The sequence below is a fragment of the Nipponia nippon genome, unplaced genomic scaffold (genome assembly GCF_047370975.1).
Source record: "Nipponia nippon isolate SJK-2023a ecotype South Korea unplaced genomic scaffold, ASM4737097v1 scaffold_4, whole genome shotgun sequence".
NCBI lineage: Eukaryota > Metazoa > Chordata > Aves > Pelecaniformes > Threskiornithidae > Nipponia > Nipponia nippon.
Genome location: NW_028262358.1, coordinates 123022227 through 123161316, shown reverse-complemented (window position 1 = coordinate 123161316; position 139090 = coordinate 123022227). Strand labels below are relative to the sequence as shown.

General features: G+C 50.0%; 5 protein-coding genes and 2 long non-coding RNA genes across 17 annotated transcripts; 4 read left to right on the top strand and 3 right to left on the bottom strand.

Moving 5' to 3' along the window:
• Window positions 1–40047: 40047 nt before the first annotated feature.
• On the bottom strand, window positions 40048–43868 carry LOC148053519 (uncharacterized). The gene is made up of 3 exons (XR_015708568.1): window positions 43651–43868; window positions 42660–42912; window positions 40048–40713 (listed from the first exon to the last, which is right to left on the bottom strand). It is a non-coding gene; the product is annotated as an uncharacterized LOC148053519 (long non-coding RNA).
• A 217-nt stretch (window positions 43869–44085) lies between these two features.
• Window positions 44086–75038, top strand: GATA4 (GATA binding protein 4). 2 transcript variants are annotated; one of them, XM_009467363.2, is made up of 6 exons: window positions 44086–44808; window positions 63731–63897; window positions 66592–66717; window positions 67915–68002; window positions 68271–68413; window positions 70397–75038. In XM_009467363.2, exons 1-6 carry the CDS (start codon window positions 44283–44285, stop codon window positions 70577–70579), a joined length of 1233 nt encoding a protein of 410 aa, XP_009465638.1. In that variant the 5' UTR covers window positions 44086–44282; the 3' UTR covers window positions 70580–75038. The 2 variants fall into 2 exon arrangements, with proteins under 2 accessions (XP_009465638.1, XP_009465637.1); XM_009467362.2 differs by having other exon boundaries at window positions 63728–63897.
• A 775-nt stretch (window positions 75039–75813) lies between these two features.
• On the top strand, window positions 75814–84126 carry NEIL2 (nei like DNA glycosylase 2). 6 transcript variants are annotated; one of them, XM_087775723.1, is made up of 5 exons: window positions 75814–75986; window positions 79327–79497; window positions 80558–80886; window positions 82143–82339; window positions 82805–84126. In XM_087775723.1, the coding sequence occupies exons 2-5, from the start codon at window positions 79360–79362 to the stop codon at window positions 83119–83121; spliced, it is 981 nt and encodes a 326-aa protein (XP_087631849.1). In that variant the 5' UTR covers window positions 75814–75986; window positions 79327–79359; the 3' UTR covers window positions 83122–84126. The 6 variants fall into 6 exon arrangements, with proteins under 6 accessions (XP_087631849.1, XP_087631847.1, XP_087631844.1 ...); XM_087775721.1 differs by having other exon boundaries at window positions 79310–79497; XM_087775718.1 differs by lacking the exon at window positions 75814–75986 and adding an exon at window positions 76118–76136 and having other exon boundaries at window positions 79310–79497.
• A 1188-nt stretch (window positions 84127–85314) lies between these two features.
• FDFT1 (farnesyl-diphosphate farnesyltransferase 1) lies at window positions 85315–99708 on the top strand. The gene is made up of 8 exons (XM_087775318.1): window positions 85315–85472; window positions 86138–86235; window positions 91688–91871; window positions 94299–94427; window positions 94908–95099; window positions 96126–96302; window positions 96574–96726; window positions 97948–99708. Exons 1-8 carry the CDS (start codon window positions 85356–85358, stop codon window positions 98167–98169), a joined length of 1272 nt encoding a protein of 423 aa, XP_087631444.1. The 5' UTR covers window positions 85315–85355; the 3' UTR covers window positions 98170–99708.
• Window positions 99709–102174: 2466 nt separating this feature from the next.
• Window positions 102175–112972, bottom strand: CTSB (cathepsin B). Of its 5 annotated transcripts, none has more exons than XM_087774747.1 (10): window positions 112841–112972; window positions 107131–107282; window positions 106501–106586; window positions 105973–106087; window positions 105611–105729; window positions 104844–104929; window positions 103999–104145; window positions 103202–103318; window positions 102508–102636; window positions 102175–102395 (listed from the first exon to the last, which is right to left on the bottom strand). In XM_087774747.1, the coding sequence occupies exons 1-10, from the start codon at window positions 112956–112958 to the stop codon at window positions 102298–102300; spliced, it is 1167 nt and encodes a 388-aa protein (XP_087630873.1). In that variant the 5' UTR covers window positions 112959–112972; the 3' UTR covers window positions 102175–102297. The 5 variants fall into 5 exon arrangements, with proteins under 5 accessions (XP_087630873.1, XP_087630875.1, XP_087630876.1 ...); XM_087774749.1 differs by having other exon boundaries at window positions 112747–112878; XM_087774750.1 differs by lacking the exon at window positions 112841–112972 and adding an exon at window positions 111329–111469.
• Window positions 112973–113109: 137 nt separating this feature from the next.
• LOC148053518 (uncharacterized) lies at window positions 113110–115725 on the top strand. Its single transcript, XR_015708217.1, has 3 exons — window positions 113110–113792; window positions 114129–114220; window positions 115428–115725. It is a non-coding gene; the product is annotated as an uncharacterized LOC148053518 (long non-coding RNA).
• A 20386-nt stretch (window positions 115726–136111) lies between these two features.
• Window positions 136112–137671, bottom strand: DEFB125 (defensin beta 125). Its single transcript, XM_087776476.1, has 2 exons — window positions 137565–137671; window positions 136112–136376 (listed from the first exon to the last, which is right to left on the bottom strand). The coding sequence occupies exons 1-2, from the start codon at window positions 137623–137625 to the stop codon at window positions 136255–136257; spliced, it is 183 nt and encodes a 60-aa protein (XP_087632602.1). The 5' UTR covers window positions 137626–137671; the 3' UTR covers window positions 136112–136254.
• Window positions 137672–139090: the final 1419 nt, after the last annotated feature.

The following is a 139090-nucleotide window of genomic DNA, read 5'->3' as shown; positions in this document are numbered from 1 at the left end:
AATGGACGCATCCGTTCAAGTTAATGACTCTAGGCTCCCTTTCCAGTCACTGCAGACCCTTGCAGACAAGCAGGCATGAATCATTTGACCTCTTTGAGATTCCTGCCTTAGGCTGAGATGAACTTAGAAGTGCCTGTCTCTCTTTGCTGACTACAAAGTGAGCTCGAGGTGATTAGCTCAGCTCTGGATGTTTACAATGCATAAGGCAAAATTTGACCAGAAGACTCTCACCCTTGTGCCTTTGCTATTCTGCATGTCCCTGTGCCCCTTCCAAGGTTGGTTTTCTAATAGAAAAAGGGAAAAAAGGAAGATGAAGAGGCCTTCCCACTCTGTCTCTGCTTACATTGTCCTTACACTAAATGGAGAGGATCCTAATAGGATATTTGGAAGAGGTTAACTCTTCAGAAGCCTCCGTCTCTGCCCTACATCCTGGACGCCTGCCAGAGCAAAGCCAAGGATAACAAACCAGCTTTCGTTCAAGTATTCTGAGCCAATTAAAAAAGACAAATTAGTTTGGCCTTATCTATCCCTCCTCCTCCCCCTTCCCACCCGAGAGACAAGAGGGGATTCGCGGAGGAATGTTTCTCCTCTGTGATGGCTCTGCCTCGCTGAACTCTTCAAGGTCTATGATGGATGAAAGCGCTCTCTTCCATTATGCTTCCGACAGCCCACTGGGTCCTAATGGGGAGGGGGGCAGGGGCAGTGGTGGGGGGACTGGAGTGGCAAAGGAGGGAGAAACCTTTACGCGGGGAATGAAGGCAACAGAGCTAATGGACATCTCTTCCCCATCCAAGCTCAACCTGAGGATCTCTGCAACCTTGCAAAGCCCAGTGAGAGATAAACAAGAACCAGCCTGTGCTATCTGCCCTTTTCTTTTGTTTTTCTTTCTTCCCCTGCATTTTTTGACATGCAGTCGCTGTGTTTTCCACGTGCTGCGAGCAGAAACTCTGGCATGGCCTGGGTATGCCAGGAGGGGAAAAAAAAATTGCCAGGAAAGCCTTTTCGGAAGAGCTATCTGGTTGAGTTCTGGGCTTTTTAAAGATATCACATGCTGGTTTGACCTCTGCCATGGTCTGAGCTCATCTGCATGAAAAGCAGGGCAAAAACATCTGAGCAGCCGCAATGAGTCAGAGCAGAGCTCTATCTGCTTACGCTCTCTTTCCCAACCCTGGCCACTAGCAAATGTTTATGTAAAGGGTTTAAGAAGCAGGACAAGAGGAGTGATACATCAACAGGCTCAGCTGTGCTGTGGCCACATGCTCACTGCACCCAGAGGGGGTTCAGATGGAACACCCCAAAAGACTGGGTGCTCCACCTGAACCTCATCTGAGTGAATCAGCATCCCTGTGCTTGGAGCACAAAGACATTGCCCCGTGCAGAGTTAGGATGGCTTAGGCTGGCACTATTTGGTTTCGGCCAAAACTGGGCCAAGCATCATGCTAACGATACAGACAATCAAGTTCCAGTACCTGTGCTTGGCACTGTTTAATTTATTAGTAGAGCTGTGTCCTGTGACGGAAAAGATCATCTCATTCCCAAGATTAGAAAGCCACTTGTTATTCATGATAACGCTGAGCTCTTTTCAACCCACTCTTGCACGGTCTTTATTTCACAGCTGGGGAGACTGTGCCTTACCTGATGAGACACTGCAAGGAGGGGAGTTGAAATCTCATCTCGCTTCCTTAACTAACACTCTGCCCAGTGGGTAACTAAACATGTCTTGCTTGGCTAACTGGTTTCCTGGGAAAGGCAGGGACAGGAGCCAACACACACTGCAGATAACCCTAAGGTACTCTTTCCCCACTCCATGAACCTTGGGCTGAAGAAAGCCAAAACATCCAAGCAATTCAGACTAGACTCCTTGGTTTCCATCCAGTCTCAATCTCCTAGACTTTTCAGGGATTTTGCAATATCCTGCTTCTGCGAGCCTAAGAGAAACACTCCAGGATGTCTTCACAGTAAGACTGTGTCTTTACAGAAGGAGCAAGAAAGACTTTATAGAAAGGTCCTGGAGAAGTCTCCAGTCCCCTTTGTGAAACATTTATTGGGAAGGAGTTGCATGCACTTGACTTTCTGCTAATGCTGTCCAACAGTTGGAAATGTGGAGAAACAGCAGCAGACCAGGAGGTATGGGGACAGCAAGAGGATGGGCTCTCAGAGACAGAGAAAGGATGAAAATACAAAACAAGTCAGAGGTCCATGGAGAGAAGAAGATGCTTATTTGCACTTTGTTAGTTCCATGTGATTTGAGCTGAGAGCTGGGTTTGAAAGGCTGGCGGGGGGGGGGGGGGGGGGGCGGGAAGGGGGGGTGTTCTCCCTTCTTCCTCTTTAATCACCCTGACCAGCCACTGCTGTTGACTACCAGGATGCCAGAGAGGTCCAGATTTCCCACAGCACAAGCATCTCAGACAACAGCAGTGGGAGACTTCTACCTCACTCCACCACTTGCCTCTTCCTCACCACCATCACTGCTGTGGAAGGAGATCATCACAGGGAGGTCCTGATCTGCATCCTTACATCTGCCCTGCAGGGACCCTGCAGGCAAGAGTGTCTGGGACGGTATGGACACTCCTTGGATAAAACCTAGACTACGGAAAAGGGCTCATGAATTATCTAGGAAGTGGTAACCATGCAGAGCTCCTGGAGACAGGAGACATGCACAGCCCAGGGGGTAACACTAGATCCTCCGTAATGTCAATTTTTTAAGGACCTGGTCTCTGCATAGCGTCTGCAGTAGCAGAGACTTTTCAGACACGCAGGCCAACACCTGGCACAGCCTCCCCAGGGCCGAGCTGTGACTCTACCCCATGGGCAAAGCGCCAGGAGGATTTTCTAGGAACCACTCAAAGGACCTGCGGGGCTTGAGGTCAGCGCTGCAGCACTTTCACGTCAGTCCCAGGGACGGAGAGTGTAAAAGACAATCGGAGGCACGGGAGCAGTCCCTCGGAGGGGCTCCAGCCGGGCTATAAAAGGAGCTGGTCTCTGCTAAATTCCACAGGGAGGGAACATGCTGTAATTACACTGGTGCTGTCTCAATCGACAGTGGCACAAACCAGAACCTTCCAGTTCTGCGGCGGAGAACAACAGCCGAAAAAACGCCTGGTGCCCTTGAAACAGGGAGCGTGCAAATTAAAGTTTAGTCTGAAGCTCCACTCCTCTGCAAGATCAGCCCTGGCCTTGGAAAGGGGGTGTGCATGTGGGCTGCTGGGAGAGAGAAACAGTGGGAGAAAAAGCAGGAAAGGGAGAGGTGGAGGGGGAGATGCGAAAAGAAGAAAAGAAAGATTTAGGATAAACATATCCCAGCTGATAAGCAATCAGGGTCAAGATGGGAGGGGCTGGAAAACCTGCTTAGAAGGAATGAATGGAGGGGCTTTCTTTTCTTCAGCCATGTAATGAAGGGCTTCGGGGCCTCTCTATATGCAAAAGCCTACAGCCCCTCCCTGCCATGCTGAAGGCTGTGTACACAGGGCATGAAATATTTGATGCCCCCCAGGGCTGGGAGCCCACCTCCATCTCATATGGAGATGACCAGTCTGACTTCCAAAGGGTCTGGATCACCACTGGTTCTGTGGATGTCAGAGAAACTCAGCAAGAAGAGAGCACAGTATTTCCATTGGCATCTTGGTACAGAAACTCTGTGCTGGGAGCCAAGTATTTGTGAGAATACAGGGTAATCTCCGTGGATTGAAGGGTCATGGGAAAAAAGGAGGATTTAATAAGGAGGTCTTGCACACAACAAGCTAGGATTGATGGAGGTCAACCTCAAGGCAACAGATCAACAGGAGCAGAAGAGGATCTGTGTGAGTCAGCTGGTGCAAAGGGGGTTAACCCCACACTGGGAAGTATAACTGGTGCATAACCTGGGATACAGGAGGTCCAGATTGTTCAGTGCTGGAGCACAGGGTCCAGCTTGGGGCATTGCATGAGGATATAGGAGCAAGTGGAGGGAATGCAAAGGACAGTAATGGGAATGAGCAGGGGCGTGGAAAACACAGATGATGAGGAGCAGTTGAAGGACATGGAGTGTTCAGTTCAAAGATAAGTCATAGAGTAAATGTGATAGGTACCTCATTCGCTTGTCTAGGGAGAAAGTAGAGAGGAAGAACAGTGTCTCCATCACCAGTGGTTTACAAGAACAGACTGCACAAGTAGGAAAGGTTATGGAGGTCTCATCCAGCTAAGGGAGGAGTGTTTGGACTGAGTTTTTCAAGGGCCCCTACCTGTTACAATATCCTTCAGTCCTGTTCTCTTTTTATTCCTCTGTTGCTGAAGATTTGCTCAGGTTGCACTCCTGACGGTCACACCTTGCAGCCCATAGTCTAAATGGTGGTTTTAGACCTTGTTTAGGTGCTGGCAGCTCTCCCCAGTGAAGATCCATTAAGAGCTTTGCTCAGAATGGCAGGCAGAGCTCGGGAAAAGCATTTTCCAAGCAACACATTCAGTGAAAGTCTGTCCTACAAATCTTGCCCAGTGAGAACACTGCACATTGATAATGAAGCAGCCGGGAGTGAAACATGCCTTTAAAGAAAAAAAAAAATTAAAAAATGAAGAAGAAGAAAACGAGTAATAAAGAAAGGATGATGCTGTTTTGAGGAGGTGCGGTACTAAATCACACAGCCCTCCTGTTTGCTTATGACCTGCAAACCCAGCAGGACTAGGAGTATAATAACACCAGTATAAAAGCACAAGAAAACATTTCCTGGATTACTCCAAGTTTTCCTGGTGAAAACTCTCTCTCTAGTTTCTCCATGACCTTGATTTGCTGAGCCATTAACCTTACCTTGAGCAGAAGCTCCATGACCTTTAATAAGCTCTTGTAAGTGCTTACCAAACTGGCCAACAGGTAGGTGCCAGGTCTCCCTCAGCAGTCCTTCCAGGTTTGCCGAAGCAAATCCAGCTGGAATCTCCATCCATCAGCTGGGTAACAAAAAAAAAACCATATCTGCCCACATCCTTTTCCTAAATCCCCCTTCACTTTTCATGAATCATGGCATTCAAGGCCCCCGTGGTCTCACCTCCCATATAGCTCAACCCATTATATTTCAGCACTGTAAGTATGATATTTAGATGTAGCTCCCACCCTTAACTCAACAGCTTGCACTTGGCTAAAACATTGCTTCCAGAAAAGCATCTGCTCTTAATTTAAAGGTATCCAGGGATGAAGAACCTGGGTAGTTTATTGACTAATTACCCTCAGCGGTAACCACAAGCCTGGGTGGTTTGGCTCTGCTTTGCAGCCATGGGAAGGTCTTTTTTTGCTAGATTAAAGAGACCTTTTGCATCAGGCATTTTTCTCCCCAAGCAATTCTTCTCCAGTCACCTCTCCATCTCCTTTTCTGATAAGCTGACCAGAACAAGCTTTCTGAGCCTGTCATGCTAAGGCTTTCTCTTCACTCTTCAGATAATTTCTGTAGCCCTTTTTTCCATGCCCTTTCTCATTTTTCAGTGTCTTCTATAAAGCAACGTGGCTTTCCCATTGTCTAGCAACAGCCTATCTCTGCATTCACAGAGGGAAGACCTCTCTGATTTAAGCTTTACAGCCTGGTTAGAAATGACAGGAAAAGAGCCAGGAGGTTTTATAAAGGTAAAGAAATTAGGATGTTTTCTTCTTTCCTTTTTGATATCCTCATTTGTTCCTTCCTGTTTACAGTGAAAAATCATAATAAAAATTTGACTACAGAATCTGTATTTGGGGAAACTCGTATGTCTGGGGGGGTGTTGCTTTTCACCTTCATTTTCTGAGAAGACTGGGGAATTTTCGGAAATGGGAACATTTGCTCCAGGTTTTTTTCTTTCCACCTAGCTATACCAGTCAAGAAAATAGGGCCAGGAACACCCATTGGCACTGGCCCACAGTCACCCACACCATTGTTAGCACAGTCTTTGCCATGGCCTTTGCCCTTGACCAACCAACAGTTGAGCTTCTCAACAAGCAGTTGAGCTTCCCAAGACCTAAGTCCTACGTGGAAGGAATGATCTGCATGAGCAGGGATTGCCTGCCCACACCAGCATTGACCCTGGACTGCAGTGACCTCCAGCCCTTCCTCTGCCTCTGGCCCCCAAGAAAAGTTGTCTAATTAACAGAAAAGCCAAAGTGCAGTATTGCTGGGTAGCGGAGGGAGGTGAAGGAGAGGGAGATGTTGCTCAGATAGGGACTGGTGGATGTATTAGGTGAGCCACAATGCCTCACAAGTGTGGCTTTCTTTTCAGGTCCTCAAGACAGCTACACCGACCAAGTCCAAGACAGACCAGGGCCACCCTCTGGCTTTAATGCACACCCCACAGAATATCGGAAGTCAGACTCGACATTGTTTTGGGACACAGCAAACATGAAAGGTCACCGCAGGCCAAGGAGTGCTGGGTTCCATGGGCAGAGCTTTACACCATCCTGTTCTGCAGCCAGAACTAAACCCATAGAGCGCATAGAAGTGGGTGTCCCACCTCTTCTCCAGCAATGCCAATGAAATAAAACAAAATCAGGACAAGGACAGAGCAATGCTTCCCCAACACCCTCTTCCAGCCTCTAGCAAGTTACTACCATGTGACATCCTGAGCTGGATGAAGCTAATTTCATGTTTAAGGCCCTCGATAGACTGTTTTTCCTCCACCCAGCTGTCCAGTTGCTTTTCTGAACCCACATGAACCTCTAGCTGGGCTGGAGTTCAGTTTGCTGGGTTTGATCCCGCGCCCTGGTGTCATGAGGCCAAGCTTCTTGCAGACGTTAGGTTTGAGGAGGCGGTGGGGGCCAGAGGAGCCCTATCAGCCTTACCCGCCGCTGAACTCCCGCTGACACCGAAAGGAGCCAGCTAGACTCCCCGGGATGCTGAGCGCAGGGGAACTGCGCAGGCCATGTCCCAAACAAACAGGAGGGAAAAGGCAGAAATTGGTCCCTGTAAAAAATGAGAGGGGGAAGTAAGGGGCAAAGTGAGAAGGGAAATGTCTGATTCATTATGCGCTTGTTTTGCTTTTGTCTTCTCCAAGGAGGAAGAGGATGGAGCGCCGTCGAAGACAGAGACAGAAGGATGTTTCCTGGCCCGGCCTGGGAGAGGATCAGATAATGGGCAGATAACAATAGAAATGATGACTGAGACGAAACCGCAGCCACTTGCCCAGCAAAGAGAACAGCCGGCCCTGCTGTGGGCAGCCAGAGGCTGAAGAGGAAGAGGCGAGAGCACAAACAGCTTTGCTGGCTAGTCCAGGTAGGAATTCTGCAAGCCGAGACCCTCCATGGGTGCTGCACCCCATTGCATGAGCATTTCCACATTTTTATTTGGGGTCTGAGGACACAACAGCAGATTCAAATCATAGATGTGGCTGGGGATGGGCAGTAACCATTTACCATGACTCTTTCTGCACACCATAGTTCATGTTTGTGCTCTTGCTTTCCTTTCATCAGCAGCTTGGACACTGCCACCTAAGCACTCTGTTTGAACCCAAGTCTGTTGAGTCCCCATCACAGCGGGACTTCCACTAATCTGATGGGTGCCATCCTGTACAAAGGAGCAATAAATCAAACTAACTCTGAAGATCTCAGAAAGAGCTGTTTTGGTTTCTCCAAGTAAAACATGCTGTGGTCTTCACACATCTCCAGGGGTCAACATGCAAATGTAGTCATCCGGGGTATGCAAACACAGATGCAAAAGTACAGGTAGGCAAATGCAAAAGTCTGAGGCTGAAGCCTGTTCTGTGTGGATGAAAAGTGCTGTTGTTCATGTCTGAATTAGTGGTAGATGGGACACACTACCATGTATGAGGTAATTTCCAACACCAGACCTCAATGGAAACTTCTGCAAGATGAGTATGCATGTACCACTCACCTTCTCCTCTGGGGAAAGCATGTTGTGTGTGAGTATTCTTGCAGCTGGAGAGCCATGTCCACCCCTAGACATGGCCCAGAGGATGATGCTCACAGGTGTGCAGAGAGTTTGCCTGGGGTTAGTTTTTGCAGTTCACTGTAAGTTCCTGTTGTCTCAAGGATGAATTCTGAAGGGATGCAAATGGCTCCTGAGTAGCTTTTTGGAGCTCCACAGACTCTTCCTGTGTATCACAGAAAAGCCTTGAGTCTGACTCTAGTTATTAAATGGGAGTTTAGGGGTCCGTAGCAAGACGTGATTGCTTATCCTTCCAAAAGCCAAAGCATGAGTCAGACCAGGTTCTTATTAATAACACATTAATTTTTTGACAGCTTTAACAAGTGGCTATACATACTTTATGAGGACCTATCCCAGCTGCAGCTTCTTTACCAGCCTACTGGGCTTGAGCAAAGCAAAATAGGAAATGAGCAAGTTCATTATAAGCAGTGGAAACCCAGGCTGACACATGGATCTGCGAACATCTGATCCTACCTCCGTGAACAGAGTCAGGTGGAAAGGATAAGCATGAAATCCCATCAAGGAGGGAGCAGAGAGGACCTGATGCGGTCCACCCCCCTCACACCGGAGACTGCTCCCAGAGGGAATTATAGTGGGCTTGAAAATGCTGGTGCTGCTGACTTTGGCCAAAGGATGGTCGCACAGCAGGGCTGCCACTTGGGCTGGGGTAGCTGAGTGAAATCAGGCCATAGTACTCAGCAATGATGCTCAGGTATGGCTCCAGATGGCCTGTGCCCTGGGTTGATAACCTCATTGCTGCTCTTACCACTGCTGGATAGGTTAAATCTAACATGCTTAATCCTACCTGGCCATATACCTCATGTTGCTGCATTAACATAAATTCAATGTTCTTCTCTCTTTCCATGTACCAGTTGAAGTGACTCTGCTCCTGTTGCTGTAATGGAGATGGGTCTTGAGGGTTTAAACCTCAGGAAGCAAAGCCTATAAGGCCACCTTGTCATGTTATTACTTTGTGCAGGTAGCTTCATTTGTCCTTCCCATCCAACTCCAGAATTATTTTAAGCCATTGGCCACTTAAGGATGCTAAGTTGCTGGCTGTTTTTTGAAAATAAACGTCTAGAGATGTGACAGAAAATGGGGGAAAAGCCACAGTGGGAACTCAACTAGTGTATCAGCCAGTGAAAAGCTGCCCAGGAAAGTGCTGTTAGGGATGACCCGCACGGCAGGACAAGTCTGGGCTCACCCTGCAATAGCAGCCGGGTGAGTCCAGCTGCAGAAAGCCAGGTCTGCACCTTCTGGGGCTTGCAGAACGAACCAGAGGAGATATTTATCCTGACAAGCGAGCACATCAGTTAAAAATACTGTCCAAAGGTGGGGGGAGCAGAAATTATGTTCATTAAATTGCTGGCTGCAAATAGTCTGCTCAGCTTGGGCTGGTAGCCCCCCTCCACCACCCAGTCAGCCCTCCCTCCCCATTCCCTGCCGGAGAAGGGCTCCTATCTCCTGAGAATCCCGATAAACCCTCCTCTCGCGCCCTCCCCTTCCCCCCCGAAATAAAAGTGAGCTGTCTTAGTGCTAGGATGCAGAAACCACTTCCAAGCCAGCATTACATCAACATTGCAGCTGATAAAGGGATGCACAATGGAGTGTTAGACTAATAGAAAAACACAGCTCAGATAAGGCAGGCTCCTGATAGCCTGGGCTGATGTAAAATGCCATTGTCTCCCTTTCTGTCAGCTGAGTCACAGAGCGATAGGGAATTCCAGTGGCAGCGGGCAAGTCAGGGGTCAGAAACCACAAACCCTGGGCAATGCAAATCCCCCCAGCCTGGGCACCAGTAGGTGGATGGAGCTGGGGTGGGAGGACGTGGTTGGGGGTGCAGGGGGTGGCAAATGCCCCATGGCTGCAGGGATGGGGAGCAAGGACAAAGGATGGCAAGGGTCCAGGATGCAAGAATGCACCGGGCTCTGTGTGCAAGGATATACCCAGCACAGGTCCCTCAGCACCACCAGTCCTGACATGGATTTAATGGTTGGACTTGATGATCTTAAAGGTCTTTTCCAGCCTGAACAATTCTAAGATTCTATGGGACCCATCGATTTTAGCAGCTTTTCCCTGTTGCTTCACCTCCCTCCCACTATCTCACTCATCTCCTGATGATGATGGCGCTGCCCTGGGTAACTGCAGTCTCCCAAGATCTTTTGGCTCATCAAGATCGTCTCTTCCGTGGGGCTTGAACAGCAGCAGGCACAAGAGGGGACGATTCTCATCTCAAGCTGCCATCTCACACTAGTCTGAATGATAAGGTGGGAGAGGCATGGAGAAAGATGCCATGCCCACACCCAGCTGGATGCCCGGAGCCAGAGGAGGATGTCTGTCTCCATCCCTCCTGTGAACGGGAACTCCCAAAGCCCGCCGAGGGCTGCGATTAGTCCCCTCCGCCAGCGAGTGAGGGTGTTTTTCCCTCCGTGGGCTCCACTCTCATTTTCCTGTACTGCCCTTTGATCTCCTCTCACACAGCCCCAGCCCGTGAGGCTGCCCCAAAGGAGGAACTCCAGATTATGTGACAGGGTTATGTCATTTTTCCAGCGGACGTGCTGGCCTGGCTTTAAGTTGAGAGGGCTTTTTTTAAGTGCCGGTGCTGCAGTCATTGGCCAGACAGGTTCCAGAGAAACCTTGCGGTGAGTGTGCTGCAAAGACCTTGTGCCACAGTAAAAACCTGGGGCAGCCAGATGAGATCCAGGACAGGCTCAGGAACCAGCCCTGGTCCTAATGCTCATGTTTGCTCACACCTCCATGGCTATGCAAGGGGTTCAGAGCCTCCCACAACCCAGCTGGTGCAAGACCAGCCTTGGCCAAAGCGCCAGTGTAAGGGCAGACCATGAGTTTTACACTGTGAAATGGATGCTACCTCCCATCCAAGTACTTGGAGGTGGAGCAGGGCTACAAAGATGTTGCACATTAATGGGTAGAAAACATGGAACTCCAGTGATGGAGAATCAGATCTGGCTGAAAATCTTCATAGATTGCCCTTCCGTTTCACCAAAAGTGGAGACTTTCAGTGAAAAGTAAACAAAAAAAGAATTATGTTTGTTTTCAACAAAGCTTTCTTGCATATTTTTCTTCTGAAAAAAATTTGATTAAAATATGTCTCTTCTCCCCAAACTAATGGGCATTCTTACAAGTCTGGACACTTGGGGACCACTTCCTCATTATCCAAAGGCAGAATCACAACCCAAAAGGCTGAAGAGTGCAAAAACAGGAGGATGGAGGCCCATCATCTACATGATTGTGAAGAAGCCAAGATGGCCAGGCAAAGCTGCTGAAGGTGGAAGGTTGTGGAGGAGACCCTGTCACCTAAGGAGCTCTGACTCTTGTGTCTTGATCCTACCTATTCTCTCTTTGTTTCAATAAACTGACTCCGACCAGCTGAAGAAGCCCCCCCATGTCAGTCCCAATGCAAGCTCTTGTGAGTGTGAAAAGACCCAGCCTGAACCTGGCTTCTGATACTAGTTAGATGGATGGAGGGTACTTTCTTGTCGTAGTGCTTGGCTTTAGTACAAGGAAGGAGAGAAGGTCCTCTCCATTTGGAAGAAGAGAGGGATGGAGGCTCAAGCCTCCCTTGAACATCAGGACTGCTGGGGGGACAGTTTGTGCCCTGGTTGCATTAGTTTGTAGAGGTATGCTTGTGAAGGATGAAGGCAATTTTCAAGAAAGTGCTCCCAAAGTGCTAAGGGCTTCTTCTGAGTCAATCAAGATGAAGTGGTATTTCAGAGGTTGACCCATGCTCCTTCAAAATTCAATGTCCTCCTGGAGCTTCCCCATCCCCTGGACGTTCCTACCTCTTGTCTTTCATTGACTGAGGCAAACATGAGCCACAGTTTGCATGCATGGGCATGGATCAGGGCTTGTGGTCTGCCAGCACTGATGACCTCCAGGACAGAGCAGGAGAAGAGGTCTGGCTTTGTATGGAAACTCCAGGGAGAGGTTCACATGAGAAATTCATTATCTGCTCTGGAAAACCACCAGAGCAATGGACTAACACCTCTGTTCCCATGGGGAAAGCTTTAATGACCACAGAATTTGCAGGAAATTTTCCATGAAGAAAAGACCATTCCACACAATTAAAAGCATCACCCTATCTGGAAAGAAAGGGTCCCTGGAACAGCCACTCTCTTCCAGAAGAAACCATGCTACCTTTGACTCAAGACTACTTGAAGAAGAGGGGCTCTGCAGTGCCGAACTTCAGCCCAGAAGAGGAAGGTGTTCCCTGCGACACTTTTCTGCGTTGAAATGATCAAAGCTGCCTGAGGTCTCAAACTACAGTTGAAATGACCTCAGTGCTGTGCTGTTTCCCTCCCCTGACCTCATCGGTTCTTAGATCTGGCTTTGAAAGGTAGAAGCTGTGTTGTGTTAGCTGCAGATGTGATTGAAGACTGGGGAACAGGTTTCAGAGATGCAAGGACAGGGGATGCGGGGTAGATTCTGGATTTCAGGAAACAGAACAGCCTGGGTCTGGTCTCAAATTGTTGCAGATGCCAAGGGCTGTGTTTTGGAAATGCTTCAGTAGAAGTAGTTACAAAACACAAGAGTCTCCAGACCAGATTCTCAAAGAACTTTTGAAGTCAATTGGCTTTCCTTATCGATATGACTGTGGGGGTACTGTGCTCTCATGAAAAACCCTTTACCTTCCACAGTACAAAACCCATAAATATATTCTTTATCTGCAGAGAAATACACAGTGTTTATCCTCCTACAGAGATCCTGGATGGGATTCAACTGAAAGATTCAGGAACCTAAATTTAGGGCTTAAGATGGTTGTCCTCACATAAGATGCACTAGAGCAACGAAGATGCCCGCATGGGGCTGAAAGGCGAAGTAAATACAGGTAACTCATGCCCTTCTGTCCAGCAACTGGGGGTTAAGAGGGGATATCCAAAGGTTGACCTAAACCTGGTGCCTAGGGTGAGTTAATCTGCTCCTCTGCATGCATGGACTGGGTCTCCAGTGACTATTATGGGAGCTCAGGCAACTGGAGCCTATGGAGTCCCCTCCAATGTATGTACCTCATGCAGGTGTCTGACCCTGCAAGCTGAATCTCTCCCTCCATCCCCTTCCGCCAGCACAGGGAGGCCTCAAACTAAGCAGAAAGCAAGGTTGCTCTTGCCCATTTTAAGCATAGTATTGTTATCACAGATCTTCAATCAGCGATGGCTTGGCTTTTTCCCTTTCCTCTTATCCCTCCAGTTATACTTGAGAATAGCTGTCTCCACATCAGCTCAAGGCTTGCAAGCCACCAAAGAGCTCAGAGCATCACCTACAGTGGTGACCTACTGGTCACCTACTCCCACTGTAGATCTGTTTACATGGAAAAAAACCCACTGCAGGGTCTTGTTTTGAAGCTAACTCCAAAACCATTTAAATTGTGCATGTGTTGGGAGAGGAGCTATAAGGATAAACCCCAGAGAGTGCAGCTGGGCTGTTGCAGATGGTTTAGATCTTGAGAGCCAGGATCCCAGCCATCAGCTCACCCTTTTTCAAGAGAGACAGAGACTGCTGAGTTTCTGCCGCGGAAGAAAAATACAGTCTGGCACTCAACCCTTGAAAGGTTTCCGGCCCCTGGATTAGATGACCTCAGTATGCCTTTTCCATATCTGCTACCACAGATATAGGCCTAACTTGAGCCCACTGGGAATTTTTGGACAAAACTACACATTTTTTTTTTTTAATGCAGAAGGCCAGTTTATTTAACATTATTATTATTATTATTATTATTATTATTATTATTATTATTATTATTATTACACTTTTCTGTGGAAATGTACTTGTTTCAGTGATTCCTATAAAAATTCTCAGTGTTGGATGGAATTTCTGGTCAAAATGATCACTTTTCTCATCCTACAAATTTGAAGACCTTTACAGTCCATTTAATTCTCAGTTTCTCAGTACAGGGATCAGCTTTTACTCTTTAGACATCTCATTTTAATGTTTCTCCATCACAATCCGGGGCTAGGCACAAGGGAATATATGGCCAGAGAACGGCTTTCCCACCTGAAAATGGTCTCGGGATTTCAGAGTCCTGCACGAACCTTTTTTTTTGCCTGTCCTGAAATAAAATAAAATTAAAAGGAAATGCACACCCTGCCAAAAAGCAGCAGCTTGTATTAGGTCTCATATCCCAACGCTCTTGATGATAGTGTTGTTTTCTCATCTTTCTTGCTTTTTTTCATGTTAGCTGGCGGGGGCAGAAGAATCAACTGACCCCAGTCCTCCACTCACCGACAAGACAGGCTGTGGCTTGCTGCGTATGACCAAATGTGAAAGCATCTTGGATCCCTCCCCCAAACCCCTCATAGCTCAGTGGTCCTGGCATCCTGTGCAATACCACGTCCTCTGAAGGAGCCATGGAAAGGGAGGACAGCTGTGGCTTGGAGAAAACTGTGGTGTGATCCCAGCTTCTGTCCTCAAGGATTAAAAACGATTCAGACATGAACATTTAAGACACCCTTCAGCTATGCAGTGCTATCCTCAGCTTGGTATAAGTCAGCCTCTTTTCACCTGCATCCTCTTCAGTATTCTCAGACAGCTGGTCCAGTCTCTATCAAAGTCAATGGAAAGTCTTCTACAGAGCAAAGGTATTGAAGGTGGTGCCTTTCCATCACCTCTGCCTGCATCTGTGTGAATACAGCATCCATTATGATGCTCTGTAATACTAGAAGATTTCCATACTTTTATTATGAAATCTGGAATTGCCTTCTTTATGAAAAACAGGCTGACTTAAAAAGCTGACTTCATTTTGGAAGTGATCAGCTTGGCATGCTTTAAAAACATCTTGTTGTCATACAGCACCAAATACATTCTCCTGCCCTGAGATGAAATTGTAAAGTGGCTGGAGTCAAATCTCCCCAAAGCCATTATTGAAAGTCTTGGCTCATCTTCTTTTCCTGAAGAAGACACCTTCCAGTCTGAGCATCACCACCACCAGCCTCCTGAGAGCAGCTGTGGGGTTAGGAGAGATATCAGCAACCAGAAATCCACTTTTTGCCCTGGTACACCACATCAGGGCTAGCAGAAATCCTCCATGCAGCAATCATTGCTGCTAAAAATACACCCTCTTGAAAGCTGGTTTGCAAGTATGACGATGTCCTATCTGAAGGCAAGCAAGTTAAAAGGTTCAGGTTGTTTTGGTTTGTTTTGCTTTTCAGGGACGGAAAGGAGTTTTTGTTTTCAATCAATAACTTTATGTCAAAGTTTGAAGTCGAAAAGACAACTTGTGGTTCAAAACAATTTGAAACTTCACTGAGGGAAAAGGAAATTTTGCAGCCAAAGTAATTTAAAATCAGGTGTGTTTGTTTTATAAATTTATTTTGAAAAAACGCAATGACTCTCAGAGTGTGTCCTTTCATGGGTGCATAAGGGCAGATGCGCTTTTTGGAGATATTGCTGCTGAATTTCCCATTTTTTGGTCTGACACGTTCCTTCCCTACCGTGCCAAGACCCATGGAGGTCACGGTGGGACGGGACAGCTACAACATCAGTTTGAGTGCTGGGGGTTGTTCCCATCATCCCAAAGGGAATATCATCCTCTCCTTCCCAAGCTGCTAAAGGGAAAGGGTCCCAAAGCTGGATGTCCTGGCACAGAAGGTGGCTGGGGTGAGCGTATAAAAGGGGGAAAATTAGGATGGAGAGAGCAAGGGGAGAGGCAAGCTGTATCGATTGGTGTGTGAAAGGCCTCTTGGGAGCCCCGTTGCTGAGAGACAGCCCTGGGAGATGCAAGGCTGGAATTAATAACTGCTCCATTGGGGCCCTGTTTGTTCTCCTTGCCCAGAGCCAGAGGACTTTGGTCCCAGCTTATCACCCAGCCGAAAGCCCCAGGAATGCAGTCACAAGCAAATGTGCATGTTCACACGACATCTATTAATCAAATGGCTCCCCCACCCTTTAACCCTTTGCAGGTCAGGGAGGGAGGAGGAGGTGAGCATAGCTCTGCTTTGTCTAAAATCAGGGTCCTGGGAGTCTCTTTAGCGCAATCGGAGATAGGAGTAAGTCTCTTATGAACTTCAGTTAAGATACCATCCCCCTGCTCTGCATCCAGGGCTTTTCTAAAATTATATCCCCCACCCCCTTCAAAATGCTTAGGGAATTGATTCTGGTACCTGGCATCTGAAGACATCCCTTTTCAGTGGGAGCTAAGCATCTAACTGCCTTGAAACACCTTGAAAATCCCAGTCATTGGCCCTAAAAAATTATCACAAACTTTTCTTCTTCACCCTGTTTCAAATTTCAGGCACTGTTTGCACTCACACCATGATGGTTGTTCTGCAGCTTCCCCAAGCAGCCTGTGGCTACAGTTCCTTTGCTGCTGTACACATCCATAATGGGATTATTTCCACTCTGAACAGCACAGAGCTAATCAGACACACTCTTTCTCCCCAGTTTTCACCTGGTGACACAAAACATCACAGGTAAATGGCTCTGCTGCAGCCTACAGCAGGCAGGATTTTCCCTAACTTGGTGTCTCCATGGGAAGACCAACCACCCTCTTGCATTACTGTTGAGTGTTTTAGTCTCAGCAGTGTGCAGCAGAGTGTGTTCCTGCCTTGACACATGAGGTTGAGGAAGGTTTTCAGGCTCTTGACTTGTTAGCAGTGATTTAACCCACTGAAAGAGAGTCTCTGTAGGCCCTCCATGGTGAAGGAAGAGACAGTGGCACCTCCCGAGGGCAATTTAGCACACCAAAGTTAGGCTTCTGCTCTGTATCATCCCCTGGAAGACCCTGATGACAGGCACCCCAGGAAAACGTCACCTGCTGAACTGCAAGCTGGCCAGGATGGATATTGCTTCATTGGTTACACTGAGATGTCACCTTATCCTTGCCAACACCCTGAAATCCACAGGTTGGATCAACAAGTCAATTAAACATAGACAGACACCAAATAGACCCTTCAGGAAGGCACCAGGGATGCTCCAGTGCTGCAAGGTACACATAAGCCCAGGAAATGTCAGCTGGGCATTAGAAGATGGCTCCTACAGAGGAGTGAGGCTCTGGGACGGCCTCCCAGGAGGAGCAGATGGGACAAGAAGCCCACACAACCTCCAGATGGACTCACAGCAGCTTCTGGGGTGGTGACCTATAGCGGAGCCTGATGCTGCTCCTCCCTGTCCTCTGTCCCCTGTTCCTGGATAAACAGTGCCCAGTGATAAGGTGCCCATTTGTAAAAGGGGTGGGGACTGAGCAGTCTCAAGAAGTGTGGTCAGTTCCCCGTCACCTGAAGTCTTCCACCTGGATTGGCATCTCCTCCCCCAATGCCACCACCAGCAGTCATGGGTTTATGTTGGGTGACAGGGTGAGGCTGTGGCTTTTGCCACAGGCCAGATCAGACTGGGTGACGGGGTGGATGACTTTAGCCTTCCTGCACCAGGAAGGAAGAAAGACAGATTTTTCTGCGTCATATCTTGAGAAGTCTTCAGCCCTGGATCCTGTCCTGTTTACCTCATGCGAAGGGGAGGAGCATGGGCTGAAGAAGGGGCTTGAACGAAGACAGAAGGCATCACCCCAGAAGTAGGATTTAGTGTATTTTTACCTGCATTTGAGTTTCTAGCCTAATTCATGAAATCTCCCATGCTTGGCTCCCAGGTTCTCAAAAGCCAAAGGTGCCAGGACAACAGCCCACTTCTCATCAGGGCAGGTTTCACCTGTTAAGGACGGTGATGGAGACAAAGGACATTGTTATTAGCTGGCATTTTTAGGCATGCAAAATTTTGGGTTCTTCTAGCTGTCAAAGATCTTTTGGGGTTAAATCAGCACATCTTTTGGGGTTGAATCAGTTAATTTCTGAAGCATCACCACAGTCTGAACTCTGTTTTGAGCCCTGAAAAATTCCCCCTCAGATCAAACTGTGCCTAAAATCCTGGATTCCTTTTGAATGAAACTAAACCAAAAGATGCACTACAGCTGCTAATGCGTCTTTTTCTCTATGGGACCAGAGCAGGGCTGGCCCAGAGTAAACCTCTGCTGAAATGTGTGAAGTGTGGACATCACTGTGTGCAAGACCGACCATTTGGCTACGTTGACCTACTCCTACATGGCCACCCCACTGGCTGATGTAGTCTTTCTTCTTGCTTTTCCACAACCTATTGCATAGGACTTGACACGTGTCTGTGCAGCACCCAAAGCAAAGGGACCCAACAGGGCCTGAACATGAAAGACAAGAACGAATAAGGACTAACCATACTACAGGATCCCGTTCCTTATTCCTGATGAATTAATGCACAGAGAGAAAGAGATATGAACAGAAAAAATGCATTATTAATGCTGCAGTCCAACGACCTGCCAGCAAACCAGGTATTAAGAAAGGGAAGAGGAAAAAAAGACCATCAAGCAATTTGACACTTCTACCTGTAAATAATTATTCATCCAAACCCTAGTGATAAGCACATGACACTGTCCATGCAGATTAGGACCCCATCAGAGAAGAAAACCCTCCTTGATTTCCCTCTTCCCATCAAAGGCTGTATTGTTCCCAAAGAGTTAACAGCAAAGCAGGTCTGCAATTACCCGGGAATAATGGGGTGTGATTGGGGCACTAAAGAGCTGGAATTGATTTTTTTTCAGGCTTTCAGTCCTAGAAGCCCCTCCCTGACTTCCTGGTAACTCATGACCAGCAGGGTCAATAGAGCAGAAATCCTTCTAAAGGGCCAATCTGTATTTGAATTATTTAAACAATGTAGTACAGCCAAGTTAAATGGGGCTTATCAAACGTTACACCTCTTAAAGCACAATTGGAGACAGAAGGATATTAACTGCTGAATGCTCCACTGCTGGCCAGAGAGAGGGGAGGCGAGGAAAAAGGGGGGGAAAAGAAGAAAAAAGGGGGGCCAAGGCAGGCTGGTTTGTACAAGGGGAGGAGCAGGTGTCTGCTGTGTGGTCTGGCCAGAGATGGTCTCTTCCTTTTGGAGACCCTTCATGCTTATCCAAACCAGTGTTGGCTTTACCATCTTGTCCCAAGGGAATTAAAAACCCAGACCTGGGGTATTTGAGTGCTTAATCTGCATCATCTCCCCCTGCCATAATGAGAGCAGCTGGGGATACGGCGCTAGAGGATATGGGTCTTTTCTTCACCTTTCCCGAAGGAAATGCAGGCAGAGGTTGTTTCCATCTTACAACAGGCTGCAGGTTATTATCCCCATACACAGGTCGGGATGTGCACTTTGCCCAGAAAGGGCTGAGACACGGAGCCGTCAGCAGGGCGCAGTGGAAAAAGGAACAGGAAGTTAAAACCAAAATAACAGCAGGATTTTCCTCCAAATTTGCGAGCCAAACAAAAAACTCATTTATACTGAGAGGGGCTAAGGACAACTAGGGAAAGTCCAGCTTGCGAAGCAGCCCTGAAATATGGTTGTGAGTATTTTTTTCCCACAAAAGCAGTGAGCTTACTTAGGTTTAGGAGCTGGGAATTTATCCAGGAAAATAGCTCTTGATTTTCTTACACAGGTGAACGCAAACAAGAATCCACTCGGATGTTTTTCTGGCCATTTATCCTGCATTACCCCAACCCTTTCATGGAGTTTCAGGTGACCGGCCGTGCATCGGGAAGCTCGGAGGGTCCCTGGTGGGATGCAGGGGGTAAATAGTTCACAGGTAATTCATGCACTGACATTTTCACATGAGTTATTTGACCCGGAGAGAAAACAAATATGTTTGCAAGTAAGAAAGCATGATCTGCCAACAAACTGCAAACAGGCCCCAAAAGAGTCTGAATTCACTAGATGATGTATGTATGGGTGAGAAATAATTCAGCCACATAACCATGCAGTAAGGATAATAGGGGAAAGGATATAGGGGGAAAGAGTTTGTAAATTATTCACGGACCAAAAATGTATAAATATTGGTTAACTGACCTGCAAAGGTTTTACCAGAAAGCCTTGAGTCTAGAGCCAAGAAGAAAAGAGGGAAAAATGCAAATAACAATGCTGTCTTAATGACCCACGTTCCTTCATTAATACAGCTACTATGCTGCCTCTGAGCTAATTAAACCTGCTAATTAACAGGAATTCAAACTGTCTTCTCTGCGCTGTGCACACGGAGGTACCTGCTCCCCAAAAGCTGATTTTGGGGGGGTCTTTGCCCACCCCTGAGCTGAGCTGCCATTCTCAGGCTGAACCCCCAGCCCAACGGCAACGCGTCGGGGACGTGCAGTCAGCCAGAGCTGGCCAGGAAAACCCGGAGGGAAACATTTCCTGCTGCGAAAGGCTCTCCCATCCAAACTGGAACATTTCAGGAGACGTTGCTGATTTCACAGAGGTTGTGTATTTTTCTTAAAAAAAAAAAAAAAAAGAAAAATAATGAGGGGAAGGAGAGGAAAGTTTTCCTGACTCTGTTCCATCCTTTTTATCAGAAGTTAGGAATATAAGAAGGTGCCTCACGGCTCAAATCCAGCCCAGTGCTATCTCAGTATTTGACATTATTTGTCATTTGGGGAAGAATTTCAAAATGTTTAGATTTCGTTACGGTTCAAAATGAAGCCCCAAACTCAACCCTTCCTCCCCCTCCTCACCAAGCGGCGTTGCCATCCTTGCCCAACCACGCTTTTAGGACCATCATTTGCTGCAAAACCAAATGCGTTTTTGGGTCAATGTCTGTAATCTCCAGCTCAAACAAAACCGGGAGCTGGGTTTGCTCACTCGGCCGTGACAGATCCAGCTCCAGGCACCCTCTGCCTCCCCATACACCAGGGGGTCCTGTCCCCACCAGCTCTGAACGTCACATCTTCAATGGGTTCTTCCACCTTGAATGCCGGACATCTTAGTGAAGGTCACCACCACCAGCAGCCCCTGCTTTCACATGCTGCTTTCCCACCCCGCGGCACCGGTCGACGTTGGAAGAGGACGGGATGATCACAATATTGAGAAAGCTCAACCCAAGCAAATGGAGGATTTATAAACTCCTGGCCTAGCCCGCAGGCTGCAAGGTCACCCCTTATCTGAGTTTGCAGAGGGTTTGCAAAGTGCTGGCAGCCCTCCAAATATGTTTGGGAGTTTTTACTCTAACCTAAGGCTGCCGGACTCCCACATTTGACATTTTCCAAGTGCTGTTAAATGACGAGGCAGCGACCAGGAACAATGTGTGATTATAACAGCCGGCTGGGATAGGGAAAGCCACTAACTGAGGCTTTCCAAGAGCCGTAGCAAGTGTGAAGGCTCAGCAGCCTGGCTGCTCATCCCGCAGGAGCTGTCTTCATCAGGGATGCTGCAGGGTGGAGGGGGAGTGACGGGCAAAGCCAGCACTCGCCCCCTGAAAGCCTTTTAATCGCAACCCAAAGGTGGAATAATGAAGTTTTGCAAAGGCAAAAAGTTGGGGTACCTTTATCAGAGCTGCTCCAGGAGCATCCCTGCCTGGTTGTCTCTGCTTTGCCTGCAAATACCCTGTAGGCTGCACCGTCACGGTGCAAGACCCTGCAAGGGATCCCAAGCACCGCTCTTTCTTTACCAAAACCATGGGGTCTGGGCTGCCACCCCCATTTCACAAAGAAACGAGACAAAAAGGAGCGATAAAGATGATTCAGAGTCAGTAAAGGAGCTTGTGGACTTGAACCCGGGTTTCTCAAGGTCTGCATTAACCCCCGCATAGACTATTCTTCCCCTTCGTGCCTTAATTAATCTATCAGTAACAAGGGCTAACCACCGTTAAAGAGCTTCATTCATTAACGGATGTGCTTGTAATTTAAATGAGCTGAGGTGCCCTAATTCTCAGCTGGGAATATTTCTGGGTTTTGGTGGAAAAAAGGGTAAGAGAGGAAATCCACGCAGAAGACAGACAAAAGTATAAACTCACTCGTTTTTTTTCCCCTTTTTCTTTCTTTTATCTGGCTGAAAAACTGACTGTGCAGGACAAGGAGTAAAAGAAAACAAAAGAAAGAGGAAGGAAAAACAAAAACCAAAAGTGCTGTTTTTCCTTCTTTCTTTCTTTCTCAAGAAAACAAGTCCAGAAAATTTCTTCCAAAATACAGTTTTTCACCCAACAGCTGCCCCCCCTTAAAAAATATATTTTTGAGAAGGCAAATGATGAAAGAAGAGCAATGGCTGAGGAGAAGTGGGATGTTCTTGAATACAAATTGGACTGGAAGTGCAAAGGGGGTTGTTAGTCAGATAGGGAGGATTATTTTACATCTCGAGCACCTATACAACATGCGTGCGACCGCCTAAATGAAATGTTGGCTTAATCATCCTGGTCAAAGTCCTCTGGCTACAAGCAAGCCTTGTGGTACTGTGGATTAACAGGGGGGAAAAAAATAAGGGATTCTATATACACAGTTTTTCTGGCTTTGGTTGGAAACCCTGGGGTCAGAGCAAAGCTCTGATTTCAAACAACTGTATTTTGAGTGATCCTGTTTATTCCAAGTGTCTACTGAGGCTTTGACTCTGAGCTATTAATACAAAATAAATAATTTTCACACGAGCTATTTTTGCCTCCGTTGCCAGAAAAATAAAACAAGACGGCCACAGAAGCGACACGTGCGAACAGCAGAGAGCGAGCGAGAGGGGGCCGTGGGCTGCTGTGATTTTCTCGGCTTCTGAATGACACATGGAGCGCCGCTGGCAAAGGATGCAGAGCAAGACCGCTTCAGCCAGCACAATGAAGGATGCTTTTGCGACACATACGGGGTGGTGGGAGACTCCCAGGGTGTGTTAGACCATGGGTTTTATGGCATCTAAATCCACTGTTGTTTCAGAGGGTGTGTGACCTGCAATAAAGGCAGCTTAGCCCCTGGGAGCGGTAGCTTCGAAAGCTGCCCGTTGCGGATCCCGCTGGGCAGATGTGAGCCCAGATGATGCAGATGTGCTGGCATAAGATGCTGCAGTGGGTGCAGGTGCAACCAGAGGACTGCACTTCTGTGGGGCTGGAAGTAAATATGTTTTTTGGGAAGCAGCATCCCACCACAGTGCTCCCAAGTAGGGATCCAAGGGATCCCTCGAGGAATCTCATTCCTCATGGTGTGGGATCCATCCAGGCTGGATGGGAATGCAGTTGGTCCCACATCATTTGGATCCCCAGGGCAAGGGAGCAAGAGGTCAAGAGATAAAGGCAGCAGGTCCCTGCTCGGCTGTGTTCCCAGCAGATGCCAGGGACGAGCTGTATTTGCACACCTGCAGCCAAGCCCCCTCCCACGCCGGTGGTTGTACACTCACAGCCCACTCACCTTCTCCACCAGCTGCTTTCCTGGTCCCCTTTTTGCAGGTTGATGTCTTGAGCTCACCAAGTCTCTGCATGTGGGAACCAGATTTCACATCTAATGATGGAGTGAAATGGGAGGGAGGTTCAAATGGTAGCATGCACACCAACATATGAGGGCCTCAGTGACGGGAAAGAATTCTGCAAAGCCTTTGCAAATGCCACCTGGCCTCTTTCTCTGGTGTACCTGAAGGACAGCCCTGCTATTTGTCTCCAAGAACCACTTTAAAATCTCCATCACTTGCTTGTTTTGCACCCTGTAATAAAGGGCCTTCACTGGGGTTCAGAAATGATGGCAGCCTTGGAGGGCATCAGCAAGGCAAGGAGAAGGCAGCTAGTGAAAGTGCAAAGTGATTGTCTCGCAAAATCACAGTCCTTAACCTATACCCATGTCAGGCACTCGAGGCTGCTTGGGGAAACAGAGGTCTGTGCTCTCTGCTAACACCATGGCCCCTACGTCGAAATAAGCACCAGCTGGACCAGGAAAGGCTCTCCCACCTCATGCCTCTGCTGGATACGAATCATGGGGTGATGCAGCCTGACCCTGAGGTGTTTTGCATGCTCAGACTCACACAGGCACAAGGAAGGACCTTCAAAGTTGCTGGACAAAGGATCTGGTGTTGGAGGCGGCGGGGGAATTGATTGCTGCGGAGATGTGGGAGGCGTTCGCTGGAGTCTGCGAGTCTGCAGGGAGAGCACACAGCTGGAAAACTCTACCTACCATTCACATCTGGGTCCTGCAGATTTGGTGCTGGGTTTTAAGGATCTATTAATCTATGCATTGATCGATCTAGCTAGCTAGCTTAAATTATCAGGTTATAAAAAGACATACATTCATTTAAGTTGTAAGGTCTCCAAGATGGGACTGTGTCCTACAGAAGGTGAGTATTGCAGTGAGGTGTAACATCCCTGTTAAACTACTGGGATGTAAAAGAAGCAGATAAGGCTTTAGGTACGCAGGCATTTCTTGGAGACCAAAAAATCAGATGAGGATATAAACACAATTATATCAATTCTGGTTCTGGATATCCATCACCTGCAATTTTCTAGAGGCAGAGGGACAATACCAGGAGAAAATCACTACAAGCTCACCTCGTTCTCATCTTTTTTCCACAGATATCTCCTAACAGCCACTATTTTCAAGTTAGAGGAAGGAGGTATAAACACAGTCCATCACTGTGACAAATTATACATTTTAGTTTTCCATGTTTGGGAAAATCGGGGCTCAGAATGCCCCTAGTGCAAAAAAACAGCTTGATTTTACCATCGCACTTAGAGACCCCAGGTGGCATGTTAATAAGGTCTTGATCTCAAATAGACCACTTGTACACCCCATAATATGGCTAAATACCAATAAAATCGTATGTGTCCTGCTCATCGTTCCCGATAGGGCTCACCAAAATCTAACCCAAATCTGAGGTCCTGCCGGGACCAAGGCAGGAGAGCAGAGGGGGCCAGCTGGCTTTCCCGAGCTGTAGACATCTATTAACAATGAGCTTTTTGGCTGCACTAAGTGCACTCAGTCTGACTTGGTTTTATTAGCATCACCCATCTCCCAGTAAATGTGATAAGAGAGTCTGATTAGCCGTGGCATTCAGACCGGGCTCTGAGCTAGTCTCCGGCACGTCTGTCTGAAGGCTACTTACCACATGTGCTTTCCACGCCACGCTTCCAGGCCCAGGAGGGTCTAATGAAGATTGTCCCTGGACCTCATTGTTTACTTTTAGGCAAGCATCAGAATTAAGACCAATTTAGCTGCCCCTTCTTTTCCTTTTCTTTTTTTTCACTGGTCTCAGTCTAAACATGCATCTCAAGAAAGAGACTTTTTTATTGCCAAGACAACGCGTGATAAGGAAAGATCATCTGTCTGAGAGAAAATTGCTTCTGTGGGGTTCAGAAAGTGGTCCCAAGGGTCTGATTCCAGCACAGGCACAGCCCCTGGAGAACATTAAAGAATTATAACCCCCATGATAAGGCACTTTCTTTTACAGTTTTTTATTTCATAGCAATAGTCACAGCTTAAAGATAAGAACAACATACATTTTGTTTAACTAGGCTCTTGTTCCTTGGTGTGGGGCTCACTGTGAACTGGCATCCATCAAAATCTTTTGTGATTTACATGAATACCTGATTCTTCTGATAAGGGAAAGTGTAAGTCAACACAGTTCTGTTGTAATTGGGTGTTACCTGTTTAGATACTGAACTGCTATCTCAGCATCAGTTCACAGGCAAGCTCGACCTTACCTTTTCTTGCTAGGTGCAGAGAGAATGTCTCTTGGGTTTGCATTGGCCCCCAGGTGTTGCAACAAGCTGCTTGGAAGCATCTTTTCTCTTCAGTCTAGTGGAGGACGTTGCAGATGCTAAAAGTCAATGTGCATTCAAACAGCAATGGTAAAAAATTACAGAAGAAAAACCCCCAGTTAAACGCAAAGTCCCCACTTCAGGTTCAGTATAATCCTTGGCCGCAGGCTGGAGGAGACTGTGTGGTCTAGCAAAGAGGTATTACCATATCCTTATTTTGCTGATATAATTGCTTATCTTACTGAGCATCATTTCATGCTTATAGTATAAAAAAATATTACTGATGTGTGTATGATAGCAGCAATCTCTGACCCTCAGCATACCAAGACTTCTTTGCACTAGATGATGGAGATACTAAGACAATTCAAAGGCTGATAAGTTTGCAACCTAAAAACAAACCAGAAAAGAAGCCCAGTAAAGGATTTGATGGCTGCCATGAAGGTCTTTTATTAGGCCAAATTTTCCTCTTGGTGTGAACCTACATGATTTCAGTGAAGGTACAGCCATGCTTTGCCATGAAAGGTCTGTTCATGGCAGATCTCCCCAAACCACAGTGGTATCCCATGTGCTAATTCTATGCCACTGCCCAGATGGGAGGAACATTGCTTCCCGCCAGCAAACACTCAGGTCTCAATAAATAAGAGGAGCAGCAGGGTAGATACGGCCTTCTTCCCAGAAACGGGATCCAAGTTTTCAAAAAGCCAACGCTTGGGCTCCAGGGTGTAGTAGGTCATGCACCACCTGAAACATCAACTTGACCATGCTTGGCCGAGGGCCTTCTCTGTGGAGCTAGCTATGGGTTGGGTGGGCACCTCTTGGCAAGCGGAGATCATGGCTCTGTTGGCCTCAGGTGTCCTCCCAGGCTGGGAATATTTGATATTGGGAGAGACCCGAAAAAACACTCCAGCCTATGTAGTTGAAAACGCAGTGTTGTATTGGCTTGTTTTTATGAGTTTAAAAGAATTTCTTGGCCACCACACTGTTAGAAGATGGGGGTTTTATGGTGGTGTAGAGAAAGAGAGATATATAGATAGGTATATATATAAAAGGCTAAATATACTTTTAGCATGGGAGAGCTGAGGTTTAAGAGGCTATTTCCTGGCTTAGTCTAATTCTCTCACTAGACTTTTTCCTTCACACTAAGTGAAATTCTGGCTGAATTAAAGAACCGCTTTTCCTCTTATCTGCTGTTCCTGTTATCTAACTCCAAGGCAAAGGCTGGGAGCTGAGAGACAGACAGGGCATACCATTTTACAGCTCTCCTTCCCACCGTTCCCCCGGGCTTGCATGGAAATGCCAGGAAGATTTGTTAAAAAAAAGCCTGTCACTCTCAACTCAACCATACAGGGGGAATAGCAATGGGAAAGCCACGAAATAGGTCGCTTTGCTGGATATCTTGATTCTTTTTTTGGGTGGAGGCTCCCAAAGTCTCCTACAGGCCCCAGTGAAGTGGTTGCACTATGACCTCTGTGGAGCAGGGACCATCCTTTCCACTAAAAGGTCCAGGTCCATTCACATGTGCGAGCCTCCAAAGGCGTCATGAAAAGGGAAGCAATAAAAAGCACCGATGCCATTCCTTATTTATTGTTTCTGGCTCCTGAGCCAGGTTGGTGCAACCAGCAAGAGCCAAGAGACCCCAGCTCCCTCCCTGACTCCACCACTGACTTACTGCTTAGTCCTGGGCAAGTCCCTCTGCTTATTTGCACTTCTTTCTCTCCTGTCAGCACAGTCTCTAACTTGTTTATAGAAGTTGCCAGTTTTGGGGGAGCAGGATATGTTTGTCCAACACCAAACCAACTTCAAACTGGTCCTCTTCATGCCATGGTGAGAACAATACTCGTGCTTAATTAGGGTAGCCCTTAACTAAGAAACCTCTTTTATCCTTGGATTTTTCATTAGTGTCCTGTCCCAGAGTTATTCACATACCTTTCTCCAGGTTCCCTCCAAGTCCTCCCTTGTCTCAAGGTATCATCAGCCTCTTCCACACTTCGTGTTTGTGTGTCCCAGACTTCACAACTGACTTAGCTATGCCAAGAGCTGCACTTCTCACTCAAGCCAGGTTTATTACGTTTGCGTTGTCACTGTCTTATGTGTCTGTTCCCTAAATTAAGAACACAGTGGTAGGCACAGAGGTGTTTAGAGCCCTTGAAACCAAATTAGCTACCATGCTTTTTGCTCACATGCAGGTTCTTTAGCTATAGGCTTAATTCAGGCTACTTGCAACCCACCTCCTTGCAGCATCCTCCTGTCTCTGGCAACATCAAGCAAAAAAAATCCCAAAACAGACAAGGTCCTTCCTTCCAGGACCCAGACATCCTTCCAAGAAGGTCCTTGCTCCACAGTCAGCTGAGAATTGCAGCAGCCTCAGTTTCAAAGGCAGTATGGATGCTCAACACTGAGTCTCAGGTTATTTCCAATGTTTTCCAGAAGCGGACAGGGCAGCATATGTTTAGGCCTATGGCAGACTGCATGAGCTGCAGATAGGCCACTGTGAAGTTCTGCTTATAAAGTGTCAAAATAGGTATTGCCATACATGAAACATGGTTGTGGTTGGACATCCACTGGGGGACAGCTGTGGGGGGCCGAGGTGGTGCTGAGTGCCCAGGTGTTTGTTGCTGCTCCTTCCTCCTTTTTTCACCATCCTCTTGCACAGCCAACATTCACCTGTAGACCAGGAGGCCAATAAATCTCAGGAAGTGAAAATTGGCAGATCCATCTCTGAGGGAGCCAAGAGGTCTTGGTTTGAAGCTTTATCTCATGCTCAGAGCAACGAAGAGGCACAGAGTCCTGCTTGTCCTCCCAGCTCTCTCCCTCGCCTCCTGGGGAACTTTAGGGAAGTCTCCTGCTTTGATTTCCCCTCCTGTAAACCAGGAGTGAAATCTGCTTCCTCTGACACTGGCTAGTGAAAAGGGATGTACAGCATCATAAAATGCTGGTGATTAGAATGACATGCCTCTTCCCATTTGAAACAGATACAGATACAGATCTGGCCCAAAAATCTCGGTCTGAATATCTTTAATACACTGATTTAAAAAGAAACAGAAACCTGGAGTTAAAAAGCAGGTGGGTTTTATCGCCTCTTTTATTATTTAGTTTGGTTGGAAAATCTTTCTTTTAAGATGAATGAACCTTCTGCTGACAGCAACTCCCTTACTTCTTGCTTTCAAACCAAAATTGACGGGATTTTAGGGGATTTTCTGTTAAAAAAAAACCACCTTCCTCGCAGTAGAAAGAGTGTTCAGCTGCTGCCACAAAAAACTCTGGCTAAAACCACAATATCTTTCTGGGGAAGTTACACCATGCAGAGCAGTTGCAGCCCAGAACATTTCTGGTCTCTCCTGCTCCAACAGATTTCAATGCTCAGCTCTTTAGACATCCATAAAAATTTGGGCTATGGTAAGGACTACTTTAGGGTGCCTGTGACCAGGTCAGCATCCCTGCACCTACTTGCCACAATGCACTAATCAGGAACTGAGGGCTTGGACCTTTTTAAAGTTATGGTGAATCAGATGCTGCGCACCTTGGCCAGTGCCACCCAAGTGTGGTTTGCCACCCAAGCTCCAGGAAACTCTGCCTCTAAGACAAACAAAACTTGGTACAAGAAACCTTGCCGTGGTATATATCTTCCTAAGACTGAGCATTTGCTCGCACACTACAGAAGACAAGTATATAACTGGTGATGCCTCCCAAACAACAGGCTCGGCCCCATCAACCTTCACTCTCTCAAGTCCTCCCGTGTGAATCTGTGGGGCTACTCGCTTGGATAAGACAAGTTAGCTCTAAATTCAGCCCAAAGCCGACCCTCACGGAGGTGTGTCCAGTATGGCCCTCACAGATACGTAGCACAGAGGGGCTGGATGATGTTATGGCTGTCCAGCTTCCAAAGAGTTTACATAGCCAGGAAAACATCAGGGCTTACTTGGTTTAGATGAAGACATAAATAAATGACCATTGGCAAAAAATTACCTCAGCGACAGCTAAGCAGGGCTAAATGTGTGGATGCCCAGTATTTGCTAGTAAAATTCTTTCTAGGCAGGAAGCGTATGGCTTTACCTCTAGACAAATACCCTCCCGAGCATCAGTGTGAGAGCTGAAAGCCCTCCATCTAGCAGAGCACAAGCTGGAGACCTCCGAAACCTTCCTGAGCAACCTTAGATCATCCTGCAAAAAAAATGAAACAGTCACGTCTCCATATTTCTTCTAACTCTGCATAAGCTTGTCCAACTGGCCCTTGTCAATGCTTTATCTCTCTCCTCTTGCCCTTGGGGGATGCCACTGCTTGGTCCAGCAGAGAAGGACCTCAGTAGACCCAGGAATCCTCTAAAACAGAGCAGCAACCTGCCAGACTGAACAGAAAATAGATCAGGCAGCTAAATATTTTCTTTAGACAAGGCATATCAGGGATACTTGGAGCACGCACTTTGCTTCACTTTGTGTGGATTATGAAGGTGTTTTCTTGCTGCAGCAATAGCCCGTGCTCACTACAAGTAACCTCTGCATCTTTATGTGCATAATTCATGGGCTCTGCCAAGTGGACAGAAAATTAATGAAGTTTAAATGAAGAGCTGTCTTTTCTAGCTGTCTGATTATTTCTTCTGATTTAGTATAATCCTGGCAAAGTGCTCCTGATCTAATCACAGGAGCTTGCACTTCGTGATCCAATTACTGCCAAGTTTCTGGACGTTCATTTTGCTTTGATGGGAACATTTAAATGTGTGAACTTCGCAGGGGCTGGCTGATAGCTCTCAGCTCTGGGATCTTGTTTTAATTACAGGCCCAGTGGAAACTGGTGTGAATTGGTTGTCTCAAAACACCACTTTGAGAGAGCAGGTTTCTTTTCATGGGAAAGCTAGAATCCTTTCATTTGAGAGAAAAAAAAGAAATAGTGTGATTTTCCACAGACCAGAACATCTGCTTCACCTTTAGCCAGTCTTGCAGCCTGTCCGACATGCAAACTGCTCCTGGCTCAGCATTGCCTCTAGCCAGAGTCCATGAATCCTGATACCTGGTACCTATTCCTACTCTTACCTACAGATATCCACTCCTCTGACAAATCTGGCTTGAACTAATCAGTAAATTTAAATGCTATCTGGACAAACGTGCAGCCAGCACACTCACATGGCTTCATTTTTAAAAAGGAAGCTACAGACATAGCGATAACACCGAGCCTGTTTTCCAATGGCATTCCCCAGTCCAAAGTTGCAAAAAGTTGGGCTGAGAACTGATGATTTCAGTGCACTTGGTGAGACAGTCCAAGACATCTGCTTTGCACACTGATTTTCCAACGCTGTCGCCCAAACACCATCACATTGTACCGTCAGTCTTTCGTGACCTAAGGTTGCCACAGTTGCCGATCTCCTCCCAACACCGCCTGGCAGAGAAAGCAGCTCCCGGGGTCTGCCTTGCGAGATAGCATCACCCCACTGGCTCCCAAAGCCTTCCTTGTGATGCCGCTGCCCAGTGTTTGCTCATGTCCTCGCATTGTCCCCAACACTGATAACTCCTCTGGTCAACGCTATCATCTTATCGCCACAGCGGCACTGCCGAGCCATCAGCTCTCCACGTTTCACAGGGAGGGCACCAACCTCTAGTCACTGATAGACCTATCTATAAGCCCATTCAGGATTGTTTTGATCAATGGCTTAATCTCTGTTTGTATCATCAAATCCCTCCCTCCCTTGTCTGCAAGCTGGATGTTGGGATGAACGTCCCCTCGACTCGTGCCATCTCAGAGCCCGGCTACGTGGAGAGCACGTCGCAGTCAAAGATTCACTGCTTGCACCCCATGGGGCTTTATTACCCCTATTTTAGCAGAGGGGCAAATCAGGTCCCAAGAGAGGTGTGGTGGCCTCTCCAAGGTCTCAGGACGATTGAGAATTGAGCTAGGGTTTCCCAAGCCTTAAGGACATCCTTCTCCTCCAAGAGTGCTGTAAAGGACCGGACAAGTCAGGGGATTATTGTGCTGACAGCCGAACACAGGAGCCACAGCCAGAGACACCTTTCCATCTAAAGTCCTGATATCTTTTGAAGACGTGACCATTTGCTTAGCTTTATTTACCTAGCAACCCTTTTCCAGTCAATGGAGCAGAGATAAGCATGATCTTGATGACATCAGGATTCATCTGACAGGATGAGAATAGGGTGGTGGAGAAGAAAGAAAAAAAGTAAAAGTAAAAGCTCATTGATGATCCAGGCGCCAAAACAGGGCAAATCTGAAGAGCAGAATTCTCCCTCAAATACTTCTCTTTTTTTTTTTTTTTTTTTCAAAAATAGCAATGCAAGGCATTGAACCAGCAGCAGAGAGAAAAAAATGAGAGCGGGGCAAAGAGAAACCAGGAAAAATGGATAAAAATGGGAAAAAGCTCTATATATTTTCACCTCCTTTTTTTTTTTTTCCAAACATGAAAAATGTGAAATTGGCCAAGAGTTCTGAAAAAAAAATCCATCACCAACAGAAGATGTCCTCACCCTCCACCATGTGTTTAACATTGGTGGCCAACTTTATACAAGGGAAGGAAACAGCCCATTTCACAGAAGGAGGACCTGTCCTGGAGGCTCAGCTGGACCCTCTTCAGATGCTTCCCAGTGGTGTCTAAATTATTGTCAGTAACCAATGGAGAGGGACAGTTCCTCCACCTGAGAAGCACACACCTCTCTGGAATGACTGCAGAGGGTCACTGAGCCTACACAATTTTCCCAGAGGCTCTCGGGCAGCTTGTAGCAGAGCTAAGGGAATTGGCCACAACATCCTCAGCTACATCAAGTAAATTATAAGAGAGCCAGGCTTTTTGACCAGGTGACCACATCCATCCTATTAAACTCCATCTCCCAACTGAGAGTGCAACAGCCAAACCACCTCGTGGGACTGGTCCTGGCACGTTCCCACAAAGAGTTTGGGATATGTCTGTTTGGTTGTCCCTGTGGCTGATCTCCAGCACACTTGCTCCAGTGTGGCCAAACTTACTAGGAGACATCCTGCCTCAGAATCTGGCAGGAGACCCTTAGCAGAAAGATTTTCCTCCCAGTGAACAGCAGAGCAAAGCGGACGCGCTGCTACTAGCTGCCACCATCTCCTGATCTCCACATTTGATGGGACTCCATCAGCTTCCATCTGTGGGCCCCTGGAAAAAAGGAAGGGGCCAACCCTGGAATATAAGGGGCCTAACTCTGGCCTTGTTTTCACCACCTGCACCTCAGCCATGGTCCATGCCTGCAGTAGATGTGGTATGTGCGTGGCTTGATTTAATCCTGTTCAGCTGAGGACAAAAGTGGGACATCCATTTTGCAATTCACAGGAGGTATCTGGACAGCAGAGGAAAGGAGCAGATCAGAGAGATTTCCATGATTACAAATAATCCCTGAATTTTGCCCACAGTCTTGAACATCTGAAGAAAGTAGATATGGTGGGAGCAATTCTCCAGGCATCTCCTCTGTAGCCACAGTGCCCAGGCTCCCTCAGATGTGAACGGCTCTGCATCGCATATTAACTTGTATCACCTCTGATTTGGGGCTGAAATCCCAAGGACAGACAAAAGGCAGGAAACAAGACAGCTGCAGCTAAGGCTCAAAGATACTCTTCACACAACCCATCACTGGAAAATGAAAGATTTTAGGGTGCCCTCAAAAAAACCCTGTGATTTGTTCCAAATGGGATATGAAGATGTGCAGAACAAAGAGCAAAACCTCTGTTCCTAAGTGTGTCTCACCTAAAACCTCGAGGCCACGGCTGATGTGCCCCAGCTACAATGCTGAGATTTGCTCAAAGAGCAGGTGAGTACAAGAAACATCTGCAAGGGGTGATGATAGAAATGTGCATCCTATGCCAACAAGTCAGGAAAAAAACATTGGAAACTTCTCTATTATCCTGGTGTTTGTGGCAGAGAGCTGTGGCTCTCTTATATTTTTAATAACATTTTCCATGGAAGCTGAAAAGCCAGGAAATAACTAGCTAAACAAGGACCCTGTTGGGTTTTTTTGTTTGTGCGTTTGGTTTTTGCCTGCAACAACACAAAATGTAACATCTTTTGCTCATTCGGTGTTTTTCCCACTGCATGCTGTTAACAGCCAAGGCTTTTGCAGGCATACAATAAGAAGACAGAATTTTTAAAATGTTTATTCTTTATATGAACCCTCAAAAAAGAAGACTCTTGAAAGAAGGAATACATTTTTATTACAAGCTAAGGAAAATATTTCCAAATTTTTTCAGCTAAAATTAGTAAAGCCCATCTGAATTCATGCTCCCGTTATATTGTCCTTTCAAGAACAAAAACCTCAACCCTAAATGTAGCTGAAAACCATTAAAAATGTTTAAACTTCTTGCTTATAGCAGTTCAAGCCTAGCTTTTCTTTTTGTTGAGTTTAAACAGCAGCTCATCCAGAAATGTCTTCAAATCTTCTTAAAACAAGCAAACCAACCAAAACCAACCCAAAAACCCAAAAGTGAAAGTGAAATTCCATTAAATTTAAAAAAAAAAATGAACAAAACTATTACACTTTGGAGCTTTGTTCAGCCAGAAACAAAAAACATTGAACCTTCCAGTTTGCTGATGTTGGATTCCTGCCTCTTCCAGACGACACACAAAGGACATTTGTCTTGATTTTGGGAGGATTTTCCACTGAACCAAAAAATGCATTTCCTAATCAGTTCTACTTCTGATACGTGTGTTTTTCTGGAGCGAACATTAGATGTAGAGCTCTACCGCAGTCTGTATGGAAAGGTGCTAAAAATTGTCCTTTTTGCATGTCAGAAGAAGATAGTAAATCACAAGTATATATTTTGCAGAGGAGCCCTCCGTGGGTGCACGCAGCCATTTCTCCATGATGGTTTGCATATCTTTGGGTGTTAACAACTGGAATATGCTCCGATGCCTCCGATCTTCCACTGGCATTACAGTGAGACTTTGCAGCTGTTCTGCCAAAAAGACATAATCCTGCGTTAAGGCACGGGACTAAGTGCTTTGTGAGAGATGGGTCCTGTCCCGGACCTGCTATCCCCCACAAGCCTTTTAATCATCCTTTCCCTTGTCTTCCCAGATAATAAGATCTACCTACCCCGCAGTGTTGTTGTGAGGCTTAGCTTTGTAATCTTTATAAAGTGCCCGGGGAGGCTTTGTAGAAGAGAAAAGAAACAGAAAAAAGAAAAATATATGACCCAGCCTGATTTTGCTCTCTTATGGCCAAGGAGCGACTCCCAGGGAGCTATAGCTGGTCGACAGAAGCAAGCCCAAGATCAACTGTCTCTCTTGGAGGTATCATTGCAGAACACAGGAGCCATCCTTCATTTAACCTCTTGGGTACCAGCAAGGATGACACCGCAGTGACACACGTTCTTCCAGCCCATGTGAAGACCTGTGCTTTTGCGATGTCTTTGCCGTTACGTACTAAACCGAAATCTGCTTTGCCCCCCTTGCTTGAAATGCTGGCAGCACATCTTTTCCCCAGCTCAATATTCGCATTGCCTAACAGATAGTACTGTTTATTAATAATATCAACACTGTATTAATGATCTAAGAATGAGGGCTAGTTAGATATAGATTTGCCAACATACCTGAGTATTCTTTCCACAGTGTGCTGCGCTGGAGTTTTGCCTAACGATAACAATATCGTTTCGTGATAAAATGAACTTTCCCGTTACGGTACCTTTTATGATTACAGTGTGCTGTGGGTTTTCTTGCTTTTCCCCACCAATGACAAAATGCCACCTTCACCCAAGATTTTCCATCCTGGACAGCACTCCTAGGTCGGTGTGAAGCTGCATGCTGGGTCTGAAAGCCAAAGCCAGGCTGGGTTTCAGCAGATTTAAGGGGTCATCAGCTCTGCTGCTCTCCAGTGCATCAGCAATATTAACACCAGTGATACTTTTTTTTACAGTACAAACCCAAAAGAGGAGAAGCAGGAGAGTGAGGAGGCTCTTCCCAATGGTAAAGGGATGTTGGAAGCTTTATTTGTGCAGCCATCGGAATCTCGGCGGCATAGTCGGAATTCCTGCTGCCAGGAGCAAAGCTGGGGAAGGTTGCAATGTTCACTTGGCCGGAGAACAGCAGCACAAGGGGTGCTCTGATTGTTTTTGTGGTGGGATATTTCTGGAAAGTTGGATGGACTTGTAATTAGGAAAGAAGAAAATACCCGTGATGTCACCTCAACTCCAGAAATTGTTGTGTAGATCACATGGAAATTAGATATAAACCAAAGGAGCTCTGGCAGCACTTGGAGATTAATGACGAACTATTTATTAGCACCAGCTCTCCTTATCCAGCCTCTGATCCTAAACATCCCCAGCTCTGAAGGAGCTGAGTCCTTCCCACGTCCAGTTACCCTAACACCTCTGAGGACATCTGAGGCTTTTATGTCTCCAGTCCCTGCGGGAATTTGGAGTTTGGGTCCTCCTTTCCCTGCAAAGCTGAGGTCGGGGGATTTGGGGGAAGCTGTCTGAGCATCTGCTGGATCTCAGTCCAGTGTCCCAAGCTCAGGGAATTCATCTGTGACAGATCCAGGTGAAGAAAGGAAGATTCCCAGAAAGTTCCCAGCTGCCTCCAGTGTCCCTTGCTGGAGGACGCTGCCAACCTCAGATCACACACTCACCCTGCACCAGGGTTTTTTTTTTCCTTGTTGTAAAAGACTGGACATTCACATGCTTTTTTTCTAAGTTTTCCATTTTTTAAATTGTCAATATTTTGTGGTTTTTGCCTGGCAATCTAGTCCAAGGTCAAACCAAGCTCCTGCATTACCGCTCAGCCCTGCCAGCACTTGCCTGCACGTGAAACCCTGCTGGTCCTTTGCTCGTCTGAGAGCATTTCACCTGGATTTGGCACTTGGAGGTTCAGTGCTTGCAGCACTGAGCATCAGTATGAAAAACTACCATTTGGCTTTGTGGTTTCACTTTTGTTTCTCTTTTTTTTTTTTTCTTCTCTGGAATAGGTGGATTAATTCAAACCCATGCAACCCCCTGCATCAGTGCAGAGAGAGAAATGGTTTTTTCAGACCAGAAGGAAGTCGGTGATGAAGCCTCCATCCTGACACCACAGCTGCCATGAGGGGTGGAGGATTTGGGTCAGGATTGGTCCTTTCTCATCATAACCAACCCCAGCTCCCCACCGCTGCAGTTCCCATCACCCGGTGCATGATGCTCGGAGGGGGAGCAGGGGCATCCCCTCTGGGTCCAGCCCTTCCCTTCCCGGCGGCGGCAGGGCTGGCCGGGGCGCTGACCCCAGCGCCGGGGAGTCTGGAGCGGAGCTGGCGGCCGCCGCTCCCCGCCGTCAGCCCACACCTCATCAATAGGGGTTGACAGCCGAGGCCTCGCCGCCCCGACGGCACCGCTGACGGCACGGCACGGTCAAGAGCCAGGGATGCGAGCGGGCAGCCCCCCAAGTCGGGGTTGCAGGCAGACCTGAGGGTCCGAGGTGCAGGCAGCCTCATCAGTAGGGAGACCAATGGTTTTGGGATACAGGCAGCTACACGGGGTGGAGCGCAGGCAGGGCTGGGGGTCTGGGCGCAGGCAGCGCCGTGGGTCTGGGGTGCAGGCAGCACCGTGGGGCCAGGTGGAGGCAGTCCCAGGGGGTCCGGGGTACAGGCAGCCCTGTGAGTCGGGGTGCAGGCAGCCTTGTGGGTCAGGTTGCAGGCAGCCCCATTGATCTGGGGTGCAGGCAGCCCGATGGGTCAGGGGTGCAGGGAGCCCCACGGGCCTGGGGGCACAGACAGCCCCATAGTTGAGGGGGTACTGACAGCCCTGTGGGGCAAAGCTCAAGGGACAGACCCATAACAGGCATCCACAGGGAGGGGTACACCCAGGCAGCCGCACGCCAAGACACGGTGACAGATAAGGACATAGAGTTACTGGGTACAGGCAGACAGACACATAAGCGAGAGTGACATGGACACGTGGATAGATACGTAGAGATAAATAAACAGGTGTTTCGGCAAGTAGATAGGCACAAATAGGCAAGTAGACATAGGAATAATGAGGAAGTTTCATAGTTATATGGATATATGTCTAGATGAACAGATGGGTATATGGAATGGATATAAGGATATATAGATATACGGATAAACGGGTAGATTGATATATGGATAAATGGATAAATGGATAAATGGGTAGATGGATAGATGGGTAGATGGGTAAATAGGTGGATAGGTAGATAGATGGATATATGGATAAATGGGTAGATGGATAGATGGATAGATGGATAAATGGGTAGCTAGGTGGATAGGAAGATAGATGGATATATGGATAAATGGATAAATGGATAAATGGATAAATGGATAAATGGGTAGATGGATAGATGGGTAGATGGATAGATGGATAGACGGATAAATGGATAAATGGGTAGATGGGTGGTGATACTGACTGAGGCTCCGCTTTGCCAGGGCTCCCGCCCACACATTTCCAGGCAGTTCAGCCTTCTGCCTGATGCAGGAGGCTTTTCCAGCCTCTCCAACACGGGAAGGGGTTTTCCATCACCACTGCCATTGCTGCCGGCCATGAGCTGCTGCACGCAGGCCTGAGCCACCAGCTGGCACCCAAGAAGATGATTTCACAGCAGTGTGGTGACAGCATACTGCAAGTGTGCTCCAGTGCACTGCAGTGCTTTGACGTAATGACAATAAAACCACGTGTGTGGATAGCGGTACAAGTGGGCAACGGGAACCCCGGTGTGTCCCCATTCACCCCCGGCGGGCTTCCCCTGTCCCTGGAGGCGACGCTCACCCATTCATCCCCGCACCAGCGGCCCCGGGGGATCCCCCCACCCACCGGTGACGTGCGCCGCAGGTTCCCACGCACCCATTCATTCATCACCCCGCGGGTGACAGCAGCGCAGCCCCTCTCCCACGGGGGAAGCCCCCCTCTGTGTCAGTTGTGGGGGTCCTGGGTTAGGAAATGTGGATTTTAGGCTCAATTCGCCTGATTTTGGCAGTAAAGCTGAACAGGAGCATAGCACGCCCATCTGTACTGTATTTTCAGTGCCCTCCCGGGGACACCTCTGTCCCCTGCAGCAGGCATCCACCACGCACACGTGGTGGCACAGACATGCGTGGCATCACGCAAAGCGTGATCCAAGCACACACGTTCACATCCTGTGGCCCCCCTTTCCCTAAGGATCCCAGTTCCAGGTGGGTTTCGGATCCTGACTCTCCCCAAATCACCCCAGCACTGCCGCTCGCTGCTCAGCCACTCTCCTCTCAGGCTGCATCGCTGCGTCCCATGGCTTTGTCCTTGAGGAATTCATTTGTATTTATTTCCATTAGGGGAACAAAAAAAAGAAAAAAAAAGAAAACAAGAAAAAAAAGAAAAAAGAAGAAATAAAACAAAGAAAAAAGAAAAAAAGAAAGAAGAAAAAAGAAAAAAGGGAAAAAGAAAAAAGAGGAAAGAAGTAAAAAAAAAGAAAAAAGAAATAAGAAAAAAAAAATAAGGAAAAAATAAAAAAGAAAAAAGAAAAAAAAGAAAAAAAGGAAAAAGAAAAAGCAGTAACATAATATTTGGGGGCGGAGAAGGCAGTCACAAAGGGTTTTAAAATGCCCCTGGAGCATCGCTGAGCCATGGTGCTCTTTGGACACCCTTCTCCCCGGCGGCGGTACCTGGCCTTTGCGGGGGGGGGTGGAGGTGGAGGGGGTGGTGGCATTTTAGGACCGCTGTCATCCTGTAAATAGATGTGACGTTTGTTTAGGAAAGTGCCTCTGACGGTGCGACAAGAGACTTTGATAAGTCTCGGGGGGGTGGCAGCCAAAACCAGAGCCCCCTCCAGCTCGGACGCCTTCCTCCCCACACTCCCCCTCGCTTGAGGGTGGGGGGTGTCCCCCGGGTCCCCCCCATCACTCCACCGGGGTCTGATGCTCGGGGGTCACCCCCTTGCTCCGTGTCCCCCAGGGAGGGCAGGAGCGGGCGGGGAGGGGGGCAGCAGCATCACCCCCCCCTTCATCCCCAACCCCCCCAAAAGGCGGCCGGGGGAGGCGGTGCCGGCCCGGGACATCTCCGGGCTCGCAGGGCTCCTCGCCCCCCCCTCCCCGGCCTGATTCTGCCCCCCAAAAAACAGCAGGACCCCCCCTCCACCTCCCACATTGCACCGGCAGCTCTCATACAAAACAGCGCCGTGCAAACCCCGCCGGCTGCACCCCCATCCCCCCTATACCTATAGACACCTACCTACAGATATACCTATAGATACCTACCTATAGATATACCTATAGGCACCTACCTACAGATATACCTATAGATAAATACCGCCCGCAGATGCCACCCAGCCGAGGGCACCGGTGTTTTGGAGCCCGGCTGGCCGGGGGTGGCTCGTCCCCTCCCGCAGCCGGTAGCCCCCCACAGCCCCCTTCCCGACTGGCAGCCGAGGCACGGAATAATTAAAACGGTTCAAAAATCCCCGTGCAGCCTTGGCACAGCCGCTGCCGGCTGCGCTTATCCCTTTTGCCCTGCTAAAACCACACTTTTTTCCCCCCCCTCACCATTTTTTTAAAAAAAAAAAAATCAATTTTCAGCACAGTCCCGCGGAGAAATTTTTAAATCAACTTTCCCCCCTCTTTTTCCCCTCATTCCCAATTCCTAATGGGTTTTGTTTGTTTGTTTTTTAGTTTTTTTGTTCACTCGCGGGTGCATCTCTCAACACCCGGAGCTTTAACTCTAAAACCGCCGCGGAATTAACTTCGATGCGGGGGAAAAAAAAACCAAAAACCAAAACAAAACGGCATCGTATCGATTTATTTCCCCCCTGGGGGAGAAGAAGGGGCTGGAAAGGAGAGTGGAAAGTCCGAGATTTGTTCCGCAGGGTTATTTTCAGCCAGATTTCGTTAACTGCACTCTGTAACGGCAGAAATAAAACCTCCTCCGAGTGCAGAGCAGAGATTTTTATTCTTCCCGCTGCACTCCGCTGTATCCCATCCTCTGCTTTTTCGGGATAAAAAAGTATCCGAAAGCCATCCTCACCCTCCCGGCTGTTAGTTTGCCCCAGGCTGGGGCTCGGCTCGGCTCCTCAATACATTGCTTTTTCGGGATGCTCGGCGCTAAGGACCGGTATTTCCCCGCTGAAAGAGGCTGGATCCGGCCACGCACACGAAAAACCGACGGCGGGATTTTTTTTTTTGTGTGTGTGTGTGGTTTTTTTTTTTTTCCCTGGAAGAGGCAAAACCAAGGCAGGTCCTTGAAATCGTTTCTGCTCCTCGTATTGCTGCTCGGGCGGTTTGTAATCGGTTTTAACTGGATTTTTGCTTGTTTTTTAAAGAAAGTGCTGATATCCAGTAAGAATTCAACGAAGATTCAGCTGCTTTGATAGAGAAAAATCGCCAGAGATTTTGCAAGGCGCGGAGAGGGAGATGCGTGTCCGAAACCCAGCACATCTGGATACGCAGCTGCTTTGGGAGAAGAAAAAAAAAAAAAAAAGACATCGATATATTTAATTCTCCCTTTTTTCTCTGCATGCCGATAGCCCTGTGTTCATGAGCATATTTTTATATATATACACACGCACGCAGCATGGTATAAATTACACTGTATATTTAGGTATGGGAGTATATACATGCTTATATGTAACACACGTTCCTGTGTCTAATACGCATTAAGTCTCATCTAGATGCAATGTTTGTATCGGTGTGTACGTAACTACATACTCATTACTACACACATATTTCCCCCATCGTGTACTTAAAGTACAAATACCTGCAACGCGCACACTGGCACCGTTGTCCGTATTTCTCCTTGCCGCATTTATGCGCCTGCAATTTTATTTCTATACGTGCCTATAACCATCTTCATGCCCGTATTTGTGTATTTGCCTGGATTCAGCTCTAGCTGTGTTTTTAACCTCTGCCGGTGCCCACCCGCATCCCTGCCGGGCTGGAGCCCCCTCTTTGGGGTCCCTGTGCCCCCCCCACGGGTGCCCCGGACCCCCAAATTTCCAAGGGGAACCCCAGAGCCGGGCTGTAGGAAATATTACGGGTGTGAGCATTATTCCTGGGGAGAATATTCCTGTGGGAACCCCCCCGGCGGCTTTCATGGAGGAGAAGCTGGAGCCACCCCACGGGGAAATGTTCCCCCGGGAGTGGAGGGGCCGTGGGGGGCTGAGCCCCCCACCCGTGGGCTCGGTGGCCCATGGGACCCCGCGTCGCAGCGGGGTGCAGCGGCCCTGGGTTCTCCCCAGGCTCCACCATTAACCTTTAGACCCGGCGGCCTCTGCAGCGTACGGGGAGGCGGTGGGGGGGGCAAGGGATGGGTGTTCAATTTGGGGGGGGGGGAACCCCAGAACAGCCTGGGGTGAAGGGGAGAGCGGCTGCGACCTCTTCACTCTGCTCGGACGGTGAAGGATTTGGGGGCAGGAGCTTGGAGAAATCCCCCTTGAGCAATATCCCCATGGAAAGGGGCTGCCTCCAAAGGGATTGGGGAGCTGGGGGGGGGGGGAGTCCCTGTCCCCCCAAAATACCCCGTATGATTTCTGCGAGCTGGGCACACGTGTCCCTGTGGGTGCGTGGGGAGGTGCAGAGCAGGGCTGCCCGGCTGGACTTTGCCTGCAGCGTGGGGCCGGCCGTGTGGCCATGGTGGTGGCTTGATTTTATTATTTTATTCTTTTTTTTTTTTTTTTTTTTTCCTCCTTGCACAGCAATGAAACCTGGGGCCCGTCGGATGGGGTGACAGATACCAGCCGCCCCCCCCTTACCCCCCCACCCCCCACTACTTTCCTTCCATCACCGCCCACTTCCACGTGATGTGGGCAAACCAGTCAGCAAGTGGAACTGGGGTGTCTGGCCGTACTGGGGAGCCAACGGCGGGAGGGGGCACAGAGAGCCCCCTGCCCCTAACCCCCCCTGCAAAGCAGGAGCAGGCAGGAGCCAGGCATCTCTTAGCCCTCTGCCTTCCCCACAGCGAAGGGGGGTCCTGCCCCACGACCTCGCCCCCCTCCGCCCCTTGCCCCCCCCAGCACCGAAGGTGGGTAGCGCTTCTCCGTCCCCTCGCTCCTCTTCCTCGCTGTCACGCCGGGACCCCGGCGAGCCCCTTCCCATGGGCCTCCCCTGAAACCTTCCTCCTATTGTCTCCTCGGGCTTGAAAACGGACTCGATTTTGCTTTTTTGGGGGCTTGATTTTTTTTTTTTTTATCATCATCATTACTATTTTTAAGGCAGGAGGGGAATTCACTCCTTTTGCCCCACCTGTGGATCCTGCTCCTCTTTGGAGAGTCCCATGGAAACGCTCCATCCTAGGCCAGTTACACACACAGGACCCAGCCGCTCCTCCGTCCCTGGGGTTTCGGGGGGACACGGAGCTCCCTTAAACCCCCTTCTTCCCGGCTCGCTTCCATCCTTACCCCTTCCCGACGCTGCCTCTGGCTTCTCCCCCTTTCCTCGGCCGCCTGCCGGTCTCCCGCTCTCCACCCGGGTATCAGTCCTTATCTCCCGGTTATCTCTTCTGCTGCTAAATTCAGCCCAGCAGAGGGGTTCAGCCTGGGGAATCTGCTAGTTAAATCTAAATCAGTCCCAAGAGTTATTTCTCCAGCCATAATTCCCCCCCATCCAGCCATTCTCCGGGTGTGAGATGGTTTTCTAGGATCCCTCCATGATCTGCAGAAAAAATAAGTGTCTCAGATAGTTCCGCCCCGCTCCCGGACCCTGCTTGGGAAGAGTATTTCACCCTGACCCCCCTCCACAAGTGGTTTTTGGGGGGATCTCTCTATCGCAAGCCACATGCAAGGCCCCGACGGCATCCCACGGCCTGTGCTGTGCCCGAAAACCAGCCCCTTCACCCCCACCCCCCCCAAAGGACCCCAAATTGGAAACCAGATCGACATGGCCAAAAGCACCCATCGTGCCCACCCTGCCCCGTGGCAGACCCATGGCAGACCCACGGCATCCCCGGTCCCCAGTGGGTCAGCCCTCCGTGCTTCCAGCTTCTCCCAGGGGAGGCGGGGAGGGATTAACAACCCCCGGGGGGGGGGATTTTTGTGGGTCTGCTCCCCACATGCTGTCACTTGTAAGTGGAGAGCAGCACTGAGAGGGGGGTGCAGGATTTAATGCCCCCCCCTTCCCCTTTTAAGCACCCTTCCACGCGTGGCTGGGCTTTGGGGGGGTGCAGACACGCGTGGGGCCGGCGCGGGGTGGGAGGGTCGAGCCAGCCTTCCTCCTCCTCCTCCTCCTCCTCCTCCTCCCTCCTCCTCCCCCCTTTTTCCCCACCGTCTGCCTAATTTAATTCCGCCCCCCCCAGCCCTCCGCAGCTTCAGCCTCCGGGTCGCCTCCCCGCCGCCAGCCCCACATCAAACGCCGGCCTCGGGGGCCATTAACAACTTAAAGCACCGATCGTACCTGCGGGACAAAGGTTTTTGCTCCAGGTTTTAAGAGAAAGCATCGCTGTCTCTCACCTTCCCGGCTGTGTAACCCCCTCCTCTTTCATCCTCCCCCCCCCCCCGGGACTGCTCTAACCTCCTTATCTCCTCCGCCCCGAGGGGGGGTCCGGTCCCGGCCGCATCCCCCCTGCCTCCCCCCGGGGGTGTTGTTGGATGGGGCGGGGGGGGTGGGGGGTGGAAAGAAGGAAAAAAAGACGGGGAGGAGACTGACCGAGGGTTTTAAGCAGCCCAGCCCCATCGCGGAGGGGGTGGGGGGGCCGGGAGGTGATGGATGGAGCCCGGTGGGAGAAGCTAAATCCAGGCGGGAGCTAAATCTCTCCTCCGGAGGGACGTGGGCTTCTCGGTTGGGGTCTGGAAGAGGCGGCCGGACCTGTTGAAGGTGGGGAAGGTGGGCGGTGGGGAAGGTGGGGGTGGAGGAGAATTGCATCGCTGGTGGTGTTTTGGTTTTGGCTGGAAGGCTGTACCCACGCGAGACCGCTCCGGCCACCGCTCACCGCAGGGGAAAGTGGAACCTGAGGTTTTTCACCCGCTTCCCATCGCTCTGGATTGTGGCCGGGGACCTGGCTGGGGTTTGGGGGGGCCCATCGCGAGATGTACCAGAGCTTAGCCATGGCAGCTAACCCCGGCCCTCCGGCGTACGAGGGGGCAGGTGGCTTCATGCACGGCGCAGCCGCAGCATCCCCCGTCTATGTGCCCACCACGAGGGTCACCTCCATGCTCCCCAGCCTGCCGTACCTCCAGAGCAGCGGCTCTTCCCAGCAAGGCAGCCCCGTCTCCAGCCACTCCATCTGGACTCAACCCGGAGCCGAAAGCACCGCTTACAACCCCGGATCTTCTCACCCTCCCGTGTCACCTCGGTTCTCCTTCTCCACCAGCACCCCCATCCCTGCCACCTCTTCCCGAGAAGCCGCGGCAGCTTACAGCAGCTCCTTGAACCTTTCTGCTAACGGGAGGGAGCAGTACAGCAGGGGTTTCGGCAGCTCCTATTCCAGCCCTTACCCAGCTTATATGAGCCCCGAAATGGCCACCACTTGGACTTCTTCACCCTTCGACAGCCCCATGCTGCACAACCTGCAGAGCCGAGGGACACCCGCAGCCGCCCGGCACGCCAACATAGGTGAGCACAGCCAGGGTTGGGATGGGAGAGGGAGGGTTTCACCCCACCACCACCCCCAAATTTTTGTGCACGTACCCCTCTCTGGGTAGGGCGAGGAGGCGCGAAGGGCAGGAGGGAGAAATTCGGTGTATTCGGGATGTCGCTGCCGGAGCCACCTCTTGGGCTGCAAAACATGGGGATCCCCGCAGTGCCGTGGTTGCCCCCCTGCATACGTACTTTCTCTGCAAAACCACCGTTTCAAAATATCCTCAAGGACCACAATTTCAAAAAAATAAATATAATTTAGGGTAGGCCTGGAGCAGCAAGAAATGATGGGCCGAGCTTCCGTGCAAGGGCCTGCTGGCTCCACAAACAGCTCCGCCGGGATTTAGGGGCTGCGATGGGGATGACCGCGGCGTGCAGGACCACGATGCTCTGTGGGCGTGCAGGCAGCCCCTTCCTGGGCTTGGTTTAGGTGTAAAATGGGAAAATTTGTTTGGAAACTGAAGAAAATCAAAATTTGACCCATGAATCCCAGATCTTCCCTTTAGGCTGTTTTATGTTACGTCCTTTTTTTAATTTTTGGAAAGGTCGGTTAGGCTAGAAAAAGGGAAAGCAAAGAGAAATTTGGCACCGATGGGGGAGAGACACTAGAAAAGGAGAAAAAGGAATGCATCCACATTTATTATCATGCTTTTTGGGGGGCTCACAGGCACATCTGGATGACTAGCCCTGTATTTCAGCGTCTCCTTGCCCCCAAAAAATCTCAGCCCTGATCTCTTGTGCCGATCCCGATCTCATAGCCTTTCGTTTCATTAAGCGCCCCTGGGTCCTACGACCAGAAATCGGCCCGAAAGACTTAAAATATTGCTTTTAGATTTTGTATGGCAGAAGAGGGAGAAAGGGGGAGAGAAAGGTGGGGCACATCTCTGTATCGTGGTTTCATAAACCCTTTTTTCCTCCCCGCATTCTCTCCATGAAGGTATTTCTGTCGGCTTCGGGGTTGGGGTTAACAAAGACGACTACTCAAATTTGTCTGCAGATACGTTTTAAGATTGCGTTCTTTAACCTAAATTTTGGAGGGCAATTTTTCCATCGTGTTTAGCAAGATTTGCTTTATCTTTAGCATTCTTTGAAGACATTAAAGAAAGGAAAGTTGGGCATCGGTGAGGGCTTGGCCTTGCCAATGCCTTTTGCTTTTCTTTGGGTGCTATGAAATTGCTGAAAATGAGGAACAGATTATCTTTAAGGATAAAGTTTTGGCCAAGCAGGCAATGTTTTTGGGAAGCCCTGAGAAGGCAGAAAGTATAGAAAAAAAGCAGAATGAATCAAATAATCAAATTATAATTGAATATTATCAACAAGGACATATGCGCATTCGTATTTGATGACTGTGCCGTCTCTTCCTTGGGAAAAAAATATCACCTTTTTGCAGTGGTCTCAAAAGGGCTCTCAGTAATAAAAATAACTTAAAACCAAACTAATACAAATGAAGAATTGCAGTTGCAGAAATACTTGGCAGCTTTTAAGGTGACAGAGATTGAGCGTAGTGATTTGGGGGTTTCAAGCCCTACATTAAGCAGCGGTTTGCGTTGCAGATCTCACAGCCTGCATTTTGGTGGCAAAAAGCATTTTTTATCTGGGATCTTAAATAGCACTGGGAAGACGGGATGCATTGACCCAGTCCAGAAAACGTTAGCGGTCACTAATGAAGGAGGAAGGAGCCCGGACCCCTTTCCATCGCCAGGTCCTGATTCGGGTGCTGGATTCACTGTATCGCCTCCAGCATCGCGGCAAAAACCGGGGGATTTATTAGCGTGGGTCTAATTACGTCTCTGCCTTGAATGAGGAAAAAACACTTGGGTTTTAAACAAAAAGTGCTTGGTTGTTGGTAAAAAAAACCAAACAGAAACTTCCTGAAACCTAGTGAGTTTTAAATTGAGGATTAAAATGGATTTTTTGGACGGCAGCTCCCCCGGCAAGTAGTTTAAGGTCCAGACCTGCCCCTTTCCCTCTTCTCCCCGAGCCGGGACACGGCTGCTGCCGGGCTGCTGCCAGCTGGGTCCCTTCTCGATGCCGGGGCGATGCTTTGCAGAGGCTGCGGGTATCGAGGGGGTTGTGCGAAGCATGTAAAGGCTGGCTGGTGGTTTCTTGAGAAGGGAGAAAGGCTGTTTTTTTGTTTTGTTTTTTATTTTTTTTAATGAGCAAGGCTGAAAAGCCCTGATGGGCTCAAAAATTGAAGGCACTGAAAGACTGAGTGGGAGGAAAACACCATCGTGGATTGCACCCATCACAGACCCACTTTAATAACACATCCGAGCCTGGCTCAGCATCTGAGCAGTCCCTGGCACGGTGGAGCCCAGACTCCTTCCTTTGCCTTTCCTTAGGACTAAAGATATTTTTATTCTCTGTGCGACGAGGAATCTCAGGGTGGAAGCAAAATCCTTCACGCAAGGCTGTATTAAATCAAGTGATTTTTGCAGCCCTCTCATTTCCCTCCAGAGGTTTTGCTTCCTGGAAAACCATCACCTTTGGATAGCACTAATTGCAGAGCGCCCCTGGGATCATTAGAATATTAATTATTATAATTTTTTAATAATGAAGATCAAGTCTGTGCAGGTGTAGCTGGACACGCAGACGTAGATATGCAGACTATGCAATTGGGCATGGCATTTTTTCCCGGCTGTAAAGCAATGCACTGGGGAAAGAAGTTCAGTGAAAATGTATTCAAATAAAATGATATTGAAAGAAATAAAGATCTTCTTGTTTTTCCCTGATAAGAGGAATTTTGGCCTGGGTTAAAACGTGCCAATGCAGCTCTGTGGTATAAAGTGCTGGGAAGGATGGGTGCATAAATCACATGGGCCTATTTGAAAAACTTTCCTGGGTGTGAGTTCAAAATGCCAAATTTGGGCTTTTCAGGCAAATGATTTCATTACCCTGAAGGGCAGGATCAGACCCTGCGGCCGAGGCCGTGAACTTGCTCCAGGCATTGCCTGGGATGGGGTTACAGTGAATTCCCGACTTAATGAGGCATGAAAAGGATCCGCTGCAAAGTTCCCTTTCAGGAGACTTCCCTGCCAGAGCCAAAAACCACTTGAAGTCTGTCCCAAAATTAGCAGTTTGTCCCTTCCCCCTTCGCCAGGCAGAGGGGAGCGGGGATCGAGGGCAGCACGGGAGCCCGAGCGCATCCAGCCCGCTGCCGCTTGCTCCCTCCTGGGTGTTTCCAGGCTGGGGATGGACGGCCAGATCCTGGTTTGCCACCCTCACCCCCTGCAATTTTGCTTTTCGCAAAAAAGCTAGCGGGGATTTTCTTTTGCTGTGGCGTCGAGGAGGTTGATGTGGTTGGGAGTAAATCGGGCGAGGGGCTGTGGGCATTTCTGGTGGGTGCTTTGCATTTTGTTTTGACTGAGTCGAAACCAGGGTTCCTCAAACAGGCACCGTTTTGAACCCAGCAGCAGCATCTGGGAAGATCAAAGCCTGGAGCAGACGATGGGGTTGGAAAATGTCTTCTCTGCTGCTGGTGAGGGAGAGATTGTGAACCAGATCTTAAGCTTTCCCATAGGGATGCTAAGAGATTTGCCCTGTAGCATCCCTGGGCCGGCATTTCCAGTGACTCATCGGCATTTGTTACAATCCTCTACCCTACAAACAGCCCCTGACCTTCCCCACGCACCTAAGGACAAGGTGGCTGCTCCCCCTGGGGCAGCGGGCGATGCGGGGAACCCAGCATCTCTGCTGTCCCTGCCCTCCGAGGGACGGGGACGTAGGACGGACAGATGGGACTGTAGGACAGATGGATGGGACCGTAGGACAGAGGGATGAGGCCATAGGACATGTCTGCATTTTGCACGAGACCCTACATCCCCCGTTTTGCAAGCGGTTGCATTTCTCACCTCGGCTCCGCCGGCAGGGAAGGTTGGCCCAGGGCTTTGTTCCCCCCCGCCGTGGGTTTCAAGACGCTTTCTGCTCTCCCGCCTAATTTAATTGACACCAGTCAGTCTGGGATTTGGGATGAAACCACAGAATTTGGGAATACAAGCTTGAGCTCAAACACACAACTGTTTTTTACCCCTCAAGTCCCCAGACAGTATATTTTAAATTATAAATAAAGCCAAAATAATAACAAAAATACCACCATCACGGGCATTATATCACCCTTATTAATAATACAGTTCCTTCATTGAAAACTGCACTTTATTACCCAATGCAAATGCATATGTTGCATAGAAGAGCCATGGTGTAGTATATAATACATTATAAATGCTTGTGAATTTTTGTAAAGCAGTAAAACTTAAGGCAGTGGACAGTGGCCCTGAATCTAAGACTTTATTAAGCCAGGACTAATTATTTTTCTCCTCCACACATGCACTCCCGTGTGCGTCTTTGTCCCTGTAACAATAACAGCAATATTTTTTTAAAGACCCAGCCTATATTTTGCTCTTTCTTTATTTCCATCAGTTTGGGGGAAAAGAGGTGAAATCCTTGGAAACGGATGAGGGTTTATCTGGTGTTTCCCAAAGGAAATTGGACCCGATCCTGCTGCCTCTGTGCTCCTCTGATGATGGAGAAACCTTGGCTCGGCAGGCAGAGTGGGGCTGGCCAAAGCTGGTTATCCCAGACACAGCTGGGTATTTTGAATGGGCAAACCATCTTGCTCTGGATAGCTGTAAAATTAAGAATGCCTCAAAAAAAAAAAAAAACAAAACACCAACAAAGCACCAACCAGCAAATGAAATCCCAAATTGGGTGAAAAAGCAGCAGCGCAGAGAGATGAGCAAGCTTTTGTGCCCGAAGGTCAGCAGCCTGTTGCTGCTGGGGAGGGTGTGTGTGCAGGGGCTGTTAAAATAAAGGTGGAGAAATGCAATTTTAAGGAAAATGCAATTAAAAAAAGCCCTCGATAGTGTAGCCCCAAAACCTGCAGAGACCTTGTTTCTCATCAGCACAGGGCTCTGGGCTGAAATTTTTCCTCCTTGAGCCCCGCAGAGCTTTGCACACATAGGAAAAAGGGGTGCAAATATAGTATATCTCCTTTGGGAGGTTTTGTTCCCAAATTCCCTGTCCCGCACGCCAACCTGGTGTGTCCTTTCCTTTCTACAATTTCCTTACTGAAAAGGAGGTGCAGAAATGGGATATTCGGGGATCCCCCCCTGCTCGGCAATGCTCCTGGGGGGCACAAGGCAGAGGAACGCGGGGGGATGCAGCTGAACATCTCGGGTCCTTCAAGGCTTTTGCAACCCTATTATAAAAAGACTTAACGAAGCGTCTGCCTCCCATTTGGGGCTCACTGCTGCCTGCGAAACCAGGCGGGGATCTGTGTCGAGAGCTCAGATCATGGGCTTAAAGCGGCCAGTTTTGCTCACGCTGGGAGGGCAGAGGCAGAAATGCAGATTTTTTGCTGGGACGGCCATGCCGGCCCCGTGTTACGGGGACGTGTGATCCCCGAATAATGCCATTATTCTGCCAAAACCCCTCAGTTGTAATGGGAAGGTTGGGTTGTTATGGGTACGGCTTGCTTTGGAGGGGGGATGTGTGTAATTATGCCTGGAGGATTGCAGAAAAGGAGATTGGAAATGCCAAATATTCACCTTGTCGGTGGATGCCGAATTCACGCTGCTGTCTGGCAGGAAGGTGTAAATACGCCTTTGGTGGGCGAGTGTGAAACGCTGCTTAAATAACCAAGGAAATAAGTGACAATGTGCTCTTACCTCCAAAATGAACCCAAATTATAAATGCAAATTTCATTATAAGTTTGGATTGAGGTTTTTTTTATTGGGGGGGGGGGAAGAAAAAAAACTTGTGGGTCCCCTTTGTGGGGCAAAACCCTTGCACTGGCTATGATAACATCCAGCATTACGGCAAAATATTAAAAACTCTCTGGCCTTTACAAGTCTTCCCCACATCAGCGGTCACGGTGACCGGTCCAAGCTGTAAATACATCTGTAATGACAAATTAAACCCAATTATCTGCCATGCCTGAGCAGTGAGGTCTTTATACATGGGTGCTTACACGTGCGTGACAGCGCTTGAAAATAATTCGATCATCGTCGCCTTCGCAGCGGCTGGTACAAGTGGTATTAAAGGCTCTTTTGAAAAACCCCCATGTTTCTGCCGCGCCGAGCGATGCCGTTGTAAGGTCTCATCCAGCAGAAATGTTTTTTATTTTCCCTTGTAGTTTTTCAGAAGGTCACTTGCTGCAGGGTACGCTTGAGTTTGCAGCATTCCCCTGTGCTATTGCACCCTTTTAAACACTCGGTGCCGATTTCTTTTTCAGTATGATAAGCTGGAGCTGGATTTTCTCATTCCAAAAAAAGCGCGGGCGGGCGGGCGCTGGGTCTGCTAGGAAAGAAGATTCTGGGCAGAGATTTTCGAAGCTGGACATAGATCTGACCCCACCATCAGCGCTGAAACATTTCAGCTTTTGGGTTTTGGCAAGGGCTGGATTTTAAAGCCAAGTTTGGGGCATAGTCAACTGGAAGCGAAAATAATTGTTTTCTTTTCCAAGAAGTGCCTGGTGATTATTTTTTGTTCTCAGTTATTTGCTGGTACAGACGTTTTTTCCTTAATTAGGTGGACACCTAAACAGGATGCGCCCTTTGCCTGGGCGTTGGGTCCTTCCCATGTCTTTCTGCTGTTTTCCCTGCCTTTCTGAGGCCAATCCTGCTGTTTCGCCCAGGCGAGGCTTGCAGGATCAGGCCCTTCCCATACACTAGACTGAGTATGGGCTGTGAAAAAAAAAAAAACAACCAAAGAAAAAACCCACCTTGCCTGCGCAGAGCTGAAACCATCCCTATTTTAAAGCAAAGGGAGGTTTGCCAGGAGCCGGTGCAGGATCAGGCCCATGCCAGAAGTTTCCATAGGGAAGAAACGCAGCCCCCTGCGAACTATTTGGAGACCTACAGGTTTTCTTGGGGAGGTAAAGCCCATCGCACAGGAAAGCTCCCCAAAAGCCAGTGGGACCTTTCTTTTTTCTTTCTGGAAGGTGGCCGCTTGGTTTCTATGTTGCAGCACGAAGGAATTTGTGCTTTTTTTAAAATTATCTTTAGTGACCTGTGAAGCTGGTGAGCCTTTTATCGGAGCCAGCTGGGCTCGAACAGCTCACGCCAGCCTTGGGAGAGACTCGGAAATTCATTTTGTTTGTGAAAGAGGAAAAAAATAATTCGTAGAAAGTCAAGGAAAAGTAAGTTTTCCACCAGAGGTGGGGTGAGCGCAGCTGGATGAGCGATGCCGCGGGGCTGATCTCCCGTCTCCACCGGGGGCTGGTACTGGATGCTTCTGAATCTGGGATAACAAAATTGCTGCCTGGAAATGTTTCCTCCTAATCCCTGGTAATTAGGTCGGTGTCTGCCGGGGAAGCGTTTCAGGAGAGGTCCCGCGGTGGGACGCCGCTGCCTGCTCTGGTTCCTCCTTCCAAAGCTCATCCGTTTTCCTCCAGTCAATGCTTCCAGCTGCAGCGCGGTGTATTTATGGGGTGCCGGGATAGGACTGGGTGCCTGCTGCCTTCAGGCTTTCCTAAAATGTTAAAACCCGAGCCCAGGAGACCTTGGGGGCAGACATGGAGCAGGGGGGGAGAAGGAGACCATGCTGCTCCCTCGGAGCAAGATTTTGCCAATTCTTGCTCTTTTTTTCACAGCTCCTGCTTGCACGGTGCTCTCTGGCTGTGTCTGTAATATTTAAGCAAGTTCCAGGTTGTCCTCTGGCCTCGAAGGCCGGGGGAGTGGGCTGTCTCCTTTGTCTCTGCAGACATCTCCGAACAGTCTGGGAGGCATCTCCCTCTTGTCTGCTTCTCGGCTACCTGCCTCTGGCTGTTGCAAGCCGCTGTGCCTCTGTGCACCTCGGTTTTCCTTCAAGCTCCAGCTTCTGGAGTCATGTTATCATATGTCAGGCTCTGGTTTTGCAGGAAGGGAAGGAGCAGGTTTTCTGGATAAGAGAAAAGCTGGGAAACCCTGATTCCTTCATGCTGAAACTCTATAAGAGACAAAAAAATAAACTAATATTTATTATTTAAACTCCTATGAGTTTCCAAGCCGGGCTTTTGGGTTTGCAAGCCAGGGAGCCATCATTATTTAATATTCAGGGCTTGCAGCGCTGGAGCTGTAAAAACTCAGTGAGGGGGTGAGCCCCAGACATCAGGACTCCTCCAAATGACATGTTTGGCCCCAGATGTCTGAGATTATTTTGGGAAGGGAGTGCTGGCCCCAGGGGCTGGCTGCTCGAGGGACTGGCTGCTGGGAAGAACGCTGAGTTGGGACATGCCTTGGTGATGTGGAGCATAAGAGAGGCAGCTGGCTTGGGGGGTTTCTCCTCCTCACGCTCCCCCGGGCTGGGAGGATGCCCTAGATCCCGGGTACAACCAAGATTTTTCTCCAGGGGCTTCCTGCCTTCGGTCCTTTATTGTTTCAATGGGGCAGATCATCGATGTTGTGATTTACCCTGATCTGGCCTCAAGGGTTTTCCCAGATCCCAGCACAAGCAGGACCACAAGCAGGAGGGTGAGATCCCCCTTGTACCCCCTTCCCTTTGCCCCCAGCCGGGGACGGGTCTCACCCCGGCAGGGCTATCTGCCTGCCCCACTGCCTGCCCCACTGCCTGCCCTCCCCAACCATTTCTATTCCTAAACCAACATCCCAGTCAGACTCTGTCACCTCCCTTTGTGCAAAATCAATAACAACGGGTGAGCAGGTTAATTATAATCACAGAATAAACGCCGCGGTCTCAAAGTTCACTCAACTTCAGCAGCGTTTCAAAACGAGCGGACGACGCCAAGAAACTTTCATTGATTCCTCCAGAGCAGGTGTGGGAGTTTGAACCTGTCCCCAAGCTGATCTTGATTCAAGACCTACTCGATTTTCTTCCTTATCTCGACTTTCGCCTATCTTATAATGCCTGTTATTTTAGATAAAAAGTCCAATCAATTGAGTTAGAAAAACTGCAAGTTATATGTTGCCTTGATAAGTTTGGTACCTGGCGTTTTATTGGCCTGGGCTGCAGTTTCTGTGCGAACTGACCTTTGCAGATGTTTTATCGGCGGCCGGGAGAATCGCTCCATCCTCCCGCCCTGCTCGGTGGCTGAGTTGACTTAACGTTCAGAATAACTAATAAAAGAGGAAAAGAGAAGGGCCAGCGGTTAGACAAACTGACTGTCCCCTATAATGTGATGAACCATAGTAAACACCTTTTTGTTTGTCCCTGGCTGGCGTCCCGCAGGGAGGCCAGGATCTGGCCTAACTTATTTTGGTGTAACTCCTCTGAGTGGTTTTTATCAGTGTCACACCTCCGAATTGGAGTCAGAGCCTATGTCCAAATTAGTGAGCTAAAGAAAACTGGGGTGGGGGGTTGGATATGCACACGATTCTGTGATTTTATGATTCTATGATTGTCAATATTGGTTAGTGCTGTCATGCTCAGAGAGGGCTTAGACATGTGGAGCAGTATATACCCCACATATTTCATATATTCCTACACATAGAATCATAGAATCATTTCGTTTGGAAAAGACCTTTAAGATCATCGAGTCTGATTGTAAACCTAACACTGCCAAGTTCACCACTAAACCATGTCCCTAAGGGCCACATCTACATGTATACATGGTATACATATGTTTTATATATAAAAAGTGTGTGGGTTTTTCATATATGTGTGTGTGTGTCTGTGTTATATTTGTGTATGTATATATAAAAATATATATATGTACATGGTTCTATACAGTTATGTTCTATATAGCCATAGAATAATAATTCTAATAGCAAAAGCAAAGAGAGTGGATTACAGACAACTCCTAGCTTGCTAAAATGGCATTCTTAAGGACGTGGTATATGTGTATATATACAAATATATACATTTATATGTATGTACATATATACATACACATGTGCAATACACACACACATATGATAACAATAATACAATTAATTTTGTTCCTACAAGCAGGATTTTGCCCATTTGACTGGGATAAATGTCTTTCCTTCTGATCTGCACCAGTCTGGGGGAAAAAAAAACCAAAACCTGTGAGTTTCTGGAGTTGCAGGACTGCAGAAATGCAGCCTCCTGCTTGTAGCAGGACAACCACCAGCAGCGGCTGAGGTCAGCTGTGGCTTTACCTGGATGAGGCTTGGAAATGCCCAGGGATGGAGATTCCCCCACCTCCTAATGCAAAGGCTTTTCCTAATGCCCAGCCTGTGGTTTGTGCTGTGTCCCCTTGTGCCTTCTCCCACGCTTGAGAAGAGTTTGGCTCTGTTGTCTGCATACATCTGGCTAGCTGATGTCCTTGTAATGATCCCAAACAGCACCAATTTCCCCAGCCCAGAGCCGGCCCTGGCTTTGGTCCACCTGGGTGCTGGTAATCACCTCTACAGACAGACAGAGGGTCACCATCAGACAGACAGATGCTGCACTAGGACGTATGACCACAAACCATTGGGTTCTCATGGTTTAAGGAGTTTCAGCTCATCAGCCACTCTGTAGGAGTCCAAACGGGCACGTGAAGGCTGTGTCATGCTTGATGATGAACTTGTGCCAGATGCCAGCCATGGGAACCCAACCGACCATGCTCTTCAATCGTCAGCATGGCCCCTGGCATGGTCCAAGCACAGACCATCTCAGCCTGACCTCATCTCCTGGTGCAGGTCCTGGGAAGCAGTTTGGATGTAACCACTGTAGACTGGGGTCTGAGAGGATCTGAACATGGCCAGACTCTGCTAGCTGGGCTTAGGGTCCGGGTTCACCAGTTACCCAGTAGCCACAAGGCCAGTTCCCATGGCTCAGCTGTGGAGCAGCAGCTTGGCATGCCTCCACAGCACACCTGCTTGTGGTTCCCTGTGGGTACATCAGACACGGCTGTGCACGTCGGAGGTGATCCATTGCCTGTGCCCAACTCAGAGAGAGCTGCCCAGGTGGGATCATGGCATTGCAAATCCCAAGCCTTCCTAATCCTCTACATTTTTTCCCCCACTGTGGACTAGGTGATCTGGGGGTTGGACTAGATGATCTTCAAAGGTCCCTACCTACCCAAACCATTCTGTGATCCTGTGAGCCTTCCCTTGCAGTCATCAAAGATGAGCCTCTGCTAGGGCACATCCATTTGGAGATGGGACATATTTCAAGGAGGATAACGCTGTAGCTGTTTTTCCTTCGTTGAAAGAGAGAAAGACCATTTCCAGGTGTCTCCTGCCAAGCAGACCCCAGGATATGGATGGCCCCATCCTGGCCATTCCCTGGGCTCTCCATGCTAATCTAAGATTTGTTAAAAAATATTTGGACAGTCGATAAGCAGAGGAATCTTCTGTTTATCAAAAGAGCCTCAGATATTTGCAAGTGTAAGAATTGTAAGTAGGAGTAAGAAAGCGGAGGTCACCTTGGTGGGTGGGATCAGGCGTGCATCCCAGCAAAAGAAAGCAGACCTTGGAGTTCAGTCACGCACAACTTGACAGTCAGCAGAAGTTGCTGCAGGACACCAGGTTGCTATCAAAGGGGTGGCCAGCAAGTGCTCCAACCAAAAGCACCTCTATGTCTTAGGGACATGGTTTAGTGGTGAACTTGGCAGTGCTAGGTTAACAGTTCGACTTGATCTTAAAGGTCTTTTCCGACCTTGACAATTCTATGATTCTACATCCTCAGGGGTGTTTGCATGCCTGTCTCCTGTATAGCAGACTGTGTACCTTTTGGATGTGGGACATAGTGCTTCAGTGTATGGGTTGACAGACTCTCCACTCAGTTCTGGTACAACCATTGGGCTTGATGGTTTGGGGTCTGGTGGTTCTGGTGTGCTGAAGAGCTGTCAATGCTTTTGCAAGCAACCAGGTTGGCCCTTCCCAAAACAGGCAGTTTGAATTTGCTTTAGAGTAATCCAGCCCATTTCCACTCACCCTTCTTCCATCCACTGCTTGTCTCCACATCTATGACTGTGGCCTTTGAAAGTGGTCCTGTTGTCCCCCTCCAGTGAGGCAGGGAAGAGGCTTTGCTCCTCACGGGGGAAGAACAGTGTTGCAAGGAGATGAAAAGCCTTGCTCAAGGGAAGCCTATTGCAGAGCCAAGACTGAACTCAAATCCAGGCCCAAGATTTGACCAACCTTCCTGTCGTGTCCCTCTTGCACATGATCTCAGCTGGTCCCTTGGCTGCTTCTACCTCCACTGTCCTTCAAACCGGAGAAAACATACCCATGAAGGAAAGGAGTATTCTTGGCTGTTGGCAATGGTGTGTGCCATAGACCTTGGCTTGCCGCAGGCAGAGGAGAGAGCTTTGCAGGGGAGGGACACAATGTTCCCTTTGCCTTGACGTGAAACATTTGGCCTGGGAAGGGTTGCACAGGAACAGTCTCGCTGTGGTGTTTCACGAAGCAAGGAAAAAACAGATTTCTTTGCCTTTTTGAAAGCAGCATGTGGCTCAGCCAGTGTTTCCTAAGCAATACGTAGGGTCTTTAGGTTTGCAGGGGGAAAGCTGTTTGGTCTAGGCAGCCAACTGAGTAACCGACCATTTTCTCCACCGTAGACATGTCAGATAAACCCCAAAACATTCTGGGACAGCATCAAGCCATTTCTGTGAAGCTGCACAATGATGCATTTTGCTTGAAACTGTGTTTCTGGCTAAGTGTAGGGAATTTACCTGCTGCTCCATTTCCTGCAGATCAGCAGTCACCCAGGTGATGTCTTCCATTAATCCAGATCAGAGGAGAGTAGGGAGCCACATTCCCACCAGCAACCAACCCAGTGATGGGCACTAATCAAACTGTCCTGCTCTCCCCAAGTCTAGGTCCCACCAGTGTCTAAAATAGTGGGGCCCTGGATGAATTTCCCCCAAATTCTGTCAGAGGGGAAACAAGCAGAGAAGAGGGAAGGGGAAAAAAGCCAATGGGCAGAACCCATTTTTACAGAAGCATCCTCAGCTCCTTTACCTGAAGGGTAGGATAATTACATGGGCTTTCTGATCCCAGTCTGTGTCAAGCTGATGATGTCTCCATCAGAAAAGGAAAGGCTCACTGACAGCTTTCTTTTGGCTACAGATCTCTTCTGTGCATAAATTTGGGCTCTTTTATTTACAGCCGCTCCCTGCCCCTTCTACTTTTGTCTCTCCTTGGGTTTTGCTGCTGTCTTCCTTTCCAGTTCAGCCCTGCTCTGCCATAGTACTGGACCAACCAGCACTTTTAACTGCTGTGATCTGACCAGAAACTTTTTGGTGGGTTTTTCCCCTTGAAACTTCAGCTTCTGGAGTCATGCAATTCATGGGAGCTTCTCAACCCATTCAAAAGAAATAGAAGATGTGACTTTCAGCTCCAGTAGCTGCAGCAAAACGCTTATTAAAAGGACCCCAAAGGCTTGAACTTGAGGAATAATTTCCACACTGCCACTTTTTAATGGAAACAATCTTGGGATTTGGGACAAACCATCCTGAGCAGCTGGGAATGGCAAATCCTGTGTCCCCCTGCCATGCTGTCATGGCTATCCCTTGAAGCAGAAGGTGAGGGTGTCTTGGGTGGGATCCTAGGGTGTCCATGTGTCCGAGGGGCCAATGTCCTTTGCCTCAGCTGCAAGTGCCCCTGAGAGTCCATTTGGGATTCATGTATACAGAGGAACATGGCTTTAACCTCTTATCATAACAAATTGTTTTAGGAAACTGTAGGGAAAACTGCTCTCAGGGTCTGTTTAGAGCCTGTAAGTGCCTGGCTGTGTTTGAAGGACCGTTTCTCCTTTGCTGAGTTGCTTCATTGGGTTGAGAAGACACTTCTGCATGGGGAAATGTTGATATTAAATATCCCTCCAGCTGTAAACAAAACTCCAGTGCTATATTAATGGAAGTCTCTTTCCATTTCTCTTCACCCAGAGGAGGTGAAGGCAGGAGAGGACTGGAGGGCAGAAGAAGGTAGACAACCTTGTTGCCGTTTCTCATTCAGCAACAACAGGGTCTGACCCAATCCAGTGGGTTTGTCCCCTTCTAGAGGCTGGTTTGGGAACAGAAACTTATAAACTGGTTGTTGACACTGAACTGAAGGATTCAAAATCTCTCTGTCGGAGGTGCTTTTACTGTTATTATTCTTTTGGGTCCCGATCCATCAGGTTTATGTGTTCAAGATGATCTCTCCAAGGTCAACATATTGAGGGTTGCTAAAGAAAAACCCAAACAAACCCAAAAGGTCTCGACCTAGGAACGGGCATGCTGTCAGGCTGGCAGAGTTGGGGTTTGCAGAGATGGTGGAAAGACTCAGAGAAGGCAGTTCAAGCCACTCTTCAGACTCAAGCCCTGGGCAACCTCCCTCTGATCTCCAGCTGACTTGGTTGCGAGAGGGTATCTGATTCTCCTGGTTGGGAAGGCAAAAGTACTCAGACTTTGGGTGGGCCATGGCCTTGCTCAGAGATGCTGTCATGTCCTAGCCATCCTGGAAAAAGCGCCTGTAGGTGTTGGCTGGCTGGCGGTGCTCAGATCTGCTTTCTTGTTGACCCCTGCATTGTCCATACCAGTTGATCTCTGTGCACCTGGTGGTCAATGTGAAGGACCACTCCCAATGACTAAGAGCCATGAAGGGCCATATCCAAGAATGTTTTTTTCCTATCAGACCCCAGTGCCCCACTTAGGAGTTGCTCGTGGCTCCCTGGGGACTGAATGTCCCATTGTGGAAAGTATTTCTGACATTAGCATGCTCAAGGCCTCACCCAAGATTAGGAGACTGTTGTGCAACACACAAGTGACATTTCCTGCCCTGGGGACCTTGCAGTCCTCATAAACTATAGGTGTGAGGGGAAAAAGATCTCCTTTTACACAGCAAACTGACGACCAGGACAGTGACAAGACCCAGTCCATCCTCTCCACTGGCTGGGTCACTCAGCAAGGCTTCATGATCTGCTTTCATGACTGATCCCAAGACTGATATTATCCAAGATAAGGGCTGGACAAAGGCACTTGTGGGAGCTGTACGTTCAAAGAGGAAGATGAGGCCATTCAGCCCACATGAGGCTACTCCAGTCATGGGCCGGTGTCCTCAGCCTGACCAGCAAACATTACCCTTTCCTCAACTCTGTCCCAGTGCTGGCCATACCTGGCTTTGGGAGAGGGAGTAAATCTTTCCAGCAGAAAGGCTATTACAGAGGTCACCGGATGGACCCATAAATCTCCATTATCAGGCAGCGGCTCCTGTGCCACAAAACGGAAATTATTACCCTAAGTGCGACTGGGGGAGCCTTTCCTTCCCCCCGCATTGTTCAGGGCCCTCCGGGAGACGCTTGGGCGATTTGCTGCCTGAATAAACGTTTCCTTTCCCGGCTGCTAAGTAGAAGGAATAAGTGTCAAGGGATCTCATAATGCCAGGATTTAGATCTCCAGCCCTGAGACGGAAGCCAAGAAAACACTTTGCTGCTTTTTCCTGGGGAGCCTCCTTAATCCCCATTATTAATAACAATGGCAAATTAAACAATCAGTGCACTTGAAGCCCAGTGACCTCCATGCCCAAGATAGCTCAGTCTGCTGGTGGATCACAGTTCCTGTGGGCTCTGAGCCCTGGGAACATTTGGGTTTCCTAGGTCTTGGACACCCACCCACGTCAGACTGCATGGGTTGCAGCTCTTCAGGTGATACTTTCTCATTTTTTTGTAGACCCTCAGGTTTTCAAGAACAGCTGGGATGTCTCAGCTGTGTGGCCAGAAGGTCAGCTCAGAAAGCTCCCCTTGGTAACTTCATCACTGAGTTTAGTGATGCTGTGAAATCATAGCACCTCTTTCAGAAAGAAATCCAGTCCCTTGTCTTCCACTTCTCCATTGGGGCCCAAATGCCCTTCGTTCGCTAAAGAGCATGCACTAAGCCTATGTCTTCTTCTCTGAGCCAGTATCCAGTAGTTTCCAAGACACATCCTTTGCCATCATCAAGCATATTTTGAAGCATGAGAGGATATTTCTCCTCCAGGTGAGATCTCTTGAGGTCAAGGAGCTCCCTCTGCTCTGACTGGGCTCCAGGAATGGTTTTAATGAGGTTGCACTCTGCAGATGTCATCTTCTGACTCAGCACTGGGTGGTGCACGCAAGGGACGCACCCATCTGATATTGCCCCATGAGGGCTACAATTAGGGAGAGTCACCCATTGCGTGGAGCCTTAATGTGCCCTGGGAACAAAGTCTGTTCCTTCCCCGTCTCAAACACCAGTGATTCCTGTTTATTAACGTTCACAAGGATCACCTTTGTCTGCAGCTGAGAGGGGAAAATCACATAAATGCAATTACGACGGAAGCTGAAGAGGACTTTTGGAAACTTAAACCAGTGAAAGTCCCTCAAGAGAGAAGTTCCAGTCCAAATCCCATGGAAACTGAAAAAAACCAAAAAAACCAAACAACCAAACCACCAAACAAGTAGTGAAGAATATAAGAAAAAGGAGAGCAGGTCTCAAGACTGCTTTGTACTGGTGTTTTGGATGTCTGATTACAAATCAACAATGAAAATAATGTGGACAGTGGAGCTGGGTGTCACACAAACGCATAGGAAGTAACACTCAATATTCAGTAGCAAATCTGATTATTGTCAGAAAATAAGAGACTGACAAACTTTGCCTGGTTTCAAATCCACATCCTCTGTTTTTTTCTAAAAACAGAAGTATACCCGTACTCGACATTTCTTCTTACCATACCCATTTTGAGGGACCTTCTTATTCAAGTCCATCTAGTACAATTCTTAACATTTCTGAGGGACTGTTAGGAATTTTATCCTTTTTCTTTGATTAAAAACTTTCAGATTTGGGTTTTCTGGTGGAAATATCTCCAGGAAAGATGATATTTTGTAATTAGTCACAGACACAACTCAAATCAGTCAAGAGTTTTAACTGTTACCTTTGGACTGCCTCTGCTCTGCTTAATTCTCCCTGGATTACGTTAACAACTTTGTACTGAATTATTTTTAAAGAAGAAGGGATTTTCTCACAGGACAAAAACTACTGTGATACTAATTTGGCTTTTTCTTTGGAAAATGATAATCAAAAACCCGAACAACTTCTAAGATGAAAAAAATAGTGAAATGTTTTCCTTTCTTGAGATTTTTCAAGGAAATTAGTTTTTTCCTGACCAGCTGCTCCAATCCCTTCTCTTTTCAAAGGAAGTTTATTTGATCTAGATTTTGGCTGCAATTCAATGTTGATTTTAAAGGGGAAAGTAGGGCATTATGGTTACACTATCACTGAATCCACGTGTACAAAAATCACCTGGAGGGATTCCTATTTTTCCTAAACCACTAGAATTGCTCAAAGGTAATGAGATTTTCCTAGGCTGCTGAGAAGATACTGGATTCCTTCTTTTCTGGCTCCAGAGCCCCTTGCGTACACTCATTTACTGTTTTCTAGTATTTCCCCACGGCCACACAGTGTAATCTTTTGCCATTGTTAGCCTGGTTTTCTAGGGAGAATTAGGCTCACGTGAATCTTTTTCTGTGTCTCTGTTTGCTGGCGCCACTTTAGTAATTTTTTAATCCTTTGGCTGTTTCATGGTTATGTAGTTTCCTACAGATTTTCCAAAAATAGTCGGGAGAAAAGAGAAAATAAGGATGATGTTTGAATGTAACCCTTATTAGATGTCAGAGAATGCACATGGGATTGAGACACAGATCGTCGAGAAGCCAAATTTTGTTGGTTTGCTGTTTGGGGAGCTGTTATCTTCCAGCAGAAAGCTGAGATACTCGTATAACAAGCAGGTGGACAAGCACAAAATACAGCAAGATGCACAATAACATTTTAAGAGTTAATGTTATGCTGGTCTGTAATGGCTGAAGGTCCTGATGCAAAGCTCTTGCTGTCCTCCAAACGTCTCCTGTGCGCTGCAGTTTGTCGGGAATTATTTCAGCAGCCTGGTTTATTCCCAGCCTATGCTAAGTAATGGAGCCCTTTGCTGTCATTTGTAGTTTTCTTCTTCCCAATTATTTTACCATCTAGTGTTCCCTTTCTGGTGTCCACAACAGAATGTGTTATGTGAAGGTTTTGTAGCAGAAGAAATACGTCCCCAAGTTCTTGGCTTCTCGAGGGCATTGTATCCAAGGATGAGCTGACCTGTGTCTTTCCAAATGATGATGCAGTCGAGGTGCGTTGTGTTGACCTCTGCACCGCCTTGCAGATGATATGGACCTGCCATAGCCAGCGGGATTGGACTGGCCCAGCTCAGGGCAGTTGTCCTCACCCTCACATCACAGCTGCAGCTGGGCCCTGGTGGAGGGTGAAGCAGGAACATGGTGGGTGAATGTGCCATCACAAGCTGAGTCTCTGACACCTGTGAATGCCCAATGAATGATGTCTGTTAGCTGACAGCCTGAGATGGGGTTGTACATGTGGATTGTTGCAGTTCAGGAGATGCTTCTTGTGCAAAGAATAGGGCGAAGGCACGTGAACGTCTCTCCCCCTTGGCACTCTGCAGCCATTGCCCTCTTGCAGAGGGGCTGGGTGGGAGCTGGCATGGGCTGGGTGAGGAGCAGTCCTGTGGGGCAGCAGGGCATGGCTTTCCCTGCCAACACTTGCTTGAGCCCCCTTGAGAGATGCTTGGGCAGCTGTCTGATCTCTGGGCAGTTCTGCTTCATGGGTCTAGGCTTGTGTCTGTCCGTGGTTGCAGGCAATTTGTCTTGATTGTAAACACGGCTGATCGCCTGTCCCAATCTGTTTGCCCTGGCTATGTCCAATCTTGAAAATTGGATAACGTCAGAGCAGAAGGGAAGGTTTCTATTTCTGTCTCCTTGTATCTGTGTCCCAGCACATCCCTGCTGCCACAGAAGTCCTGCAGCCAACACTGTATGGCAGGGAAAGGAGTTCCTCTTCCCAATAATCCCAGGGCCTTCCTTGAGAAAGGAAGAGCTGTTTCTTGCACCCTATAAAATCAGAATGTTTGTGATTTCTTGAAATGTCACTTCTGGGCTCAAATATTGAGAACCAGACCAGAAATTAAATGTACGGCCACCTATATAACCAAGTCTTTTCCCTTCTCTCCCATCATGGCAGCAGAATTTTTTGATGATTATTCAGAGGGGCGAGAATGTGTCAACTGCGGGGCCATGTCCACCCCGCTCTGGAGGAGAGACGGCACGGGGCACTACCTCTGCAACGCCTGCGGGCTCTACCACAAGATGAACGGCATCAACCGGCCCTTATTCAAACCTCAGAGGAGGCTGGTAAGTCAAGATCACACAACGCATGTGGGGCAAGGCTGCGTGCAAGGATAAGGCAAAAATCTCCACCTCGGCTAGGTGGAGATGCCAGGGGTGTTTCAGTTCCTTGGTCCCCATATGCCCAACCTAGGTGGTTTTGATCCAGATTTCCAATATAAGCCAGATATTACCTTGTGCTTGGCATGCTCCAAGACCTTGTACTGTTCAGACCAGTTCTGCAAAGACACCCAGTCCAGGCAGTGGAAGGGGCTGTAGGACACAGGGGCAGCACCATGGTGTTGGTTTAGCAAAAGCCAGTCTTTGCTTTAGTACCCCCGTAGGCATATTAGGACGAATGGAAACCCTTTCCAGCTCCATCATACCACCAGTCCATCTTCTTTTACCTTCAGGGTCCTTATTCCCCAGTCACTTCATGGTGACCAGCCACCTTTTCTGGATACCCTACTCCCTGCTCCCTTGGGTGAGCTGAAGCAGAGCTTGTGGGGCAGATCAGGGCATCCCAAAACCTGTGGGGACAGGATGGGCTATGCATAGGGAACCTGGAGGAAGGAAACATCTTGGTGTTGATATCCTGCCTGTTTCAGCCTGTTTTGTGAGGGGTTCGGGGAAGGTCTCTGTAGTCTGTGCCCCAGGGACACGGCTCCATCATGATGCCAGGCAGCACGGAGCCAGCAAGCCATCCCTCAGGGCCATATTTCTCCACTCCTTGTCCTCCATGAGGCTCCATCGCCAACCTGCCCTGCCCTTCGCATCGCCCAGACCTGTCTGTGCTCAAACCCAGCCGTCCCTTGCAAATGTCAAAAATGACACTGGCAGCTTGAGTGCTGCTACCAGCCACAGCCACCCAGCGCCCTCTTGCGAAAAGCCTTTCTTAGACATTGCACTGACTGAGCCAGGCAGTTTCTGCACCCTGGCACCCAGGCCCTTGTCCTGTTTCATTTACCGGTCTACATGTTGTCCTTGGCCACATCTGTATAGTCAGGAATGGCTCGTTGGGTACCAGGCTTGGTCCTTTGGAGCAAGCAGCAATGCATGCTTTTAACTCTGCACAGCCCTGGGGTAAGGCTTGGAAATAAACATGAGAAATATAAATGCATGAGCAGTGAAGGTCTGTACATGTGTTTCTGCCACTTGGTTGGGCAGATAGCAATCTGGAAATCTTACAAAAATGGCCAAATTCCTGCTTTTTCTTCTGGAAGAGAATTTCCATGAAGAAAAGGAGGATACGTCTAGGGATGCAATGTAGAGGTGTGGTTAAAGTAACGACAATTGGTCTACCTGAATAAATATATTCAGTATACGTGATGGGGTTTAACCTGTCACCGTGTAATCCCTTTTTTTGGAGACTGAGATATGCCAGAGAGCCCTGCAAGGGGAGATCTTTGCCTCTGCTGCAAGGTCTCTTTCAAGTTCTCAGTCCACTTATAAAGGCCGATGAAGGAAGCTAATGCACGTTGAGGTTACAACTAAAGCAGTGTTTGGTTTCTCTGCACCAAAGGTGTTTCCAGCTTTCAAAGTCTTAAGAATACTTGAATTGCACTTTTTATTGTCCTGCTGCCGCAGATTAACTGATGCTGTTTTATAATGAGGGAGAAGACACAGAGAGAAAGCTGTGGCAAAGATCACAGAGGAAATCCCTCATAGCTTCCAGGTCCTCATCTCCCAGGCTTTCACCCCATTACACAGCTGCCAGCTATGCTGTTCGGGTCTGCAGAGCTGGGTAAATGTCCAAGACCACCAGATTTCCTCCCTATAGGCTCCTCGTCAGGCACAGAGAGAACGGGCATCTTCACACAGCTCTAGCACTTCGTTCAGTCCCTGGTTTCTCAGCAAGCAAAGAGGGAATTTGACCCCAGCCCATCCAGACTTTATCCTCAGCCTCTTAAGACCTGAGCTTTGAAGGATGCTGGGAAGAGTCAGGCAGGTGTGGAGGATGTGTTTTTTTCTTCCCCAACCTCCCACTCTGCTTCCAAGCTCAAAACTGGTATTTTATATGGTTTCAAGCCCGTTGTCTTCCTCCTGTGGCCTTTTGCGCCTGGCTAAACCAGTTGACCCAGAAAGGGAACTTCAAAAGGCCTGTTCCCTGTATGGCTTCATTAGTGTGATTTCCTATTAATTATCCCTCTTTATCTTTAGGAAGACGATGCTGCTGGAAGCACTCTTTTTCTTATCTCCCCCTCAAGTCACATGAGCAACATCACGCAAAGCCAGCAAGGAGTATGTAACATTCATGGCATTAATAATGTCTTCTTGGGATATGCCATGATGCTTGGAAGGTGAAGGGCTTGGGAGCCTGAAAGGGCAGGATGGTCTGAGATCCAGACACCTTACTGTAGGCGTGTGCACGCGCGGTGGGTCTCTAAGCTGCTACTAGAGCCGCTGGAGATCTGGGGCTCTGCTCAGGTGATGTCTCTGACACCACCTGAGATGCCCCAGGACAGCTGAGATGTCTGCGCAGCGCTGGCAGGCCGGAGGCAGTGAAAAGGCAGTGGAGGAGAAGCTGAAAGGCAAGAGGGGAAGAAAAAGGCAACCGTGTTATCCACTGCAGCGAGGTGAGAAGAGAAAAAGGCAGAGAAATGAGTGGCAAGAGGCGAGGAAAAGCTGAGGCATGCTGGAGCGAGCTTGTTGGGATCTGAGATGCTGCCAGTGGCAGCGGTGGAGAGCTGATGTGTTTTCTCCCTCTGCATTTTCTTGCAGTCGGCTTCCCGCCGCGTCGGCCTCTCTTGTGCCAACTGCCACACGACGACAACCACGCTCTGGCGCAGAAACGCCGAGGGAGAGCCCGTCTGTAACGCCTGCGGACTCTACATGAAGCTCCATGGGGTAACACCTTCATTGATCTTTACTCTTTACGGGGAGGGTATTGATAGCACCAAGCTGGGGATTGGGTTCATTGCACAACTCGGTGCTCTCCTGGAGCTGTTTTTCTTGCTGTCCCTCGGGGCTTTCATCCCCCTCAACATTACATCGTGTTTGTACTGGCAAGGGGTGATGCATGCAGGGCATTTCTCACATCCTAATTAGTTACCCTTTGCATCCAAGTCTTAAAACCCAATAAAACTAGGCGCAGATTCTTCCCACCTAAATTCATGCACTTTAGTGAAAAATCTGAGCCAGAAGCACAAAGAAGGGCTTTCCACTGACACACGGGGTGTCAGATCCCAGCTAAGACTTGGTTGTAGATTTGTCATGGAAGCGATGGATGCCTTTTCTTGCACGGGTGTCCAGATAGTCTCTTCTTGTCAGTGGGGGCTTCATATACGTCTGTTATGTCTGATATATCTAGAAGAGTCCCGTTGGAGTCCAAGGCATAGCAGGACTTTAAGATGCAAATCTCCAGTCCTTCTCCCACCAGTCAGTGGCAACGGGGCCACCCCTCATGGCAAAGACAGAGGCCTTCAACACCCTGGCGACTGCTTAGTAGCAAATCCCCATTCTGCTTCTCATTGCTACTCCTAGGGGTTTTTTATACACATCCATGCTCTCAAGGATTTCCAGTGCTTCAGGGCAGATGGAAGAGCATTCATGAGAGACAGGTAAAAGCTGGAAGACGAGGTGGATGTGGGGAAGCCTTACCTAACCCAAGTAATTATTCCTAGAAATCCCAGCATGTTTCTGACCATGAGGGTGACTACCTCACTGGGATCAGTTCCTAAGGGAATTCTCCCCACACAGGCTTGGTACCTTTCCAGAAAGCAGGCATTAGCCAGAAAGACGTTTTCTGCTCTGAGTTAAACAGGAAAGTAAATCAGATGAGTTGTTGTTCCATTCAGGCCTTAAAACACTCTATATCTATGGTGTGAAAACCCTATCTAGTCCCATTTGGATGCACAACTTGTAGCTTTGACATATCTCTTCACACAGCAGTGCTAACCAGTGAATTTGGGTTCCATCTTGTTGTTACTTTCAATTAAATCAGCTGGTTTTCATGGAGCTTATGAGGTAGAGCTGGAATCATGTTCTCCTAAATGAGCTTATGGACATACAGAAACCAATGGGCTTTTATATTTGGGTCCGTAGGTTCCAAGGCCTTTAGCAATGAGAAAAGAGGGCATTCAGACGAGGAAGCGCAAGCCGAAGAACCTTAACAAAACAAAGACATCAGCAGGTAAGTGTTGAACGCGGGAGTTTAGGGTATGTGTATACGTGCGTGCACTTGTGTTTCTGACCATCATGTCCTGTGAGTCAGACATCCAACCACAAAATGGGCTGATTCTTCAAAAATGGGGGATGTCTGAATGCCTTTCAGAAGTAACAAAGCCCTTCCGACTATTTATTTTTTTTATTTTTACCTACACTAACTTTGTGTGGGTGGGTCCAGCTCTGTACTGAAAGGTCTTTGGGAAGAGCCTGGTTTACCATCTGCTTTTTCACAGGTCCATCCAGCAGCGAGAGTCTTACCCCGACCACCAGCTCCACCAGCAGCAGCAGCAGCGTGACGACCACTGAGGAAATGCGCCCCATAAAAACAGAACCTGGGCTCTCATCTCATTACGGGCACCCCAGCCCCATTTCTCAGGTACAGAGGGGAGATGCTGGCAGTGGGACAAAGATGGGAACTAGGATGGTAGACATGGTGAGAAGAACATCCTCAAAACCTCTGTGGAAAAAGGCTGACTCTTTTCAACCCAGGGGTCTAGGAGTTCGCAGTGAGAGATCTATCCTCTGGGATGGGGCAAAACTCCACGTTCTTGTCACGATGTCTACAGCAAATATAGCTTTCTAATGATGTGTGGCAGTTCTGAATGGACAACAAGAAGTAGCAGCTTTGTTGAAAACATGACATTCCTTCTAGCTGGGCAGCTATATGGGTCCCATAGCAAGAAAATCCCTGTTCCCTTTGTATGATTTGATTTGTCTTGAGCAAGGAAGAACTTGGAAATATTACCCTACTTTCTCTGCACTGGCTGGCTGTGTGTTGATTGATATGAGAAATGCAGTGTGAGGAGAATAAACTCACGCAGCCCAAATCTAACGGAGCTGAGTCCCTGCAAAGGTTAAAGCAAGCCAGCGTGATAGCAGAGAGCTGCAGGGTGAAGCGGTGTGCTCTGTACCATATCCACCACTAGATGTCTTGGGACCAGCACTGCATCCACGCAAGGTGCTTATCCTGCTGAGCAACACACAGATCTGGAAGCTGATCTGTGCGAATGTCTGCAGGTTTAAAAACTGTACCTTGGTTAAGGATCATAGAATCATAGAATCACAGAATGCTTTGGGATGGAAGGGACCTTTAAAGGCCATCTAGTCCATCCCCCCTGCAATGAGCAGGGACATCTACAACCCAATCAGGTTGCTCAGAGCCCCATCCAGCCTGGCCTTGAATGTTTCCAAGGATGGGACATCTCCCACCTCTCTGGGCAACCCGTGACAGTGTTTCACCACCCTCGTTGTAAAAAATTTCTTCCTTGTGTTCAGTCTAAATCTACCCTCCTTTAGTTTAAAACCATTACCCCTTGTCCTGTTGCAGCAGGCCTTGCTAAAAAGACTATCCCCATCTTTCTTATAAGCCCCCGTTAAGCACTGAGAGGCCGCCATCAGGTCTCCCCGCAGCCTTCTCTTCTCCAGGCTGAACAACCCCAGCTCTTTCCGCCTTTCCTCACAGCAGAGCTGTTCCATCCCTCTGACCATTTTGGTGGCCTCCTCTGGCCCCGCTCCAACAGCTCCATGTCCTTCCCGTGCTGAGGACCCCCGAGCTGGAGGCAGGGCTCCAGGGGGGGTCTCCCCAGAGCGGAGCAGAGGGGCAGAATCCCCTCCCTCGCCCCACTGGCCACGCTGCGGGGGATGCAGCCCAGGAGACGCTTGGCTTTCTGGGCTGCCACCGCACATTGCCGGCTCATGTCCAGCTTTTCATCCCCCAGCACCCCCAAGTCCTTCTCGGCAGGGCTGCTCTCCATCCCTTCATCCCCCAGCCTGTATTGATACCAGGGATTGCCCCGACCCAGGTGCAGGACCTTGCCTTTGGCCTTGTTGAACCTCATGAGGTTCACACAGGCCCATTTCTCCAGCTTAAAATCCCCACAGCACAGCACGATTCAGAGGGAGAGGTATACGATAGTTGCTCTCCGTTTGGGTTCATACAGGGAACTCCAGTGTTTTAACAAAATGATCCCTGGAGAAAAAAAACATGTGGCCGAGTGTTGCGCTGGACTGATCCTGCACCTGCAGCACTTTGCAGCACTGTTGCGTGTCCTGCAGTCCACAGGAGGCTATTTGTAAGCTAGGAGAGCCCAAGGCCAATGAAATCTCAAGCCTTGGGAGGTAAAATGATCTTTTCTGACATTTAGAAGAGGATAAGATGCCCTGTATGCAGTAATAGGAAAGAACAGGGTCTGGAACAAGAAGTAAAGAGCCTGTCCAAAGCAGCATGCATAAGCTGCCATCTGCAGCCCTACAGCAAATCCACAGACATGTTATTACAATAGCACCAGCCCCCATAAAGGGATTCGTAGGGTCCTCTATAGTTTGAAGCTTTGTTCACAGGATTTTCCTTTTTCCATAGGCATTCTCAGTCTCTGCCATGTCTGGACATGGATCATCTATCCACCCTGCGATCTCAGCTCTGAAGCATTCCCCGCAGGCTTATCAGTCAGCTATCAGCCAGTCTCCACAAACCAGCTCCAAACAGGACTCCTGGAACAGCCTGGTGTTAGCTGAAAACCATGGGGACATCATAACTGCATAAACTGGTCTTCCACCCACGAACTTCAGGCTGATCCACTGGAGAGATGAAGAAGACGCCACATAATCATCAAGTCAATGTTGTTTCCCACCTCCCCTGCTCTCCTGCCTTCTGTCCTCCTGTGAGATGTTCCAGCAAAGAGGTAAAGAGGACTTTTCTGAGGTGTAGGAGAGCTCTTACACAACGAACAGAGAAGACTCAAATCTCAAATTAACTAATGGATTTGAAGCCTTTTCTCCCACTTTAAATGAGCCTCTCTATTTGATTGTCACCACCTCCTATGAAACAGCCAGAAACACGAAGATGGACACAGTTCTTGAGTTTTGTTTATTTAAAAATATCTGGCATTTAAGACTCAGACAATGGTGGAGCAGAGACACTTTTTTTCTTCTGTCACCATCCGTTCTTTTCCTGACCAGAAGAAAATGCCACCATCATCTCATTACCCAAATTCAGTGATCTTCCACCAAATGGAGCCAGTTCCAGAACAGTTTCTTGAACAGACTTCACTAGACATGCTGTGGTGCCTTCAGTGCATTTGATGTGATCTAGGGCAGAGAAAAAAGAGACCCTCTCCTACCCACACCCTCAGCTCACACATCCAGAGCATTGTCTTCATTTTCCTAGATGGTCTGAAAAGCTAATGAATGTCCATATTTAATAGTAACTCCTTTCCTATTTATCATTACAAAATCATGGGACTGTGTTTCCGAAAGGTTGTTAGCTGAGCCTGGAGAAAGTCTGTCCAAAGTCAAAGGGGAATTTTAGAAGGAGGAACCTTCTGGAAGCAGGTAGAGGAGACCCACCTTGGTCATCAAATCCTGGAGGAAATTGCTGGGCTCTTCCCTTATGGATAGCTACAAGCCAGGCTTAGAGATTATCCAAGAGCACAGCAAGTGAAAGATGCTCTTCTAACGCTGCTGTGCTGTTGCTTTTGAGGCAGTTAATTTAATTATTTTGCATACTTTTATGTTGGTTTTGATGTCATTGATGAAATCTGATTGTCATTTATTTTTGGCTGTACTGTGAGTGCCCACTTTCCCCCTGGCTCATGACCATTTCACACATCTAACCCTTTAGGATTTCACCTTTTGCAACAAGTAAAGGCTTCAGCCTCTAATGGAGGTAGTCCGGGGCTGTTTTCTTTACCAAGCATGTGCATAGACTTGCTTGCCTGCGAGAGAAGCATAACTCCATTCATGCATGAGTATTAAACAAGACTCGTGTTTTTTCTTGCCCATCAGGCTCTCGGCAACCAGGCAATCCTAGCAAATGGAGTTGGAAGAGATGCTGAGAGCTCACGGACTCATTCCCTTTTCCCAAAGGGATCAATTCTACCTAACCTAGCCCTGACTGCTCTTTCTCTAGCATGTGCTTAACAAACTCCAGCATCACAGATGCCACAGCTTCCCTGTGCAGTCTAAGTGCTTCACCAGATGCTTGCCATGACGTTTTCATCAACGTTTCTGAGGAGGGACTTGTCCCTCAGGCAGGGAATTTCTGGGAGACCTCATCCTACAAGATTCTCCACTCTTGTTTCTGTCCACTCCCAAACTCTGTTACTCTTCTTGCCTTCCCAGCTCCTCTCTTTCCTGCCTGCATCCAGAACTCGAGTACGGAACTACCAAGTGAAAATTTAGAAGAGGGATTGTGCATCCCTCCCAAATGTGCCATCCTCTGTCTCCCACTGTTTAACATTCCCACAAAGAGTGTTTCCACCAAAACACCAACATACATGGCTTGGAGAAGAGGAAAGCCTCATACACATTTGAAGCAAAAGAACGGCATTCTATCGTCTTTCTTTGAACTCGCCATTTTCCTCCTGATGGTAGAAAAGCTTCTTTAAGGAGAAGGATTCAACTGGACTGGTCATGATAAAGACTGGGACTGGAGTCACAGTAGAGACCTGGACCCTTCCACATTCCCTGTGCTCTACGTAACTCAGATCTGCAGGGTTTTGGAGGGGTGGCAGATCCTCTGCACTCCCCAGAGAAAAATACCATGGCAGTGATGCCATGGGAATGGCTGGATGGTGTTGGCACCAGAGTTTCCACTCTGTCTTGCTGAGGTAATGCAGAGTCTAGCCTCATTAATGTTAATTACAGACAAGGAAAAGACATTCATGAAACATGAATAAAAATAAATGAAATTCTGTGATTTTGCTCAGGCCCGGTAGGCTGCAGAGAAGAGGCCAGAAATAGCACCTAAAAGCATGAATTTGGGGTGAAAACATAAAGGCATTTCTGCCCGGGCATGCAGGTCTTTAGCCAGCCTCCTCCTTCAACAATATTCCTTTGTAAATGGCAACTGAGCCCTCTTGGGATCTGGCTGTGAACTCCTGTCCGTAACAGAGAAGCATGCACCACAAAGATGCCACTTGGCTAATGCACACATTCGAGATACCTAGAACTACCCTGGACAACCTGAAAGGGAGGGGAGCAGGTGGCCTCCTCGAGAGGAGCCAAAGTCCAGATCAACCACACGCCCCATTTCTCTTTCCATACGGATGCTCCCAGAAGCTCTGTCCACCTTGCCTTATTACTGCGCTCCTCCTACTGCCCTCAGAGCTAAACTCCCTGGCTGAATTTTTCTCCTGCCCTTAAAACACACTCTGAGATGCCATAAAGGAGTCTGATTGCAATGCAAGATGGGAAAACCCCTGCAGGACACGAGCCTGCTTTATGCTCCCTCAAGTTATCTCAATGACCATGGTAGAAATTTGTTAACTGGTTCTCAGCTTTCCTCAAAGCCTTAAAAATAATTCTTGAAACACAGTGAGGAGCATTTCCGAGGACCCTGATAACAGAACAAGACGTCTGCTTTCAAAAGGTGAGGCTCTGGGGGCTGTGAGGACAACTTGGCTCTCTTCAGTGGTACAAATTAGCTCTTTTGTCCCCTCTTTTGCACTACAAGCAGTAGCAGTCCAGATACTCCTGGTTCTGCTGTTCTTTTCAATCACCCAAAACTGTTGTAGAACTATTGTTGGTCCAGGAGCATTTGCCATATTCTGGCCAACACTGATATGAAGATGGTGAGAGGCTGACCTCAGATGGAACACCATCACACTAGGTGTTGTACAAACACACCGTAATAGATGGGTCCTGTTGTACGGAGCTTGGAACAATAGAATTACAGAGTAATTTAAATCTAGATCAGGTTTCTCAGGGCCCTGTTCAGCCAAGTGTTGAATATCTCCAAAGATGGAAATCCTACAGTCTCTCTGGGCTCCCGGTCCATTGTTTGACCACCCTCATGCTGGAAGCGTTCTTCCAAATAAACTTTAGATTCTAATGAGAGGCAAAATCATTGGTAAATTCATTGCTCACACTTGGGGACTCCCAAGCCATGAGTCATTGCAGGAGACTGGACATTGTCTCCAAGCCCAGGAGTCACACAGAGCCCCTTCTTGTAGGTAGGAGCTGGGATGGCCAACACAGGATGGCAAACACCAGAAGTGACAGATGAAGGGATACTCACAGGACGAGAGGATGAAAGTGCCAGCAGTTTCAGGAGACTCAGCTCATTCTAGCAAGAGGGGCAACTTACAAAATTCTGGGTTCCATCTGAGCTCTGCCTTCAAAGGTGGCATTTAGAGCCTGCTTTGCTAATGAAATTAGACATGATTATTAGAGACTCATTAAGCCAAGATAATTATTGCTTTTATTGCAATAATTTATTTCATTGCAGCATGGCTGGAGAACCTACTGAGGACCATACCAGGCCAGGTCCTACACAAATGCAGGACCAAGAACTATCCCTGCCCTGAGGAGCGAGAGGGAAGGGCCCAGTCCTGCAAAACATTTAAGAACATATATAAACGTGTTTGTGGGACTTGTTCCCTTAGAGGTCACCATTAATCAGACATGCAAATTTTGATGTCGAAGGGTTTGCAGCACAGGGTTTGCTTGTGCCAAACCAGACCTTTGCAATGGCTCAGTGGTCACCAGAGTGAGTTGGGCAGATGAGAACCAGGACGGGGAGCCAGAGGGGTAGAAAGGTCATTTAACGATTTCTAAATGTCTTTCCTCTCTGTGGAGATGCAATATCTTGAATCGCTTCAGTTATTCTTTTGTAAATTGATCAGAAGAGATCCATATTTCACTTGCAATCTTATGGGTTGGCTGGAGAGGGTGCAATCAGGAGGAGCTCAGGAATATTGTAAAGGAGCTTTAAAACCAATCAACAACTCTTAATACAACGTTGAAGCTGTGACTATGTCAGGGGTGGTGTTTTGTTTTGCTTTTTTTCTCCCCATGGATAAAGTTTGAAGCTTCCCAGGTCACCTGGGAAGGTCGCATGGAAACAGACACTTACTTGTAAGGGGGAGAGGGAAACCAACCAACTGAACAAGCTGTAATTATTTAAAGATGTAAAAAAATATATATTATGAAGTAGTATGGCTACCAATCCACGTAACTTCTACACCTTTAGAACTAATGGAAATAAAAGAACGATAATAAAACCAGAAGGCTGCTGCTTGACTCTGACTGCCCTCGTGGGCTTCTTAGAGGGGGCTGGGGATAAATGATCACATATGAAGTGCACCTGGAGAAGCAATGGTGCAATGGGTCCTGTCCTGGGGAGGTCGTAATGAGAGAATTACAGAGTAATTTAAATCAGAAGGGACTGGATCAGGTTTCTCAGGGCCCTGTTCAGCCAAGTGTTGAATATCTCCAAGGATGGAAATCCTACAGCCTCTCTAGGTTCCTGTTCCACTGTTTGACCACCCTCATGCTGGAAGCGTTTTTCCAAATAAACTTTAGGTTCTAATGAGAGGCAAAATCATTGGTAAATTAATTGCTCACACCTGGGGACTCCCAAGCCATAAGTTATTGCAGGAGGCTGGACATTGTCTCCAAGCCCAGGAGTCACACAGAGCCCCTTCTTGTAGGTAGGAGCTGGGATGGCCAACGCAGGATGACAAACACCAGAAGTGACAGACCCAGCAATGGAGCAATTCAAAGCCAGGTTGGATGAGGCTCTGAGCAACCTGGTCTAGTGGAAAGTGTCCCTGCCAGTGGCAGGGGGGCTGGAATAAGATGATTTTTAATTTCCCTTCCAGCACAAACCGTTCTATGATTCTACGATTTTAATACAAAGGGGGAAAAGCACGCGATGTGTTCCACGCAGCAGGTAACCCCTCTAGCTCAGCAGAGAGGGGAAAAGCTCCTCAGGGCACTTTAATCCCATCGTGACTGATCTTTTTGGTCTGCTCACTAGCATGGTTTTGTGCAGCAGGCTGCCATTCAGCCTAATTGCTTCCAGCTGAACTCAGAGACACCGCCCTTAAGCCAAAATTACGTTTCCAGCACGGGCTGTGCTCAGCTATGGCTGCCCCCAACCTTCCTTCCAGGGTGCCCAGCTTCCTTCCCAGTCCAACCAGTCCCTAGACAATGATGCAACTGGTGAGGTGAGTGTGGCCAGCACTTGAAACCCCACCCATTCCTCCCACACCAACTAATTGGGGAGCTCCCCTGCTATTTGGGAGGGTCCTCCTCCCCTATAAAAGTGGGTGGGTGGGTAGGTGGAGGGGTTTTGGGTGCAGAAGGTGATACTAAGGGTGGGTAGGTTGGTTAGGGAGAGGGTAGAGATGCTGTGGGAGGTGGCTGGGGGCAGAGGGAGAGTTCTGGAGCACAGAGGAGCAGAAGGGGGACAATGAAGTAGGGCAGAAAGGCTGAGTGGTCTGCTCCCCAGATGCATGCACAGGGTGAGCCTGGGAAGGGCAGTGGCTGGAGGGCTGGATTCAGGAATGTGGGGCTCAAGGGGTGTGTGCTATGGGTGCCCACTTTGGGGCTCTGCACGGTGTGTGTGAAGGTGTTGGGTGATTCCTCCTTCCCCAGCACTCTCGTGCAGGCAGACTGCTTCCACTGCTCCAGGGTGAGGGGGGGGAACTCAGGGCTCAGTTGGTTTTGAGAGCTGCAAGTTGATGCTTGGATAAGTGTGAGAAGACGGTGAGCTGTGCATGTCCTTAATCGCATGTGGAGGGTCAGGGCTGTGCCTTGAAATCCATGCAGGAGCCTTGTGCAGGGGTGTGAAGCTGTGGTGGGGCTTCCTCTGCAGCAGGGTGTGGGGCTGCAATCCCTGGGCGCAGGTGAGCTGGAAGTGTGGGTGTGCAGGTAAAGCTGGGTTGAGGTGGATGAACCTGGAAGCCTTGTCCTTGTTATGTTCCGGTGCAGGTGCTTGGCTTCTGTCTGAGCACGAGGACTGGAAATGAGCCCACACATGGGGAGGATTTCTCCTGGAGACCTGTCTCCCTGCCCCAGACCTGTAGTGGTGCCAGCTCAGGTGGCTTGCCGGGACAGGTTCTGGGGTGCAGTAGTCACGCTCTTGGGGAGATGGGTGTCATGCCCTGCAGAGGGCTGGAGCTTGTTATTATCTTCCTCCTCTTTGGAGGAGGAAGCATTTTGGAAGAGACTGAAGTTAGATTTGGAGTGAAAAGATGAAGTAGGGAGATCCATGGAGAGAAGGAGGAGACCAGAGACAGCAGATGCTGGTTCTTCTGATGCCCTGAGGGAAAGGAGGAGGAGGTTGTAGTAAGGTGGGGGTCGGTCTCTTCTCCCCAGTAACAAGGGATAGGATGAGAGGAAACGGCCTCAAGCTGCACTAGGGCAGGTTTAGGTTGGATATTAGGAAAAACTTCTTCACCGAAAGGGCTGTCAGGCCCTGGCACAGGCTGCCCAGGGCAGTGGTTGAGTCTCCATCCCTGGAGGTGTTTAAAAGACGCATAGACATGGTGCTCGAGGACATGGTTTAGTGGTGGACTTGGCAGTGATAGGTTAATGGTTGGACTCAATGATCTTAAGGGTCTTTTCCAACCTTAACGATTCTGTGATTCTAAAGGGCAGGCTCTTCTCTCGAAGAGGAGCATTACTCTGCTGTCCAGAGTGGCTACAGCTGTGAGAGCATGTTCATTAAAACCTTACCAAATGCTCAGCACTTGTAGTCTCACAATGAGCCTGTTGTGAACGGAATCAGCAGTAATCAGAGCTGTGCAGCTCTGTAAATGATGAGCTTCCTTGGGGTCTGAGCTCTGGGCTGTGTGAGCTGTCCTGGGGCTCATTCCGTGCTGCCTGACATGAAGCCAGTGCCTGGATGGTCAAGAGGAAGACCCAAGGGGCCTGGGGTGTGGGCAGACCCCTTGGATGATCTGTGTCCAGTGGCCAAATGCTGCTCCCAGGGATCCAGACTGCTGCTGGTGCCTTTGGCAGCAGGACCATCTCTTTAGCTGACTCTTGATCTGCAGCTGGCTTTTGACTAAAGTCTGAACACAATATGCATTTTTTGGGGGGTGAAACTGGAGCAGGCTTATGAATAATTATCCCATGCCCTAGGAGACACAGGAATAAAGCTCAGTCTTTTACTCCTGGTAAAGCTAGTTTGTATGACCAATTAATATCTTTAATTTCATGTCTTGGATCCAGGTAATGTTCCCTGACTTGTTTTCTTCTTGAGCTCTTCCAAAAGGGATTTGGTTTGTGCTGCAGCACATGAAGGCTTTCACGGCCATGCTGCCTACCTGCTGCTGTTGAGGGTATGTCCGCACCTCGCTGCTGTTCACAGCCCTGTGGAGGTGGCTGCTGGCTTAAATGCCTCTTCTGGGCTAAAAGTGTCAGTGGGTAAGGATGTCCCCTTCCTGTGGCAGGAGCGTGTGGCAGTGAAGGCTTTGGTTTCACAGTCACTCTGAGCTGATGCAAGCGTGGGCTGCTCTACCTGAGCTAGCCCAGACAGCAGAGAAGCCAAGATGAGGTGGTAATGTCTCTTCTGGTGGGGGACCATGCACAAGATAGCTTGATGTGAAAATCAGCAGCAATCTCGGGTAGCTCAGAGCCTTGTACCGAGTGCTGTGGAGTTTGAAGCTGAGCCTCTGGTCAGTACTGGTCTCTGGGATTGGTTTGTAGGGGGAATTGGCACTGTGGGATGAAAGCCAAACCACGCTTTCCATCTCCTGGAGCCTGCTTTCTTGTACACGCAGTCCTGGCAGAAGTCCTCAGAAGAACTGCAAGTGACATGTGGCTGGGATTTCATGCCAGAAATAACCCCTTATGTACTGGTGTGACTTCCTGGAGGGAGCTACAGGGTGCTGTAGGATGGTGCTGCTTCATCTCCCCCTCATCCAGAGTCTTCTGATCCCAGATGCTGCTAGTAGAGTGTATGCATGCTCCCTAACTGGCCCCATCCCATTGCAGTCAGTGGGGCAAGCAGCTGGTAAAGCAAGGGGAGGGGATGAGCTAACTCCGGTGCTGATCAGGGAGCAGTGCTTGCCTTGGTGGCTGTATCAGGAAAAGGATGGCTCACCATGGCCTGCGCTGGTTCTGGGTCGTTAATATCGATATAATGGTGCGTTCCTCCTTTGTACTGGGACATCAAGGCTGTGGCTGAGGGAATGGTTGGAGTTAGGTGAGCTCTTGTTCCTGGTGAGGGGAGAGATGCTAAACAGTAATTTAAGGGCCTCTACAACTCCTGGAGAACCTGCAGTAAGAAAGGACTGCTGGAGATCCCCAGGCCAAATTCCTTCTTGTGGGGTGAAAACTACCATCAGAGCAGGTTGCTCAGGGCCTTATTTGATTGAACTATGAATATCCCCAAGGATGGGAATTCCCCCACCTCCTTGGGTCTGAAAGGAACCTGTTTTTCTCCATGGACTTTGCCACAGGGACTCGAGAAGGAAAATGGGGGTGAGGAGATTGTGGTGGGCTCAGCCTCTGACTGTTTTTTTGTATTTCTGAGTTGCAGCTTTCCTTCAAATCTAGGGCACCAAGCTGTTCCCTCAACAGCTGCTGGAGATGCCGGAGGGCCCATCAGTGAGGAAGTTCCAGCTGCTGACCTCCCCTTTTGTGGGACAAGTGGTGGCCAAGGTGGGGGGAAGCAGCCGGAAGATCAATGTGAGTGACCTGAATGCCCTGAGGCTCCAGGACTCCCAGGTGAGCTGGACTAAAGATGAACTTGGCAAGTCTGAGGCAAACCACCGTTGTCCTGCATCTGGGTCACGGAAGGTGCATAACCTGAGAAATGGCACCGAGCTTGTGTTTGAGGTGGACCATTGGCTTTATTTATAGCCACGAAATAGGTGTGTGCGGCCAAAGAGACATGAATGCCCATTTTGGAGTACTGCTCTGTGTTGCAAAGTTTGGGATCAAGGTTACTGTGAGGAAAGGCTGTTGCAGGACATGGACATGCTCAGAATTCTTTGCAGCTTTGGTCAGTCATGCCAACGCGCTGGTTCTGTGCTCCTCAAGGGAAGAGGAGTTGGTGTTGGCGCGGGCTGTTTGTAGAAGATGAGAGTTGATTTCTTCAGTATGTGGATGCCAGAAGCAGCAGCCTTGTTTCCTGCAGCTGTGAACTTGTACAGTTGCTTCCCTTTTATACCAGAGGGCAGGGTTTCACCTGGCTAGGTTGAAATGTCTGTGCTGTGGACACTTGTGAGATAGTCACACTGGGTCAGTCCTGCTGGGGGTTTCACCTGCCTGACCTCCTTCAGATGATGATTTGGACTTGACTGACCAAATGCTAGCGCAGCTTTGCCTGATTACGTGCTCATCTCAGCTGGGGACACAGATGTGAGTTGCTCAACAGTCATTTGTGGCTAGGCTGTGATTTCAGAGCCACCCTTGAATTATGTCACCCTAGCCTGAGACACTTGAGGCCAGCACACAATGGGGAGGCGAAAGAGAAGCAGTGATGACAGACTTTGAAACCCTGAGTGTCTGTCCTGGTGTGTCTCTTTGGCCTGACAGGAGCCTCTGAGAGGGCTTCACACTGGAGTTGCATCTGAGCACCTAATGCTTCATGTAGGTGAAGAAGGGATGTTGAGAGGATGACTGCAGCTCTGATGGGAATGGCTCAGATGCTAATGAAACCTGTGTTCAGGGTGGGGTGATGTGCCTTCTATCTAAAAGAGGTTGTAGAAAATGGTCACTTGCATGGAAACATCCAGAGGTTATGTGGATCCTCAATACCTTTTTACCCACCTTTTTTTCTCAGGTTCATGGGAAGAACTTGTACCTGGCATTTGTGGCAGCTGAAGGTCCCTTAGGACCAACTGCAGAAGAGACAGCGCTGCAAAGAGAGGCTGCTAGTGGGGCAAGTTCTCCTGTCCAGGGTGGGCAAGAACATGTTTGTGCCCCACAGACACATCCCCAGGAGGAGCTGCAGGAACTTCAACACTCAAGATCTGAATCTCCAGATGCAGCAGAGGGTCCGGGCCACTGGCTGCGCTTCCATTTTGGCTTGTTTGGCAGCATTCGGGCAAATGAGTTCTCAAGAGCAAACAAAGCCAATAAGAGGGGGGACTGGAAAGACCCTATACCCAGGTATTCGGTGGAGTCCCCACAAACTCTGCGTTCTCCCTACCTCTCATTCTGGAGAGGCACTCTTCTGTCTCAAACTAAATTTGTCTGGGGATGCTCTTAGCCCTGTCTTTTCTCTGATAATTCTTGAGATAAGTAGGCATGAAAGATGGCATGAGTGGGTGTGGGGTGTGTCCAACCAGGGAATCCACAGTGCATTTCTGGGGTGCATGTTGCCTGGCAGCCTGGGGATCACAGTACCAGCTTGGTTAAGATTTTTATTCAAGGAGAACTTTTAGGATTCCAGACTGAATGATGCCCTGAAAATGCCAGTTTCTCCCAATTACATGTTTAAAAGAAGCCTTGGATAAATAGCGTACATCTAGGGCAGCTGGGATCACTGGTTGGAGCAATGCTTGTGTTTTCAATGCACTGCTGCCTTTAACAGCAACAGTCTGTGTCCTAAGTCCCACTGGAAGTGTACTGAACAAGGAAGGGGTACATACTGGAAGATAGCGTGGATTCTGCTTTTGTGAGCTGTTTAACCTGAGTGGTTAATAACGTACAAGGTGGGTGTCTGGCCCCTGTGCATGTCGTGTATTTGGTAGGGACACACTCCCTGCTCCCTCATCCTGCAACCTTTTGAAGGGTTGCTTCATTTCTACACAAATAGTTTCAGACAGTCAGTTTTGTGTGCAGGTTGGAGCATCAGTTTCCCTGACTGTGCACCCTACTGCTGGAGCCCTTGGTCGTCTGGCTTGCCTGCTGGGGAGAGCTAAGATGCTAATACATCTCCCTGCCTTCTCTTGTTTCTCGGCTAGGGACCACAGGGCAACAGAAAGAATGATTGTCCACAAGTTGTGTGGGTTCACAACCAAGTTTCTTGGCTGAAATCTTTAAAGAGGCTACCTTGCGTTGCGATGGTGGCCTGGTGCGTTGGAGTGCCTGCTGTGACCCTGTGCGCACACGCGTGTGTAGTGATAAGCTGCAGGGAAGGGAGAGCTGGACTAGGGTACAAGGTTGGGCGACTGGTACTTCAAGATGTCTCCTTGGCTCTCATGAGAATGCATAGGCATGTGTAAGGGCTGATGCCTCACTGTGTGCTTCTCCCCAAGCTTACAAGCTCTTTTCTCACCTTCCAGTAGCTTTTTCACTCAGTTGCTACTCTGCTGTCTTTCTGCTCTTTCCTTTCTATGCAAGTCTCTTCAGCCAGCGCAGAATATAACAAATGGTCCAGGGATGTTTCTGGTGAGAGGCACTAACTTCTCTGCTTCTCCCAGGCTGGTTCTGCACTTTGAGAGCGGAGGCTTCCTTGTTTTCTACAACTGCCGAATGCACTGGTGCTCATCTCCGAGGGCTGATCCTGCTTCTGACATCCTGTCTGTGGAATTTGACCGCAGCCGGGCACTGGATGCCCTCCGTGCACCCGATCCCATCTGCTACACTCTCTTAGACCAAAGATATTTTTCAGGACTGGGTGAGTTCCAGGGCATAGTGGCAGAGCAAAAAGATGGAGGAAGGTCGGTGGGATGTCTAAGATCCAGAGCTGCATGCGTGAACATTTTACTCCTTAGCCTTATGGCTTCTGGTTGATCCAGCTAAGGGTATGTGGCCATTTGCTGAGGACAAGGCTTGCAGCCTGTAGCCACAGGCTTCGGATGCTTGAGCGCACTGCATGAGCACAGTGAACTGTCTTCGTGTGTGTGACTATGGATTGGCTTGTACGTATGGAAGAAAGGAAGGTCTGCTTCAGAGGTAGTGGGAAGAGACTGTCTTCCAGTCTAATCCCAGCTGTAAGTCTACTTGTATGCCACCTCTGATATGGGGAATGGCATAGCTAGCTGTGATCCTTGAGGCAGAAGTCACAGTGATTGGAGCTGTAGGTCTGCATCATCTTGATAAAAAATATCCTTATTGTCTCCTCATTTCTGACCCTTTCCAGGGAACATCATTAAGAATGAGGTCTTGTACCTGGTCAAGATCCATCCGTTAACACAAGGCTCTGTCTTGGCTCTCTCGGATCTGGAGCGTCTGCTTGACTGTGCTGTTCAGTTCAGCTCTGCCTGGCTGCACAGCAAGCTGCATGGCAAAGGTCTGCACCCTCAGATCTACCAGAAGGAGCAGTGTCCCCTCGGGCATGCAGTGATGAGGGGAACCTTCGGACCCTCGGATGGTTTTAAGAGACTTACGTGGTGGTGTCCTCAGTGCCAGCCTGCGGTGCTGTCAGGGGGTGGGGATCCTTCCCCAGTCACCGAGTGACCTGGCTTTGTGTATTCCTCCTGTTCTGGAGGGTGTCTAGGTGGTCTCTGAACCATGCTCTCAGTTGTCCTTCATGGTTTCTTTGAGGCTGTTGAGCTTCCTCCTTAGGGATAGTGAGTTGGCAGATTTAAGTGCTCAGTGGAGGTTACAGGAGTCACTGAAGTACTGAGTAGCTCTGGATGCAAAAAGGAAAGTGGTTCTAAATGTCCGTCTTTTTTTGTCACAGTGACACAACAGTGTAAACAGTTTGACCAGTTCTGAGGTGTCCTGGTCCCCCTGTTCAGACTATGGTGAATGGAAAGTGTTGAGCAGGTGATTGCTGAGCTCTGAAGTGACCCTGTCCCTGGTGTGGGTGCAATGGCTTATGGTGGGGTTAGAAAGGAGTGTATCCCTCTGCCTAAACAGCTTGATTAATTCAGTATTAGATAATCCTACCTCTGCTTGTAGCTGAATACCTGTGTGCTGGGCTGCAATTAGGTGTGGTTAGAAGTGAGTGGCTGTTCCCTCTGTCAGGTCTTACAGGAACGGCTGCCTCCTTCTGAGGGGGTGAAAACAAACCTCAGCAGTGCTTGGTGGAGCTGGTCTCCGCCTGCTTGTCATGTCTGCCTGCCCCCACAGGTTGGATTTTTGTGGCAAACTGCCAATTCCAGATCTCAATGTAAAAAAAAAAAAAAAAAAAAATTCCGCTTCGACAGATTGTAGGGGTGGCCCCCAAGGGAAGGGACTGTGAGGTTCAGTCAAGTCACTGTTACAACTGGGATCGCAAGCCTGACAGAACTGGGGGGTGTCTAACAATGTTTGTGACAGGGATTGCATAAAACTCATGATCTGTACGGTAAATTGAAAGCAGAAAGGTTTGGAAATAGAGATGATGTGGTCCCTCCTTTGTTGAGCTGTGTGTCTCTATGCAGTAGGCAGAAGCTGTTGCTGTCTTATCTCTCTGGATCTGGGTTTATTTTAACAAGATTGTTGGCTTGTGTGAAAAATAAAAACTGGAGTTAGAACTGGTGATGTTCAGCTTAAGTTCAGTGTGTCTTTTCTGGTAGTTTCTTGGTTAAAAACTGAGGTGTAGAGGGGGAACTCCAGCATTTGGCGCTGCCCTTTAGAGGATGGTACCAGCAGCTTTCCTCAGCTGTAAGGGTGGCTCAGCAGGAAAATTCTTCATGGGAGCTGGATCTAAAGGTGGATCGCAAATCAGCTGTGAATGCTGGAGCTAAAGACCTTAGTGGTAGGCTGCTTCCCACACATGACCTGCACAGCCTCTCCCCTGTGAATGGCAATGCTCTTGAGTGGCTGCAGGTTATGGGATTGCTGAATAGGCCAATTAATGGGGTTATCATGCTAAAGGTGGTGGTTAATGTCGCTTCTGAGCATGTCCCACAGTGTTAGCGAAGGCCTGGAAATGAGGCATGGTATTTTCAGTCCCTTTTAAAACAAACAAACAAAAAACCTGCAGAAAAAAAAGCCTAAAACCTGAACCTCACACCTTGAAGGATGAGATGGCAGCTGGGCATCTGCAGGGGACATATGGCTGAGCCAAAGGTGGAGAGCTAGCCGAGGTCGCGAGGCGAGGTCTCAGGTCCTGACTCACAGCAAGCTGGGATGAATCTGAGCGAAGGGGGTGACTCCAGAGGAGAAGCGCCACTGAGGAAAAGGACAGCAGGTGACTTAAATACAGAACAAGTGAAAAAACCCGCCTCACGCCTGAAGCAGGGAGGGAGGGCCGGGCTGCCATCCCGGGGGCTGCCATCCCGGGGGCTGCCATCCCGGGGGCTGCCATCCCGGGGGCTGCCATCCCGGGGGCTGCCATCCCGGGGGCTGCCATCCCGGGGGCTGCCTGAGGAAGGGGGGGGGGGGCGGGAAAGGAGCTGCGGAGCGGAGCTGGTGGCCGCGGGGGAGGGTGGTGTGGCTTCCCCGGGACCCGGGGGCCGCCCGCCCCCTCCCGCCCTCGCCTTCCCGCCCGCTCCGCCGGCGCCTCGCGTGTGGCGATGGGCGCCGCTGCCCAGTCAGCGCCCGCCGCCGGCCGTCACACCAGCCCCGCCGCCTTCCTATTGGTTGGCGTTCCCCTGGTGCGAGCCTGCTTCGACCAATAGGCGCCTCACCGGGCCCACCGAGCGATGGGACGAGGGAGCTGATTGGCGGAGGGGCGGGGCAAAGGCGGCCCCGCCCCACTCCGGTTAAGCGCCGGGCGGGGGGGGAGGCAGCGGCGGGAGCGGCGGCGGCGGCGGGGGGAGATGAGCGCGGCCCCCATGGAGCTGCTGAGGAAATGGCTGGGCCACCCCGAGGACATCTACAACCTGCTGCGGTTCAAGATGGGCGGCTACCGGGCCGTCATGCCGAGGATCGACCCGGTGAGCGGGGCGGGCTGGGATGACAGGAGGATGCGCTTCGCTATCTCCGTCGGTCGGTCGGGAGGCGGGGGGAGGGGGGGGGGGGGGCTGTCATCTCCCTGCGCGGCTGCCGGCTCGGTGCTTCCCGGGCGTTGCACCGGCCGCGGCCTCTCATTGATGGCCCCGGCTCGGTGAGCACCGCCCCGGCTCCTGGCTTTCCGTGCCTCGCTCGGGGCCGGTACCCTGCGCCCGCTGCAGCGGCTCCGAGCCAGGCACGGTCCCGCTGCTTTGCGCTGGCTTCGGGGTCTTCCACGCCTTGCAGAGGACCGGGGCTTTACACCGGCTCCGACCCTTCCCTGCCTTGCGCCGGTTACGGCCCCGGTGCGCGGACGGGGCGGGCGCCGAGCGGGTTAAGGGGGCGGGCGGGCCGGGAGGGCGGAGCGGGCCGCAGCCCCCCCCCCCCCGCCGCCGCCGCCGCCGCCCCCATGGCGGCCAGCACCAAAGCCGTGTCCCTCTTCAAGCGGACTCTGGCCCTCTCCCCTCCGCGGGGTCCCCCCCGGGCGCTGGGGCGGCTGCGGGGCGGCGGGCGGAGGGTGCAGCAGGGCGGCACCGCCGCGCCCCCCCCGGCCCCGCCGCCGGCCGCCCCCCGCCTCCAGCCGCCCCCCTGCACCCCGCTTTGCCCGCAGGATTCGCTGGGACGAGGCCTCCGCACCTGCTACCGCTACCTCAACCAGACCAGCCGCAGCTTCGCCGCCGTCATCCAGGCCCTGGACGGAGAGCTGCGGTGAGCAGGGGGGCGGCTGGGGTCCCTGGGAGGGGTGGTGGGTGCGGTGCCCCCCCCCCCCCCCCCCCCAACACCGGGGCTCCCCGGGAGGTGGTGGGTGCAATGCCCCCCTGATGCCGGGGCTCCCCAGAAGGTGGTGGGTGCAATGGCCCCCTGATGCCAGGGCTCCCCAGGAGGTGGTGGGTGCAATGGCTGCCCAACACCAGAGCTCCCCCAGAGGTGGTGGGCACAACACCCCCCTCCCCCGATGCTGGGGCTTCTCAGGGGGTGGTGGGTGCAATGTCCCCCGGACACCAGGGCTCCCCAGGAGCTGGTCCATGCAATGCCCCCGTATGCCATGTTTCTTTAGCCGAGCTGCTGGCAAATGCTCCCTCTTCCACCCCTGTGCAGCAGGTCGCCAGGGTACTGGGATGAACTGGCAGGGAGACCCTCAGTGCAGCCCCACCTCTGGGGTCGTGGGGTTTTTCACGTCCGAGCTGGCTGGCTGTAATGCATCCCCCCCTCCCCAGCTTCGTTCCTCAGCCGAGCAGGCCTGGGTACGTACGGGCACTACGGCTTCTTGGCCAGCGGACAGTTAAACGCGGCGCCTGGCCATGTGCTGTTTGTGACACCCTGGGAATGTGTCCTGGCAGTGCTGGTGCTGGCGCTGGCCTTCGGGCTGGCTGGAGGGACGTGGCCCTGCCTGCAGGAGGAGGTGAGCAAAAATCCGGGGCTGACCGAGGGTCTGGACCCTGCCTAGAAGGTGTTTTTGGAAGCAGCTGCCTCAAAAACTTCACAATCATCAGAGGGGGCTTATTGCACGCTCATTTTTTGCTGTACAAATTTTGCTGACCCATGCAGGAAAGCTTCAGAGGGTAATAGTAACAGGGGATGCAAAGCTCAGCTGGCCTGGGGCCTCGTGTGTATATATATATATATATATATATATATATATATATATATATATATATGCTCTGTATAATTCCTTATATTCATACGGTAATTACTGATTTCAGTACGTAGATCTCTCTCTAGTTAATCCCAAGCTGGGTTAATCATCGAAATTAGGGCTTTCCTTTAAGTTGCACTAGACACGTCTAACGCTGCGGTTGTAGGCGTCAGCCTGAACACTGGGTTATCTGTTGGGTTTCTGAGCCCTGGTTTGGCATTTTGGACAGTGCCCTGTAGTTGTCGTCCAGCATTTATGAAATGGTCGTCCGCAGCCTGTTTTACAGGAAACGCAAAGAAATTCAGCAGCTTGGCCAGGGTAGCGTGGAAAGTTATGAGTTGGGCCAAGAATTAAATTTTTTTTCCCGTGCTTGGTGTATTAGCTTATGTAGAAATTAAGAAGAAAAAGGCCAATCAATAAACCACCTGGAAACCTGTTAGCATTGTCAGTATGCAGTGTGCTTGCCTTGATCTTCCTGCAGTTATCTTGTCCGTCTTTTCTGTTCTCTAATCCTTGCATTGCAGCTTGCCTGGATCAGGAAGGCTCCCTCCCCTCAGGGCATAGGAAACTTCTAAGCATCCTAAAAATGCTGTTGCCGGATCTTTGCAGCCTACACCGGGCAGGGATTGCTGCTGAATTACAGCTGGCTCTGTAGTGGATCAGAAGAAACTCATTTTCAAAGCACAGTAGCTCCGCTGAAGAGTTTAGGGACAAAAGAGGGAAACGCAAAATAGGCAGAATATAGGAATAGGCAAAGCAGCAAGCTTACCGAAGGAATTAATTTTGCTGGATCCTGTCAAAGAAGTGCTTTCATTGATGTTGTAATGGGGATTAAACTCGACCCCTGTGGTTACAGACTGCTTAATATTTGCTTCTGTGCTTGCTGGTTGGAGAAGCTTAGTGTTGTAGGATTCAAGTGTTAACCACGTTATGCTGCAAAACACGGTGGTGCCCAGGGTCTGCTCCTGAGCGCGGAGCCCTGTGCCGCAGCCCGGTCCCCTCCCCTGCCGCGACTTTGTTTGCAACTTCTTTGGAGTGAAATCTCCTTGTTTGAAAGCTGGGGAAGTGTGAAGCTCTTGCTCCCTGGTTCGCATCCCTGCTCCTGGGAGAGTTTCCATGCGTCCCCCAAGGACTGCTGGAAAATAGAGAGCTTCTGGATGAGTCCTTGGAGTGATGTTCCCCAGGCTGAGGCACAGGGAGTTGAGCTAAAATGTTTGCTTTCTTCCTGCTTATTTTTTTTGGCCCCATAAACCATGTGTTTTGCTGGCCAGGGCCCTGTCCAGCCCGTTGCTCCATGGTTAAGGCGTTTTCTTGGGAGATGGGAGGCTCAAAACTGCAGTTTCATTGGCAGCTGAGCCAACATCGTAACTCGTGGTAGTGGAGAGGAGTTATGAGCCAACATCATAGCTCCTCTCCTGGTCATGGAGAGGAGGACAGGGATGCTCCTGCCTTCCCCTGCTGCCAGCCCTGTGGTCCTGCTTGTCCCCGGGACCCTTCAGGATCAATTCCTGCAGGTTCAGCTGCTTTGTGGAGAGGACCAGCCTTGTGCCGTGGTGGCAGGGAGAAAGGAGACCTTCTCGCCTGGGAAGGGGGGAGCTACGCCTAGGACAGGGCTGGAGCTTAAGCCCTGAGATGAAAAAGGGCTTGCTATTTGGAATTGGGCTCTTCCAGTTGTGCGAAAGGGAGGTAATGCCAGAGTCTCCTCTTCCCAGCACTGTTGTGCATGTCTGCTGGTGAGGACCATGCCGCCTGGTTGGCTTTGCTTGGCTTCTGTTATCCCCAGGGATCCCAGGCTGGAGCCCAGCTGGGACCACGGTGCCTGGGAACCCTGCAGAGAAACAGGGAGCTGCAGACAGACCACGCTCACTGCGTAGTTGTTTTTATGATCTTATATTTGATTTGCCCAAATCACCATGGAGCTAACTTCAGTATGTGATGGAAGCTGGGGATGCAGTTATAGTTTGGATGCAGAAGAGGCGTTAAATAAGTGTTTTAACCATGCTGAGCTCTGGAGTTGTTGCTAGCTCTTCCCTTGGCACGGTGTAGATATGAGAGGTGCTTTGGGGATGGCATTTCAGCTTCTGCTCTGCCTTTCTTGGTTGCTGCCGGTGGAAGTTGCGGCTGAAAGGGGTCGGAGTCCTGGGCACTTGCATCCTGTCGGATGAACGCTTGCAGCCCAGTTGGAAAAAACTCAGTCACGCGAAGGAACGGGAGGGCACGAGGCAGCTGCTTGTGAGCTCTCAGATGCATGGCTTGACAGAGGTATTAAATACCCTTCAATTAAGAAAAAAATGCTAAATTTAACAGTATTGGCTCTATGAGCCAGTCAGTCTTCCCTCACTGCTTAATCACCACTTGCACGTTGTCATCCCAGGAGAGCAATGCTTTCACCTCGTAATTAGCGCTTAAGCAGTCCAAGCTGGTTTCCATTTGTCAAGAAATCAGTAAACGCATCGTCTCCTTGAAGTATCACTGTGCTCATTTAGAGCTAGGGGATTATTTTATATAAATCCTGGAGTTGGAGCCGGTATTTCTTGCCATCAGGACTATTTTTTGCTTTAGCTGCAGACATGTGGAGCCTGGGTGGGGAAGGTGGGGGTGGTGGGACTGGGAGGGGAAGCGGCTTTCCAGCAGCTTTCTGCCGGGGTGCTTGGACATGTGGGCTGGCTCCAGCATCTTGTGCATGGAGATTTAAAAATACAGAGTGTTTTGACTCTATCTGCCAGTCCTGACGTTCCAGTTGTGCAGTAAGGGACCCCCTTGTTCCCCGCCCCAAACAGGATAAAAAGGTGCTGGGTGCAGAGAAGGGGAAGTGGTAGGAAAAGTACAGCTGCTTTTTTTCCCCTTCCTTATTTTGCATTTGCTTTTTCCAATAATCTGACCGTGGGCTCTGTCCTCTGGGTCCTAGCGAGCGCTGGCCGAGAGCCTTCGATCTTGCTTGCAGGGTTGGATCTTGCTTGCAGAGTTGGATCTGGCAGGGAGACCTTACAGGCCCATCGCTTCCCCAACATGCATCTTAGAAAGCCAAAAGCCATGACATAGTTCTCTGCACGAAGGGAAAAACCTGTGTTTCCTAACCCACGTCAGGCGTGCCGCAGCTTTCACAGAGGCACCTCTTGCTCAGAGTGGTGGTTCAAGATGTGGAGGGGCGTGAAGATGAGGAGGGTTCTGGAGCACCTCGCCTGCGAGGACAGGCTGAGAGAGCTGGGGTTGTTCAGCCTGGAGAAGAGAAGGCTCCGGGCAGACCTTATAGCAGCCTTCTAGTACTTAAAGGGGGCCTACAGGAAAGATGGGGAGGGACTCTTTATTAGGGAGTGTAGCGACAACATGAGGGGTAATGGTTTTAAACCGGAAGAGGGTAGATTTAGATTAGATACAAGGGAGAAATTCTTTACTGTGAGGGTGGTGAGGCACTGGAGCAGGTTACCCAGAGAAGTTGTGGATGCCCCATCCCTGGAAGTGTTGAAGGCCAGGTTGGATGGGGCTTTGAGCAGCCTGGTTTAGTGGAAGGTGTCCCTGCCCATGGCAGGGGGGTTGGAACCAGATGAGCTTTAAGGTCCCTGTATTGGGTCTGGCTGAGATGGAGTTGATTTTCCCCATAGCAGCCCTCGTAGTGCTGTGCTTTGTATTGGTAGCTAGAAAGGTGTTGATAACACACCTGAGTTTTGGCTACCGCTGAGCAGTGCTCACACAGCATTAAGGCTGTCTCTCCAACATTCCCCCCCTCACCGGTAGGCTGTGGGTGGGCAAGATCTTGGGAGAGGACATAGCCAGGACAGCTGACCCAAACTGACCAAAGGGATATTCCATACCATATGACGTCTGCTCAGCAATAAAATCTAAGAGAAAGGAGAAGGAGGAGGAGGGGCATTCATTATTACGGTGTTTGCCAAGCAGGGGAGTGACAGAGCAGCTTGGTGGGCACCTGGCATCCAGCCATGGTCAACCCATCACAGTCCCTTCCAACCCAAACCATTCGGTGATGATCAAGGTAGGTGGGAAGTGCTGCTGGTGGTGCTTTCCATCCCTAACCTGCTCCTGGGATTTGGGATTTGAGCAGCACATTTCTAATGTTTGTTTGTTGGGGTTTTTTTGTTTGTTTTTTTTTTTGTTTTTTTTTTTACATTCCTGCATGGCAGGGGACAGCCTCTGTCCCCAAATGAGGGCTGGAGAAGCTGACACCCAGGATTTGATGGAGGAGGGAATGGACATGGGTATCCCTTGACCAAAGCTGGCTTCCAAACTGTAGGAGACACTGCCAAACAACAGTGGGGGCCAGGAAGGTTTTCACATCACTGCTTTCCGTTCTGCTCAGTGGCTGAAGTACCATATCACTTGAAATGTGAAAGCGAATTGTGCTGGAAGTGCTTGTATCTTCCAAGGCATCAATGACGTGGTGGTGCTGGTGTGTGTTGTGTTGAGCTGGAACACTGCCGAAGGCTGTGTGGTTAATCTAACTGTTTGTCCTGCCTATTAGGTCATCCTAAGTAAAGGACGATTGGCTTTTTTTTCTCCCCCCCCTAGACATGCCGTCTGTATATTCTACCTAGTTCTTCGTGCCCTGGATACTGTAGAGGATGACATGACCATCAGCTTAGATGTAAAGGTCCCAATGCTGCACGAATTTCACTCCTATCTCTATCAACCAGAGTGGAAATACATGGAGAGCAAGGAGAAGGACCGGCAGGTGCTCGAGGACTTCCCAACGGTAAGATGTCCACCTCCTTGCTTCAGCTCCTTTGTGTCACCTTTGTGTGCACAGTTGCCTCGCCATGTTACACCTGAGCTTGTTCAGTCCCTGGTGAGCCTGTAGCTCTTCGGAAGAGCTGCATCATGTGCACGTGGGCAGAGCTGGAGTGAGAAACCCAAATGTTGTGCAGTTCTCTGTGTGAGCCAGAGATAACCTGGCTGTAGAGAAGTGCCAGCTCTATAAAATGGCTTTTTGCCTCCCGCATTGGGAGAGTAAATGACTGTTGTGTTGTGGAGAGCAGTTTGGATTTGTTGACCAACGCTGTGCGTTGGTTGAGTGTCCCATGGCCCCTAACAGATAGGGAGAAGAAGAAAGCTTGTCTGGCATCTGGCTTGTGGATGGACCAGTGTTTGCAGCAGTCCTACAGGATCTACTCTAGAGCTACAGGAGTCTGTCTGCAGATCTTTGACATGTATATAAGATAAAAAGCATCCTCACAGTTAATAACAATATTTCCCAAAGTCTTAACTGCTCTAAGGATCCTTCTAAAAGGAAGCCCCAGAGAGTCTGCATCTCCACTAGCAAGCTAAACAGTATTGGAGCCTGTTTTCTGACCTGGAGGCCAGTTGGAAAAGTCTGTCCATGTCCAAGCTGTTAAACTCAGCATCCAGAACAGCATGGTTGCATCCCAGACTGTCTGTAGGAAGTGTTTCCTGGCCCACACTACTTCCCAGGCTCTGCCTGGGGATTGCTTGGGGTCAGGAGCACATTGGAGGCCACGCTAATGGGGTAGCTGTGCAGGTGATTGAGTCCACGCTCGATATTTAAGTTACTGGTGCAGATGTAGCTGTAGGGCCTTGACTCTGTGCTGTAGGCACTCAGGATGGCAGGCAGCAGAGCTGAAACCATGATGCTTGTCCTGGGCTCCTGCCAAGTTTTAGCCCCAGCAGAAGCAATGGGATGATGGAGCTTTGCCGCGCTGAGATGCAGCATCTCCCAGCGCTGAAGGGGAGGCCATCTGGCCGGTCGTCCTAGAGGGGATCCATCAAGCTGACAGCAGGAGATGCTGTGGCTGGAAGGCGAGGCTGAGCTCCGCTAAGTGGGGATACAGACGTCTGGTTTTGGTGAGGGCACAAGGACCGGCCCTTGGTGGATGCTGCAGTTTTGCTGTTGCTCCCATTGATCAAGAATAGCTGGGTTTGTTATTAGGGTTTCTTTAAGCTCTGTTTAAGAAAAAGTATAATAGTTATAATGAGAAGCATTTCATTTCCTGAGGAAGTTCTGTTTTGTTCAGCTTTTTACCATTTTAAATTTATTCTGCCCTTATCAGACTTTCCCTAGCAGTGGGAATGGGATAATTGTGTGGAAAACTGAGGGGTATTGTAAATTTTGATGCTAAGCCTTGGGATAACAGTGGCTGTGCCCTATCTGGGAGGGGTGTGCACTATAGGACATGGCTGCGTCAGGGGATTCTTGATGTATTGCAATAGAGATGTGGTAGGTATGCCAATGGCTTGGTGCTTTAGAAAAGCTTTTGAGAAGGTGTTTACGGTACTTTGTTGTTCTCTCTCGGTGTGTACGTGTTATGCACTTGGGCAAGCCGAGTTCGTATTCAGGTATGATTTTAATAATATTTGGTAGAGGTGTACCCACAGGTCGTGCTTCTCTGTGTGGTGAATTGAAGCCGTTGAGACAGAAGCAGAGTCGATACGCTTATTTTAGACAGACGCAGCCATGGATAGAGTCAGGAGGAGAGCCTGGATCTGCGGTGGTGTCTGAGCTGTAATTGTTCAGACCGCTGTCCTTATCGGACACACACCCTAGGCTGGCTGTAAGTTACCCACTGATGGAGAATAAAGCTCAGCACAACAAAACATGATGCTCCACAGTTTGGGAAGGGGAGGATGCATTTTTTAAATTTTTTTCAGTGTGAGAGCAATTGAGTCAGTGAATCATGTTATTAGACATGCAGAAGAAGGATTTCACGCTTTCTCTGTTGAATAATGCCTTTCCAGTTGTGCAAAATGTGCCCTGCGGAGAGGGCTCAGGAGAACAGAGCACCAGAAACCTCCCCTGTCTTTTCCCGCGGTTGGCGTGATGGAGTGCTCTCACAAATTACAAAAAAACAACTCTGTGCACCAAGTGTAGCTAGTTTTGTCCTGCAACTCCCAGATGATACCAGTCCAAGGCCACAGAGCCTTCCCAAAGATATTGCTGTCTGATCTACCGCCAGAGGCCATACCGTTTAGACTGAGAACAGACTGAGCCTGGGCTTTAAGGGCCTTGAAACAACTCTGGTCGTGGGAGTTGTCCTAGATCTCCAGCCAGGGCGGGATAAGAGCCTGGTAAACAGTCTTTTTCTGATTTCTTAAAAAATGTTGAGCTCTGCTATTTTTTCCTGACGCTGTCTTTTTTTTTTTCCCCTCATGGTGGATTGTGCTGCAGATCTCCATGGAGTTCAGGAACCTGTCAAAGGTCTACCAGGACGTGATTTCAGACATCTGCCACAAGATGGGCGTCGGGATGGCGGAGTTCTTGGAGAAGAAGGTGGACTCTCAGCATGAGTGGGATAAGGTAAGTCAGCCCGGACAGAGCAGTGGACTGAACGTGAGTAGAGTCCACCTTGTCTCTGTGGAAAGAGGAGACAGAGCATCCCTGTGGAAAGAGGGTTCAGCTGGATGAGGGAGGCTGTGTGGGCTTGGGAAGGCTTTGAGAGACTGCTGATCCTGTGGGTAACAGGAGGATGGCGTGGATTGTTGGTGTTGCCCACCAGCACGTTTTGGGTGACCCATCACATCAGCTGTTTCCCTGTGGGTGGTTCTTTCGGCTGCTGGAGGCAGAGCGGCACCTTGGTGGGACATCCTTGGTGAGGTGTTTGCTGGGCATGGGAAAGCTGAGACATCCCAGGGAGAGCCGTGAGAATGTGCAGAAAATGTACAGTCAGTTACTTCTGAGCATCATTTTTGTAAAACTCATTGCGGCAAATAGGCAGCTCTTTATAACTGCTCCTTTTATCTTGTTTTTTCTGCCCCTTCCCCTGTCGGTGCCTTGCAGTATTGTCACTATGTTGCTGGGCTGGTGGGGATCGGCCTTTCCCGTCTCTTCTCTGCATCAGAGCTAGAAGATCCTATTGTTGGGCAAGACACGGAGCTGGCGAACTCCATGGGCCTCTTCCTGCAGAAAACCAACATCATCCGTGATTATTTGGAGGACCAGCTGGAGGGAAGGGAGTTCTGGCCCAGAGAGGTGAGGGAAAACACCACCCTGGGGCAAGCCTTTCTGCTGTGCCTCATTGGGAAGCGCACTAAGACTGAAGGTGTTGTTGCTGCTCTGATACAGTGAGTTGCATCCTTTCGTTAGAAGGGTTCCTGCTGGAATTTCCTTCGAAATCCACAATGTCAGGGTTTTTCCCACTGTTTTTTGGTGTCCCTTGACAGTCTTTCAAACTTCTGTCCAAGACCTGTAATGGATGGAGCCAACCAGCTGTGCTTCCCAGGACACCTGTCTCAGGAATATTACAGGATGCATAGCAGAAGGTGCACAGCTAAAATTGTAGTGTCTCTCATGTCCCTTTAAATCGAAGTTAACAGGAGAGCCTTGACGGTCTGCTTTAATTGTTTGAAGACCCTACAGTAAAGTTCTGCTGCATGCGATCGTTACTGTTGTACATCTCCTTGGTAATAACAGTTCTTCTAGTGATAGCTCGGTTCCGCATCTATCTACAGCTCTCTGGGGACGAGGTGATGTCTCCCCACACTGCCGAGAAAGAACTTGTTGGGCAGCTTTTTCCCCCCTCTCTGTTACACTGGTTCTAGGAATGAGGGAGGATAAAACTGGGTGAGATCTTGAGGGGTTACTTAGTCTATTCCCAAAGGCAGGATCAGCTCTGCCTGTGTCTGACAGATGCTTGCCCACTGTTCTTGAAGCCTTCCAAGAATTTTTCTCTCCCTCTCCATGTGGCTGACCTGTTTCATAGAACATTTCTTGATGTCAGCCTGGCGTGTTAGGCGTCTTTTCCTTGCCTTGCCTACAGAAGATGTGGAGATGAGTTGCATCCTTCTTCTCTACAGTCCGTTTGTATATATGAAGGCCACTGTCATGTCTCTGGAGCCTGCCCTTCCTTCTTTTCTTTAGCCTAGCAAGCCCCAAACCTTCAAGGCTTTTGTGGGTCTCTGGTGGTTCTTGTTGCTCTCCCAGACCTCAGACTGTTATCGATGTCTCTTACGGCATGAATGTACCCTCCAACTTGTGAATCCTTATCTTGGTGTTTAGGTTTGGAGCAGATACGCAAAGAAGCTCTCGGATCTTGCCAAACCAGAGAACATCGATATGGCTGTCCAGTGTCTGAATGAGCTCATCACCAACGCCCTCCACCATGTCCCTGATGTCCTCACATACTTATCCCGCCTGAAAAACCAAAGTGTCTTCAACTTCTGCGCTATTCCCCAGGTGAGTTATGTTTTCAAGTGGTTCTTCATCGTCTGCAGCCCAGCTGATGAGAAGTTGGGTGAAGGAGGAGGTTATGTATTGTGTCAATATTAGCCTGTTTTATTCTCCATCTCTTCTGTCTCTTCCTTCTTTCATGATACCTACTGTTTCTGCTGTTGGTGAGATTGTGGCTCCACTCCAGAGTGTTTTGCCATCGATTTCACTAGAGCCAAGGTTACTCCCTTGGCAAGCTCCTCGCAATGCAGTAAGGGCTCCTGGTGTTTCTCCTTAGGTGATGGCTATTGCCACGTTGGCTGCCTGCTATAACAACAAGCAGGTATTCAGGGGTGTTGTGAAGATCCGGAAGGGACAAGCCGTCACTCTAATGATGGATGCCACAAACATACAAGCTGTCAAAGCCATCATGTACCAGTATGTGGAAGAGGTAGGTTGAGCAGCTTGCTTTGAGTAATTTCTAGCTGGTCCCATCCTCGTTCCCGGTGTGGAATTGGGAAGACATGAATCTGTTAATCCTTTCCTTATGTCTCATAGTCAGTTCGGTGGTGCCAGGGCATGGGTGACCCTGACACGGTTTTGGCTTGGACCAACCCGGGTGCTTGATGTGTTCCCTTGAACGTAGCCTTGGTCTGTGCCTCTGTTGAGAGGTAGAGACTGAAGTCCTGCCGTCCTTCTGGTGGAGAACCAGAGGAGTCAGCTGTCATGGTGCAGGGCTTCACCTGGGCTGAGCAGGCACAGGGAACCTTTCCCACAACACACTTCTGAACAGGTTGCATCATCTCCCCATGGGCTGCTCCAGCAAGCAGTCTTCTTTTCTCTGCATCTGTAGTTGCAGCTGCCAGCATGATGTGGTGGTTGTTTCTTTGTGCTCTGTGGCCAACAGTTAATAAAGGCAGCTCTTCACAGGTGGTTAAAGCAGTGGGACTCCTGACTTCAGGGTACTGGGGAGGCTAAAAGTTCATGTGGAGGAACAACTGGTGGATGGTTTCATGGGAAAAAAAAAAAAAACTAACCCCAAAAACCAAATCCAGTGAGGGCTGTTAAATAAAAAGACATTACTTCTGCACCAGGGAGACCAGGTTATTAGAGCTTCCTTTGTGGGCTGGCCAGTGCCATGGCAAGGGACAGTCACACCTCAGCCCAGAAGAGGCTCTCTGCTTGTGCACGCCTCCCTAAGACTCATGCAGACAAATCTCTCAAAGGCCATGGGTTTTGAAGACCATGAAGAGAAAACCCAAAAGACCATGGGGCTATCTGATGGAGGTGCCCATTTCCTGGCAGTCAGACCGGCTGCTGGTCACACTGGGGTGTCCTCGTTGGTTTGAGGTGGGCCGCAGCACAGCAAGGACTGCAGGGCAAGAACCGCTGGTGCCAGCAACACCACTTGTGGTTGAGGGATTGTCTGAGTCTGTGTGGTCCATCTCCCGTCATGGGGTGCCCTCAAGAGGCTGCTTGGCTTAGTGCACTTCTCAAGGGAAATGGCCCTGGCATCCAGGCATCCCTTGCAGCTGGTCCTTGCTCCATGGCAGTCCACCACTGAGGTTGCTCTTGATACGGTGGCCCTTAAGGCATCCTCTTCCACCCGGTGGCCCCATTTGTCTCCTCAACGTTGGGTGGGACTCGTAACTCCTGCTTCCTCTCTCCCCAGATCTACCAGAAGATCCCAAGCACAGACCCATCATCCAACAAGACGCAGCAGGTCATCTCCTCCATCCGCGCCATGAGCTTGCCTGGCGGCTCCATGGCATCACGCCACCACTACTCCCCCATCTACCTGTCGTGCGCGATGCTCCTGGCCGCCCTGAGCTGGCAGTACCTGAGCACCATCTCCAAGGCCACTGAGGAGTACGTCCAGGCGGGCGAGAACTGATGGGCAGCAGGCGGGCGGGGGGAGAGATGGTCGACGGATGGGCAGAGGAGGCAGGAGGCTCCTTGTCCCCTGCCGGTGGGGACGGCCAGGCAGCGGGGTGCCACAGGGCCTGGGACGGTGACGAGGACGGGACGCCAGTGAGCTGCAGCCCCGGGGCGATGGTGCGGCGTTGCCGGACTCCGCTCCTCACCGCCCTTGCCATCTGCTTGGATGGTTACAAACGCTAATCGGAGTCTTACTGTTTGGGGTTGAATATTTTTTTTTCCCTTCTTTCCTGTTAGACAGTTTACCTGAATTTTTTTTTTTTTTTTTTGGTTAGGATGGTTTTAAATAGAAACTCCAGTTGCCTCTTTTCTCACTTGAGATTTGAGACACCTTTTCAGCTCAGAGCTGGCCAAAGCCTTCTGGGTTTTACTTCCCTTTCTTAGGCAGCCTCTTCCCCATCGCTTCTGGTGCCTGCTCCACACTGGAAGGACGCTGCTTCAGCCGGGAGAGGAATACGCTTCCTTATCCAGGGAAAAAGCTCCGGCCACCTTCTGGCCCTCAGCCCAGGCTGGTTGACATCCTGCAGCCTGGAAGCAGGCAGAGGCAATCTTCACATTTCTCTTGTTGTGCTGGAGGAGGCTACTAGGCTTGAAACAAGCCCTTTTAATGTTAAATACATAGGAGGTGGGAATGCTCTGTCCACTTTAATGCGTCCCCAGCTGAAAGTCACCTATTGCAGCTCCCTGCCCTGTAGCAGATGGCACCCTGCACTTGAAAAGCTTCATGTTTTAGCAGCTGGGGAGGTGGTGAAATGGAGGAGATGGGAGCTGCTTGCACGGCCCTGAGCTAATAACCTCACGCCTGACTGCACTGCGGGCTCTGAACCCCTTCTGCAGCCCAAGGGGATGGGGTGGCCATGGCAGAGCAGCACCGCCACAGCAGCTCCAGGTGCCCCTGCAAGGCAGGGGAGTGAGGGTTGGCACCGTGCTGTCCCTCGTGGGATGCTTTTTGGGGGGCCCTGGTGCATTGGCCACCCTGAAAGGCAGCAGTGCTCCCTGCCATGGGCTGGGGAGGCTTGAGCCACCGAGGGGGGGACCAGGGCAGGTTTCCCTGGCCCACTTGGCTCCAGCTTGGGATGATGCCTTGGGTTAAACTGACGTGAAAACTGGAAGAGGCTTCCACTGCTGTTTTGAAACACATGGGGCTGGACTTACTTCAAGAGGAAACAATGCTTTAAAGGCAAGCCCTGTTTTCCTGGGGTGGGTTTTTGTTTTCAGAGTCCCTACCCACCCCCTCCAAATGCTGCTTTACCTTTGTGAAGGGAAGGACAGCCCCTGTCCTGCTACAGGCCAGAGCTGTCTACCACATGTGGTTCAGTGGCCTTTGCAAGGCCAAGTCCCTGCGGCCAGACTGTTACTCAGAAGGAGGACCCTGACTCCACAAGTACTGATGTAGATAGTTTTAAGCTGTTGTTCAAAAGAAACTTGCGGTAGCTCTCTTTGTGCAGCTTCCTGTCTTGTTGAAATTAAAGTTTTCTCTGGGGGGGGAAAAAAAGTGGTGTTTTTTTTTTTTTTAGCTGTCATTTCTTTTACACCGGTAATTCCCCACCATGTCACAAGTTCTAAACCCTCAGCTCAGATAAATGCAGATGGTTCCTTGCTGCCACTCAGGGCATCACTGTAAAGCCTTGTGTGCCAGACCCGAAGGAAGAACTTTAACCAGGGGGAGAGACAGCTAAAGGTCAGTAAATTAACTTTTCATGGACCTTGCAGTGCAGGCAGCAGGCGTGGTGGCACAGCCTTGGGCTGCAGGCGTGCTCACCTGTGCCTTGGTGCATCCGTGCTCCCCTGCACCCTCCGTGCAGACGTGCTGGGGGCAGCCCTGGCTGCACTCTGGTCCATGTTAGAATCATAGAATCACTAAGGTTGGAAAGGACCTCTGAGATCAAAGTCCAACCATTAACCTAACGGCCTGGTCTACCTCTAAACCATGTCCCTAAGCACCACATCCACACATTTTTTGAATACTTGCAGGGACTGTGATCGCACCGCTTTCCTGGGCAGTCTGTTCCAGGGCCTGTCCTCTCTCTCCATGAAGAAATTTTTCCTAATACCCAACCTAACCCTGCCCTGGCGCAGCTTGAGGCCGTTCCCTCTCGTCCCATCGCTTGTTCCTGGGCAGAAGAGACCGACCCCCCCCGGCTCCAGCCACCTTTCAGGCAGTTGCAGAGAGCGATGAGGGCTCCCCTCAGCCTCCTCTTCTCCAGGCTGAGCACCCCCAGCTCCCCCAGCCGCTCCTTCCCAGCCTTGGGCTCCAGCCCCTGCCCCAGCCTCGCTGCCCTGCTCTGGCCACGCTCCAGCCCCTCCATGGCCGCCTTGGGGTGAGGGGCCCAGCGCTGAGCACAGCATTCGAGGGGCGGCCTCCCCAGTGCCCAGCACAGGGGGACGATCCCTGCCCTGCTCCTGCTGGCCACACCATTCCTGACACAAGCCAGGATGCCATTGGCCCTCTTGGCCACCAGAGCGACTGTCAACCAACACGCCCAGGTCCTTTTCCACCATGCAGCTCTCCAGCCACTCCTCTCCCAGCCTGTAGTGTTGCCTGGGGTTGTTGAAGCACCTTCCCCATCACCAGGAGCAGGCGATGCCCAGGGGCTCCTCGGGAGTCAACACAAATCACGCTGTCACCAGTACGGCCAGAGGACAGGGCTGGGACTGACCACACTTGCATGGAGACAGAAGGGCCTCACCTGGCTTCCACAGTGCACAGAGCAACAGGAGAATAGTTTTGAGGAGAAGCAACCAAGGGCCAGGAGACGAGACATTGGAGAAATCATTTATTGGCACAGTCATTCCGTTCAGATATACCACAGCTCTGTCGCACCGGTGTCTGAGTAAGCAGAGGTAAGGGGCTATTTTACAGTGCAAGGGAGAGCCTGCTTCACACATTTCAGGCCTGTAGCCTCAGCTCAGCAATATATTTTGTGCTTTAAAACTAAAAAAAAAAAAAAAAAAAAAAAAAAAAAAAAGCTCTTTTGCTATATTAGTGTTGGCAAATCGCATGATTCCTCCTACACACCTATCACACCTCCCCCCAGTAACAAAAATAAGTTTTTTTTTTCTTCTTCCTTAACACCTGTGGCTCAAAAAAAAAAAAAAAAAAAAAAAGCAAAGCTTCAATTCTGTGCAAGTTAGCAAGATATCTCCAAGCACCTGCATGAGCTCCCTGCAGCAGACCCCGGGGAACAGCCCTCATCTCCGCTCAGCATTCAGCACCTGCAGTCCCAAAGCCCCACGCCAATCCTGGATGCAGCACCCTTGCCACGGCACGGCCCGCTGCACGCACCAAGCTGCCCAGCCATGGATGACAAGTGCTTTGCTCTTTCCAGCCTGCTCCTAGATGCTTGCAGGACATTTGATCAAAGGCTCCTGAGGCTCCAGCCAGGCCCTTCCCTAGGATCAATAACCCCAGACTACAGCAGGATAAAAAAACAACCAAATAAACAGCTGAGGAACAAGTGGTTTAAAAAGCAGCCGAAAGGATGGAGCAGAGCAAGCGCTGTGCAAAGGACTTGTTGCAGGCAGGAGGGGCCTTAGCACAGCTCAGGCCAGAGCCAGCCCCGCGTCAGGTTCATCAGTATTGTGTCATTAATAGATCTGAGTTTAGCCAATTCAAGGCACACGCTAACGTACCCTGCTTGTTTTGCGTCCTAAGTCAGACCAACCCAGCCAGGAGTGCGCAAACCACCCCTGGATGTGGCTTCCCAGCAGGATCCATCTCCACTACCCCACCAAGTCCCTAGTCCCAGCACAAAGCTACTGCTTCCTACTCTCCCAGTAACAGACTGGACTGGAAGGGGTGCAGGCTAACCAAATACCATGGCGCAAGAGGCCAGCGAGCCCTCCAGCAGTCCTTTGAGCAGGGAATGCCCCATAGCTGTGACCCACCAGAGCAGAGGGCTTGCAGAGAGCAGTTTTGCCTCCAGCTCCATCATACAATTAAAAAAAAAACCAAAAAAAAAAAAGATAAAAAGCTTTAATAAAGTAACTTCAACTATAGTCTCTTGGGGGGGGCTCTGCACCCAACCCACTATCAGTTAAAAGCATCAGGGACTCAGGATTATTTGCGGTTTGATCAAGAAGGTTACAGCCTCTTCCAGTACTGCTCAGGCCTGGGGATGCCGGCCACAATCTCGGACTCGATGCCGCAGTGGTCCTCTCCTCGGAGGATTTTGAAGAAGCCTGGAATCACACCAAAAGCAAAAGTCAACCTCCCTGCCGCGCCAAGGAGAGCGGGGAGAGGGTTCCCTCCGCCAGCCCCCCGCCCAGAGGCAGCATCCAGGGGTGGCCTCACCGTTGTCCCCCCAGTCGGTGTTCCAGGAGTTGGCGGCCAGCCAGTATGGAGTGCCGTTGTCCACCCCCCAGCCCAGGATCCGGATCGCGTGGCCTCCAACCTGCTCGCCGGACACGTGCTGGTAGACCCCTGCAAGGCAACAAGCCAACACATCAACGGGCGTCCATCTCCCCCCCAGCTTCAGACCACTGCCAGCTTGTGAGACATTCGGTATCAAAGCCCAGAGACCACCTGAGAAGGTTTTTTGGTTAAATGGAAACCTGAAGCTTAATGGAGAGTCTGGAGGAAGGCCTGATGCTAAGCGTCAGCTCAGCACGGAGGACACCCAGAGACGCTCAGCAAGGGGCCCAAAGGCAGCACATCCCAAGCAGTTCAGAACAGGGAATTGGGGCCACACCAGGAGAGCCATCTGCCAGGATTTTACCTAAAATCCTAGCTGTTGTTCTCAACTGCAATTCTGAGAGGTCCCCACTGGGGCTTCCTCCCTGAGCCAGTCCCAAGCATCTCTTCCCCTTGCTATAAACCAATGGACACAGGAGATGGTATCTGCCCATGTTCTTGCAACACCACATTACTCAAGTGTGAACTCGAGATCTCCTTTCAGACTTGAGTAGAAGGACAAGGGCCACAAAAGACACACCCTATGGATGAAGTAGGGAACAGGGCTCCCTACAGCCTTGGTGCTGATGCTCACCAGACTTGTACATCAGGAAGTCCTCGTAGACAATAAAGGCTCCTTCCACTGGGCCATTCTTGTAGATCTCAGCCATGATTTCCTTCTCACTGCGAGGGACACCGTAGGATGTGATGCCTATGGAGAAAAAAAGTCTCACCATTGGTACGGCATCGTAGACCACACAGGTCTTGGGATGGCTGGACAGATTGCTCAGCGGGCCCCTGCAAGAGGCCTTCTCCGTTTAAAGGTTAAATTCAAACCCAGCTGCTCCAGAGGCACTGACACAGCCAGGCAGGGAAAGCAGGCTCCAACCATCCCTTTTCCAGAGGGAATGATTTAACCCGAGTTCTATTCTGTACCCAAAGATGTATTCCAGACAGCTTCAGTGGGAAGAGAGGTTTTCCTCTTGTACATCCTCATTTCCAAGAAAAAACAAATTACTCAAGGCTAAGACAAATGTCCAAGAAGCAGCCAGACTCTCCTACAGGTATAGTGCTGGCGACCACCAAGGAGCAGGAAGGAGGTGGCTTTGACACCAGACTCCCCCAGGGCTCAGCACCATGCTCTTCTACCCAGGCAGGTGGACCATAAGGACTCAAATCAGTTCCCCCATCTCAGCTGAGTCTCAGCAAATACAAACTGCGTATCTGCCAGGCTTATGTTTGCTCCAGGACCACCCATCCTGATGGCACAGAAAATAGCCACCATAAAACAGCTTAGGAAGAGGTCCAACCCCGCCAACCCCACCGAGCTACCACTAGGAGCAGCTCTGGACCTGCTGTGCATCGAGCAGTGTTGGAGGCCACCTCCCTTACCGTAGTGCTTGTCATCCTTGTACGAGGGCGAGTAGCCGGGTTCGCAGTGCCGGCTGCACCTGGGGGTTTCTCCCCCCTCCCCAGTGCACGGTGGCCGGGAGCCGTTGACGTGGTGCTCACAGGGTGGGATGGAGTAGGGACGGCAGCCTGTTGAGGAGAGAGGTGACATGAACTTGCTGTCCCCAAGCAGCCCTGTCCAACAGCCATGCTGGAGAAGGCACCAGATGTTCCAAAAAAGGGTGTGATCTTTCTGACCCAGAAAGCCCACAGATCAGTGGGGGGAGAGCGAGAGCAGGTCTTCCACTGCCACATGAACAATCCCTGCACCAGCAATGGATTTCCCTCTGGACCTGCTTCCCACCACCTCCCTCCTGACAAGATAAAAACATAAACCAACTCATGGCTATGCTAGGAGGAGGCAGAGGTTTCCAGTCTGGAAGTTACTTTTTGAGGAGGAAACGTGTCAGGAAGACTCCTGCCCTCATCCAGACTGTATGGAACTGGTCCAGAGTCAGCAACAAAAAATTGACAGCCTCATTCACTCCTGCTATGGAAGCAGGAGCCTTGTGGGGTTTCTAGGTCTGGCTACTGTGCTCCCTTTCTGGATGGGTCTCCTGCCACTAGGTGCTGCTCTGGGACCTCTGTCCCAAAGGGGTGACCAGGAGCCATGGGGACAGGAGCAGCCAGCTGGGATAGCAGAGCTGTTTGAGCCCAGACCTGAAGGAGGGAGCAGCCACAAGGATGCAGACCAGAAGAAAAAAAAAAAGCACCCTGAAAGGAGATGAACCTGTAACCGAGCAGAGATGTTCCTCTTTGTTTTCACAAGGGTGTCTGCCAGGACTTACCCACATGGGAATCGTAGAGACCCCCGGACACAAGGCCCCTCTCTGTCCAGTACCTCCACGCTCCAGAGGGATAACCACCATTGCACCTGGAGAAAGAGGCAGCAGTTCCAGCTCCAGCCCGCTCAGAGCCATCCCCTTTTGGGGGAGGCGGGGGAAATGGAGCCAGCTTTGGATGGCTGAAGGGAAGCTTTCAGCACGTTGATCCTTTTTTAAGTCTGTTCCTGCCTCCCCCAGGACCTCTGGGCCTCGAGACACTGAAGCCTTGGGGCAAGAAGGAGTTAAGGGCACCCATGCCTCCAAATCCAAAGCAGTGGTTCCTCCTTGTCTTGGAGCCTCCTAACCAGGTCTCTGGTCAGCCTCTGCTGCCAGGAGCAACCTGGAGACCCAACTCCCCACCCTGCTCTCAACTGCAAAAGCCACAGGCAAAAGGCTTGTGTCTGAAATCCAAGGCTTTGGGGCTATTAAAAGATCCACCCGTTGGCTTAGGCAGCTGCCAACTACGTATGGGAAAGCATCGCTATGTGCTTGCGCTCCGTACACCATCCACCATCATCCAGCTACTGCTGGGGGCAGGATGTGGCCCAGAGGGACATTCAGTCCATGCAGTCACCTTTATGTTCCCACCTAACTCCAGCATCTACAGCACAAACCACTGGTGAGGCTTCCTGCTCATTAGGGAAAGAGGGCTGAAACAATCAGCATCTTCAGGTTGTGTCCCCGCTCCTCCCACCCACCTTTTAAGAGCAGAAGTACCCCAAGCATCTTACCCCATGCCGCACTCGAAGCCGCAGCACGACAGCAAGTCCTCCGCTGAGACCTCAACGCTCACCTTGGCATTCGTGTGAATGCAGATTCTGTCTGAAATCGCTTCTACGGCACCAAAAGCCTGGGGGCAGCCCCAAAAACCCAAGGGAAGACCATTAGAGCTGGCCAGGGGAGAGAAACCAGGCCACCTTCTGCAATGAGTGCAGCAAGCATGAGCCTGGCTGGGAGAAGCCCACTAAGAAGCTCAGACACTGCAGGATCCCCCACGTCCCCCCATTTATGCAGTTCAGTAGCAAACTCAACAGCATGTTTTTTGTCCAGCAAACTCTTTATCAACACGGCCTTAAACCGCCCATGCTCTTACCCAGCAAGAGCCACAAGAGCCCTGGTCTCTTATCTCATTGATGGTAGGACAGTTAGGCCACTGCGTCCGTGAGTCAAAATTATCGGGCAGCTCCATGTCTGCAGCAAAATCCACCCTGCAAGCGAGAAGAGGGAAGTCCTGTTATAGGAACACCAGTGTAACAGGACTGGGTGCACAGGGCTCTCCAGCCTCCTCTGAAGGTGACCCAGAGGACAAGTGCTCTTGTTGTTTGCCTACTGAAGGAGAATAAATACTTCTGAAGTCCTCAGGCCAGGTCAGCAGCTCCTCCAGTGTTTTAAGTTTCAAGGAGTAAAAATTACATGATTGGTCAAGTATCTGGCAGAACAGAGGATTGATGTTCCCCACACACATGCTTCTGTGCTTAATTCCATGCAAGATGTCCACCAAGCTGCACCCAGGGGAACCCCACTCACCATCTGCCAGGAGAGACCCTCACCCACTCCAGACACACCAGGAGCACCCACACAAGCTTTTACAGGGCCCTCATCTTCTTCTCCCAGCACTCACCTCTCGGGGAGCTTGGGCCCACCCAGGAAGGTGCCGCAGAGCTTCTTCACATAGCTCATGTCAGCGTTGTGGAAATTGTGCCCAGCCTGGAAGGAGACACAGAGAAATGGGACATGACTCTCCATAGCCATCGAGTGCATCGCTGGGACCAGCCTGGTGTTCCAGATCTCCTTCAAACCCAACCAGTGTCTGACACTTGCTATAAAACCCAGGGGCCAAGAGCCAAGCTACCTATAGACACAGAACACAGCCCCTTCCAGGATCATGACCAGTAAGCTAAGGTCCAACTCTAGGCTTTGGCCACAGCAGCCTGGCCAAGATGGGTTTGGCCAGGTCACCAATACAGCTTGACACTTGCTGCTTGTTTCCAGCCTCCCGCAGAGTGTCCTCTCAGCCTTGCTCCTAGTTCATGAATTCATCAGTGCTCTGCTCCAAAGAAGAGAAGCTGCACGGTTACTGTCACTGCAGGAATCCCTGATGGCATCAACTCACTGGAGAAGTCAACTGGGACCAAGGCTGGTTTGATGCAACCACTGTGGTGAGACTCCCAAAGCTCAGCTACTGAGTCCCACAGAGAGACTGTCGATCAATGCATCCAAAATAAAACCAAAAAAGCAACCTGGTACTCACCTTCCAGGTGGTGTTGAGCTTGTTTATGTGGTTGACCAAGTCACTGGAGAGGGGAGGGTAGTGAGGAATGCTGCGAGCATTGGCGAAGGCCACCAGGACACACAGGATGGACACGGACGGCCACATCTTGGCTACAGAACGGGACACTCCACCTGCAGCCAGATTTGGGCATCATTGGAAACCTTCCCAAGGCGGGCTTGGACCGCGAGCAAGGGCTTGGCAGAAGGACCGCTCCAGCAACACGTGGGAGGATAAAACATGCGGCTGCATGAAGTCCCTCCCGATCCCGATTTACCCCGAAGGTCAGGAGGGACGCAGGAGCGGACTAATAACCCCGCTCCTGCAGCTCAGAAGAAATCAGACAAGGAAACCCTATTTGGTCGACTGCTGCAGGATTAGCAGCAGCAGGAAAGTCTCTTTTGAAGCAGATCCAAAGGACTGAATTTGGAGGGTATTAAAAGCTGTGTTTACTTCCACAACACTGGAGGATACGGACTGGGAGAAGGAACAGGTAACTCCCCCCACCATGGCAAACTGCAGGCAGGGCTGCAGCCCCAAGGACTTGCTAGCCCCTGCCCTAATGCAGTGCTCTTCCCTTCAAAGATATCACTCCAAAGCACATTTTTGGACTTTACGGCCTCATTTTGGCCAGCCCATTGCCCTGGGGACGCTGATGGGGGTCACAGCCCGGGGTAGTGACCCCCTGCCCCGGCAGAGGGGGGTCCACGTGCACCGGAGCTGCCCGTGGCTGCTGCCTGTGCTCCCCTCCCACGGGGGCTTCTCAGGAGGCAGGCTGTGAAGCCACATCCCTTGGCACAGGGCACCAGGAAAGTCCCAATTTGGGGAACAGAGACACAGGGGAAATCCAGGAGCACAGCAAGAGTGGACCACAACCTCCCATGCAGAAGCACAAGCACCACTCAGCCCAAGGATGCTCCAGGACTCGGTGGTTTCTCTGCTCTCCTGCCTCCTTTAACCTAATTCACATGAAATTGCCCAGCTCCAATTTAACCTCCAACGCCAGCTCTGCGTCCCTGCGCCTGACTCAGACATGCAGCCAGGCCATGAGCTGCTCGACCTCGGCAACCACGCCAGGGTAACCTCCTCCTCCTCCAAAACCTCCCGGCTCCCCTTCCACCAACCTCACATCTACCCCAACAAGCTCTGACTCTGCTGAGTGACTCAAGACCTCAGATATTCCACGGCAGCCTGAACAGCAGAGATATTTAGGCTCTAATTCCTACTCATCTCAGCAAGCTGAACGTGTAATCACCTTTACAAGCTTGGGCTTAAACCCTGCTGGGCAAATACCCCCGAGCAGCCGGACACACAGCTCTTGCCAGCAGCTCTCCAGCCCCGTGGCAGCGGATGGGGAGACACACACGCATTTCCATGCAGGCTGCTTCCACCCACTCACAGCCAAGTTTAGCCTTTCCAGAGAAGAAAACCCAGCAGGAGTGTCCTACTTTCTGCCAGCGACAAGCCCAGGCAACTGCAACTAACTGTACAAAGGGGCTTTTTTTTTTTTCCCCTCCTCCTTCCACCATTTATTTATTTTTCTTCCCACTCTCCACGCTTTCAGCAGGATGCTCAGCCCAAAAGCCAGTCGAGTTTCAGCAGCACATGGGTCCTCCTACCCTTAAATCTCACCTCTTTGAAGAGGTTTTGTGCGTATTTGCTTGCTTAGAGGTGTCTCCCAGACAAGGGACTCGCTGGCACTGCTGGTGTCCCCGCCGGGCTCCCCTGCTTACACAGCAGGGAGGAGGCTACGCCCAGAGAAACAAATACGCGTTTCTAAGGCTAGTGTGGTTTTTGCCTTGTGCCCTTTCAACATGGCCATAGGAAGCCGATAGGTGACCAACCTGAGCTGAAGCATCTTTTCTAATGAAAAATCTTTAAAAACAAAACGAAACTCAAAACCCTGTTTTGAGTACTTCCTGCAGTCAACTTAATATTTTCTGTAGCACAGAAGGAAGGCAGTTTTGAGGCCAGAAGCCACCTGATACACTTTTGTTTTCAGCAGGATGCTCGTAAATTTGCCAACACGCCGAAACCTGCCCAGCAAAGCCTCCCGCATCGATACGGCTGCTTGCACTGAGCTCTTGATGGGTGGACACGGGAGATCTCATGTCCTCAAGTTACCAGACCACACCAGATGCAGACTGCGAGCTCCAGGCAACCCGAGACTAAACTGAAAAAAGATCCCAGGCGGTTTCCCCTCCGACAGGCGCTCGCCTTTTAAGCTCTGCTGCATTGCATACGCCCCACGACATGGCCGACGGCCAGCAAACCCAGCAGAAGCAGTGAGACATCGCCCAGCGCAACCCAAATAGCTGGGAGCCAGTCGGTCGTTTCGGCAAACAAGCCTCTTCCTAAGTCTCCTATGGGGATGAAGTTCTTGAGGGGAGCTGATAGTCTCGGTTGGATGGCACAGATTATCCCAAGATCTGGGTGAAGAAGGAAGAGGAAAGCCTCGACCTCATAGGGACAGACTTTTTAGCAGGGCCTGTAGCGACAGGACAAGGGGTAATGGTTTTAAACTGAAAAAGGGTAGATTCAGACTGGATATAATGGAGAAATTTTTTACAATGAGGGTGGTGAAACACTGGCACAGGTTGCCCAGAGAGGTGGTAGATGCCCCATCCCTGGAAACATTCAAGGCGAGGTTGGACGGGGCTCTGAGCAACCTGATCTGGTTGAAGATGTCCCTGCTCATTGCAGGGGGGTTGGACTAGATGGCCTTTAAAGGTCCCTTCCAACCCAAACCATTCTATGAAGTCTCCTACGGGCATGAAGTTTTGCAAGGGGAGCTGATACTCTCAGCTGGATGGCAGGGAGTATCCCAAGATCTGGGTGAAGGAAGGCAAAATCCTCGATCTCACGTGATTTCTTCCTCCTTACCCCCCTCCCCAGCTTTAGCAAGCACCCTACGTACAGCAAATCTATATATAGAGAGTGCAGGCATGGGACTCACAAATTTCCACCGACAGCAAGTCTCGCGCAGCCGGAGACACACCAACCCCAGCGGCAACGCTGCAAGTAAAGAAAAGGCTGCTGGTTCCCACCACCACCCCCTTTCCCCGCAGATACGAGCAGTAAGACACTTCCCGTGGCAGCGTTATCGCGCGCGTGCTTCCCCCACCACCGCTATCTCCTCCGCACACGCCTGCCTCCCCCTAAAGCCCCACAGCTGTTTTAAATACCACCAAAAGAGCAGCACCAAAACCGAGCTTGCATAACAGCTGCTGCACCCAAGAGATACCTGCTCTTCTTTCTGCATGGTGAACAGGCCAGAGGAGTTTCTCCAGCAGCCACAGGAGACCCCTTTGCACCTCCCAGGCCTCTGTTGGAGGCTGCTGGACTTCTTAAGACACAGCAGCTTCACCCTAGCAAACCCTCCAGATGGCAAGAGGATGTTTGGGGCTTGCAAAGAGCCCCCCCGAGCTGCTCCACCTCCTCTTGGGCTGCAGACCTAGGAATGGAGAACAAGGCTCCTGCCCCCAGCTTTTGGATCCGAAGTATCTGGTAATGCAATTTCTTGAAGGATGAGCAAGAAATAACTCCAGAAAGCTGCCACCCACCAGCACACCTGACCCTGGGCAGGACTTTCACAATTCAGCCTGCTGGATGCTTAAAAAGAGGAAATTTGGGCCACCTGAGTGCAGCTCTTGAGCCCCCCTGCTCCCAGCCAGCGAGGAGGAAGCACTGAGGCCGAAGGCCGTCCGATACGAGCTGCTCAGAGCAGCTGCAGCGTGCGAGGGAGGAGAGCACCCGAAGCGAGATGGCTGCAGCTGGCTCTGCACCACCCACCCGCCCGCAGTCCCTCTGCGCCGCAGGCAGAGAGACAGGCAGGAGGGAAGGAGGTAACATCACCCAGGTGCCTCCTCCATCCCTCCAGATCAGGAGATCCTGGAGCCAGAGGCAGCTCCCTGCCTGCTTTCCCGGGGCTCCAGCTATTTGGACCACGTTATGCCAGAGATCAGGAGGGTCCCGCAGCCTCCTCCCAGCAGCCGAGGGAGATGCGCAGCGCCCGCAACGGCGAACCCCTCTGCAGAGCCCGACCATGAAGGTCTCCTCCACATCACCCAGAAACCACAAGCCCACAAATCCCATTTAACTGGGCATTTCTCTGCATCGTCAAAAAAAAAAAAAAAAACCACCAAACAAAAAAAACCAGGCTATGCAAAGCCGGGCTCACCTGACTCGGTTTAGGCAGGTCAGGCCATGAGATAAGTTACAGCCCTGAAGCACCTCTCAGCTCCTCCACTGTCCGGGCCAAACCCCTCCAGGCACAGACAGAGCCACCCACACACCCTTTTCCAAGGGCCTGAGGAAGATAAAAGCTGTCCCACCCTCACAGCTCTAACACTCCCACCCCTCCAAGGTAAGAGCTACTCAGCAAAACCCAAGTCATGTGTCCTCCTCCAGCAAGGAGCCCTTTACCCAAGCTGAGCTTTGTCCTTTGTTCTGGCTGCCGGTGTTTGTGCATGACTCTAAGCCACAATAAAGCAAGCGTATAAACAAAGCAATCCAGCTCAGCTTGCTGTGCCGCCAAGTTAGCTTGGTGGCCCCACAGGCATGCACCAAACTCATGGCCTGGTGACTTCATTACAGCCACTACTGCATTATCAAGGCTTGATTTTTTTTTTTCTTTGTGGGGGAAAAAAAAAAAAAAAAAAAAAAGCAGGAGCCACTCTTCCCCACGCCCACTCTTTTCCAGGAAAGCCAAACCATTCACACAGCTTAGATATCTGGCAAAATAAACACATCTTGGGACAAGTCGCAGTGCTCGCCTCTACAGCTTGCATTCACAGAAAGTGCACGGCTCCTCCCAAATGGAGCCGCACTGATTTTTGGGTTTTTTTTTTTTTTTTTTTTGCTCTTACAGACCAATCCATAAACCACAGCCTTGCACAAGCCCTCAGCCGCTGCCACAGACACCCTGCGCTACTGAAGCTCCTTGCCCTCGTCCTCACTCTCAACTTCGCAATCTGGAGGTACATACAAGAAGGAAGCGATCTTTGCCGTATCACGCCTGCAGCGCAACCCCGTGAGCGCGATATACGGACGACAGATATATCGCACGCCAGACAGATGCCAGGCATCTCCAAGCCACGGTCCCGAGCTGGGCCGAGCATCACGGGATATTCCCAGAAGCGCTTTCGGCGGGTGCCAAACCGACCTCCTTGGCGTCAGCTGATGAGCAGAGTTGCTTTATGTTTTTTTTTCCCGTCTTCGTTATGAAAACAAGGTTTCCTCTCTCCTCCCCTGCCACTTACAGGAAGGTTTGCTGGTTTTGAGACACACTGAGGGTTAATGGCATTTCCCCCGCTACAAACCTCACCTCTGAGCTGCAGAGCATCCCTCCTGGACCCAAAAATACCCCAAAATGCAGCTGGAAAAGAGCATCCCTCCTGGACCCAAAAATACCCCAAAATGCAGCTGGATAAGAGCATCCCTCCTGGACCCAAAAATACCCCAAAATGCAGCTGGAAAATGTGGAAGACCCTGCTGCTGCCCCAAGGGGGTGTTTTGCAGGGCTCCCTGCCCGGCCCCGCCGCTCCACGCCCCGTGTCCCCTGCCCCACGCCGGGCCGCGCAGCGCAGCGCCCCGTACCTGTCCCCGCCGCACCGCCCGCACCCCGCTCCGCTCCGCTCCGCTCCTTATGGCTGGGCTGGCCCGGCCCGGCCCGGCCCCCCCCGGCACTCACCGCCCCGCACGGCCCCGCACAGCCCCGGCCGGCCCCGCGATCCCTCGGCGGCGGCGGAAGGGGCAGATCCCGGCGGCTGAGTCATCCCGGCCCCGGCCCGCCCCCAGCGTGACTGCATCCTGCCCGCTGCCCGCCTCCCGCCCTCCTCCTGCCTTCCTCCTGCCTGCCTGCCTGCCTGCCTGCCTGCCTGCTTCCCTCCTGCCTGCCTCCATCCCTCCTCCTGCCTGCCTCCATCCCTCCTTCTGCCTGCCTCCATCCCTCCTCAATCCCACCTGCATCCCACCTCCATCCCTCCTCAATCCCACCAGTATCCTGCCTGCTTCCCTCCTGCATCCCGTCTCCATCCCACCTCCTCCAGCCTGCCTCCAGCCCATCTAGTTTTCCTCCTCCGACCTGCCTGCATCCTTCCTCAATCCCGCCTGCTTCTCTCTGCCATCCTGCCTCCATCCCGCCTGCATCCCGTCCCCATCCTGCCTGCATCCTTCCTCAATCCCACCTGCATTCCACCTCCATCCCTCCTCAATCCCACCCACATCCTGCCTGCTTCCCTCCTCCATCCTGTCTCCATCCCTCCTGCTTCCCTCCTCCAGCTTTCCTCCATTCCATCTAACTTTCCTCCTCCAACCTGCCTGCATCCCACCACTATCCTGTCTCCATCCCACCTCCCATCCTGCCTGCTTCCCACCTCCAGCCAGCCTCCATCCTGCCTGCTTCTCCCCTGCATCCCATCTCCATCCCCTGCCCATCCCACCTCCATCCTGCCAACGTCCTTTGAAGTTTTCATCTGGAAGTCCAGCAAGTTTTTACTCTGTTACTGTGACGTTCCTGTGTTAACTGACTTTTTATCCCTCATTTTGGCTGATTTTCAGAAGTGTGAACAGCATAGAAAGGTCGTCTTTCTCTTTAATGAGAAAGATCATCCATTTTTTTCTTTTCTCATCCCTGAGAGAAGGTGGGGTTAATATATATTCTTCACCACCCTCAGAAATGGGTGAACCATTTGGCCTGGAATAGAAAATAACTAATCCGTGAGCAAAAGTCTGCTAAAATCCAGCAACCAGTGTGGAAAATCAAAGCTTGGCAAAGGCTGGGAAGGGTCCATCAGCGGGGACGGTCCATGGTGCTTGGTGCTGCATGGATGGAGCAGAAGGACTGGTCTGCAAAGGCCAGAGGGATGCAATGCTACTGCCCGGCTTCTCTTGTAGGAGCTCAGGCTTTACGGCAGGACACGAGGAGATGCCAAACAGGAGGGAATAAAAGCAGATGATTAATCCTTGTTTCTTCCCAGCTTTGACTGCGGTGCCTGGGCAAGGCTGCTCCAAACTCGCCAGCCACCTGAGAGCATTTCTGCAAGGAAACAAATGCATCCCTTGGCAGCTGGTGAGATCCCTCTCTCTCTCTGTTGTTTTTTTATGAGCATTGTGCCTAGCATACATGTTTTTACATGTTTTAGTATTTTAATTCTACTTTTGTGAGGGTTTGTTATATGTTTTCTCTAGAAAATCAGTGAGTATACATTTTTTTTGCCTGCTACCATTTATATCTAATCATTTTTTGGTCACATTCACATTTTAAAGATTGATTTCAGTTTAGAAGGCTTCCTAGTGAAGTGATCAAAAATATCAGAAAAATAATATTTAATACACTTGACTATATACTCCAGTATTTAAGCAGTAAAAATTGAGATGTTGTTGCTGTGTTTAAGTGTATTTATGCTTCGATACACTGTGTGCAAAGGCCCTTTTACTGTTGCCAGCCTTTACATATAATTTTTAACCAGGAAAGAGTAAAGTCCTTCACTATGTTTTTATTTATGCTTTGTTGATTAAAATAATAATAAAAAAGTAACTAAATCACTTGTAACCTGCCTCACCTCCCTCTGACTTACACCGGATTTCTCCGCTCTGCTCATGACTTGGGTTTTGCAGTTCTCCATGTCGCCTCTGAGGTTTCGTTAACGTAAAAGACAGGCGAAAGAAACCAATTTTTGTCCTGCCCTTTGTACGGTCTGGCTCAGAAGTCCTCGGTGCCGCTGGCCACGCGGGCACGGCGCGTGATGCCGGGGAGCTGGAGTCAGGACATCACTAATGCTCATTTTTCCCAGCAATTGCTGCATGTACCTCTTTATTCCCAATACCTCCTTATTTCCAAATAGGTTTTTGCCTAAAAGTTGCATATTAGCAATTTTAAACCTGTGCAGTCCTATAAAACACCTTTTAATGCGTTGTGGGGCATCGTGGAGCCCGTCCTTTGGGCTATGCAGATATCCTCCACTGTTTGTCCAGGGGAAGCAGCTGCCTGTTTTTCTGGAAATGTTTTGCGGCTTTTTCAAGAACCGAAAGTATGAACTAAAACTTTGCACGGACTGCTGGCCTTTCTGCCCTCTTTGGGGAAGTGTTGAAGTTGTCATCCTTTTTTTCAGCCAGTTTGGGTCGAAAACATGCCAATTTTTGAGAGAAGTTGGTTTTGTGTATAAAGCTGAACAAAGCTAGGAAAGTTTCCCTGTCAGAGTTGCTCTCCAGGGAGCCTGTAAATCCCTTGTGTGCCCAAGCCAGGCATGAAGCAATCCCCTTTTTTGCTTTTGCAGGATTTTCTAGTGTATCAGAGAAACAAATGGTGTCTGCTCAAGCCATGGCAAGCTTCAGCCTTCGGAGCAAAATCCACCACAACAGGAACGAGATAAGGAAAACAGTCAGGAGGTCTTGGGCAACCTTCTCTTATTGCTTGTTAAATCACTGCTGATTGACTCCTGGTGTCCCTGCTTCAACATTAGGCAGCAAATAACTCCTCACGAAGCTGCTGCAGGACCAACACCCCTCAGTTTAAGAAAAAAAGTTTCTATGCATATTTGTCTCCCACCAAAAAAATAAAGAAGTCCTAAATAATGTGGGTATGTTTTTTTTATCTCCGGGGTTTAAAATCATTATTGCTTAGGACAAAGGTATGAAATGTAGATTTATTTAATAAGTAAATAGCTTGGCTTGGCTTAGGATAGGAGTGAAGAGTGCTCCTCCTTGCCCCCAAAGCCTGCAGTTGTGCTGCCAGACCTCCTTCTGGGTGTATCCACCCAGATTTTTCCTAATTCACCCTTATCAGCCACTTTTAAAATTTGCTCTTGAAGATCTTTTATTCTTGACTTCGTGTCCCTCTTTGAGCACCACAATTCATCCTCATAAGTCAACGCTGCCCTTCTCAATGCCAATTTTTCTCTTCCCATCTGTCTTGTCGTGGGGCATTGAACCACCTACAAAATGTTGCAGGTGACCCAACAGGAGGCATTTGGGGAATAAAGGAAATAAAATGAATTAATGGAATTAACAAAATAAAAATGCATTTTTGGCCCAAAAGACATCACTTCAAGGGTGTGTAGCAGCATTTATTGCTTTAAATTGAGAATTAGCCAGCCTAGATTGGTCTCCCTTGTCATTTTAGACAACATATCTGGATTTTTCATCTGTAAAACAGAAAACCAGCATCTCAGCAATTTGAAAAGGTACACCAGATGTACATCTTGTACCCACATTTGCAAACTAATTGATTTGAATGTGAGTTATCTCTGTGTCCCTAACAGCGACCTATCACTTCTGTAGATTTTGCAGCTGACTTGCATGCCCTCGCAGTAGCAGAACATCTCCCACGACTCATTGGTTGGGTTTGATGGGGATAATAATGGTTCTTACGGCTGGATCAGCTGTCAAAGTAAATAACTTGCCCAGGGCAACTGGTAAGCAGGATTTTATAAAGCCATAACCCTGCCTGATAAATCCTCGCTGGAAGTGTTAGACACCGATGTAATTCTCAGCTCTCCATGGCAGCTGGGACATCCTGAGTTCAAACCCTCTCTCTCCAAGCTTTCAACAGCTGCCAGAGCTACTGCTGGAGCACATGGCTTTAAAAAATTCACCGACACATGCCTTGGCCCGGCCGTTGGCTAATTCTACTGGATTTAGGCTTGTCCAGTGGCAGTTGGGGGTTTGTTGGCCAGATTTTTCTGTCCAGACAGAAAACGAGCCCACCTGTCTGCATTGAGTGAGAGGCTGGAGAGGCTGCACCGGCTGCTGGCGGAGCGAGGGGTCTGCGTGCTCCTGTTGTGGATGGGAGACAAGCAAAGAGCCGTGATGCCACAGGGATGGCCCCCAGCCATGGGGAAGATGTGGGCAAGGTTGCTCTGAGGGCAGAGTCTGGCTTTGCAGCTCTGCTCCTTCCCCCTTTGCAGGTTTTGTCCATATTTAACCCAAAAACAGCCAAGCAGGAGGCAGCAGTGCTCGACCGTGCCGTAAAGGCATCAGCAGAGCTAAATCCAACACCGAGCCTGGATTTCCATCCATGCAGCAAGGCAGGTGGAAACTTGGGGGGGTCTTGGTGTCCTCCAACTCCTGTGCACCCCTTTTGCCTTACACTGCTGATGCTCCTTAAGAGGCTGAAGGCTCCTTCTGGATCTGGAAGATCCTGCATCATCCTCCCCACTGCTCCCTGCAAATCCTTGCAAACAGGGAACTCTGGTTCCCTGCAAATCCTTGCAAACAGGGAACTCTGGTTACGCAACCCCACAGCACCTGGTGACTCAGCCGAGCTCACGAGGAAGCGGGTGACTTTGCTGGGAGATGATTCAGGAATGGGTCACATAAGCAAAAAGCTTCTTCCCACCATTGCTGGGTCAAGTCGAATCCAGACCTGGGTGAGCAGAGAGGTGGTGAGGGCAGAGCAGGCTGGCCCCAGCTGGGTGTGGGAAGGCAATGGCAGGGCTATCATTTGCTCCTGCAAAGTTTATGTCCCTCTGCACAGCAACAAAATTGACCCTTGACTCTAACGCAAGGCAAAATCCTTGTCTAAATTAAACATTAATAGCATTTTTCATACTTTTTATTGAAAAGCTCTTCTTGATTCCCTTGCATCATCCATCTTGTCTTCCTGGGGTGTCTCCCCTCCTTTGACTTCAAGCAAACACGATCAGCTCTGCTAAGTCTATGCTGCGCCCAAGGAGGTGCCAAATTATTCTCATCCAAAGGTGGCAATGTCTTTCTTCATGTCTGGCACGTAAGAGAGGCTGAGGGCAAAACCCGTCCTATGCCTGGTTTGAGACAGACCTTTGCAGCATCCAGCTGTGAACATTACTGCTCAGCTGTTCAGTGTGGCCCGACCTCTCTCTTGCCAGCTCTCCCAGCAATTTTTGGCTGTGGTACACTTGGACCTTTGTGTTTAGCAGTCCAAAACTGATTTTTCCTCCATGATTCTGGCGGATTTTTGAATTTATGGGAACTTTTTCCATCTAGTCTGTCTCCCAGCAAGGAGCCTTCTTCCTCAGCTCTTTGGGCTGGGCCAACTCTCCAGTGCTGTCTCCCCATCAATGTGTGGCTGGTTGGGGCAGCTGCTATGATCCCAGGTAGGCCAAGATCTTCCCCTTGGGAAACACCTTACCTCCAGGGCACCTTTCCCATGTGCTTTCCATACGAGGTGTCAGGCAGGTTCAGACACTTTGGGGTAGATGCTGTGGCCTCATTTCCATTTGTTGTACGTGCCTGACTTTGGTCTTCTCCTACCATACACCAACCTCCAGGAAATTCAAGAGCGGTGGCAAGTGCTCAGATCTCAGCTGCTCTCCCCAGGCACCTGATCCTGACCTCCTCCTTTTGTCACTTGCTGAGCTTGTGCTTTTGATGCACCCGGCCACAATCTCTGTCCTCCTGTCCTGGCTTGTGACGGAAAGCGGGAGCTGACTTCCACTCCATGCCCCTCTGCGGTCACCCCCTGCTCAGATGACAGGTTTGCGTAAGAAAAGCCAAGGATGGGGACAGCTCTCGTGCTTCAAAAAGAAACATCCAGCTGGCCTCGGAGGAGGAAATCCACTGGAAAGAAGAAGTGAGAGAGAAGCCGGGGCACTGACACACACCATGAAAATTTGCATCCAGAGCATTTTTCTGTGACAGAGGGACGGGTAAAGCAAACCCCCCCCCCTTTCACAGAATCATTAAGGTTGGAAAAGACCTTTAAGATCATCAAGTCCAACTGCTAACTCAGCACTGCCAAGTCCACCACTAAACCATGTCCCTAAGCACCACATCTACCCAGCTTTTAAATACCTCCAGGGATGGGGACTCCACCCCTGCCCTGGGCAGCCTGTGCCAGGGCCTGACAGCCCTTTGGGGGACGAAGTTTTTCCTAATATCCAACCCAAACCTGCCCTGGCGCAGCTTGAGGCCGTTCCCTCTCGTCTCATCGCTTGTTCCTGGGGAGAAGAGACCGACCCCCCCCGGCTCCAGCCTCCTTTCAGGCAGTTGCAGAGAGCGATGAGGGCTCCCCTCAGCCTCCTCTTCTCCAGGCTGAGCACCCCCAGCTCCCCCAGCCGCTCCTCCCCAGCCTTGTGCTCCAGCCCCTGCCCCAGCCTCGCTGCCCTGCTCTGGCCACGCTCCAGCCCCTCCATGGCCTTCCTGGGGTGAGGGGCCCTTTCGTGTCCTTTACTCTCCTGCAGGACCAGCATGTCAGTGCCTTCCATCGAGACCAACTTTGACATCCTGACTACAGAGAGAGCTCTGGGCACAGCTTTTTGCAGGAGTGTTTAACAATTTTGCCTTCCTCTGCAGGCTCAGAGGTTGGCCGTGGCCAAGACAAGCGCCTGAGCAAGGTGGGCACCCGGGCTCTTGACTGATGGGGCTTGCTCCTACACTCATGTGAGTCTTCCCTCCCAATACAGGGTTGGAAAGATGTTTTCCCAAAGCAGATGGCCAAGAAATGGGGCTTTGTCTATTCAAAGAGACCCCCAGACTCTTATCTGTGTCACTGAATTTATCTCCAGCTCTTGATCTCTCCTGCTCACAGCATGAAACACACATTGTGGGGGGTTCCTTAGGCCAAAATATTTGTTCTGTATTGTGCTTGGTTTTGATAGATGATATAGGGATGGAGGCTGTGTCTTGTATGTGCAGAATTCAGGTTCAGGGAGATACTTGTTTCTCTGCAGAGCCATTATCAGTGTCCACTTTGCAGAAGGGAAACTGAGGCATAAATGTCCATCCCACGGTGAGCCCAGATGAAGAAAGCAGCAGTCCTGGCCCATAGGGAGCCCTGCTGCAACCACTTGGCCACCCTGCCTGTGCCCTTCTCCTGCTTGCAAAGTTAGGAGGGTTGCTGGCTCCTGGCAGGAAGGGAAACCTCCCAAGATTCCTCAGAAATGGGTGTTTTTTGGTGCTCCAGTGAAAGGTTATCTCACCAGGCACCGTGCCAGGCTCTCGGTGACGTGTGCGGTCTGTCGCATGCCGCTGGCCACCCGGAACCCGTTTTCTCCTGGTAACCCTGTTTTTCCCTGTTCTTTGCTTTGTTTATACATGAACCTCAGGGGGGAAATGGAAATAGGAGGAGAACTGGTGGGACTGGAAATCGGGGTCATTCTTAAGGAGCTGGGGCAGGAAGGGCAAAGTGCTGGGAGGGTTTTCTGAGGGTCAGCAGCAAAGGACTGTGGACCGGGTCAGACGGGTACCTAAGAGCCACCCTGGACCTGTTTTGGATAGGGGGGAAACTGGAAGCACATTTTATTTCATTTTAATTTATTTATAAAAATTGTGCAGGACGAGGAAGCTGCCGGGGAGTTTCCCACGGGCAGAAGGGACGTCCCTGCGAGGAGGGACACGCCGCGCCATCCATCCCAGCAGGATCCCACTCGGGACCTCTGGATTTGCTGGATGAGGCCAGACCGGAGGGGAAACCAGTCTGGTTCAGGCTACGCTGAACTGTTTTTTGATGCCATCTCGTGGTCTGTGAAGGCTTTACAAAGGGACATGTGTGGAGCAGATTTGCTTGGCTGGGCGGAAAACTGCAGAGTCAACCAGCTCCTGCTGCTGCTTCCCAGGGCATGATGAAAGCTGGCCCTGGCCCCATAGCTTTGAACAGGTCTCATTCCTGCAGGTTGCTTTTCACCACCTCATCCCATGTCTGTTTGGGAACTTCCACCCTGAATACCTCTAGGGAGCTGGGCCATCTCATCCCATCTCATTTTAAGCTCTTATAGGGGAAGGTCCCTCACCCCAGCATCCCTGCAAGGGAGTGGGGAGAGATGAGCAGGGAGGGTTCGCCTCACCTTCAGCCCTAACCCTCTCCAGATATGGTCATTGCCCTCTGTCCCCTCCTTTTTCTGTCCCTCCCTAAAAGAAACAAAGGCAGATCCACTTCAGAGGCGAGGAAAACCAGGAGGTGATGAGATACTGGAGCTGTAGAAACCTTATCTGTGTCTACAGGAGAGATTGAATCAAGTCCCAGCCCGATGACACCATTGTCAGCTGCTCAGGCTGGAACAGCCTCATTGCAAAACATTGAGCAAGTATTGACCCTCACAGAAATTGGTGGGAGCATTTAAAGTGCCTGCTGGCAGCTAAATAAAGCAACTGCAGAGCCCTGCTTCATCAAGGCCCAGAAAGAACAAAACACATCAGAGACTGAAATACAAGGGTTGTGTGCATCAGGAATGAAGATGAAGCTGAGCACCATAAAATCTCCACAGCAAAGAGGATTGAACCTCTGTTTCTGCAAGCACGGTTGCCCAACAGGAGTCCGTGTGCTGTGGTGTACAGCAGAAATCGCTTGCGAAGCTTGCTCAACATCTGCAGCTGCAGAGATTTGAGCGAGTACCTCCTGGCTGTCACGGGCAGGGCTTCCAGCTGGGAAGAGATCTTAGCAAGGGATGCAAAAAAGTGAGGAGTAAAAGCAAGCTGCAGACTGTTCTTTCTCACTGTGGGGGTTCTGGAGAGATTTTGCATGTTGTTCTCCTCTGGTCTCACTGCCACAGGATAGCGTGGAGGCATCAAAACTTTTTTAGGTACTTAAATGCACCAATCTCACTTGCATCAGTAAGAATTCCCATTTTAAGCTGGCTATCCCTGTGGGTTCAGAGGGACAGCACTGAGGGACAGGGGGAGGACAAATTGCTTTGGACAATCTCCTGGGCAGAAGAAAAGTGGCACCAGCTCATCCTGGAAATCTCTAGTAGGAGATGAGGATTGTGAAGGTTTGGGAGGCAAGCAGGTCTCTAGCACAAGGACAACAAGCCCAGCTGGCCATGCACAAGGGCACTAAAGACTTAAAATTATCTGTAGAGCATGAACAATTGAACAAATGAGCAGCCTCCCAGCTTTGCACTGGAATTACCCCAAGGGAGACGTGAGAGCATCTCTCAACAGCCACATCAGGATGGAGGCGGCTGCAGGTTTTCTCCCATGGCTGATTTCCAAGGTCGCTCCACCCTTGCTGTCTCCCCAAGCACTTTCCAACCAGCTAAATCGTTCTGATAAATATAGCAGGAGGAAGGCAGCAGGTTTGGCTTGGGAAAAGCGGATGGAGCTGGCTCTGAGACAGTGAGCGTGCTTCGTACTCATTGCAACAGAGTCACGTGTGTGTATTTAAACTGAGACTTAAGTGTAAAATCATGCTGTTCTGGGACTTTGGAGAAGTCTTGAGTTTTGGAGGGGAAGTTGACAGCTGGGCTGTTTCCTAGCTGATGAGGTAGCAAGTCAGCGAGATTGAAATACATCTTCTTTAGCTATGAGGTGGCCTTTTTCACCTGGGGAAAGGGAGGCAGATGTCCCAACACACAGCCCTTGTGCACAGTCCTGTTGGTATCTCCAGCTGTGCCTGTGTGGTGGGGGTCCCAGGGCTGTCCCCCAGGTCCTTGTCCCTGTTCCCTATCCCAGGGCATAACTTGGCTGTTGGAGGTTCCTGGGATGGAGAGCCTCTGGGATGGGGAAAGAGGCTGGCTGCAGCCTCCACTGTGCTAAGGCACCCAGTTGCCCACCAGGGGATAGACTTCAGCATTTGAGGGCTGACAAAACACCATGGGGTCTTCCCAGAGGGGCTTCACTGCATGCTGCGAGCGCAGGGAGCATCTGCAGCCTCTCCAAGGACTTGTAGCCAACAAATACTATCTGCTGGTGTTTGCAAGAGCCGCAGGCTCCTGAGATTGGCCCACCAAGGTGCATGGTGGACATCATCTATGGTAGTCCTCATGAGGCAGGCAGTTGTCCCACGGGATGGACCGTGTGGCCCTGTGCATGCACCAAGTGCCTGTAGGTCCCACCTGAGGGCCCTGAGCCTTTCCAGTATCGGGCACATACAGTCCTAACCGTGAACTGGCACCCATCCAAGGGAACAAACACCAAAAAAGAGGGGACCCTTTCCTGGGAACTGCTGTGTCAGGGCTTGGCCCTCCTAACATCATCTCCCCATGGCCTTGATCTTCCTCCCTGCCGCGGTGCTGAGCTGCACGTCCCAAGGTGAGCAGAGGCTGAATAAACAATTGCCCCTGCTCCAAAAAGGATACTGGCGCCTGCTGAGAAAGCCTGGACTGATGTTGATGCCAGAAGACGCGCAAACATCTCAGATGAACAGCCCTGACCTCCTTCTCCTTCCCCACCCTGCAAATTAGGCTTTTTCTGCTTATCTCTGCATCCCTGGGGTAGCCCTTTGCAGAGATATTCTGGGAACCCAGTGCCGTCGTTTCCTCCCAGCGTTGTTTCCTTCAGCGCGGGGTCAGCACCGCCACCTTCTCCTGACGGGGCCCTGCGGGATGCCTGCGGTCCCCCGGGATGCTTGGGGCTATCACTGGGAGGACATTGGCCGGTGGAGGAGGAAGCACTTCGACAGGAGCCGATGGTCCAGGAGCCGGGGAGGCTGGAGGGTGCTGGGCGAGGAAGAAAAACAGGAAGGTGGCGGCAGATAAGGAAAAGACCCTGGAAGAGGAATATAGAGGAATAATGGAGGGTAGGAGGGAAATGAAGATCCCTGTTTCTCCTGTGGCAGACATCGTGCCACGAGAGGAAGCTGCTGAGACAAAGGCAGCCCAAAAAAATCTTTCTCATCATATTAGGAAACAGCCTCATAGCAAGGTGGGAGCTGGGGGTGCTCCAGCAGGTCTGTCTGCGGGGGGTTGTCACACACCTGTGGGGTTGTACCTGGCCAGGAGACTCCAAGCACAGCCCTGTGGGAAACTGTTAATTAACCTGTTGTGAAGCCCTGCTAATTAATCTGTTAGTGGCACACTTCCCATTGTGGTGAGACCGAGGTACTGCCTTGTGCGTAGACATCCCTAGAGAGGGGGTGTCCTGGGGACGGGACTTGATGTGAACCCAACACCTTGCTGACCTGCTGGGATGAAATATATCAGAGATGAGGGCTTGTGTCCATGTCCCAGGTCTGTCCTGCCTCGGGGTTCCCTTTGCAGATGTCCTGGTGTTTAATCCTACTGTGGTAGAATGTAACAACTGTGTTTCCCTACTGATTTCTGCAGACACCACTACTTTCCTGCTGATCATTCAGGCCTATACACTGGGTATCACCTTTGAGCAGGTCTCACTTGTGGCACGTGGAAATCTTGTCCTTTTGCATAGTTTCTCCAAGACACAGCCTTTCTTCTACACCTGCATGGATAAAACCCCACTCTAGGTGCTTACCATCTTCCATCCTGATTACATCCTGGCACACAGCCAGCAGTGTGCTCAGGTGGCCAAGAGGGCCAATGGCATCCTGGCCTGTATCAAGAATAGTGTGGCCAGCAGGACCAGGGAGGTGATAGTGCCCCTGTACTGGGCACTGGTGAGGCCGCACCTCGAGTACTGTGTTCAGTGTTGGGCCCCTCACTACAAGAAGGACACGAGGTGCTGGAGCGTGGCCAGAGGAGGGCAACGAAGTTGATGAAGGGTCTGGAGCACAAGTCTTATGAGGAGCAGCTGAGGGAGCTGGGGTTGTTTAGTCTGGAGAAGAGGAGGCTGCGGGGAGACCTTATTGCTCTCTACAACTACCTGAAAGGAGGCTGTAGTGAGGTGGGGGGTCAGTCTCTTCTCTCTAGTAACAAGCAATAGGATGAGAGAAAATGACCTCAAGCTGCGCCAGGGGAGGTTTAGGTTAGACATTAGGAAAAACTTCTTCACCGAAAGGGTAGTCAAGCACTGGCACAGGCTGCCAAGGGAAGTGGTTGAGTCTCCATCCCTAGAGGTATTTAAAGAACGGATAGATGTGGTGCTTGAGGACATGGTATAGATGGACTTGGCAGTGCTGGGTTAATGGTTGGACTCGATGATCTTAAGGGTCTTTTCCAACCTTGACGATTCTATGATTCTATGAGTCTATTATGGCTGTCGCCTTTGATGTAACCCTTCCCAAAAAACAGATGGATGCAATGGAGGGATGCCTAACCTGGTGGCCCTTCAAAATAATTTCTCTACCCACATTTCTCCACCCATGCTCCTGGGAGCATGCCAGGTCTGAGACCTCTTCTGTGCAGGAGAGCTTGTTGGGAACGTACCGATGGCCAAACTGTGCCCAGGGCTTGTTTAGCTTAGTGCTCACTGGTCAGCGTTGAAAGCAAGGACCTAGTAATTTAAAAGTGGAGACAAAGGCACTTATTTAATTCCCTCCTTGATAGGAGGGATTATCCGTGTGCTGCCACGATACCCTGCCAAAAGTGAGGGTCTCGTAGATGATAACCCCAGAAGGGAAGAGGTCAATCCTTCAGATACACCAGAGGTTGAAGAGACCTACAGAGTGACTGCATCCCCTGTGATGAGATGGGATGCAGCACACCTGCCTGCGCTGCCAGACAAGGGATGTAGGCACATGAGCCCAAGCAGAATCATCTCACTGACCTGGTCCAGGAGCCATCACTGATGGTGCTGGGTATGGAAACCAAAATCCCAGCCTGAGAGTGACAACCACGAGTGCACAAGGAACTGGCTGACTTGGCCAGGACATGGCTGGTGTCCACCAAAGGCAGAACCAGTTCCTCTAACACCGAGGATGTGGGACATGGACCATAAAGAAAGGAGGTAAAGTATCTGTGGGCTGAATCCCTCCATCCGTGCCACAGGGTTGTCTTCCATTCCTCTCTTTGTGTTTCCCCTGGGATCCCCATCTCTCTGGTGCAGGGTGGGATGTCATGTGATGATAAGAGCTAGGTAATGGTAAACAAACTCCCCTGGCATTTCTAGGTATGGCTTGGGCAGCCTTGAGAAGAGGGGACAAAGGAAGAGCTTGGCCACAAGCTTTCTCTACAGACAGTCCATCTCATCCCACCACTAACATCAGTGATATGCTGAAGCTGAGCCTGTGCTCATGGTACTGCTAGCAGGTCTCCAGCTGGTGTCAGCAGGGAAGGGTTGGACCACAAACACTTGGTGGTGAAACCCAGCCAGGTCATGTGGAGAAAGCAATGAGGGAACCCTGGGGGGCTGTGTGATCTGTCCCTCAGCATGCTACTGCTGATCTTGATGTCTCCAAGCATGCTCTAGAGATGGATACCATGAGTCATAGAATCATAGAATCATAGAATGGTTTGGGTTGGAAGGGACCTTCAAAGATCACCTAGTCCAACTCCCTGCCATGGGCAGGGACACCTTCCACTAAACCAGGCTGCTCAAAGCCCCATCCTGCCTGGCCTTGAACACTTCCAGGGATGGGGCATCCACAACTTCTCTGGGCAACGTGTTCCAGTGCCTCACCACCCTCTGAGTCCTCATCAGATAGGTCTGGAGGTGGACATGCGATCACATCATGGGCATGACATGGAGGGTAGGCTATGAGGAGGCAGTGCCTGGGATGGGCCCCAACAAGGGAGAACCATGATCCTAAATTGCATCTAGTTAACGAAAGAAAGGTGAGCTCAGTGAGTTGTTCGTGCATGAGCTGCATGAAGGATCAGCCCCTCTTTTCCTTTCCCATATAAAAAGAAGAAAGTGAGTGATGCACAACGCCCTGTTGCCCGAGCATGGGGGTGTCTTGGCCAAGGAGGCCAGCTCAGCTTCTCCAGGCCTAATTAGAAAGAAGGGCAGACTCCCCTGTGGCTTGTTACGTGGTAAAATGCTTCCAAAAAGAAAGTCTGGGTAACTCCGCACATGAAAGTGGCAATGCCCAAAGCTGGGTCATCTCCAAGACTGCACTCCAGGAATTACTGGGCCCAGGACTGGGTTTATCTTCTTTGCTGAGCCACCCAAAGGGCAGCATCACTGGAAGAGAGAAGGAAACAAGTGAGAGCAGAAGCCAGCCCCCAAGGCATGGTCTGCTCCTTGCAGCCCCTTAGCTTCTTCCATACATGTGTAAACCACAGCCGAACTCCAGCAACAACACTGTTATGAATGGTGTTGGGTTTGGGAGAGCATATTGGGTTTGGGAGAGCACTTGGTAACCCATCAACCTCCAGCTCTGCCACCGGCAGGCTGTGCAACCTTGGTCACATCACCGCATCCCCTCTCCCCTGCCTGCAAGGCTGGAGATGAAGAGGGAGAAGAACAGGGGTCCACACCAGGTGGTGGTGGCTGGGTTGTCCTCCCTGAAGGGGTGGGGAGGATATTTTTCAGAATGGAAATTTGTCACAGCGTCCCTGCCTGGGTTGGTTATCTCTGCTGCTATTTCGGTCGGCAAGAAACAGCCAAGCATGGGCCAGACGTGGTGGTGGTAGGGGCTGGAGGGGAACAGGGAGATGGGAGAGGGTGGGGAGCCGGGGCAGCTCCTCTGTCATCAGAAAACCGCAAGCTCCCGCCAAGGTCTCAGCCAGTGCCGGAGATAGCGAGGGTCCCCCAGAGATGGGGCTGGCCCTGGGGTGGGCGCGTAGTGGCTGAGCTGAGTGGGATCGGTGACAGGCTGCACATGAGTGCCGATAAGAGCCGGGAAGTGGCAGCCAAACTCCCACGGTCTCTTCAGGCACGGCTGGGCACCCTGGGGACTGGCAGAAGGGGAGGCAGCCCGGGGGGCTCGCCCCGGGGAGACCCCTGCAGACGGCTCATGGGGGCCGTGTGACCTCCAGTCAATTCATCTTCTCCAGGGATGGCAGGTGGGGAGGGAAACAGCTTTATCTTCTTCACCACCCCCAAGAAGGAAATCTTCGTGGTAAGAAGTGAAAATCGCTTTTTTAGACTTTTTTTTTTTCTGATGTTTTATAGAGGAATTTTCTTGCTGAATGCTTTTGATTTTCAATTTGTACAAGTTAAAAAAAAACAACACAGGGTCACAGGATGTTTCTGTGGGAGGTTTAATCCTGTCAAAACCCACTTCTTTTCAGAGTGGATGTTTCTAACAGCCAATGTCCCAAGATAGCCTTTACTACTGTAAGATATTATAAAGATAATATTCTAAGATATTTCTTAAAAATCTAATAAATGTTATCTGACACCCTGGGACATCTTCTTCAGCTTTCCCCAAAAGCAGCTGATCTATGTTGCCCTGGCTGGAGCAGGGGGTGGATCAGAGATGTCCTGAGGTCCCACCCAGCCTCAGTTACTCTGTGTTTTCATGAGCTGTTCTTCACCGTTCACCTTTGGGAGAGGGAGTGATCTTTGCCCCCATCTTACAGATGGGTAAACTGAGGCAGCAAAGCTTGCAAAGCCGTTCAGAGGCAGGAGCAGAGGCCAACTCTCCTCGTGCCTGGTCACATGCTGTAGGAAAAACTCAATCCTTAAGCTGAACAAATGCCAGAGCTTAAATAGGGTCGTTTCCCACAGCAAGCCTTTACTGACCTCCTGTTTGCTGGGACCCTGGCCCAGGCAGGCTCAGTCCAGAAAAAAAAACACTGAATTTTTGATTCAACATTTCTGTCACTGTTTGGGAGGAGCATTCGGCACAGGGGACATTTCTAGACCAGTGCATGCACTCATCCAGACAGGCAACACCTCCTTGAAAGTAGACGTTGTTGGTAGCTGTTTTGCTGTGTGTGTCTATTGACAGTGGGGCTAAATGAGGCAAAAAGATCTGGTTTAGTGCTGGGATTTCTCAAGGAGGACAAACCATCAGGGGAGGATTCTTCTGTGTTCCCCCCATGGCTCATGCAAATGATTTCACTAGCTAATCAGTGCATGGTTGAATGTTAATTTGGGAGCTGTTTCCTTCCAGAAACATATCACTGGGGTCAGCCAGCGATGCCCTATGTGGTTTTGGCAAATCAATGACACAGATATTCCCATCTCTCTGTTTATGGAGGGAAGAGGGAACCCTGGTTTTGCTCGTGGTTGTTTTGCATGCTGTGGAATTGGGTCTACAGCCTCATAAGCTCTTGCTGGGTGGTTGGCCCATCCAAGCCAGGATGGGCCCACAAGGATGGCTTCCCAAAAGGGTTTGTGGTGCATGGATGTCTTGGCTTTACCATCTGTTACATTAGGTTTTCCCGGCTAATGGAGGACCTTCCCCACATCCCTCAAAAGAAGCATATCTATGTACTCACTGCCCTGTGGGGGAGAGGAAAGGAGAAAGGAAAGGTCTGCTAAGTCTCTCCTCCATCACTTTCGGTGCCCTCCAGATGCCCACTGATACCTCTTGAGCTCAAAGGATGGTCCCAGGCACAGGGAGCAGAGCTGTCAGCTCAGGTAATGTGAGCCTTGGGGACAGCTCATGTAGACCCATGAGCATGGCAGGTTGAAAAATATAATCTTTTTAGGAAAACAGGATTGCTCTTTTCCTTCACAAACCTCATCTATTGGTCTAAGGATGACCACTGCCCTCACGAGAGTGTTACTGCTGCAGACTCATCCATGAGAAACCCACTTGTCTCTGCCCCATGCTCAAGTCACAGAAGGTCTCCGCACATATTTTGAGATTTGGTTTTATCTCAGGATGGTCCAGCTGGTGGCTTGGGGGCTGGCAATGGCTGGTGGGATGATTCTGCCTGTCCCTGAAGGCATTTTGAAGGATTTCACCATATGACTCTGGTGAGTGACAGGGCTGTTGTGAGGGCTGATAACTGGATTAGCTCGAGCCAAAATTGCTTCTGCCTACACTCAGCAGGACCTTGGTTCATCCCCCACTGTGTCAGCTCACAAAATGCAAGGGACCCTTTTCCAGCCTGTGCTTAACCCACCACAGTCAGTCACCCCCCAGGGACTCTGCTAACGAACTGTGCTTGAAGACCATCATCTCCCAGCAGATAGCAGCTCCCCCAGGAACAGGCAGCCTGGGAGTGACTGATGTTTCACAATGCTGGGAGTGACTGATGTTTCACCATGCTGATGGTGAAACCTCGCATTAATCACAGAAGCACAGCCGCCACCTCCCCACATCAGCTACCACAAGTAATCACATCACTGAGCAGACCAAACATGCACATTTTTCCCCTGCCATGTGCTCCCATGTGTTTTCTCTCCCATGTGCTCTGCGTCAGGAGATGTCTGGTGCTCAGATAGGGCTGCCCCTTGACTGTGGACCATACATTAAAAAAGTGTATTGTCATCCAGCCCCATCCTTGGAAACACCAGCCTGCAGAGTCTGTAATGCACTTAATGGGCAAATCCATAACTGTCCTCCTTGGGGAGATAAACCTATTCACATGCCAGCAAGGGGGACCTCAGCTTCACCTCTGTTTTCAGAGATGGCTCCTTTGGGCAATTACCTCCCCATGGTCCCAAGACAGCGCTGACAAATTTCTCGCCTTGAAGAAAAACCAGGGCAGCATTGTCTTGGGCTTTCCTTACAAGCAGCAGCCATGTTTTATTTGAGGTGGATGCTTCAAAGGGCTGCTATGGGCCAAGCAGAAACCCAGCGCTTGGGAGGAAAGGGGCTAATGGCAAACCTGGGGTATGCTTGAACTTGCCCACCCTGGAATAAATCTAGTGTTTTCCAGAGCAAACGTACAGATGCCTTGAAATCACACCTGTATCCTCAGCTCCTTGTCCTGCAGACCTCACTGAGATGTGTTGCCATTGCAAGTGCTGCCAACTCCAGACCTCTATCAGAAGACTCACCAAGTCTTGTAGCTCCTTAAAGCCTTCCCATCGTCCAGCTGCAGGTTTGGTTTTGTCCCCACAGCTCCTGTAGCTGCACAAATTTCATTGTTTCCTGGTGCCCCAGGACCCATCAGGTCCTCCAGGCTGGCGATGGACTGCCAGGCTTGAAGAACCATGCCTTACTTCTGCTCCCTCCGTCTTCTCCAGATGAAAATCGAGAAAGCCAGGTTTCAGGTTCTGCTCTGCAAAACAGAGTTGTGGGCCAAGACCCTGCCTTCCCAGGGCTTGATAAAAGTGACCACTGCAAAAACCCCGTGAGATGCAATGCATAGTTCACAACTGCAGCCACAGTGATGGGGTCCCAGTTGCTCTGTCCGTGTCTGATACAGCTGAGCTTTTTGCTGTATTAATATCTTTCCTGCTGGCTGGAGCTTCCCCCAGTCCTGGGAAGGATCAGTCTGACACCAAGGAGGGGTCATACCCCTTGAGGTCTTGCTAGCCCAGCCAACATCCTTGCAGAAGGTCTCTCCATTTGTACGTACACCCATATGAATTAAGAGATGTGTTTTCAGGAAGAGTGTTTTCGGATCTTACCCAAGGAATTTAGGACTGTCTCTACTGGGCCAGGAAGCTGTAGGTCTGACACAACTGCTTTGCCAACACATTCCTCCAAAACCCCATTTTTCCTCTCCTTCTTTCATAGATTTGGGGACCATGGGGTGGGTGAAGGATGGAGGGGGTGGGCGTTCATGCCCATGCCCCTCCCCTCCTTCCCCCATCCTCCCCATCACCCTCCCCAGCCCCTTCCTCTCTTCTCAGCAACGATAAGCTCACCAATGGAAAAAATGTTGTCATGCATATCTTACTTCCAGTGTGTGGGAGTTGCTGATAGCAGCACGAAGATCTGGACAATAAAGCCTCCTGACAGCTTTCGTGTCCGTCCCAGGCACAGGGACCTGATCCTGGAGGAAGGGCCGAGTGCTCGCAGGGCTTGGGGAAGGGTCCTGCAAGCGGTGGCCCTGGGGAGGAGGATGGAGAGGGGAAAGGGCTCGTTCACCCTCCCTCATCTGGGGTGCAAAGCCTTTTCGTTGCATTTTCCCTGCATTTTCCCCAAATGCAGCATCGCCTCTCTTCCCCAGGGTGTCTCCAAACCAAGAACCACAATCTTTTGGCTGCAGGTGGCTTTGCCGGCACACTGGGGAGCAGCCCAGCCGCTGCTCACCGCCGTGTTTGTCTTGGAGCATCCCCACTGGCCAGCGCTCCCTCCCCGGGGAGAGGGGGGCTGCAGTGCTCCAGCACTGCTGTTCTTCCACGTGGGGCTGCGAAAGAGCCCAGAGCACTTCGCCAGGAGGGTGAAGTCATTTATTTATGCCTAGAAAAAAATGTACTTTATTACACAGCCTCTGAGACGTTAGGGCTGACCAACTGCCAGGCTTTCGCTCTGACGTGGACAGCCAAGGTCAGCACGGGGCAGTCCGGTGGTTGTGTCTTTTCTTAGTCCCCTTGTAGGGGCATATAAACAGGACATCGATTTATTCATGTAAAAAAAGTGCCAAGGTTTTGCTGGCAGAGGTTTATTTGACCAATAGAAGTGTCTCCATGGTGGCAGGTCACCCTGGGCTCCCTTTGCCATCCGCAGAGATAAGAAAACCCTTGTAAGACATTATTTCTAGCTGCACAAAGCCTGTTCCTCTGGCTCTCAAGGGAGCCATGGAGGCCAAGGAGATGGACACCTTTGCTTCATAAATGTTCAAATCACCCAATGCAAAGGCTTGGCTCTGCCCGAGATGAGAGGGGCTCTTCTGAAACAGGGCTTAGGTGTTAAAGAGTCCCTGAAGGTGACCTTGATTTTATAGCACTCCTAGTTTTTCAGTATCTATTTTCTCATTGTAATTACAAGGAGAATCATATTTTTTCCATGCAAAAAAAAATCAATTTTATAAATTTTCCAGCTAGAAAGAGAACGACTCAGTGTTTACATTTCTGCTCCATGCCTCGTGGGCTGTAGTTCCTCTCCCCAAAGTCCCCATTTTCCTCTAGAGCACTGGTCTCCAAAGTGGGGTGTGAGCAAGACAATCCATCAGAGTGGGGGAAAAATATTCTTCATACCATTAATAAATAATAGAAAATAAAATAGAAATATTAAAAGGCCACTGCTGTAGGGAACTCTCTCTCTTCTTGGGCTGCAGCTCCTGTGTCGCGCAAAGCTTTTCCCTCCTGAGGGCTGTATAGTAGGAGATAGGAAGCACAGTTTGTTTTTGGGTTTAGCCAAAAATATTTCATTCTGATCAAACTGCATTTCTGGGGAAGAAAAGAAAAGAGGGGGTGGCATTAGGGGTTATTGCTGTTTTATGGAGAATGAAAGTTTTCCATTCGAAGTTGGGGAAAAATTGCCAAAAACACTTAGAGGAGGACCAATGCTCCATCTCAAAACCATTTCCATGGTAAATTTGTAGCCAGCCCTGCTTGAGATCACTCCTGACCCCAAGGTTTGGGTAAGAGGCAGATAGATTCACTCTGGGTTTGGGTAAGAGGCAGATAGATTCACTCCCTCTGCCCTGGTCTCCTCCTTTGATGACGAGGGGGATCTTTTAACCCTTTGCAGACAGTCACGCAGGATTTTCCACGTTGCCTGCCTGGGATGTGAGAGGTTAAACTCTCCCAGGCCTTAGCAGGAGCAAAGCTCGTAGACAGCATAGTCCTTGACTCTGGCTGGGCTGCAGCACAGAGGCGCTTTCTTCTCCGTGGCAGCTGATAGCCGGCTCCGTCCTGCTGGGAACAATTTCCCTCTGCAGCTCCTGCCAGCGGGTGCACACACACACAGACATATATCCATGTACACACCCAGGCGTGTATGCTTCTCACAAGGCTCGCATTCAGGGGCTCCCCACCTCCTTTCCCTTGCAACCCCGACAGCCTGTCCCCGAGATGTCATCCTGCCCCTGATAAGGCTCAGAGGCTGCTGCGAAAGGAAGGCTCCCAGTTGCTCCCGGCGCCAGGCTGGGTAAAGGCAGACATGTCTAACCCTTGCCTCCTCCGGCAGCAGCCAAAAACAGATGACATCACCCCCCTCATCCTCCATCCCCCCCAGCATCCCTATCAGCCCCACGGAGAGGCGTGTGCATGGAGGAGCGAGGAGGAAGAGGGAAGGCGGGGAGGAGGAGGTTGGGGAAAAGGAGGGAAGACGAAGGCTGGAGCTGGAAGTTGGTTACTTTGGCAAAAAGACAAAGTTCTGCAAAACTTCACCGGCTAGACTTCAAAAAGGTGGAAAAACTGAAGGCTCATTTCTGGCAGGTCTTGTTATCAAGGGGAGCCTTATCTGCTTGATGGGACTGATGGCTCGAGAGAGCCGGAGTGGCTGCTAACCTCTGGCTGAGCTTTCCGAGGCCCCCAAGGAGCCAGACTGTCACTCAACAGAGAGGAGCAGCATCCAGGAGAGGGGACTGTGTGAAGACACTGCCACTGTGTTTGTGGCCTGTGGAGCAAGAGGAGCAAGGGCAGGGTTATCCCCAGACTGGGAGGGTATGGGAGCCCAGTCCCTTGCTCTTTAATTCACAGGGGTAGTAGGAGCGGGGGAATCTCTCCCTGCTCAGAGTGCAGACAGAGATGGGACAGATCTCCACTGGGTGTCAACTGGCACAGTTGAGTCACTGGTTTTACTGGTTTCCCTCTGGGGTTTCCCTCCAGGACAAGACTGGTGCCTCTGGGGTAGATAGTAGAGTGGATTTAGGTTAAAGGTGTGTAGGTTTAGGTTTGTAGCTGGAGGTTTTGCAGTTCAAGGAAGCTTTTGAGTGGGAATTTTGGCCACCTCCTTGCTTGCATGTCCCAGATACCACACCAGGTGTTTTCCAGAGATGAACCTTCCAGCATTTCTCTCGAGGACACTTTCATATCCCTTGATGCCCTCTCTCTCCTTGTGCCTACAGGACATCCCTATTCTCACTCACCTCACCTCCTTTCCTGGGTGAGGAGCTGCTCCTGGAGTCCTGCTCCAGAGCACATTGTGGTGGGCAATCCCCCTTCCTTCTTAGCACCACAGTGGACAACATTTACTCCCTGGTGAGAAAGCTGGTGTAAATGAACTTGGTCTTGGCCCATTCCCACTCATAATTCCACCCAATAGATCAGTATATGCAGGAATTGAGGCAGTGATGCCCCTCATGTGATGTTGGGATATGGTCTGAAATACGAGTTTATTCTCTTTCACCTCCCAGAACACTTTGCATGGATGAGGCATGGGTGAAACTGTCCACAAGCTTTTGGTCTCTGCCAGCTGGTCCAGACACAATCCTGGCATGGCTCAGGAGACAGCACAGGCCAGATGATCTTCCTACCAGGCAGTTTCAATGCAAGCACCAAGTATAGGTGTGGAAACCTTTTTCCTTTCCCTTTTCCTTTCCCTTTTCCTTTCCTTTTTCCTTTCCTTTTTCCTTTCCTTTTTCCTTTCCTTCCCTTCCCTTCCCTTCCCTTCCCTTAAGGCAGCTGAGACTGAAGATCTCCTCCTTGCACGTCCCCTCTCCTTACCAAGCCAGCCGCTGCCCAGTGCTGTGCCAGCCCTCGGGGTGACAGTGATGGCTGTGCACGGTGACATGTATTCCAAGCCTCCCTTTTGGGAGGGTGCCCAGGGCAGCGGGTTTGGAGGGATGCTCCCCAGCCAGGGCGGTGGTTTGCTGGCTCTGATACCTCCTTCTCCTGCTCCACATGCATGTTCATCATTTCCTCTTTGGCAAGAATTTTCTTCCTTTTTTTTTCCCCACTAAGAAAACAGTATTTTTTCAGCTATTGTACACCCACTCCAAAAGCAAGTGCTTCGTACGTGTCAGCGTTCAGGGCCCATCCAAAGTCAAGCTGTCTGCTTCGGTCTTCTTCTCCTGCCCTCAGACCCACAACCACACTCAGGCTGGGGTACCCCTTGCCAGCAAATAGCAGTGAGGCCAGAAAAACTCCTTTTGCTTTTATCATCAGCCTTATGAGCAGTTTATATTTTCATTTAAACCTTGCATGATGCAAGTAAGATTTCACATGAGAATCACTCCATGCAGAAGCAGGGCAGATGCGGAGCCCACCATAATTTCTGTGCGACCACTGGGTGAATCCTTTTGCCCATGGGAGTGGGGATTTCTTCATCTCGCCCACCTTTACCTTGTCTCAGAGGTGGATAACCTGAGTCATCCACCCAGGTTTGCCTTGTTGTTATGGGGGAAGAAGAGGCACTTCTGGAGGGCAAATCATACCTCTGTCTTGGATCCATCTCCTTGCAGAGGATGGATCCTGCTGTGGTCTCTTCTGTACGTGGATAGAGCAAGAGGTAGAGATTGATAAAGGCTGTGACAGAGACAGAGGTATGGGTTAGAAAAGAGGCTTCATAACTGCTTGGACAAGCCCAGCAGATCCCTGTCTTGCTGCCACCCTGGAAGGGCACAGTTGTCCCCTTGGTCCTGTGCCAAATCTGCCAGCCTTGTGCAAATGCTTTGGGTACCCCACTGTATCTCAAGCAGCTCTAAATGTGGGCAAGTGCATCAAACCCCAAGTGTTAGGCAGGATGGTCCATCTCAGAGGGAAACACAGCTGCACTCTGGACCCAAAAGATATATTAAACCAAGAGGTTTATTGGTGACGGACAAACCGAGCTGCAGTTGTAGACATGGAGGTGTCCAAGAGCAGATCCTATGTGCAGTTGTGGTTGCAGGGTCACTGGGCTGGTCACTAGGGTCTGTCCCAGTGTGGCCGCTCTCATCTGCAGCAGCGCAGGCGGCCGTTGCTGCAGCTCCCTTCCCAGCGCTCCATGTGGAAGCAAAGCCTCCGGCAGTGGCCGTGGTTGCTTCTGCACTGCTGGCTGTCCGAAAGAGCTCTTGCTGCAGGGGAAAAGGGAATGGGAGACCTTCTTAGGGGACTTGGGAACCCACTCAGAGCCCTGCTGGTGTCACTGGCTGAGCAATTAAATGGTTGCAGTTGGCAACAGGGAAATTCAACTGGCTTCATGGTGAAGGTCAGATGTATTTGGAAGGAGCACCTCCATCCAGCAACCACTGGGTGTCTCTTAACAAGCAGCCTAGGCGAGACGGCCAGCTTTGGATTGGCTAAATTAGGTTAGATGAGATAGGTGAGGTGTATCCCTTGGGCAACATCAAAAGTCAGAGAAGTGTCTTTTTGGAACAGGTGTTCTATCTATTGGTTTGTTTGTTTTTTGGTTTTTGGTTTTTGTTGTTGTTGTGGGTTTTTTTTTGTGATTGTTGGTTTCTTCCTCTTTCAGGGTTTTTTGTTTGTTTGTTTGTTTTAATCTTCTTGTTTTGATAAAAAGGGTATGTTCTGATTCTCTTTACACACAGCAGGAACACCAAGTTTGGGGTTTCTGGAAGGATACACTGGTGGGTATCCACCATCAGTGGAGTGAGCAAACCCTTCTCTCTCCTCCCTTTAGTTAGCTAAATGAGAGCATAAACAGGCTAAGCAAGTAAATCTCCTCTTCTTGGTTACCAGTTTTGTTTTCTGTGAAAGTTATACCACCATAGTCCTAGTAACACCATAGTGACCTTACAGCTGAATGAAACCTGAATTCCTAACATATATATACAAGCAACCAGTGAAAAAGCCCAGCCAGGGAAGATTTTTCTATTAAAACAGAATCCCAGAAGAAAACAAGACAGACAAAAAATAAACTAGCAGTCTTTCCCCCCACTTTTTTCCCCTAAGAGATGCTTTTTGATTTCCTGGGGTTCTCCTTGTTTTGTGGAGGATGAGGCTTGTGTCGTGGTCAGGAGCAGAGCTCAGGCTCCTGGCTTAGGCTCAGCATTTCTGGGTGGGTTTTGAGGTGAGAGAGATGAGGGGACGTACAGTCTATGAACCTGGAACAACTGCATCCAGGAACATCACGGAGACCATTTCAGAAGAAATTTCTTCCTTGGAAGCAAGAGTCAGGTCAGCCTCAACTTGACTTGGTTTGACTTGAGGGCCCTGTCTTGTCCTTTTCTACCTCAGGGTAGGAACCCGACTTTTATCTCTCCACAGTCCTGCAGAAACCCCTGTGAGTATTTTGTCCTTACCGTGAACATCCTGGAGGAGGAGAATGGCAATGACTGCAAAGAGCAGCTGGAGGATCCGCATAGCTGAACGTGGGTGGGCGTTCCACCACGAGGAAGAGTGAAGGGCCGTAAAGAGATGGAGAAGAGGGAAAACCTGGATTTATAGTGCCCGTGACGTTGTGTAACGCTCCTGGAGCGGAGGGAACTTTGTCAACCTCAGATACATTTCAACATGACAGCAAACAGTTGCACTGGGGTGTGCCCATTCTTGGATACACCATGTTACAGAAAAGAAAAAAAAGGAAAAAAAAGATAAAAAAAGAAAGAGGAAAAAGAAAAAAAAAAAAAAAAGGCAGGGTTTTGTCAACAAATTGCCTTGAGCACTGGGGAGTCTGCTACTGCTTGCTGCTGGAGACAGGACGTTGGGGCTGACCCAGTCTGGCTCATCTTGTGTTTGTAGGCTCGAGCATGTGATGTTAAAATCCCGTCCAAGTGTTTGCAGTACCAAAGTTTGTTTTTTTTTTTATTTCCAGCTCCCAGTCTCCGTGTTTAGCACTGACACATTCAAGTGTGAAAAAATCCAGAGTCTGCTCCTCAGCACTTCCCAACACACAAAGTTGGCTTGAAAATCACGGGATCCTTAAAAATCAAAGGTCTGTTTGTATTTCCCAACTTTTAGGCTGCAAAGAGACTGTTTGCCAAGGTTTTGTTTACAACTGTCAAGAAAAATGGCAATTTAGTGTCTTATTCACTTATATATTTATTAAATGGGAAAACTGGGACTCATCCCCATAATTATCAGGAGCAGGAGCATTAGGAAAGCTTGTATATTAAAGCTCTCCCAGGAAAGCTGGCAGGCTATCTGGTTTCTACTAGTTCTCCAGGTCAGTTCCAGGAAATCAGTGGAGGTGGGACCTGAGTTTCAACTTTGGGAAACAACACAAAGCAAATAACTACCAGGGATCTCCCCCAACCAACAACAAATAGAGGAAGAGGAAATAAAAACTTTATAAAGGTTTCTTTTTACAGCAACAATGCAGCAGAAGGCATCACCAAGTCTTCTATTTTCCCTTAGTAAGTCACCTTGATGGCTTTTTATTTGCAGGTTGGATGCCAGGTAGTGCTGGAAAATGTAAAACCGATGGCCTTCAGGCTGCTTGAACAGAACAAGGATCACTTTTATCAAACAGTGCAGATAAGGGGCCCTTCACCAGCTGGACTTTGGATCACGGGACACTGAGCATTTAAACAGGGTGTCGTGCAAACTGGCCACACACAACCTGGGGAAAGAAAATGGGTCTGTAACCCTGTCTGTGGGAGGGATGGTTGCAAGGATGTGTGTAGAGCCTCTCTAGAAGTGTTGGTGTTTTGCATATCTGGTGGTACTGCTTGATGCAGTGGGTGGAAGACTGTAACCCACCATGTGCCTCTGAGGATTGGCATCTCCAACATGAGAGATGCTGCAATGGGGCTGGGGCAGAGTTTGTCTAGCAGAAATGAAATTGCAGCTCTTGAGCTACAACCTGAGCAGGGAGGAGCATTTGGAT

Excerpts from the sequence above, each read along its gene's own strand:
- DEFB125 (XM_087776476.1), bottom strand. The coding sequence starts at position 137,625 with ATGCGGATCCTCCAGCTGCTCTTTGCAGTCATTGCCATTCTCCTCCTC. Across the intron at positions 136,377-137,564 it reads CCTCCTCCAGGATGTTCACG|CAAGAGCTCTTTCGGACAGC; the intron begins GTAAGGACAAAA and ends TTTCCCCTGCAG.
- CTSB (XM_087774747.1), bottom strand. The coding sequence starts at position 112,958 with ATGCAGTCACGCTGGGGGCGGGCCGGGGCCGGGATGACTCAGCCGCCG. Across the intron at positions 107,283-112,840 it reads GTGCGGGGCCGTGCGGGGCG|GTGGAGTGTCCCGTTCTGTA; the intron begins GTGAGTGCCGGG and ends ATCTGGCTGCAG. Across the intron at positions 106,088-106,500 it reads GGGCCCAAGCTCCCCGAGAG|GGTGGATTTTGCTGCAGACA; the intron begins GTGAGTGCTGGG and ends TCTCGCTTGCAG.
- FDFT1 (XM_087775318.1), top strand. The coding sequence starts at position 85,356 with ATGAGCGCGGCCCCCATGGAGCTGCTGAGGAAATGGCTGGGCCACCCC. Across the intron at positions 86,236-91,687 it reads GCCCTGGACGGAGAGCTGCG|ACATGCCGTCTGTATATTCT; the intron begins GTGAGCAGGGGG and ends TCCCCCCCCTAG. Across the intron at positions 95,100-96,125 it reads GGGAGTTCTGGCCCAGAGAG|GTTTGGAGCAGATACGCAAA; the intron begins GTGAGGGAAAAC and ends CTTGGTGTTTAG.
- NEIL2 (XM_087775723.1), top strand. The coding sequence starts at position 79,360 with ATGCCGGAGGGCCCATCAGTGAGGAAGTTCCAGCTGCTGACCTCCCCT. Across the intron at positions 80,887-82,142 it reads TGGAAAGACCCTATACCCAG|GCTGGTTCTGCACTTTGAGA; the intron begins GTATTCGGTGGA and ends TGCTTCTCCCAG. Across the intron at positions 82,340-82,804 it reads AAGATATTTTTCAGGACTGG|GGAACATCATTAAGAATGAG; the intron begins GTGAGTTCCAGG and ends GACCCTTTCCAG.
- GATA4 (XM_009467362.2), top strand. The coding sequence starts at position 44,283 with ATGTACCAGAGCTTAGCCATGGCAGCTAACCCCGGCCCTCCGGCGTAC. Across the intron at positions 66,718-67,914 it reads TCTACATGAAGCTCCATGGG|GTTCCAAGGCCTTTAGCAAT; the intron begins GTAACACCTTCA and ends TTGGGTCCGTAG. Across the intron at positions 68,003-68,270 it reads CAAAACAAAGACATCAGCAG|GTCCATCCAGCAGCGAGAGT; the intron begins GTAAGTGTTGAA and ends GCTTTTTCACAG.